This window comes from Aptenodytes patagonicus, chromosome 27 (assembly GCF_965638725.1).
Source record: "Aptenodytes patagonicus chromosome 27, bAptPat1.pri.cur, whole genome shotgun sequence".
NCBI classification, from domain to species: Eukaryota; Metazoa; Chordata; class Aves; order Sphenisciformes; family Spheniscidae; genus Aptenodytes; species Aptenodytes patagonicus.
This window is the reverse complement of record NC_134975.1, coordinates 1740305-1859074: the sequence shown is the minus strand read 5'-3', so window position 1 is coordinate 1859074 and position 118770 is coordinate 1740305. Positions and strand designations below refer to the sequence as shown.

General features: G+C 63.0%; 12 protein-coding genes and 2 non-coding genes across 19 annotated transcripts in view; 7 read left to right on the top strand and 7 right to left on the bottom strand.

Moving 5' to 3' along the window:
• The window catches only part of LOC143171340 (adenylate cyclase type 6-like), a 9337-nt gene extending 2409 nt beyond the window's left edge, over positions 1-6928 (top strand). Inside the window, 17 exon segments of the mRNA XM_076360268.1 lie at positions 87-245; positions 334-475; positions 556-684; positions 1221-1246; positions 1354-1501; positions 1857-1954; positions 2036-2075; positions 2077-2124; positions 2199-2315; positions 2398-2556; positions 3276-3451; positions 3538-3567; positions 4013-4142; positions 4241-4504; positions 5153-5357; positions 6278-6402; positions 6495-6928. Of these exon segments, the coding sequence (XP_076216383.1) occupies positions 87-245; positions 334-475; positions 556-684; positions 1221-1246; positions 1354-1501; positions 1857-1954; positions 2036-2075; positions 2077-2124; positions 2199-2315; positions 2398-2556; positions 3276-3451; positions 3538-3567; positions 4013-4142; positions 4241-4504; positions 5153-5357; positions 6278-6402; positions 6495-6623 (2125 nt within the window). The 3' untranslated portion in view covers positions 6624-6928.
• Positions 6929-7796: 868 nt separating this feature from the next.
• LOC143171388 (cyclin-T1-like) lies at positions 7797-17240 on the top strand. Its single transcript, XM_076360329.1, has 9 exons — positions 7797-7972; positions 8839-8920; positions 9230-9358; positions 10231-10291; positions 11659-11721; positions 12107-12152; positions 14471-14634; positions 14990-15060; positions 15452-17240. Exons 1-9 carry the CDS (start codon positions 7797-7799, stop codon positions 16883-16885), a joined length of 2226 nt encoding a protein of 741 aa, XP_076216444.1. The 3' UTR covers positions 16886-17240.
• A 2451-nt stretch (positions 17241-19691) lies between these two features.
• Positions 19692-30998, top strand: LOC143171451 (KAT8 regulatory NSL complex subunit 2-like). The gene is made up of 10 exons (XM_076360431.1): positions 19692-19799; positions 20021-20279; positions 21234-21412; positions 22021-22135; positions 22572-22739; positions 23942-24104; positions 24891-24987; positions 27657-27910; positions 29683-29919; positions 30855-30998. Exons 1-10 carry the CDS (start codon positions 19733-19735, stop codon positions 30981-30983), a joined length of 1668 nt encoding a protein of 555 aa, XP_076216546.1. The 5' UTR covers positions 19692-19732; the 3' UTR covers positions 30984-30998.
• On the top strand, positions 25078-25206 carry LOC143171556 (small nucleolar RNA SNORA2/SNORA34 family). The gene has a single exon (XR_012997207.1). It is a non-coding gene; the product is annotated as a small nucleolar RNA SNORA2/SNORA34 family (small nucleolar RNA).
• On the top strand, positions 30650-30778 carry LOC143171552 (small nucleolar RNA SNORA2/SNORA34 family). Its single transcript, XR_012997204.1, has one exon. It is a non-coding gene; the product is annotated as a small nucleolar RNA SNORA2/SNORA34 family (small nucleolar RNA).
• A 3665-nt stretch (positions 30999-34663) lies between the features above and the next one.
• LOC143171355 (nck-associated protein 5-like) lies at positions 34664-40360 on the top strand. Its single transcript, XM_076360281.1, is given in 19 exon segments — positions 34664-34699; positions 35195-35236; positions 35315-35422; positions 35889-35957; positions 36070-36108; positions 36201-36320; positions 36407-36520; positions 37039-37402; positions 37405-37528; positions 37530-37833; positions 37835-37913; positions 37916-37993; positions 37996-38130; positions 38133-38775; positions 38903-39056; positions 39181-39259; positions 39368-39661; positions 39847-39986; positions 40124-40360. Coding segments are annotated over 17 exon segments (3075 nt in total). The 5' UTR covers positions 34664-34699; positions 35195-35236; positions 35315-35320.
• Positions 40361-40678: 318 nt separating this feature from the next.
• On the bottom strand, positions 40679-44469 carry LOC143171358 (bax inhibitor 1-like). The gene is made up of 10 exons (XM_076360286.1): positions 44406-44469; positions 42796-42899; positions 42585-42693; positions 42348-42468; positions 42186-42234; positions 42006-42103; positions 41815-41894; positions 41593-41693; positions 41444-41516; positions 40679-41326 (listed from the first exon to the last, which is right to left on the bottom strand). The coding sequence occupies exons 2-10, from the start codon at positions 42849-42851 to the stop codon at positions 41303-41305; spliced, it is 711 nt and encodes a 236-aa protein (XP_076216401.1). The 5' UTR covers positions 42852-42899; positions 44406-44469; the 3' UTR covers positions 40679-41302.
• A 418-nt stretch (positions 44470-44887) lies between these two features.
• On the top strand, positions 44888-58285 carry LOC143171356 (formin-like protein 3). Of its 3 annotated transcripts, XM_076360282.1 has the most exons (27): positions 44888-45037; positions 47641-47724; positions 47817-47897; positions 47981-48057; positions 49547-49630; positions 49984-50136; positions 51454-51562; positions 51654-51730; positions 51809-51902; positions 52183-52257; positions 52349-52459; positions 52535-52684; positions 52861-52962; positions 53043-53283; positions 53477-53545; positions 53830-53954; positions 54045-54247; positions 54848-55082; positions 55181-55249; positions 55397-55477; positions 55586-55715; positions 55796-55956; positions 56305-56406; positions 56519-56608; positions 56724-56835; positions 56956-57054; positions 58251-58285. In XM_076360282.1, exons 1-26 carry the CDS (start codon positions 44888-44890, stop codon positions 57045-57047), a joined length of 3057 nt encoding a protein of 1018 aa, XP_076216397.1. In that variant the 3' UTR covers positions 57048-57054; positions 58251-58285. The 3 variants fall into 3 exon arrangements, with proteins under 3 accessions (XP_076216397.1, XP_076216400.1, XP_076216399.1); XM_076360285.1 differs by lacking the exon at positions 49984-50136; XM_076360284.1 differs by lacking the exon at positions 56956-57054 and having other exon boundaries at positions 58251-58282.
• Positions 58286-60582: 2297 nt separating this feature from the next.
• LOC143171378 (autophagy-related protein 101-like) lies at positions 60583-62824 on the bottom strand. The gene is given in 4 exon segments (XM_076360319.1): positions 60583-61533; positions 61670-61961; positions 62743-62803; positions 62806-62824. Coding segments are annotated over 4 exon segments (777 nt in total). The 3' UTR covers positions 60583-61128.
• Positions 62825-65149: 2325 nt separating this feature from the next.
• On the bottom strand, positions 65150-70114 carry NR4A1 (nuclear receptor subfamily 4 group A member 1). Its single transcript, XM_076360430.1, is given in 8 exon segments — positions 65150-65455; positions 65544-65722; positions 65804-66006; positions 66080-66231; positions 66354-66483; positions 66728-67536; positions 69908-70072; positions 70075-70114. Coding segments are annotated over 8 exon segments (1935 nt in total). The 3' UTR covers positions 65150-65198.
• A 4108-nt stretch (positions 70115-74222) lies between these two features.
• On the bottom strand, positions 74223-78000 carry TAMALIN (trafficking regulator and scaffold protein tamalin). Its single transcript, XM_076360334.1, has 8 exons — positions 77866-78000; positions 76231-76280; positions 75724-75778; positions 75216-75318; positions 75036-75129; positions 74900-74966; positions 74756-74822; positions 74223-74681 (listed from the first exon to the last, which is right to left on the bottom strand). Exons 1-8 carry the CDS (start codon positions 77998-78000, stop codon positions 74254-74256), a joined length of 999 nt encoding a protein of 332 aa, XP_076216449.1. The 3' UTR covers positions 74223-74253.
• Positions 78001-79866: 1866 nt separating this feature from the next.
• Positions 79867-98478, bottom strand: ACVR1B (activin A receptor type 1B). 4 transcript variants are annotated; one of them, XM_076360248.1, is made up of 9 exons: positions 98412-98478; positions 88998-89237; positions 87551-87799; positions 86096-86326; positions 85540-85707; positions 84809-84965; positions 84169-84293; positions 83382-83512; positions 79867-83185 (listed from the first exon to the last, which is right to left on the bottom strand). In XM_076360248.1, the coding sequence occupies exons 2-9, from the start codon at positions 89170-89172 to the stop codon at positions 83060-83062; spliced, it is 1362 nt and encodes a 453-aa protein (XP_076216363.1). In that variant the 5' UTR covers positions 89173-89237; positions 98412-98478; the 3' UTR covers positions 79867-83059. The 4 variants fall into 4 exon arrangements, with proteins under 4 accessions (XP_076216363.1, XP_076216361.1, XP_076216362.1 ...); XM_076360246.1 differs by lacking the exon at positions 98412-98478 and adding an exon at positions 90151-90232; XM_076360247.1 differs by lacking the exon at positions 98412-98478 and adding an exon at positions 89887-89962.
• A 2281-nt stretch (positions 98479-100759) lies between these two features.
• ACVRL1 (activin A receptor like type 1) lies at positions 100760-110461 on the bottom strand. The gene is made up of 10 exons (XM_076360336.1): positions 110401-110461; positions 107002-107072; positions 105395-105619; positions 104886-105085; positions 104676-104775; positions 104170-104316; positions 103820-104095; positions 103482-103679; positions 102146-102276; positions 100760-102049 (listed from the first exon to the last, which is right to left on the bottom strand). Exons 2-10 carry the CDS (start codon positions 107066-107068, stop codon positions 101915-101917), a joined length of 1479 nt encoding a protein of 492 aa, XP_076216451.1. The 5' UTR covers positions 107069-107072; positions 110401-110461; the 3' UTR covers positions 100760-101914.
• A 4018-nt stretch (positions 110462-114479) lies between these two features.
• ANKRD33 (ankyrin repeat domain 33) lies at positions 114480-116997 on the bottom strand. Its single transcript, XM_076360267.1, has 4 exons — positions 116701-116997; positions 116264-116393; positions 115376-115516; positions 114480-115249 (listed from the first exon to the last, which is right to left on the bottom strand). Exons 1-4 carry the CDS (start codon positions 116995-116997, stop codon positions 114480-114482), a joined length of 1338 nt encoding a protein of 445 aa, XP_076216382.1.
• Positions 116998-118770: the final 1773 nt, after the last annotated feature.

The window sequence follows — 118770 nt, the reverse complement described above, 5'->3', positions numbered from 1 at the left end:
CTGGTGCTCGCCGGACCGGGACGCGGTGCTGCGGTGCCGCGGTGCCGCGGTGCCTTGGGCTGACGCGGTGCCGGTGACGTCCGCAGGCTGGTGCGCGAGGTGACGGGGGTGAACGTGAACATGCGCGTGGGCATCCACAGCGGGCGGGTGCACTGCGGCGTCCTGGGGCTGCGCAAGTGGCAGTTCGACGTCTGGTCCAACGACGTGACCCTCGCCAACCACATGGAAGCGGGCGGCAAAGCCGGGTGAGCCGGGCTGGGGGGGCTGGGCTGGGGGCTGGGGCGGGGAGCACGGGGCAGGGGGGCTCAGCGCCTTCATCCCCCCCGTCCCTAGGCGCATCCACATCACCTGGGCGACGCTGCAGTACCTGAACGGGGATTACGAGGTGGAGCCGGGCCACGGGGGCGAGCGCAACGCCTACCTCAAGGAACACAACATCGAGACCTTCCTTATCGTTGGCTGCAGCCAGAAGCGCGTGAGTCGGGGGGCATGTGGGGGGGACACGGGGCGAGGGGACACCCAGGGCCCCCCTCTCACGGCCACATCGCCCCGCAGAAAGAGGAGAAAGCCATTCTGGCCAAGCTGCAGCGGGCTCGTGCCAACTCGACGGAGGGGCTGGTGCCGCGCTGGGTGCCTGACCGCTCCTTCTCCCGCACCAAGGACTCCAAGGCCTTCCGGCAGATGGTGAGCGGCCTCGGGGGGGGCATTGGGCACAGGGGGCCCCCTCTGTGGCGGTATTAGCTGCCCACCGCCTTTCCACGGCTGCCGTTGGGCTTCCCCAGCCCTGCCCGCAGCCCTCGCCTGCTTCCTCCTGCCTGCCGCAGCCCATGGCCTCGGGGAACCCCCGGGTCTCCCCCTGTCCTCGGCAGCCCTGGGGGATCTCCCCTATCGTTGCCAGCCCATGGGGATCCTCAGGTGTACCCCCTGTCCTCACCAGTTCTTGGGGATCTGCCCTGTCCTCACTGACCTTGGGGACACTCAGGGGTCCCCTGTCCTCACTGGTGTCAGACCCCCTTCAGACCCCTCCATCCTTACTTTGCAGACCCCCCCCCCATCCTTGCCAGGCTTGGGGAACCCATGGGGGTCCCTTGGGACTCTGTCCCCCATCCTTGGTGGTCTTGGTGACCCTGGGGGATGCCCCATGTTCTTGTCATCTCCGAGGATCCCCCCCATCCATGCCGGTGTCTCTGACAGCCCCCATCTCCCTTGTGTCTCCCCAGGGCATCGATGACTCCAGCAAGGACAAGTAAGTGTCCCCATGCTGGGGTGCCCGGGGGGGGGGGGTTGCAGCCAGCCCCTTCCTGGGGCAGAGCCGGGGGCCCGGGGGGGGGCCTGACCCACCCCTGCCCCCAGCCGTGGCGCCCAGGAGGCCCTCAACCCCGAGGATGAGGTGGATGAGTTCCTGAGCCGGGCCATCGACGCCCGCAGCATCGACCAGCTCCGCAAGGACCATGTCAAGAAGTTCCTGCTCACCTTCCAGACGCCTGAGCTGGAGAAGAAGGTGGGGGTCCCCCTGTCCCCCTCTGTCCCAGCCCTGCGGTCTCCTCCATCCCCTGAAGTCCCCTCTGTCCCGGCCCCATCAGCACCTTTGTCCCCCTCATCTCACCTCCATCCCCTGGGGTCCTCTCTGTCCTGGTTTCATGGTACCCTCCACCCTCTCCATCCCAGTCGTGGGTCACCTCTGTCCCCTCTAATCTGTGGGGTCCCCTCCATCCTGCTGGCTCCATGGTCCTCTCCGTCCTGGCCCCTCCATCCTCTCCATCTCATCCCCCGGGGTCCCCTCTGTCCCCCTGCATCCCCTGGGGTCCCCTCCATCCCCCTCCGCCCAGCTCGGCTCACCCCTCTCCTCCCTGCAGTACTCCAAGAAGGTGGATGACCGCTTCGGTGGCTACGTGGCCTGCACCCTCCTCGTCTTCTGTTTCATCTGCTGCCTCCAGATCGTGGTGTTCCCCCAGTGAGTGCCGTGGCCCCTCCAAATGCTGGTCCCTGGTGCCCCCCCCCACCCCCCGGCGCTCACGACCGCCTCTCTCCCCAGCTCCCCGCTGATGCTCGGCGTCTACGTTGGCATCTTCATCCCTCCTCACTGCCATCCTCTTCGTCTGCGCTGTCTATTCCTGCGTCACTGTGAGTACAGGGCCGATGGGTGGGGGGGCGTGGGGGGCTCGGCCGCGCATGATGGGGTCCCTCTCCCCCCACAGCTCTTCCCCGCCGCCCTGCAGCAGCTCTCCCGGAAGATCGTCCAGTCCCGCGCCCACAGCACCATCATCGGGGTCTTCACCATCCTCCTTGTCTTCGTCGCCGCCTTCGTCAACATGGTAGGGTCGGGGGGCTGCGGGGGGCTGCGGGGGGCTGTGGGGCACCGGCTCACCCCTCTCGCGCCCCCCCCCCCCCCCCCAGTTTGCCTGCAGCCGGGTGGCCCTGCGGGACTGTGCTGCTCGCGAGCTCAACGTCACCCCCGAGGCCGTGGGACCCTGCCAGCTCCGGGCCCTCAACTTCTCCCTGGGGACTCCCATGGGCCCCTGCCACCGTGACGGGCTGGCCTGCGACTTCCCCGAGGTGAGCGGCTGCGGGGCACCCACGGGTGCAGGGTTCCCACGGGTGCAGGGCACTGGGAGGGGGTCCTGCATGGGTGCCAGCATGGGTCCCTGCGGGTGCGAGGTCCTCCTTGGGTGCTGGCACAGGGTCCCTGAGGATGCAAGATGCTGGCAGGGGGTCGCCATGGGTTCCATGTCCCCCAGGGTACTGGAATGGGGTCCCCACAGATGCAGGGTGCTGGCATAGGTCCCTGTGGGTGCAAGGTCCTGCATGGGCACTGGTGCAGGGTCCCCGAGGATGCAGGGTGCTGGCACAGGGTCCTGCAGGCACAGTGTCCCCATGGATGTTGGCACTGGGTCCCTGGGGGTACAGGGTGCTGGCATGGGGTCCCTGCAGGCACAGTATCCCCCAGGGTGCTGGCATGGGGTCCTCAAGGATGCAGGGTGCTGGCATGGGGTCCCTGCAGGTGCAGTGTCCCCAGGGGTGCTGGCATGGTGTCCCTAAGGGTACAGGGTGCTGCAGGTGCAGTGTCCCTAAGAGTACAGGGTGCTGGTATAGGTGCCTCCGGGTGCAAGGTCCTCCACGGGTGCAAGGTCCTCCACGGGTGCTGGCGCAGAGCCCCTGGAGGGCGCAGAGTGCTGGCAGGGGGTCCCCATGGATGCAAGGTCCCCGTGGGTGTGGGGTGCCGGCAGGGGGTCCCCACGGGGTGCTGGTGCATCCCCGCGGCGTCTCTCCCGCAGTACTTCAACTACAGCGTGGTGCTGAGCCTGCTGGCCTGCTCCGTCTTCCTGCACATCAGCAGCATCGGCAAGCTGCTGCTCATGGTGGCCATCGAGGCCACCTACCTGGTGCTGGTGGAGGGGCCCCAGGCCACCCTCTTCGACAACGCCGACCTGCTGGTGGTGGCCAATGCCCTGTGAGTGCCCGGTGTCCCCGCCCCGGGGGTCCCCGCCCTGGGAGCTGCGTCCCCACCCCGCTAACCCCCGGCTCCTCTCCCCCCAGGCCCCCCTTCAATGGGACCCAGGCGGAATGGTGAGTGGGGAACTGGGACCAGCAGGGAAATGGGAGTAGGGGGGTGAGGGTGGGCAGCAGCAGGAGAGGCCCTTGGGGTCTGTGCTGCGAGGGTGGGCGCAGCTTTGGGGGCTGGGTGCAGCCTTGGGGTCCCTGGGGTGGGTGCATCTTTGGGGATTGGGTGCATCTTAGGGGGTCCCTGGGGTGGGTGCATCTTAATGGGGTGGGTGCAGCCTTGGGGTCCCTGGGGTGGGTGCATCTTTGGGGATTGGGTGCATCTTAGGGGGTCCCTGGGGTGGGTGCATCTTACGGGGTTGGGCACAGGTTTGGGGTCCCTGGGGTGGGCGCATCTTAGGGGATCCCTGGGGTGGGCGCATCTTAGGGGTTGGGTAGATCTTAGGGGAACCCTTGGGTGGGCACGGACGCGTCCGGCATCCCGTCTCAGCGGGCGGGGGGGTGCCCACAGCCCGGCGGAGGGGAAGGTGGCCCTGCGGTACGTCACTCCCGTCATCCTGGCCGTCTTCGCGCTGGCGCTGTACCTGCACGCGCAGCAGGTCGAGTCCACCGCCCGCCTCGACTTCCTCTGGAAGCTGCAGGTAGGGCGAGGGGCCGGGGTCGACCCCCTCCCCGCACCCCGGGGCCGGGGCGGAGGCGGGGTCCCGGCGCGGCTCCCGCATGGCGCTGTGCGATGCAGGCAACGGGCGAGAAGGAGGAGATGGAGGAGCTGCAGGCGTACAACCGGCGGCTGCTGCACAACATCCTGCCCAAGGATGTGGCGGCGCATTTTCTGGCGCGGGAGCGTCGCAACGACGAGCTCTACTACCAGTCCTGCGAGTGCGTGGCCGTCATGTTCGCCTCCATCAGCAACTTCTCCGAGTTCTACGTCGAGCTGGAGGCCAACAACGAGGGTGTCGAGTGCCTGCGGCTGCTCAACGAGATCATCGCTGACTTCGACGAGGTGCCGGAGGGCGGTGCGATGGGGTGGATCGTGGGGTGGCGTATATGGGGACGGGGTGCGTGGGGTGCTGGAGAGGCCGTGGAGCGGCGTGCGTGGGGAGCACAGGGTGCTGGAGGGGCTGTGGAGCACCATGCGCGAGGATGGGGTGCGCAGGGATGAAGTGCACGGGGATGGGGTGCGTGGGGTGCTGGAGAGGCCGTGGAGCAGCATGCGTGGGGTGCACAGGGATGGGGTGCGGGAAGATGGGGTGCACGGGGTGCTGGAGAGGCCATTGAGCACTGTGCGTGGGGATGGGGTGCGCGGGGTGCTGGAGAGGCTGTGGAGCAGCGCGCGTGGAGCCGCGGGATGGGGTGCGAAGGGACAAGGGTGCAGGATATGGGGTGCATGGGGCCCCAGAGAGGTTGTGGAGCACTGTGCATGGGGTGCACAGGGACGGGGTGCAAGAAGACGGGGTGCACAGGGTGCTTGGAGAGGCTGTGGAGCACCATGTGTGGGGATGAGGCGCAGGGGCCGGGGTGCGCGGGGTGCCGGAGAGGCTGTGGAGCAGCGCGCGTGGGGCATGCAGGGACAGGGCGCAGGAAGATGGGGTGCACGGGACCCCTGGAGAGGCAGGGTGAGGGTGACGCTGCCTCCCCGTCCGCGCCCCAGATCATCAGCGAGCAGAAGTACCGTCAGCTGGAGAAGATCAAGACGATCGGCAGCACCTACATGGCGGCCTCGGGGCTGAACGCCTCCACCTACGACCGGGAGGGCCGGAGCCACATCGCGGCGCTGGCCGACTACGCCATGCACCTGATGGAGCAGATGAAGTACATCAACGAGCACTCCTTCAACAACTTCCAGATGAAGATCGGTGAGCGCCCCTTGCACGCCCCCTTGCACGCCCCCGTGCACCCGGAGCCCGCCCCACGCACGCCCCTGCCGCGTGCCTGGCCCTTGGCGTGCGGCTTCGCGTCTGCTGGCTCTTGCACGCCTCGTCCCTTTCGCACGCGCGGCCCTGGCGCGTAGCCTTGCCCGCGCGACCTTTGCACGCCCCCTCGGCTTTGCACGCACAGAGCCTCCGCGCGCGCCTCTGCACAGGCAAAGCCTTGCACGCCCCTGCCCTTTTGCACTTTGCGTACAAGCCCTTGCACGCCCCTCGGCCCTTCCGCACCCCTCTGCACATGGACACCCTTGCACACCCTCTCCCCTTTGCGCACACAGCCCTCACACGCGCCTTTGCGCGTCCTGATGCTGCACACCCCTTTAGCCCTCGCACACGTAGTCCCTCGTACGCCCTTTTACACGCTCCTTTGCCACCGCACGCTCCTTTCCACATGCAAACCCTTTGCCCACCCCTTCCTCTTTGCACACGCGGCCTTCGCACGCCCCTTTGCGCATGCTGATGTTGCACGCCCCTTTGCACGCCCCTTTGCACGCCCCTTTGGGCATGCTGATGTTGCACGCCCCTTTGCACGCCCCTTTGCATGCCCCTTTGCACATGCTGATGTTGCACGCCCCTTTGCACGCCCCTTTGCATGCCCCTTTGCACATGCTGATGTTGCACGCCCCTTTGCACGCCCCTTTGCATGCCCCTTTGCACACACAAACCCTTGCCCGCCCCCTACCCTTTGCCCACGCACCCCTCTGCACCCCCCTTTTTGCCTCGCACGCCCCCCCCCCCCCCCGTGCCCTCGCCCCCCGTGGAAGCGGGGGGAGGGGGCTGTGACCCTCTGTCCTGTCGTGTGTGTGTGTGTGTGTGTGTGTCCCGTGTCGTGTGTGTCCCCCCCCCAGGCCTGAACATGGGGCCAGTGGTGGCGGGGGTGATCGGGGCGCGCAAGCCGCAGTACGACATTTGGGGCAACACCGTCAACGTCTCCAGCCGCATGGACAGCACCGGCGTCCCCGACCGCATCCAGGTCAGCCGGGGGGGGGGGCGAGGAGGGGGGGGACACAGGGCCCCCCCGCCCCCCTCCCCAGCCCCCTCTCACCCCTGTGTTCCCCCCTCCAGGTGACGACGGACCTGTACCAGGTGCTGGCGGCCAAGGGCTACGCGCTGGAGTGCCGGGGCCTGGTCAAGGTCAAGGGCAAGGGGGAGATGACCACATACTTCCTCAATGCCGGCCCTGGAGGGAGTTAGGGGGGGCCCCCATGGTGTCCGTCCCCCCCCCCCCCGTCCCGTCCCCCCCCCTGCCTCGGGCCGGTGCCCCCCAGCCTGCACCGGGGTCAGACAAAAAAGGAAAAATCCCCAAATCCACAGATTTAAAAAAAGAAAAAAAAAGAAAAAAAAAAAGAGGGAAAAGGGAGGTGGCTGGGGAGGGGGTGCCCCCCCGCTGTGCCCCCCCGCTGTGCCCCCCCCGGGTGGTGTGTTGGGGGGCATTTCCCAGCCCCGCACCGGGGTGTTTGTGGAGGGGGGGGTGGGTCGGGGTGCGGCCCCCCCTTTGCCAAAATCCCCCATGTGCCAAAGAGGGGAGATGGGCCCCCCCGGGAAGGGGCTGGGGGGGTTGTTGGGGGGGGGTGTGGGGTGTGTCTCCTCAGCCCCCTCCATGTGCCAAACTGAAGTGCCGCCTGCCGGGGGGGGGGGGGCACAGGCACAGCACCTTCACAGACCCCCCCAGACCCCCCCAGGGTCAGGGGGTCCCGCTCCCTCCCGGGGGGGCTGCCGGCGGGGAGGGGGGGGGCAGCTCCCCCCCCTTTTAAATGCAAAAAAAAAAAAAAAAAAGTGACTTTTTTTTCCTTTTTTTTTTTTTTTCCCTTTTTTTTTTTGTTTTGTTTTTTGGGGAGGGGGAGGGGGGGGCTCATCCCGGGGTGGGGGTGGTGGTGGGGGGCACCGGCCCCCCGCCCCCCAGCGCAGACCTGAGGTACTTTGTCCTTCGTGTGTACAGATAAATTATATATAAAACTCACTTTGGATACGAGCTGTGGCCTGGCGTGTGGGGCCGGGGGGGGGGGGGGGGGGCGAGATTCCGGGGGGGGGGGGGGGGGGAGCCCAGGCAGGGCCCTGAGGTGAAGGCCGGGCTCCGGGGCCACGGGAAAGCCGGAGCCGGGGGGTCCGGGGCGGGGCGGGGGGGTCACGGGAGGCCCGGGGGGGGGGGGGGGGGGGGGGGGGCCGGCGGTGTAACGGCCGCCCCCCCCCCGCGACACTTCCCGCGTCAGAACGCGCAGGCGCGCCCGAGCGCGCATGCGCCTCAACGGCTCCTCCCCTGCCCCGCCCTGTGACGCGGCCGTACGCGCGCGCCACCGCCCTGTGACGCCGCGCGCGTCGCTGCGTGCGTGCGTGCGTGCGTGCGTGCGCGCGCGGGCGCAGATCGCCATGGAGGCCTCGGCGGGCGGCGGGGCCGGCGGCGCGGCGGGGCGGCGCTGGTACTTCACCCGCGAGCAGCTGGACCGCAGCCCCTCGCGCCGCGCCGGGCTCGACCCCGACAAGGAGCTCTCGTACCGGCAGCAGGCGGCCAACCTGCTGCAGGACATGGGACAGCGGCTCAACGTGTATCCGGCCGCGCTAGGCCGCGCGGCCTGCGCTTGGGTGCCGCCGCCGCCGCCGCCGCCGGGCGCGGGGGGGGGGGGGCGGGCGGGTGTTGCCCGCGGGGAGAGCTAGGCCCGGGTGCGGGGAGGGTCGGGAACGGGGGGGAGCCGGGCCCGGGAGCGGGGAGAGTGAGGCCGGGAGCGGGGAGAGCTGTGCCGGGGTGCGGGGAAGGCCAGGCCCAGCCCGGGAGCGGGGAGAGCCGGGCCCGGCTGCAGGGAGAGTGAGGCCGGGAGTGGGGAGAGCCGGGCCTGGGTGCGGGGAGAGTGAGGCCAGGAGCGGGGAGAGCCGGGCCCGTTTCGGGAGCGGGGAGAGCTGTGCCGGGGTGCGGGGAGAGTGAGGCCGGGAGCGGGGAGAGCCGGGCCCGTTTCGGGAGCGGGGAGAGCTGTGCCGGGGTGCGGGGAGAGTGAGGCCGGGAGCGGGGAGAGCCGGGCCCGTTTCGGGAGCGGGGAGAGCTATGCCGGGGTGCGGGGAGAGTGAGGCCAGGAGCGGGGAGAGCCGGGCCCGTTTCGGGAGCGGGGAGAGCTGTGCCGGGGTGCGGGGAGAACGAAGCCGGGAGCAGGGAGAGCTGTGTCCGGGTGCGGGGAAGGCCAGGCCCAGCCCGGGAGCGGGGAGAGCCGGGCCCGTTTCAGGAGCAGGGAGAACTATGCTGGGGTGTGGGGAGAGCCGGGCCTGGGAGCGAGGAGAGTGAGGCCGGGAGCCGGGGGAGCCAGGCACATCTCGGCGGCAGGGAGAGCGAGGCCCGGCCCGGTGCCGGTGGGATGCTGGGGAGTTGAGGGCGCTGCGCAGCGGCCGTCATCGGGGCTGTGTGTTTCCTTAACCACCCCATCAGCTCCCAGCTCACCATCAACACGGCCATCGTGTACATGCACCGCTTCTATATGGTGCAGTCCTTCACCCAGTTCCACAGGAACGTAAGTGTGCTGGGGTCTGGCGGGGCGGGGGGCGCCGGGAACCCCCCAGCTCTGCTCCTGCTGCTGCCTGGCAGCCAGCTCGGGGGGGCGACGTGGTGGGACCGACCCTGGGGAGGGGGCTTGGAAAAGGTGGCTTGTAGCTGCCAGTAGTCACTAGAGACCCTTTTCCTTCCTGATGGTGTTTGGACTTGCGCAGGCTTTGTTTCCTAAAGGAATATTTGGTTTAGACATGAGAATTAGCCTAATTTATTCGCTTTAATCTTGAACTTACTAACTTTAAAAAAAATAATTTTTTTTTTTTCTCTGAAGTCGGTGGTACCAGCAGCTCTGTTCTTGGCAGCCAAGGTGGAGGAGCAGCCTCGTAAGCTGGAGCACGTAATCAAGGTAGCACATGCCTGTCTGCATCCCCAGGAAACTCCTCTAGACACCAAGAGCGAGGTAAGTGTCGAGATCGGAGAACTGGGCTCTGATGTGAGGAGCGGAGGCACGAGGAATGGGAATGGCGGAAGCGTGCTGCATCCTGAATCGCGTGGCTACAGCGTCTCGTTAAATCGGGTTCAGCAGTACCCGCTCTCTAAGCGAGTGGCTGTGTCCTAGGATGGTCAGTGACAGCTTTCCAATTCGACTGCTCTTACGCTACTGAGAGCTTTTTGGCTTCTGTACAGCAGAAGGCTTTTCTTTCCTGCTCTGTGGCAACCTCTCTTCTGTTCTCCTCTGCTGTGCTGCTGCAATTGTGACTCCTGTGCTGTGTAACAGTGTCTGCGTGAAAAGCTTCTGAGGAGGGCATGGATGTTGACTGCTGCGATTGAGTAGTGTCTGTGGCAGAGCAGAAGGCGGTGTGCGCGGTTTGGTTCTGTTCTGTCCCCACGTGTTTAATGGTGGGTTTATTAAAAACGTTGCCGATTCCCCATCTCTCGAGACAGCCCGTCTTACCTGGAACTGAGCAGCCAACCCTGCTGAAAAGGGGCAGCTTTATCCAGGAAAGCTTAAGGAAAAAAGAAAAGCAGCTAATTCCTCTCCTGTACTGCTCGTATAGCCGTCCCGTGCAGTGCGAGGGACCAGGACTGAGAGGGCCACTGTGGATCCCGAAGCAGCCATCCCCTAGCAGAAGCACTAGCAGGGGAGCGGGTCCACCCCAGCACTCTGCTTTCTCTTTTCTGGCAGGGAATCTGTGCCAGTTCCCCCAGTGCAGATCGGCAGAAAGATTCCCCTTTGCTATTTTTGCCTCCCTGAGAAAAGGGTGTTAGAAATGTGCAGGCTTTATACGGAGTGCCTCATCGTGAGTAACTTGCCTGTCCTCTCAACCCCAGGCTTACCTGCAACAAGCCCAAGACCTGGTCATTCTAGAGAGCATAATACTGCAGACCCTGGGTAAGTTTTTCAAAGCGGACGGGCTGCCACACGAATCCCAGACCCAGGAGTGTTCCGCAGAGCGGAGAGCCTAACCGCACAGTCTTCTCCACAGCTGGAGGGCAGATGTACAGCTGGCCAGTGGGAGAGCAAGAGTCCAGGCAACAAACTCTATTTTTCACACCCGCTCCTTCTGTTTTCCTTTTAACATCAGTTTTTTCAGGTGTAACTTGTGTCAGGTTCAATGCTCAGAGAAATTAAAGCGTGGAAGTGTGGCTCGTCTCCCCCCCGTCCCCCAACAGGTTTTGTACCGCTTGGACACCGGTCGCTGTCCTCCGTTGTGCTGTTCAACTTGATAATGCTCTAGTCCTGTGGCCAGGAAGCAGTTTGCACTGAGAGATGTCTAACAAAACCTGGGCTGAAAGTTAATATTTTGACCAGATAGCTGAACATGAAGGCGGGGGGGGGGAAGCAACAGTTTTTGCGGGTTTTTTTGAAAGTAGAAACTGGAGCCTACGTTTAGGGCTGCGGCCGTTGGATCCAGTATCCCGTTCCTTTCTAAAATGTACTGTTAGAACTTGTTTTTACTAACGTATGTTCCATTTCAGAGGCAGTTTGTAGATAGCGTTCCACTCCAAAATACTCAGTAAGCTTTGTTATTTCTGACTTGGTTCGGAGTAAATGCCGCTGGTCCCCCGCTCAGAAGGGGACAGGAGGGGCAGGTGTGTCGATGGGTCGCACGCGCTGGCCTGGCGAGCCAGTGGCTAAACTGTGACCCCAGTTCTGCAACGACTCGGTTCGCCAGTTGCCTTTTTTAACGTCCCAGTTCTAGAATGTTCTGCATGGGAAGAACCAAATCTGTTGCACACATGGACCGATTTGAATTTTTTTTTTTTCTTTAAAACATAATGCCCAAACTGAATAGGAAACTGAAGCGAGGATTAAGTTCAGTTGTCTTCAGTGCTGTAGGCTCCTTCAAAGGGAAAACGTCTGCTTCCTCTTAGCTTTTTGGGTGACAGAAATTCCTTTGAGCAGATGCCATTGTCTTCTCCTTCCTCCCAGCTGCTGTAAGAGGCTTTGTCCTGCTATTTTTAAAATCCTTAATAGTTGTTTTGTTTTCAGTGAGGTCTTTCAAGCGCAGAAGTCATTTAGCTGCTTGGAGGTCTGGCAGCAGCAGTGACCTTCGGGGTTTGTGACTGGAGAACTTGAGTCTTCTGGATACAGGAAAACGGGCTCCTCTATTCCTGCTTGCCTCCGAGCAGAGAGCAGGGGCTGTAAAGAGGGAAGGGGAGAAGGCCTTGTCCCCCAGGAGCAGGAAACGTGAGGTTCGTAGATCCGTGGGGGCGTGCTGCTGGTTTTCTGATGGCCGTATGTCTGTGTTCTTCCAGGTTTTGAAATCACTATTGACCACCCCCATACCCACGTGGTGAAGTGCACACAGTTAGTGCGAGGTAAGCGATATCAGACATCGGGTGCTTGTGGCTTCTCCGTGTAACCTCAGCCTGATAGCGAAGAGCTGTGACAATACATTGTAGTGTTTAGCTGGGATTGATTGCCCGAGAACTTGCCTGCAGCCAGTCTCCTTAAAAACCATAACGAATGTCAAAATAGAGGCAGTTGCAGGTGACTGACGCGATGTTCTGGCTCTGCTGAACCACGTGAAGCTCTATGTCCAGTAACTTCTAAAATCCTAGCTGTGGCGTAGAGTTAGTCGAACTGTGCTGGCTCTCTTATTTCGTGTGTGGTGGCGAGAGGCCCGTGGTTCTTGCACTACAATGGAATAATGTTTGTCAGGATATGCAGACTAATGCCCTGCTTTTTCCTTTTCTCTTTCAGCCAGCAAGGACTTGGCCCAAACTTCCTATTTCATGGCTACCAACAGGTTATTATTTTACAATTGATTCATATTTGACAGAGGGTCTTATCTGGAGGAGATGTGCTACTGGTGACCCCTGGGGCGTTGGTCAGCCTGCGAGCGACTGGGGATTGCTCGGTTTGGTTCAGAAAGAGCAGGAACCCCTTCTCCTGCTAGCTGCCGGTCAAAACCAGCTGCAAAATCAGCCATATAAGCGAGGCAGATGGGATGCTCAGGAACCTCGCTGCTTTCTTTTATGGGGAGTTAGACAGTTGTGAAAGTTAAAAAAAAAAAACCCAACCCCAAACCAAAACAAAAAGGTAGACTTGAAATGAGCATATACCTTTTTTTGCTTGCTTAGTACCTAGGTGTCAGAGAGTTTTCACTGAACTAGGTGCTGTGCAAATTGTCAACAAATAGGGTCTGTACCCCAAAGAGGGCTGATCTAGAGTATGAAGGAAGAAAAAGGGTAGCTGGATGCAGGCGTGAGGCGTTACAAGAGAAAACGATAGCCTTGTCTGGCCTGTGTGACTGGACAGGCAGGCCTGTAAGCAGAGTCTTGGAAACGAAAAAAGCCCCTAGTTTTTTTCACCTTGACAGGTCTGGGTAGTGTCACTAGGTTTTTACTGCAAGGCTGATACCAGCCCTTGTGCTGGGACTTCCGACACTTTTTAAAAATGTAATTTCCAGAATTACCAGCTTCAGGCAAATCACGGAGTTAACGTTTGGAACAGACCAAGTCGTGGACACGGAAAATCTTACGGTTTTGTAAAAAGCTCGCGGAAGTGAAAGGATGGGAGAAAAAGATGGTTTAGGCGCTAGCACAGGTCGAAGCTGCAGAGTTGGAGAACGCTTCCAAGCCCTGGCCGAGCCGTGAATGCGCGTGGCCTTGGGCGAGTCATTTCTCTCCTCTCTGCCCGTGAGAGGTGTTACCTGCTCACCTCCACAGCACGCTGGGAGAATTGTTTGTTGAAGGTGCTCTGTAGCTCCAAAGGGCACTGTGTGGGTTTCCTGCATAAACTAGTGTAAAGGGAAGGTGGTGTTAGTAACGTGTGGGTAAATGCATGGTTGAAGCGTGTTTTATCCCTGCAGCAATAATTGCAAAACCAAGGAATTATGAGTTAAGGTTATACTTGAAAGAAATCCAGGCGGAAAATAAGAAATGTAGCCAGGCAGCCTCAATTTTGCCTTAAAGTGATGCCATGAAACGTCTGATTAAGGTGCTTAAGCAATGAACTGGATTTAGTCAGGCGTAGCTATGGATGTTTAACTTTTATTTCCTTCTGGCATCATTATGGGGCAGGGTTAAAGCTCTTTGTGCACCTTAACTTCACTTCTTACCTTGGCAGACTGGATAAAGGCTCTGAATTTCCTGGGGTTTGACTTCTTGGATGTATGGATAAATACAGTATCCGTGAAATGGTTTCAGACTTTTTGGCTGTAGGTGCCTATCTCTGTCTCTCTGCGTTGCATTGATGGAAAAATATTTAAGTAGCCCGAGGATGGCGAAGAAATGCAGATAATGCCATCCTGCGGCTGCACGTAGATGCTCAGTGGCACCATTTCCATCGAGCGCTCCTTGAAAGGGCCGATTCGCGAGTGTGACAGTGGGTAAATCCTGCACTCAACTTGCTGTCACGGTTTCTAAAGCTTAGTGGACCTGGTGTTCCTGCAGGTAGAGAGTAGGATGCTTTCTTAGTCCTGTTCTCAGTGCTACCTAGACCTCCCAGCACTGACTTCCGAGCTGTCACGTGGCAAATTAATTTACTAATGAAAATGCTTGATAGGCGGCCAGGCTCCCTTTTAGGCGCTCCTGAGTCATTCCAGCGTATGGTGCTATTCACAGCCGAAGCTTCAGTGCTTTTCCTAAAAATCATTTGGGAAAGACCAGACCCTTCCTAAAAGCCGAAGAGGGCCAGTTTGCTCCTTGAACGCCATCCCAGGACTCACACTTGGAAGCGTCTGAGTTTCTTCTCAGATTGAGCAGAGCCCGCAGCAGAGGTGGGGGCTGGCAGGCGACCCAGCCGCTCGCTTTCTCCCTCGGAGGAGGGCTCGAGCGGGGCGGCAGCGTGCCTCGCTGCTCCTGCACGAGCCGCAGAGCCTTGAGCTGACAGAGTTGCCTGGACCCAAGTTATCTGCAGCAGAACAGGGAAGGAACAAGCAAATCGGTGGAGCGGGATAGAGACGCCCGTAACAGTAGGGTTGTACTGGGGGAGGAATGGCAGGGACTTCCCCACCACGTCCACCTCTTGCGCAGCGTCTGTTCAGTGGGCGATTGTGAGTGCTGAAGTTCAGGCTTGGGAGTTCATGGCTTTCTGTTTCTCTCTCCCTGCTGGTGACGTCAGCCTGCACCTGACCACCTTCAGCCTGCAGTACACCCCTCCCGTTGTGGCCTGCGTCTGTATCCACCTGGCTTGTAAGTGGTCCAACTGGGAGATCCCAGTCTCCACGGACGGGAAGCACTGGTGGGAATACGTTGATGGCACTGTAACTCTGGAGCTCTTAGATGGTAAGTTTTGGAGCGAGGTTTCCCCCCAAAGGCTCTTACGTTATTTTGGCATCTCTGTTCCTGGGTCTGCCGTTCAAACACGGCCACCGGCCAGTTCATGGACTCCAGGACTTCAGGTCTTGCCAAGGTTTCCAGTGCAGCAGCAGCTTCTATGGTACAACAGAGATGGCAAAAGGCGCGCAGTGAGATGAGTTTAAATGTGGTCAGTGATACTAGTTCTCAGTATTTTCCCCTCCTGGAGTAGCTCCATCTCATCAGTAGCTCCACTCATCAGTAAGTAGGGGGTTGCCCTGATGGATTAGTGCTGCTCTGCCCGCCTCTGACCCTCTTGCCTGGGTTTGTGTTTCCTCTGCAGAACTGACTCATGAATTCCTGCAGATCCTTGAGAAAACTCCCAACCGGCTTAAACGCATCCGGAACTGGCGGGTAAGAATCTGCTTTGGACCGCGGGTGCTTGCAGGAGAACACAGTCTCTGATTTCTTCTGTGTGCACGAGGCTGTGTGGCATCTCTGGTATTACAATGCAAGACAGTGTCTGAAGGGCATGTGTGGGGGGAAGTCTGAACGCTGTGCGTCTGCAAAATGTTGCCTTAGGGCTTGAGTTCATCTATTCTGAGTTAACTCTGTAGAGACCTTGGTTTTTCAGCTGCTCTTGCAACCCCACTTGCAGTGGTCGGGTCTTTTCCCACAAGGAGAGATGGGGGCAAAGTGGATCTGTCTTTAAATGAGAGCTTGCACTGTACAGGGTCAGCTGCTTGCATCAAACCAGCTCGAGTGACAGCCCAAAGTACATGACCGGTCACTGCTTTTATTCCAGGCCTCTCAAGCAGCCAAGAAGTCAAAGGCTGATGACCACGGTGAAGATGAGAGCCTGTCAGAGCAGACGATCCTCAACATGATTTCCAGGAACAATAGTTCGGACATGAACATTGCTGGGTTAATGAGCATGTCAACGTCCTCGACTGCCGGAGCGGGGCCTTCTCTGCCGGCCACGGCGGACTCGCCCAGCGACCAGAGCGGTGCGGATATGTCCCAGCCTGAGCACTGGCTGTCCCAGCATCCTCCACCCAAGCTGGAGGCTGGCCAGAGTCACAGGACTAACGAAAGCTCGTCGGCTGCTGAGCATCCTTTACAGCAAGATGGCGCTGGTTATCAGAAGCAGAGCGGCAAGAACGCCCCATCGGCCAAAGTGTCGCTCAAGGAGTACCGGGCCAAGCACGCCGAGGAGCTGGCGGCACAGAAGCGGCAGCTGGAGAACATGGAGGCCAACGTGCGGTCTCAGTACGCCTACGCCGCGCAGAATCTCCTGGTCCAGCAGCAGCGGGAGAGGGAAGTCCAGCAGGACAGCAACCCCTCTCCAATCATCCTGAAAATCCCCATCGGTGGCTCGGAGAACCCTGAGCGCCCTCCCGGCCCTGAAAAGAGTGACAAAGCCTCGGCTCTGAAGCTGAGGATCCCGGTGGCAGGTGGAGGTGGGGATAGGCCGCTCCCTTCCAAGCAGGAGGAGATAAAAATGCGGATCAAGGTGCCAACCGCTGCAGACAGGCACGGCTCCTCAGATGAGAGCAGCGGCAAGAACCGGGAGCACAAGGAGAAACACAAGGGCCACTCTTCTAACCACCACCACCACCACCACAACCACCACTCTCACAAACACTTACACGTCCAGCTTGGCACTGGCCCCAGCAGCGTGGTGAACAAGCGGCCAGGGGACTCTAAACACAGCAGCCAGCCTAGCGCCGTGCCCCACAAAAGCTACGGTCCCCTCGCCTCTTCCCGCAAGAGGCCCCTGCCAGAGGAGGCGGCAGCCACGGCCATGGCCGCAGCCCACGAGCACCAGCCCAAAGTCAGCAAAGCCTCCAAAGGCCCCGGCATGCCGTTCCCTTACCCCCACCTCCCCGGGGCGGCCCACCTCCCAGGGCACAGCTCGGATGCGGGCAACCTCCCCTTACCCCAGGCCAACAAAGCCCGGGGCACCCACAGCAAATCGGACAAGGGTCCCACGGGGGCCAACGGGCACAACGCCAACCAGGCCAGTGACTACCAGGATACGGTCAACATGCTGCACTCGCTGTTGAGCGCGCAGGGCATGCAGCCCACCCAGCCCCCTGCCTTTGACTTCCACTCTTACGGCGAGCTCTTGAACCCCCGGGCTTCCACCAGCTCCAGAGCTGCCGCCAACACGGACAAGCCCCGACCACCCCCCCTGCCCTCAGAACCGCCCCCCCCGCTCCCCCCTCTCCCCAAGTAAAGCCCCTTTTTACTACTGAGTTTGTGCAGAGCCCAAGCCCAAACCTGGGCTGCCCCTGCGGGGGCGTGAAAGGGCTTGTTCGATCTCCACTGCCTCACGAAGAACTATTTTATTATAATATAACTTTTATTATTGATATTTAGAGCGCGGAGTTGTTGAAGCTGTGAAAGGATAAGAAACCCTTTCTGTGTTCCTTGCTCCCTCCCCTATTGACTTCCAGTTAGTGGTGGGCTCTGTCCCTGCTGGAACCGAAGCCCTCTCTGGGGAACACGCATTGTGGGGGAGCCCTGGCGGGTATTTAAAATATGTCACAGAAAATTTAAGATGTTTTACAAATAATTTAAGCAGTAACTTATATCTTAGTGTTTTGTTCATTTTAATTTTGTGGTGCTGCGGGGGGGACCCCGATGAGGGTTTGGGGTGGATTTGTCGGGCGGTTCCATTCGAGCTGTTGGCGACAAGAAAGTGGGTTCAGGAGCTTTTGAGGGATGGAGGGGAGGAAGTGAGGTGCGAGGGGAGGGCAGGGACCGGAGGCCGCTCGGATTGGGGAGGTGAGGGAATACCAGCTGCTGCGACCACGGGGTGATGGGAGCTGCTCTACCTGCTGTGGGTCTGTTTTCCTCGCTCCAAAAGCTGCTGCTCTGGTTTTGGGATCCCGTCTCCGTCCCTCGCTCCCCTCCTGCAGGTCCCACCGCTTCTGCTGGAAACCCCGGCGGTGGTGGGGCTTCAGGGGCAGCACGTGGGCCGAGCTGCTGGGGGCTTTCGGTGGCGTTTCGGGGCGGCTGGCGTTGGAACAGCCAGGGTGAGGTGATGGATGGAGGGCGCTTGGCCCAGCGCCTGCCCCCCATGGCCGCTTTTTGCGGGGGAGAGAGTCCAGAGGAGCTGCCCATGGCCGGCAGGGATGAGTGCTGCTGAGCCAAGGGGTTTGTACGTGGGGTCGGATTGTGCCCGAAGGCACCTGCCGGGGCAGAGCAGCTCTGTGCTGGGAGCTGGCTGGCTGGGTCCTGCCGCGGGTGGTGCCGCCGGCACGCGTAGAGCTGGGTTTAGGTGTTGGAATGCGTTGGTGGACTCGGTCCGTGGCTGTGCAGGGGTCGATCTGGGGAGGAGCCGCGTGGTGCGTTCCCAGCTGGGACGTAGGACGAGACCGTGCAGGATGGATGGCTGGAAGGGTCACCGTGCCCGGGGCAGCAATTCCAGGGGATCCCGTTGGCACATGGCTGCTCGCAGCCGAGCTGGAAAGAGCTTTTTCCATGACCCTAAACCCTGGACCAGGGCAGCCGCCTGAGTTTTGGTTGAATGTCTCGGAAAAGCCGATTTCCTTTGTTATCAGACTTTACTTTTCCAACCTTCAATAAATGTACTGTCTCCGTATGGTTTTGTGAAACTTGTTCTATGTCAAGCTTGTTTTTTAAGAGCAGTCGGTGCTGCTGACCCTCGCCAGCGCCTCTGCCATCGGTAACCCGCCCCCTGCGGTTTTGGGTTCGGTTTTTAGGTTTCAGGCTCCCGGCAAAGGCCTGTCCCTCACTCCTTTTGGAGCCTCTCTCGGCGGCTGGGCTGGCTGCTCCCGGGTTGTCGGGGTTTGCGGTGAATTGCTCGTTCTTCCCTTTCCGTTAATCAGCGGGGAGCAATGTCTCTCTGCAGCTGTCCCGGGAAACCGGGGAGGGGGGGGGAGGACACGGGGTAGAGCCGGGGGGGGGGGCTCTTGGCCCCCGGCTGGTGCCCTGGGACCAAGCCGGTGTCCCTGGGGCTACCGGGAGCTTCTGCCTTCCCGGGGCCAAAGCACAAACCCGCTCCCGTCTCCCCTCCCTCGCTCGGGGCTGGCAAACCCACGGGCGCCCCGGTCCCCGCCGTGCGCCCCCGGTCCCGCCGCGCCCACGTGTCGGCTTCCCGCCGCGCCGCCCTCACGTGACTCCCTGAGGCGTGGCTGGTCCCTGCGGAGTGGCGGCGAGCTCGGCCAACCGCGCGCGGCACCGCCCCCGCGCCTGTCGCGGATTGGCGGCCGGGCGGGCCAGTGAGGTGGCGGGGCGGGTGCGCGGCGAGGCAGCAGGGAGGCCGGGGCGGCAGCGAGGTAAGATGGCGGCGGCGCCGCCCGCCCCGAGTGGCGCCCGCGCAGCCCTTCGCCGCGACACCTGCGCGCTCCGCCGGGGCCCCTCCACCCCGCACCGGCCGGGGGGGCGGTTCCCCCCCCCGCCCTCCGCTCCGGCCGCGCTGCCTGAGCTCCCCTCGGGAGCGCCCCTCACGCCCGCCGCCCGCGGACAAAATGGCGGCGCCGGGGCGGCCGGGCGGCGCGACTGCGCATGCGCGGGGCCTGGGCGGCGGAGCACGTGCGTGGGCGGAGAGGGGTCCGCGCCGGCACCGGGGGGGGGGCGGCGGCCCGCACGGGGATGGGCACCGGGAGCGGGGATGGGCACCGGGAGCAGGGGCCACGCGCTGAGGAGCTGCGGGGGAGGGGGGTGCACTGGGCGGAGGGGGTCGTGCACGGGTGCTGCGCTGGGCGGGAGGGATCCTGTACTGGGCGCTGTGGAGTTGGTGAGCAGCGCACGGGGGGGGGGGGGGGGGTGCAGGGCTGGGGTGGGCACTGGGCCTGTGGGAAGCACGGCGGGGGGGCAGGGTTGGGAGAGCCTGCCCGCTGAGGAAGGGGCCGCGAGTTGGGGGACAGGGGATGCCATGGAGGGATGGGGTTTGTGTTGGGCATTGTGGGGTTGGTGGGCTGCGCTTGGAAGGGAGCGCTGTACCCCGGGAGGGTGTGGAGCTGTGGGATTCGTGCGCTGGGAGGAAAGGGTCCTGCGCTGGGGCGGGGGGGGGGTAGAGGGGCACCTCTGGGACGTGTAGCCCCCCCCGGCCACAATGCTGGCAGGCAGCAGCGCTTGTTGTGCCCACACCTTGGCATGGACGTTGCTGCTTGGTAGCTCAGGTGAGTGAGATGTATTTCATTCTGTGCAGAAATGGGGTTGCTGCAAAGCCAAAAGTTTCCTCAGGCGTTGGAAGAAACTATCTCTATAGGAGCAACTTCATCTCCCGCCTGTTCAAGGGGGTCAAAGAGCTTTATTCAGATGCGTTAGCAGATGCTGCTCCTCTTTCTTTTTATCAGTAGTTTGTTTCATTTCTTTTAACTAGCCTGCATCTCTCGAGCAGGTGTTGGCATGAACAGAATTCGGATCCATGTTTTGCCGTCAAGCCGAGGACGCCTTACTCCTGTGCCGCGGCCGCAGGAGCCTCTGTCATGTGCCTTCACTCACCGCCAGTGCTCCCAGCCGCGGCTGGAGGGGCAGGAGTTCTGTATTAAGCACATTCTTGAAGACAGGAGTGCCCCTTTCAAGCAGTGCAGCTATGTTTCAACAAAGAATGGAAAGCGGTGTCCCAACGCTGCACCCAAACCAGAGAAGAAGGATGGGTGAGTACCTCTTTCTCCTGGTTCTCCATCATACAGAATTAAAACGGGCAGGAGAAGGTCCTCCCGATTCAGCTGCTGCAGTTACGTTACCTCAGACAAGTGGCTCCCTCTTTCTGAAGCGTTTTTAAGCTAGAAAAAGACTGTGAGTGCTGGACACTGCGTGGAGTCGTCTTGGTCCTGCAGGACTGTCGGGCTGCTGCCCTCTGCCATCAGAAGGTGGCTGCAGTGATCCAGGTCCTTTGTAAGAGCGTAAGAGCTGTATGTGCACCCACGTGGTGCCGTACCTCCGCTCAGCCCAGCAAATTTAACTTGCCGCTGTCTGTGCTTACGGATAATCCTCAGCACATACACTCTGGTCGTGTGTTAGGTGGAGTTGATGACCTGGTTGTGCTTCTTGTTCTCTGATGCATATAAAATGTTCTGACTGCTATGAATGGAAGGACCTAGAACAGTTCTCGACATTCAGTAAGCATGACAGCAGAGCACAGTTTCCCTTATGGGAGCATCGACCCGTGTTTCATTCTCAGAGGTTACGGGGATGTGGACGCTGATAGTCTTCATTCTGCCCTTGGTCCCTCTGCGATAAAAAGGATCCATCCGATGTGGGCCAGCGTGCTCTGTGTGGAGACTGAGAGTCCAGTGTGAATGTTTGGAAGCAGAAGAGCTCACCTCAGTGGCTTTAAGTAAAAAGCTCTTTTCTCTCGCTGCTGCTGTGCCATGTGGCTGCTGGCTCCAGTGCCAGAGGTGGCATTTCAGCGGTGGTGTGTGGTCTGCGAGCCACCCAGGGCTCTCTGGCATTTCCAAGCTGTACCTGCAGCCAGCGGCTCTCTCTGAGAGAGAGCTGTGGAGGGGATGTGCTTTCCAGGTGCCAGGGAACGTTTCTCACTGTATCGCTTGTTCGTTTTGCTGGCTGAGGGCTTGGAGTTGTAACAAGCTTGTGATTTATTCTCGCAGCACGTCGTTCTGTGCGGAGCATGCCCGTAGGAACACTCTGGCGCTCCAAGCTCAGATGAAGAAGTCCAATCCTGGGCCTGTAAGCGAGACTCTCCTTTGCCAGCTTAGCTCTTACGCCAAAACAGAGCTGGGCTCCCAGACCGCAGAGAGCAGCCGCAGCGAAGCCAGTCGGATCCTAGGTAAGAATTGAAAGTGAAAACCGGTGAGAGAGGACCTGGAGTTCTCCATTCTGCGTGGAAATGCCAAGGATATCACTTCTTAAATCAGTGAAAAAAAGATCCCAGGGGTCCGTGGGTAAAAGATTGTGTTCTGCAAACCCTGGTGTGTCTCGCCTGCCACTGACTGTAGACGACTCACACCACCAGACCAAAATCCTGCAGGTTTTCTTCCCTTGCAGTCACAGAGTAGAAATGTTAGCTAGCTTCCTTCTTTGCTGGGTTAGTCTCTAGCGCTGCCTGTCAAACGCTGGCTCAGTGCTGAGCTTCTCATCTCGCAGGGTCGCTTGGTGGGGCCAGCCGGCAGTTCGTGGTTCCTAGGTAGGCAGGAGCGCCACCCCACAGGAGCTGTGTGTTTTGGCTGCGCCGAGTTGGTGGGTTTCCCGTTGTTCCATGTCGCTGGCTCACACTGTGCTGGGGAGGAGAAGTCTCTCCTGGCAAGAGACAGAGCTGGTTCACCTCCGTGCGGCCGTGGAGCCGAGCTCCCGGGGTCCCCGGCTGCCCTGTGCCAGAGCGGCGAGCGCTGGGACGTAGGGCAGTGTCCTATTGCTCAGGGTGACTTGTCTTTTCAGATGAGGACAGCTGGAGCGATGGCGAGCAGGACCCTATCACAGTGGACCAGACGTGGCGAGGGGACCCGGACAGCGAGGCTGACAGCATCGATAGCGACCAGGAGGATCCCTTGAAGTAAGTTGGATGCTGGTGGCTGCAGGCTGCTTACACACGTGTAGCGTGCGGAGCGTTCTGAGCTCAGTGTGGTACCAGAGGAGATGGCGGTTATGTTAAAGAGGTGACGTTATTAATGGTGTCGCAGTTGGACTTTGATCCTTGGTGAGTTGCTAGGTGTGAATGCTTGTAAGTCTTGGACCTGGTGGTTCTTCTGGGAAGTATTTGATGGTCATCCTCTTTCAGTGTGGAGTGGTCCGTTCAGCAGCAGTCTCTGGGTGATCTCTTAAATTAAAAATAAATCTGTAAAAATCAGTATTTCTGCTCGTCACCCGTTGATCTGTCTAACCCAGCCCTGCTCAGCCCGTGTTTCTGATAACGTCCGTGCCATTCGGCCAGGAGAACAGCCCCGAGGGACCCTTAGAAACTTCACCCTGTCTGTGGGGGTGTTTTTCAGGCATGCTGGCGTGTACACAGCTGAGGAGGTGGCTTTGATCATGCGAGAGAAGCTGATCCGCCTGCAGTCTCTCTACATTGACCAGTTCAAACGACTCCAGCACCTTCTGAAGGAGAAGAAGCGCCGATACCTGCACAGCCGCAAGGGAGAACATGAAGCCATAGGCAAGTACTGGTACAGGTAGTCACTGATCCGTATTCGTCTGGCTGAGGGCACGGCGCTTCTCTAAAACACATGCAGAACTCTACATTTAAAAAAAAAATGGGTTTTTTTTGCCCTTTGTAGAAGCAGACTTCAGAGCAGTGCTGTCTCGGTAAGGGTGAGAATTACCGTAGGACTGAAAGTCAGTTAGAGAAGGTATTTTTGTGGCTGGCCTCATGCCTGGAGATTGGTATCGTTTGGGTTAGAAAGGTTGCCGGATTTCTTTGCTCTTCAAAGTTTGCAGTGTTGTCAGGAAATGAGACTACAAAGTTTACTTCTGAGGCAAAAGTTCTTTTCTTTTTTTTTTTTTTTTTTTTTTTTGTATGGGATTTCCTGTTTTTGGTTTTATAAACAAAAAAATTTATTCATCTGTAAGGTCCTGTCTGTATCGGCAGAAGTTTTGTTTCAGTTGTTACACCAGTACTGCTGTAATGACGTACTCCTCCTTAGCAGGGGTGCACCTTTGCCTTGCAAAAGCACTTCTGCCTCGGTTGGATTTCTCCCTGTACGGAACGTGCTCTTGGAGGCAGGAGTTCGTAGTTCAGCAGAGGCAGAGCTGGGTTGTATAACTGGTTGCAAGTATTGCAGTGCAAAGAATGCTTTCTCTAGCATGGTCTTATAATAGCTCATCCTGGAAAATGGCATAATACGGCTCGGTCTCAAATAAAAATAACTGGAAGTTTGGTACATAACAATTTTGTAGAACTCTTTTTAGCAAACCAGTAATAGAAAAGCAGATCCTGAGCGTTGCCCTGTAATTACAGCTGGGAGTGCTTACTGGAAGCTTCCAGAACTTGCACAGGAGCAAGCTGAAATTTGACAAACTGCTATTCTGCCTGCAGAAATCACAATAGACTTTTGAGTGGCCAAATTATTTTAAAAGATGCTTAAAAATATTCAGTCGGCTCCTCGTGTGCACAGAGCAGTTGGGATGAGTTTTGGGATGGAGTCTGCTTTGTCATCCTCTTATGTAACTGAAAGATGTGCTTCCTGTTTATACGAGCAACTCTCGCTGCTCGTTCGCTCCGTGCGTTGACATCTGTGTCGTTAGTCAGCTGTTGGAGCGCTCGACAGCTGATTTTGGCTCTCGATACCAAAAAAAAAAATGGAAGGATGTGGCAGGTGGGGGTGGTATTTTCTGACCCCCTCCCCTCGCTCCTGGCAGGCAGCAGCCTTCTGACAGGCCCGGAGGGGCTGATGGCCAAGGAACGTGAGAACCTGAAGCGCCTGAAGTGCCTGCGCCGCTACCGGCAGCGCTACGGCGTGGAGGCCCTGCTCCACCGGCAGCTGAAGGAGCGCAGGATGCTGGCGACCGATGGCGCTGCCCAGCAGGTGCGTCCAGCAGCTCGGGGACTGGGTATGGCTGGAGTTACAGCCTCGCTTGGAAGCTGGGTCTTTCCTCTCGTCCCTTCCTGGGAGCGATCCCGGGCCAGGTGCGCTCTGGCCCTGCCGGAGCGCCCCTTGTAACATGCCCTTTCTGCAAGGACATAAAGATCTGGTCCTGGCCAGCACCCTCGGTATCCACACGTTGGCCGAAACATCGGGGCTTCCTGGAGTCATTTAAAATGGGCACCAGAACTGCACAAGTTAAAGTGTAGGGTTGGAGAATTTTCCCTTTTGAAAGCGAGGGCTCAGTACAAGGTAGCCTGATTTTCATCATTGAAAAATGTGGGGGAAATACTTCTTATAGTGGTGAAACCAGACTCCTCCTAGACCTGTGGGGACCGAAAGGCAGGCCCCTTGCATCACACGTGAAACTAAATTTGAAGCTGTGTGCAGCCATTTCTTTGTAACCATTTTAAAATGCAAAGCGTTCCCTTAACTGACTTCTGAAATTTGAAAGATGAGTCTGAGAAACCTCGTTCTTTGAGACATACTTCTGAGGTGAAGTTCTTCCTATTGAAATCGAGTCGTGCCTCATTGTCTCAGCTCTGTTTAATAAAAGCTTGAATGGGAAGGACATAATGAGGAGCGAGGCTCTGCTGGAGTGGAACTGAGAGTTTGGTCTTGGCGTGTTTTGAAAGCAGGACGCAAGTGTTGTATAGCCGAGGGGGTTTCTCTGGAACAGAGCCGGACGACTCTCCAGCGCAGCTCTGAGCTCTTCTCTTGGACTTGCAGGCGCACACCACCCGCTCCAGCCAGAGGTGCTTGGCCTTTGTCGACGACGTCCGATGCTCCAACCAGTCCCTTCCGATGACCAGGCACTGCCTCACGCGTATCCTTTGATCTGCCTGTGCTGCCTTGGGCTGCGCTCCTGACTGTTTGCTGGCAGTCTGAAGTGTGTTTGATCCTCCTTTTTTTCTCTTTGGCCCTAAATCAAGGCCATCGGTTTGCTGTAGCCGTTGGTTTCAAGCAGGAGCCCAGAGGAAACGTCTCCCGGTCTGTTGGCGCTCCCGTCCCCATGGAACGGCCAATTCGTGTGGGAGCGACAAAAAGCTGGGCTTGCCCTCGCCTCTGCCCGGGCAGGTCCCGCTGCAGCCTTCCTGTGGTACGCTGGCCGATCCAGAGCATCCGAACGGGGTGGCTAGTTCACTTGGAAGTGACAGGGGAACCTCACAAAGTCCGAGGGAGGCTCGAGATGGTTTCTGGCTATGTGAAAAGGGGATAGAAGCAAGTCTGCTCTTGGCTGCAGGTGCTGGGTGCCAGCAGTCATCCTGAGCAGGGTCTGTGAGCTCTCGGTATGAGTCCTGCTGTGAGGGATGTTTGTAGAAAAGGGTGTCTGACTGCTGAAGCACGTGCTCGGTGATTTTTGGGAGGATCTGAATGAGGGAGTAGTTCCTAGCCTGTTTGGGGCTGCCATGGGTCAGCTCAATCTCCTTTTACTCCTTGAAAGGTTCGCACACGTGTGTGTGAACAGCCTTGAGCTGTTCAACCTCCTGAAACGGCCTCGGCTTTTTGAGGGCTAGCACTGAAATTTCCACTGGGATCCCCCCAGCTCGGGGATCAGCGCCCCAACACGGGATCCACGAACCGAGCGTTGCCCCTGCACAGCTCTTGCCTAAATGGGATTGGGTGGATGTGTCCAGGAGCAGGTTTGGATTGTGCCGGAGCTGCATTAGCAGCTGTTGCTGGTGTGAGTCAGGAGAAGTTCTGGTGCTGGGTCCCAGAGCAGAGCTGGCAGCCCAGGGGGAGGAGGAGCTCGTTGTTTTGTGTGAGCTCTTCGTTCTGTTTTGTTACTGAAGTTGGCAGACTCGACTCCAGGTATGTGCAGGGAGCAGCCCGGGTAGCAGGAAGGTGCCTTGGTTTCTCTCTAGTGACCATATGCTTCAAAATAAAGACAGGATAAATACCTATAAAACGGTTTGAGCAAGTTGCTGTTTGCAGCTGACTCGCTTTGAGCAGGGCAGGCTGAGAAGGGAGTGGAAAAAACGAGGTTTGATTTCCTTACGTCCGAGCTGTCAGCTGACTTTCACTGACACAAACAAGATTTTACTTTGGTTAGCCCCGCTGAGCCGATAACATCTGCAGTTTGCTCTGCTTTGTGCATTGTCGGGAGGCTCTTGGGCTTTGTTTGCTTTTCAGGAGCTGGATTGTTTGTGACAATGCATTAAAGGGACCGAACCCAGCTGGGCTGTTGGGCTCCAGGTGGAGCATGTGATTTGGTCATCTTGGCAATCCATGCTTTTTGGCTACCAATAAAGTCGGCGCTTGATCTGGGAGTCATTCAGAGAGATTAAAATCTGGCTTCCCCACCCTGCTGTTCATACAGAGGCGCTTTCCTCACCACATCTGCCCTTGAGTGTCTGAGAGATCTGGCTCCTCTGGGCTGAGCTCCGTACCGTTGCTGCTAGCACAGATTACGGGCTCCCCACAGCCTGCCGGGAAGTCGTATCGGCGCGTTCACAGCTGCCTCGGTGCAGGGAGGAGAGGAGGAAAGGATAAATCTGAAACCTAGACAGCTTAAGAAACTGGGTTAAACTTGGCGCCTTTTGCCAGTTTATGTGGGTTTGGAAGTTTGGGCTTTTTTTTTCCTCTCCCACACTGCACTGTGTGAAGAGGAAGCTGTGGCATGAACCCACAAACGTCGAGAACAGCTGGGCAGTTGTTTGGGTGGGTTTGATATTGAGGTATCTGACCTGAGAGACTTGATCGACACCTGAAATCTGCTTTGGCCCCAGCTCCAGATTGTCGCCTGCGTGGAGGTTGTGCCTCACTCTCCTCACTGGGTGACACAATCTCAGCTGTTCCTTGCAGCAGTAAGTAGAAACTTCACGACTGTCAGTAAAATGTTGTTTATGCAGACCCTGGTGCAGCCTCAGCGGTGGGTCCGTCTGTAGTTTCGCAGGGCTCTTGGAAGAGGATGGGATTTGGTCTGTAGCTACTCTCTGCTGGTGGATTGCTCTGCAAGCGCGATGCAATTGGAGCAGAGTTTCTGTTTGTGATTAAAGGCAGGAAATCCCATTTACACCTCTGGCAGGAATAGGTTTTCCATTGGGAAGGAAAATGCACTGGGAAGATAGAAATACCGGAACTAAACTCCTGGCTGTGGAAAAAGCATTGTGTGTGCTCGTATCTCCGCTGCGTGTTAGATGTTAAGGCCTGTGCAAATGCCTTTTAAATGGATGTCTGCAACTAAAAGTAAGCCTGTGCATTTGTAATATCTTCCATCTGAGGATCTGCGAGTGCTTTACAGGGATCCAGCTCCGTTTCCCAGCCCCCACTGGGAGGCTGTCGCTGTTGTCCCCGTTTGCCATCATGCAAGTAACGTCATCCACACTGCCGGGCAGTCGAGGTGCAACTCTGGAGTCCCTCGGAGAAATGTATGGGGTTTTTAACACCGTTTGCTGGAGGGTGGTGGGTGAGGGGGGAGCGTTTATGCCTCTGGATGCGTGTCCGTCTGTAGCTTGTCTGCTGTGCAGGTTTCCCTTGACCACATCTTCCCAGACATCTGTCAGGACACTAATCAGACTCTGTTTAAACCGTGTCAAGGCTCCGAGGAAGTGCCCTGCAACAAGCCAGTTCCCGTGAGCCTCTCCGAGGATCCGTGCTGCCCGCTCCATCTCCGGTTGCCTCCGCAGATGTACGTACCCGAGCAGGTGCTGGCTGTCCCTGAGGAGCTGGAAGCTGCCCCCACGGACCTGTACTTGAGCGCTGCTGAGCTCCAGCCCACAGAGAGCTTGCCCCTGGAGTTCAGCGATGTAAGTTGTGCAGTGTGCTTTAGGCCGTGGTGTGCAAGCAACGTGTCCTGCAGAAAAGCTTCCCCTGAATATTGCTGTTTTGGTTACATGCCATGAAGTCACACTGAAATGCTCGTGGAGCGGGCTGCAGTGCAGCAGACCCGGTGCTTTCTGTGGAGCACGCATGGATGTCATGTAAAGCACTGCCTCCCCAGCACAGATAATGTAAAATTATTTTTGTTCTTGCTGGCTTGGGGAAGGAGAGTCTCTTGAAGAACGTGCAGGAATGCGAAAGGTTTGGGAGATGTTTGTTTCTGTAGGGTTGGTGACTGCCCCTTTAGAAGGGCTGTGCTCCCGTTTAAACCTATATTTAGGGGCTTTTTAAAAAGAGGATTTTTTTTTCTCCCTCTTCTCTCCCATGAGGAGTACGTGAGGATTTTAATCCCCAGATTATTCTGATGTCCTGCATGCGTGTTAAGCCTACATGCTTAAAATCCTCTGAAATTTGTTTAAACAAAAATATACTGCAGTCGTTTGGAGCCGCTCCTCTGAACGAGGCGTCACTTGCTTTAGTATTCGGATGCCCCTGAGGTTCTTGAGCACTTCTATCAGGAGGTAAATATCGTAACCACTTCAGACTTTGCTGGTGGAGGAGGGATGGCCAGCAGCTGTGGAGTCCCAGGAATGGCAGCAGCCACAGCGTTAACACAGGAAGAGCAAGTGCTGCTGCTGTGGGGTCAGGCTGGGCCCAGCACCCCCGGGGTCGAGGGAACACTCCCCCTGCCTTCGGTGGGCATCGGACCAGATCCCAGCCCTCCTTCCTGTGGGGCAGAGCCAGCGCGCTGCGCTCTGTTAAAAAGAGCCTTTGTGGGAGAGGTGGGTTTTTTTTCAGGTCAGAAATGAAAAACGTGACTGTTTCTCTCCCCCAGCCTGTCCTTCGAGAGGGTCCCCCGCCCCGTGCGGGGTTTCGGGTGCTTCAGGCAGGAACCTGGGTGCTTTGCTCCTGCCCTGTGCCCCGAGCTGTGCGTGGATGTAACCGCAGACACCCTGCGAGAGCCCTCCGTCCTTGGCTCGGAGAGATTCGGAGCTACGGCTGTGTAGGGCATCTGTGTTTTATCTCGCGTCACGCTAGGCTGGTGGAGTGCCACTCGTGAGTCGCAGGCATCTTGCCTTGATGTCGGAACACCCTCCAAAGCCAAAACAAACCCCGTCCTCTAACAATAGCCTCACAGGAATCCCAGCCTCTGGCGTCAGCGGGGTTATCCACGCACGCAGCAGATGGCAGCGAGCAGGGCAGATGGAGGAGTAAGCCAGAGACCGTCCACTCCAATACGTTCTGTCAGGGCAAGCAAAGGGGGTCGGGTGAAATCCTGGGAGAGGGGTGACTGCTCTGGGTGTCCTGAGGAGGGCAGGATCGGACCCTTTCACAGCCCTCCTGGCTGCTGCAGGGATGCTTCGGGGGCGGCACGTCACGCTGGGCTCCGGACCTTGTGCCCCACACCTTGTTTTCAGTGGGAGTGCGGCACCCCCAGCCTGGATCACGCCGTTTCTGGAGGAGGTCCCCGTAGCTGCATTCCCAGCTGCCGAGGCTGAGGGGCCCGGTGGCACGGTGCTCGCTGCTCTGCCTTCCTCCTCCTCTGCCTGTAAAGCAGCAGAGTGGCCTGCTGCCCGCTCCTGCCCTGCTGCTCGAGGGGGTAGCGGAGAAAGGCTGTGAGGACTCGTGCTTCTGTCTCCCAAGAGGCTCCTCGGGACCCCTCCTGCTGATGAGCCCCTCCCCGTGTTTTCTCTCCTAGGACTTGGACGTGGTGGGCGATGGCATGCAGTGTCCCCCGTCCCCTCTGCTCTTTGATCCTTCTGTGGCCCTCGATCAGTCCCTCAGAGACGTTGCCGAGGCCCCCATAGACATACTGGCCCTGGAGGAGCCCTCCCACCCAGGCATCCCTCCGCAGATGGCGCTGACGGACAGAGGGAGCTCCTCTGCCCTTGTCTTCTCCCCGGCTGCCGAGCCTCCGGCCGAGCTGCCTGCGCAGGTACGGCTGGGAGAGCGCACCGGGGGCTTCCAGCAGTAGCACAGCTCCTGCTCCGGGCGATCCACCGCCCCCCGGGGCTCTGCGGTGAGCTGGAGGATGTGTCTTCCTGGGGGGACAAGTCTCCATTTGCCCTCCCACCACGCAGCCAGGCCCTCAGGGGATTGCTCTCCCATGCAGCGGAATTCGGACCCGTGCTACGCCCACGGTCTGGATGGTATTGGGAGTGTTGAGGGCGTGGGAGCCAGAGCCCGGTCCCGGGGAGCGGCGGAGGATGGGCAGTCGCCTCTTCTCTGTGGGTGGCTCGGTGCCACCCTCTTCCTGTGCGTGGGACGGGTGTCGCGGGAGCTGTCTGGGACGCGGTGGCGATGTCTCGCAGGCTGGGGACTACCCGCTGTGGGAAGCCCATTTTCTCCCATCTGGGGATTTTAAGGGAAGCTGTTGTCTTCTAGGCAAAGGGTTTCTGCTTTCTCCTTTTCAGTCTCATTTTTCACTTGCAACTTGCTCCTCTTGTGTCCCACCCGGAGCTTGTGGCTTGCTCAGGACGTGCCCACAGGGTGTCGTCTTTGGAGATGTCCTCAGATGCCCCGTCCTGCATTCCCTGTCACCCCCTCCGACGCTGTCCCTGCAGCCGAGGAGTCCCCGCAGTGCCTCCCCCCTGGTGGGAGCCAAGTATCGGGGTGGGGGGACCCTAGCTCTGGAGCGCACACACACCCACCCACACCCCCCCCCCCAGGCCCTGAATGAAGACCACCGGTTTGCTGTAGCCGTTGGTTTCAAGCAGGAGCCCAAAGGAAACGTCTCCCGGTCTGTGGGCGCTCCCATCCCTGTGGAACGGCCAATTCGTGTGGGAGCGACACTAGGCTGGGCTTGCCCTCGCCTCTGCCTGGGCACGTCCCGCTGCAGCCAGCCCACCGTGCCTTTTCTGTCCCCGACAGAGTCACCTGCCCATGGCAGCGTGCCGGCCAGGGCCCAGGGACGACAGGCGGCTGGAGGAAACCGCCTCCTCCGCCCAGGCCCGTGGAGCGGCCGCCAACGGGAGCCTGGAGCCGGCATCCGTGAGCTGACACTGGCAGCGTGCGGCATCTACCCTCCCTTGTGAATCCTCCCTCGTGCCGAGTCGCGGCGGAGCCCGTCGGTGGGACACGTGTGGAAAACCTGCAGGTGCCGGTGTCCTTGCCCAGCACCGGGCTGAGCCGCAGCTCCAGCTCCTCTGCCGGCATCATTCCTGGAGCGGCGGGGGCTGAAACTCCAGAGCGGGGACCCCAGACCCTCCTTCCCCTGGCTCTGCCTGCCCTCGCCGTGGGGCCGGGCTGGCCAGGGCAAAAGCCGTAGGGGGACTCGAGGCGGGGAAAGAACGGGGCGGCTCTCCACGCTCACCGGAGTTGGGGGGTCCTTTGCCGTGGGAAATGGTCCGTGCCTCTTGTGTCCTGGGGGGCTCTGAGGCCAGGGGCGTGATGAGGTCCCTGTAACGTTTTTTCGGTCGGGGGAGGAGGTTCCCTCCCGCGGGTAACCTCCACAATAAAGCGATGGAGATGGGCGCCCAAGTGTCCCCGTGTCCTGCGGCAAGGGCGGGCTGGGGATGGTGGTGGAAGAGCTGAAGGATGGAGCGGCTGTTGCCGTCCTGGGGGGGTTCGGGGCCGCCCTGGGGTGATGAACCCCCCCCCCCTCCCGGCGAGGGGGACCCCCTCTGCTCCTCAAACCTCCGGTCCTGCTGCCGGTGGGAGCCCCGGCCTTATTTCGGTCCTTCACATCGTGGAGCTCGGCGGCTGCGGCGGGGGGGGGGGGGGGGGGGGGGGGGGCAGCAGAGCCGGGCCCAGCCCGTGCGGGCTCCGTGGGGCGCGGGTCGGCCCGGTCCCGGCCCGGGGCAGCGGGGTCCCGGTCGCTCGGTGCCGTATCCCCGTCGGGGTGGGGCCGGGCGCTGTGCGCGGTCCGGGGGGCACCGGGTCCCATTCGGGCAGCTCCGGGGATCGGGGTGGGGGGAGGCACCGGGCCGGGGGAACGAGCCCGGTCCCAGGGAGGGGATGCGGCGGCGGTACCGGGAGACCCGCCGTCCCCGCCGCCACGGGACCCCCCACCCCCCACCCCCACCCCGCCGCCCCCGGGCGCGGATTGGCGGCGGCGGGGGCGCAGGGCGGAGCCGGCCCGGTGGAGCCATGACATCACCGCCGCCGCCGCCGGGCCAGCCCCGGCCCCGGTCCCGGCCCCGGCCCCGGTCCCCGCCATGCCGCCCCGCGCCGCCGCCGCCGCCGCCCCGCCGTAGCCCCCGGTGAGTCCGGCCGCGCCGCGCCGCGGCGGGAGGGCGGGCGGGGAGCGGCGGCGGCGCCGGGAGCTCCCCGGGGAAGTCGGGCCGCAGCTCGGGGACCCCGGCAGCCCCGCGGTGCGGAGGGGGGTCCCCGCTGCCACCGGGCACCGGAACGTGCCGCGGAGGGGGGCCTGGGCGGCGGGGCCAGGGGTCCCCCGGGCAAAGCGGTGCGGGGAGTCCCGGCCGGTGCCCCCCATACATCCCCGGTGCCTCCCGGTGTATCCCGGCTGTCCCGGCTGCATGTCCCTGCTGTCCCCGGGCTGTTGTCCCCAGAACATCCCATGTGCCCCCGGCGCATCCCGCCTGTCCCCAGTCTGTCCCCGATGTCCCCGGTGTGTCCCCACCATCCCCTGGTACATCCAGGCTCTCTCCCCGTCTCTCCCTGCTGTGCCCTGGCTGTCCCTGCTGTGTCCCCAGTGTCCCCAGTGCATCCTGGCTGTCACTGGTGTGTCCCCCACTGTCCTCCATCCCACCCACCAGTCCCCACTGTCCCTGGTACATCCCGGCTGTCCCCCATGTGTCTCTGCTGTCCCCACTGCATCCTGGCTGTCCCCAGTGTCCCCACTGCATCCTGGCTGTCCCTGGTATGTCCCCAGTGTCCCCACTGCATCCTGGCTGTCGCTGGTGTGTCCCTGGTGAGTCTCAGCTGTCCTCAACGTGTCCCTGCTACCCCAAGGCTGTTTCTCCAGCACATCCCACTTGTCCCTGGTGCATCCTTGGCCGTCCCCGGGGTGTCCTCGCTGTCCCCGGTGGCATCCCCGCTGTCCCCACTGTCCCCATTGTGTCCTGGCTGCCCCAAGAGCAGCCCAGCCCCTGCAGCCCAGCTGGGTTGGGGACACTTGGGGCTGTCACCCCCATGTCCCCGGGCTTGGGGTGGGGACCCTGGTGTGGGGCCAGGCCAAGGCCAGCCTGTTGCGGCCGTGCCGTGGCACCATGGTCCGGGTGCAGGGGACTGTTCCCTGCCGTGCTGGCATGTCCACAGCCGCGTGGTTTGGGCACGTGCTGTGTCCCCGCGGTGCCTGGGGCGGCGGGTGCGAGCGGCTGCTGTCCCTTGGCCCAGGGTGACCAGGGGGGACTGGGGAGGGGGACATGGGCTCTGGGTGCCCCTGGCTCTGCTGGAGCTGCATCCCCCTCCCCACAGGGACCCTCATGCTGCCCCTGCGGGGCCCTGTGCTGGGGGAGGGGATGGCTGCGCCGTCCATCTGTCGGGGCCCCCCTGGCCATGCCCTGCTGGTGGGGCCTGGGGGGGCCGCGGGCTGCTCTTCCCCTCCAGACAGAGCCTCACTTCCCCCCGTGACGCAGCCGGAGCCGCCGGCCCCGGGGCCGCTTCCTGCGCCGGGGGCAGCGCGAGGGGGGCCCACGAGCCCACGGGCACCATGGGCCGCCCTGGGGACCCGCCTGGGTTTGCTGCTGGCCCTGCGGGCTGCAGGAGGACAGGGACAGCACGTGCGAGGTCCGGCCGCGTGTGCCGGTGAGGGTGCACGGTGCTGCTGTGCATGGTGCCAGCGGGGTCCCAGGGTGTGTGGCCAAGGTCACGCAGCACATCGGGTTGGGGACGGCTGGCTTGGGGCTTGGTGGGGACGCGGGGAGCATCCCACAGCCCCTCTCTGCACCCGTCCCCGCTGCGCCGATGGGGGCTGTAAATACTGGCGCTCCGGTTGTTTTTGCTGCTGTCGTTGCGCTGGGTGGGAGAAGGTGGCAGAGTTTGCTCCGGGGCCGTCTGGCGGCCCCCAGCACTCCCACCCATGGGGCAGCCATGTGGGGTCCCCGGCAGGGGACAGGGCTGTCACAAGCGCTGCATGCACCCCAACCTCGCCTGCTTCCAGTGACCTCCCTCCCGGCCTCGCCACCTCCATCACACCCAGACCCTCCCGTTGTCCCCTCTGGTTCCCCCTGCACCGCTGAACCCCCCCGCCGGGTCTGGGTGAGCTGGAGCCGCGTGGCCCCGTGTGAACCCCAACCCCTGCCCAGCTCCTGGGGTGCAGGGTGGGGGCCACGGCCTGGAGCCACAGCACGGCTCCGTGCCTGGAGCCCCGGGGGCCTCCCCAAAGGGTGTCCAGGGTCCTGGGGGTCCCTCTCCAAAGGGTGCTGGGTGCCCCAGAGGGGTCCCTCTCCGTGGGGTGCCCTGTACCCCCGGGGGTGCCCGGTGCCGCAATGGGGATGCCCGATGCTTTCTCTCCCGGGATGCCCGGTGTCCCGGTGCCGCCTCTCCCGGGGGTCCCCGGTGCCCCGGATCCCCCGTGCCGGTTCCCCGGTGCTCCCTGCCCAGGGCTGGCGCTGGCGGAGCCGCGCACCGGGGGCGGCGGCGGCGGCGGCCCCGGCTCCTCCCCGGCCGCGGCGGGAAGGCGGAGCCGGGCCGCCGCCGCCTCCCAACAATAGCGCGGCCGGGCCGGGTCGGGATGGAGCCGCCGCCGCCGCCGGGACCGGTCCCGGGGCCGCGCTGAGCGGGGACGGGCGGCGCCGCCGGGAGCCCCGGGCGTGAGTGCGCGGCGGGGGCGGGAGCGCGGCGGGGGGGGCCCAGGCTGGGGCCGATGCCGGTGCCCGGTGCTCGGGGCCGGCCCTGTTCCGGCGCGCATGGGGCGAGCGGTGCGGGGAGGCACCGGCGCCGGGGAAGCCCCGGGGGAAGCGGGGGTGTCCGGTACCGGGGCTAGAGCCGGGGGGGGGGCCCGTCTGCACGCCGGGGGTCCTGTGCACCGGGTGCTGCGCATTCCGGTGCCCCGAGGCTGGTGTCAGCCCCGGGGGTGCTGTGCATCCCGGTGCCCTGGTGCCGGTACCGGGGGTGCTGTGCATCCCGGTGCCTCGGGGCTGGTGCTCCTCCCAGGGTCCCTGCACGCCCCGGGAAGGGACATGGGTGGCTGGGGCAGCAGGAGGGGTCCCTGTGGCTCCGGGTGCTGGTGCCGGTGGGGGTCAGGGCTTGGCCCCAGGGCTCCCCCGAGGCTTCGTCCCCCACCTCAGCCCCGTTCTCCCCCACAGGTGACACTGCGGAGGGACGGGGCTGGGGACGTCCCAAGCAAGGTAAGGGGGGTCCGGGCTGCCCAGGGCCTGGCAGTGCCGGCCAGCGGGGACCCCGGCCTGACGTGCGTCCCCCTGCAGCCAGCGATGTCGGAGAGCGTGGCCGAGGCGCCGGGAGACGGGAGCCCCGTGGCACTTGGCGAGACGGGCACCAGCCATGAGCTCCTGCAGCGGCTGCGGGAGCTGGAGGTACGGTGGGGGCTGGCAGCTGGGACCACCGAGAGCCGGGACCACCGGGCAGCCGTGGCTGGTGCCACTGGGCAGCCATGGCTACCAGAAACTAGGGCCTCCAGGGCAGCCATGGCCACCAGGCAGCCGTGGCCATTGCCTTCGGGCAGCTGTGGCCATTGCCTTCAGGCAGCCGTGGCCTGTGCCACCGTGCAGCCATGGCCACCATGCAGCCATGGCCACTGCCATCGTGCATCCAGTGCTACCAGGCAGCCGTGGCTGGTGCCACGGAGCCAGCAGCCCAGACGCCACGGTGGGGGGAAGCACTTTCCTGCTTTCCGTGGCCCTCGTGTGTCACCGCTCCTGGGGCAGCCCCGTCCTTCCATGCGTGGCCCTGGGTCCCACCAGGCAGAGGAGGGGTCCCCTGGGGTCCAGGCACCTGTGCCCCTGTGCCGTGTCCCCTGAGCCGTCCCTGCTCTGTCTGCAGGCAGAGAACTCGGCCCTGGCTCAGGCCAACGAGAACCAGCGGGAGACGTACGAGCGCTGCCTGGACGAGGTACCGGGGGGGGGGGGGGGGCACGTGGGACACGTGTGCACACACGTGTGCCAGAGCACAGGGCTGCGCATGCCCTCGCACCCCACCCAGGCCCCCCCCCTCTGCTCCCCAGGTTGCCAACCATGTGGTGCAGGCGCTGCTCAACCAGAAGGTGGGTGTCGGGGGGTTGTGGGGGGCGGCGGGTGGGCTGGAGGAGGACTGGGGGGGGTCCCAGCTGACGCCCCCTCCTCCCGCCCCGGCCAGGACCTGCGTGAGGAGTGCATCAAGCTGAAGAAACGGGTCTTTGACCTGGAGCGCCAGAACCAGGCGCTGAGCGACCTCTTCCAGCAGAAGCTGCAGCTCTCGGCTGGATCCCTGCCCCAGGTGCGTCTGGGGCTGTGTTGGTCCTGATGGGGGTCACAGGGCAGAGCCCCCCTCAAAGCTTAACCCAGCATCTCCCTCCTCTCCAGCTGCCACTGCACCCGGTGCCGGTGCCCCTGGATGCCGCAGCCAGTCCCCAGCCGGGCTCCACTGAGCAGCCGCCCCCGCCGCTGACCCCCAGTCATTGCATCGCCCCGCTGGAGGTGGGTACCGGCGTCTCTGAACCCCCCTGCTCCAGTGTCCCCCTCTCCGGGCTGTGGCATCCCCCTTCCCAAGCTATTGCCTTTTCCAAGTCTGCGGTGTCCCCACGCCTGTGGTACGCTGCTTTCTGTGCCTGTGGTGTCCTCCCCTCTGTCCCCTTCCCTGGGTCCATAGTGTCCCCATCCCTGAGCCTGTGGCATCGCCCTCTCCAAGCCCGACTGCCCACGGTGTCCCTGCCCCTGAGCCTGTGGTGTCCCCTTCTCTGAGTCGCTGGCATCCCCCTCTCTGAGCCCCTCCACCTGTGACGTCCCCGGTTCCAAACCCCTTTGCCCCCAGTGTCCCCGTCCCCGACCCCGTTGTGTCCCCATCCCAAACCCCATTGCATCCCTCTCCCCGTCCCCCTCCACCCGTGGTGTCCCCAGGGCATCCCCCTCTCCCAGCCCCACCACCCCAGCCCCAGCACGGTGTCGTGGGGCTCAGCGCTGGGTGCCCATGGGGTGACAGTGCCCGGTCCCCGCAGGTGACCCCGCCGGTGCCGTCGGGCAGCCCCGGGCTCAGCCCCGGTGCCCCCCCTCTGGACGCCCTCTCCCCCTTCTTCAAGAAGAAAGCCCAGATCCTGGAGGTGCTGCGCAAGCTGGAGGAGACGGACCCACTGCTGGGGCCCCCCCCGGCCTCCCCCGGCTCCCCTGAGCCCTGCGCTGCCCCAGGCTGGCCCCCCTGCCCGCTGCGGGGGCCGGGGGCTGCTGGGGGGTGGCGGGGGGCTGAGGGCAGCCCCTGCTCCTCGCCGGAGGAGGCTGCGCCACCGCGGGGGGCCCTGCTCAGCGCTTTGGCCGAGCGGCTGCTGCGGGGCGAGGGGGGGTGCTGCCGGCGCAACGGCGAAGCCCCTGGGGGCCCCCTCGGCAGCGGCGTGGCGAGCACCCCGCTTTCCTGGGGCTCTACGCCCCAGGCGAGGAGAGCCCCGAGGGGGGCTTCGCCCCGCTCTCACCCGGGGGGACACCAACCCCCTGCCCTCCCCCCCAAGGTGCTCAAGCTGCCGCCCCCCCCTGGGGCACTGCGCCTCAGCCCCCAGCTCACCCGCACCTCCAAGATCCCCTGCCGCGGCGGCAACCCCGAGGCCTCACCGGCGCTCAGCTGCCGCGCTTCCCCCGACGCCCCCCTGGAGCCCGGCTCCCCCGAGCCCCCTGCCTTCCCCCCGCCACGCAACTACGAGGCAGCAGAGCAGCCCCCTGGGCCGCCGGGCCCCCCTGGCAGCGGGGAGCGGGCGGCTGCCTCCCCTCCCAGTGCCCGCCGCGGCACGGGGGTCTCTGCCCCCTCCCCGCCGCCCTGGCAAGAAGCCCCCCGAGCCGGGCTACCTGCCCTTCAAGGAGCGCCTGGCTGCCCTGGGCAAGCTGCGGGGGCTGAGGGCCGTGAGCCCCCTGGCCCGGGGCGGCCCGAGCGAGGCCACGGGTCTGAGCCGCGGCCCCCTCCCCGGGGGGGCTTGGGGGCAGTCTGAAGCACCCCGAGCCGGCACACGGTGGGGAGCCCCTGGCCCGCTGCTACTCCTCTGGCTCCATGGGTGAGCCCGGCAAGGCCGGGGGCAAGGGGCGCCCCGCCGGTGGCAGGACCCCACCGCGGGCCCCCCGGCTCCCCCCGCCAAGGCCGCCCGCAGCCCCCACGGCAGCCCCACCAAGCTTCCCACCAAGGCGGGTGCCGGCAAAGCTGGGACGCCACGGAGCGAGGAGCCGGCGGGCGCCAAGGCAGCAGGGGCCTCCCGCAAAGCACCACCGGCCCCCGAACCCCCCAGCACGGGGCCGCCACCGGGTGCCGCCGGGCACTCGGCCATCGAGGAGAAGGTGATGAAGGGCATCGAGGAGAACGTGCTGCGGCTGCAGGGGCAGGAACGGGCCCCGGCGGGCGAAGCCAAGGGGAAGGCAGCTGGCGGCTTGGCCAGCTGGTTCGGGCTGCGCCGCAGCAAGTTGCCGGCTCTGAGCCGTCGTGGCGATGGGGGCCGGGGCCGGGAGTGGGCCGGGACGCCGGCTCCCCTGCGCCGGGAGGTCAAGCTGGCCGCCCGCAAGCTGGAAGCCGAGAGCCTCAACATCTCGAAGCTGATGGAGAAGGCGGAGGATCTGCGCAAGGCGCTGCGGGAGGAGCACGCCTTCCTGCAGGGGCTGGCGCTGGAGAAGGGGCGCCCCCGCGGGCCCCCCCGCGGCCCCGGCCACCTCCCGGTGATGTACCAGGAGGTGACGGCCGAGACCTTCATGCAGCAGCTGCTTGACAGGTCAGCGGTGGCCCAGGGGCTGGGGGGGGGGGGGGGGGGGGGGGGGGGGGGGGGGGGGGGGGGGGGGGGGGGGGATGAGGGTGGTGGGTGCCCCCCGCAGCCTGCCCTGACCTGGCGTTGTCCCCAGGGTGGACGGGAAGGATGTGCCCTACGAGAGCCGCCTGGAGCACAAGCGGGAGCTGTGTGACCTCCGGCGGGTCCCCCCCGATGCCAAAGACCCCCGGCTCTGCCGCCCGCCCCGCAACGGCATCGTCGGACACCTGCGGGAGCCCCCTGACAAGGTGAGGCCAACCCGCCCTCCCCCCAACACCCCCCCCCACCCCCACCCCCCCCCCCCCCCGCCGGCCGTGTGCCCTCTCTGTGGGGGACCCCCATGGCCGCTCACCCTCTCCCCCCCCCCCGCAGGTGCCTGACGTGGGGCTCCGGGACGAGCTGCCATCGGACGAGAGCTTGTCCGAGTCAGGGACGTCGCAGCACTTTGCTGGTGAGGGGGTGCTGGGGGGGGGGGTGGGGGGGAGGAGGGGGGGGATAAGGTGGGGAGGGGGGCACCGGGGTGGACCCCTGGCACTGACGCCTCCGCTTGTGCCGGCAGCCTGTGGGTCGCTGACGCGGACTCTGGACAGCGGGATTGGGACCTTCCCGCCCCCCGACTACGGGGGGGTCCCCGCCAAGAGCACCCCTAAACCGCGGGGCCGCCCTGAGCCGCTGCCCGGCGCCGTGCCAGCGCGGCCACCTGCCATCACCAAAGTGCCGCGCAAGGCCCGGACGCTGGAGCGGGAGGTGCCCAGTGCGGAAGAGCTGCTGGTGGCCGGCAAACACCGGAGCGCCCCGGCGTGCCGCCCCCCGGCCCCCCCTGGCCCACACGGCCACCGCACCAGTCCCCAAGGTCAGTGTCGTGCCGGGGGCATGCGAGGCCCCGCCGATGGTGCTGGGCGTACACCCATGTTCGTGCAAGGCGCAATGGGGCTTGGCACCCTGTGGGGAGGGGGGAGTTGGGGCGGGGGGGGGGGGGGGGGGGCCTGCAGGTGAGTACTGACACACCACCCCACCCCCCCCGGCCTTTTCCCTCAGATGCCGGTGACAATGCCGGGAAGCCGCGGCGCGTCCAGCAGAGCAAGAACTGGACCTTCCCGAATGCCAAAGCCTGCAGCGCCGCCGACCCCTTCCTCTGCCCCCCCGGGGGGCTGGAGGGGCTGCACCGTCCCACACTGGTAAGGGGGGGGGGCCCGGGGGGGGGGGTGGGGGAGGCGGCTGTGGGACCTCTCTGCCAGCCCTGGGCTGTAATTGGCATTGGCAGGGAGCGGGGGGGCGCAGTGAGCCGCCCCCTCACCACGCTGCCCCTCCCCAGGCGCCCGTGTGCAGCCCGGCGGGGCGTCGAGGGGCATCCCCGGAGGCCCCCCCACCGCTGCCCCCCACCCTGAGCGCCAGCAGCAGCCGGACGCCCAGCGCCTCGGACGTGGGGGACGAGGGCAGCACGGAGGCCCGGTCACGGGACGGGGGGCACGGCCCCCCAGGGCTGGAGCACTCCGAGTCACTCAGCGACTCCCTCTACGACAGCCTCTCCTCCTGCGGCAGCCAGGGCTGAGCCCCCCGCCCCGGCCCGGCCGCACTCGCACGTCTTCCGCTCCCCCCCCCACCCCCAAACCCCCCCCCCCCCACCTCCACCCCACTGCCCCCCGCTCCGGTCTGGGGGTGCTGCCCGGGGTGGGGGTCCCGGTGCCCTGCCGTCCCCCCCGGCTCTCTCCGATGGTGCTATTGCAGTGTACAGCCCCCGCCGCCGGGTTTTTAACTCAATAAAGCCGCCCTCCCCCGGTTTATTTATATATGTTATTGTGCAGCTGCTGTCGTCTCTGCGTCGGCCGCATCCTGCCCGCGGGAGGGAGGGAGGGAAGGGGCCGAGAGGTTCAAGTCTGAGCGTTTTATTGAATCGTCCCGGTGTACAAAGAGGCGACGGCGGGATGGGGAGAGCTCGGAACCAAAACACCTTCGTCCCCGCGGCCCCACCAGACGGCTCGCCCAGCAGATCGTTTTCTTTTCCGTTGCGTTTCTTGGCACTGGTGCTAAAGGAGAGGCTCCTCCGTTGAGTTTGGCTTCAGGGGGGTCCCCCCCCCCCACCAGCTGGCATTGGGGGGGGGGGGGGGGGGGCACCCACGGCTGCCCGGGTCGGGGGATAACACCCCGGCTGCTGGCGCAAGGGCGAGGCGGGGACGTGTCGCCCGTGGGGCCGGGGAGAACCTCTAGAGGAAGCTCACGTGTCGGCGGTAACCCCGAGGGACGCAGGCTCTCGGGGGGGGGGGGGAGCCGGGCCGGGGAGAGGGGGGAGAGCCGAACTCCAGCAGGATCTGCAAATCGGCCGGTTTCTAATCAAAGAAAAGCTAAACGAGAGAAAAACCCACAAGGTGCGAAAGCTTCTGGGCTGCTTTTCATCAGCAGCAAGCGCAACCCCTTTAATGAATCAGAGAAGGGACGGGGACGGGGTGGGGACGGGGACCAGATGGGGACAGCTCCACCTCAGCCTGGAGCCGCTTCACTTCTTCTCCTTCTTCTTGTTCTGCAAGAGGAGAGGCGGCCGGTCACTGCCGGGTCCGCGGCCCCCGTCCCCCCCACCGCTGAGGGGCAGGTTTGTCCGTCCCCCCCGCCAGCCGTGCCCCGGGGGACCGTCACCCACCTCAGTCATGCCCAGGATCATCAGGAGCTCCCGGAAGATGTTGACGAAGTCGAGGAAGAGATCGACGCAGTGCCTGCGGGGAGGGAGGGACGCGCTCAGGGGGGCCCGGCCCGTGTCCCGTCCCCCCCCCCCCCGGCCCCGGCACCCACCAGATGTAATCCTTGTCCCCGCTCTCCGCCTTCTCGATGATGAGCTGCGTGTCGAAGAGCACGAAGCCGCACATGATCATCAGCCCCAGGTAGAGGTTGGCCTGCGGGGGGGGAGAGGGGACGTTAGATGGGGACAGCCCTGTGTTGGCGTCACCGGTGCGAGCCGACCTCCGTCCGTCCGTCCGTCCTCCGTGGGGTCCTGGCAGACGGGAGGGGACTCACCGTGAAGAGCCAAGTGGATCTCATGAAGGCATTAACCACGGAGGAGAGAAGCATCAGGGTGAGGCCGGAGAGCAGGAAACCTGCGGGGAGAGGGCAGGGAGTGAGGCCTGGCCCTGGCACCCCGTGGGGTGCCCCCCGCCCCGTGCCGGGAGCCCCCAGCCCCCCGTGGGTCCCCCCCCGGCCCCCCTCACCTCCCAGGTAGAGGAAGCTGCGGCGCCGGGCGTACAGGGCGCTCAGTGAGAAGCAGGCGAAGATGGTGGCGGTGCCGAGGAAGGCGGTGGGGATGATGCTAGGAGAGAGGAGAGGGGGTGAACGGGGCCTGGGGGCGGCGGGGGGCGGCTGGGGACGGGGCGGGGGGGTCACGCTCCTACCTGGGGTTGATGGAGATGCACATTTCCAGGAGGGGCCCCAGGTTGGTGCCTGGAAGGACAGAGCAGGGTGTCACCGGAGCCATTTCGGAGCCGGTCAGCGCTGTGTCAGGGCCCTCGTCCCCAACTCCCCAGGGCCCGGGAGGGTCCCCGGTGCCCACCTACCCGTCAGGAAGGCAAAGCCGGCCAGCATCCCCAGCCTCTTCTGCTCCGTCTCCCGGCTGTGCGGGGTGGCCGTCAGCCAGATCATCAGTCCCAGGGCACCCAGGCCAGTCAGGAAGCTGAACTGTGGGGCGAGAGGCGGGTGGGGGCCCGGCCTTGCCTCGCCGGGGTGGCACGGGTTGGGGGTGGGGGGTGTGTGCGAGCACAGGGGCCACCCGCAACGCCCCAAAGGCTCCTCACCTGGAAGAGGTGGGTCACCACGTTGATGTAGGCCCCCGCGGCCGCCACAAACATGCAGAGGGCGAAGCTGGCGTAGACCCTCTTCAGGTGCTCCTGGGTGGAGGCCGAGCTGCGGGCGAGGGGGCAGCGGTGAGGCTGGCGGTGAGGCTGGCGCAGCCCCCCGTGAGCTCCCCCCCCGTCTCGAGCCCGGCCTGCCCGAGGCGTTACTCACATGTGGGAGAACTTGAAGAGGGCGTCAAAGTTGATGTTTCGGTCGAAGACGTTCATGGTGCCGGGCTGGGAGTGGGCCCACCGGCCGCTTCGCAAAGGTGCAAGCTGCAAGAGCGGAGGTAGGTCAGGGGGGATGCCGGAGCCCTCCCGTGCTCCCAAAGCTTGCGCCACACGGCAGAGGAGCTCAGCGGGAGCCGAGGACCTGCCCGTCCCGCACGGAGCGAGCGGCAGGAGCTGCAGGCTGCTGGGGATCCGCCGCGCTCTGCGCCGGCCGGGCGTCAGCGCCCTCCTCGCCCAGCTGGTGCAAGCGTTGCAGGCTGTTGCGAGACCGGGGCTGCCCCTGGGGAGGCCCCGACCCCGCGGGGAGCGCTGCCGGCAGCTGGAAAGCGTCTTTGTGCCAGGCTACTATTAGCGCCCGTAATGACATCCCCAGAGGAGGCTCTGGAAGAGCCAGGCTCCCTGCGGGGCCTCCTCCTCCTCTCCCCTTCCCGCTCCGGCCCTTCCGCCAGCCCCCGGTCTGGCCGGCTCAGCCGGTGCCGTTTACCCTGGCACCTGCGGGAATGCAACCAGCCCAGCAAGTGCCACGAACCGGCTGTCCCCGAGGGGTGAAAGGGACCGAACAGGTTGGGGCAGACAGGGCCCTGAGGGGGCGCAGGCCCCGGGGCTGTCAACCGTCCGCCCCAGCGCAGGGGAAGGCCTGGGGTCTCCTCCTGCCGCACTGGCACGGACCCCTGCGCCCGCTGGCCTTGCCCAGGGCTGCGCTGGTTTCGCCCCGGCACCGGGACAGCGAGAGCTCGGTTGTCACCGGGCTGACGCCGCCACGCCGATGGGGACCTCCTGGCTCGGCCTCACGGCGGGGCAGAAGCAGAGGGTGCTGCTGTCCCACGGCCCCGCCGGGGGTTGCGCAAGGCAACGAGGAAGTTGCCTCTGGGCGGGGTGTGGCGGCTGCAGAGGTGTGCGACAGCCTCTTCCCGGCGTGGCGGGCGGCCGTGACAGCGAGTTTCGTCAGGCGGGGCCTGCCCTCCCTGCGGAGACGGCTGGTGGGTCCCGGCTCCCGGGACGGCAGAGGGACCTGGGCCTCCCGCGCCGGGGCCAGGGAGCTGGGGCGGCAGCCCTTCCCCTTGGCACGGCTGACTGAGACGGGGCCGGAGCCGTTTCGGTTTCGCTGGTGACGTCCCCGGTCGGTGGCCCGAGGGCGGCCGCCGGGTGCCGTCGTCAATGGGTAACCGGGACCGGCGCTGCTGGGCGACCTTTACCCACCGGCGCCTGCACCCGGGCCCGGGCCCGCCAGCAGCCGCCTGCTTCCCCCTGCGGGTGCCTCCGAGGGGAGGGGGGGGCCTCCCCCCGGCTCCCACCCTGCTGCAGCCCCCTGGAACCAGGCGGAGCCCCCACGGGGGGCCGGACACGCGTGAACCCCCCCGGGCAGCCAGGCCTGGGGGGGGGGCGGGGGGGGGGGAGGAGCTGCCCAGGCCGGGCCCCGCCGGGGTGAGGCCTGGTGGGGCGGTGGGGGCTGCCCGGGGCCCGCAGCCGCCGCGAGGGCCCCGGGAGGCGGCGGGGACCCCCGAGGCCGGGCCGGGCCCCCCCCGCCGCCGCGGTCCCCTCAGCCCTCACCTGCGCGGCGCTCCGCCGTCCGTGCCAGGCCTCGAACGGTCCCCACTCCGCCACGCCCCCGGCCCTCATTGGCCGGCGCGCCGCGGAGGCCCGCCCTCCTCCTCGTTCTATTGGTCCGCCGCCACCACCCGGAGCGGGGTGGGGCGAGCCGCCGCCGCCGCCCATTGGCGACCGGCCGCGCCCGAGCGCCGCCGTTGGCCAGGCGCCCCCTCCCCCGCACAGAAGCGCGACGCTCATTGGCCGTCGTGGCCGTGGCCGGGCCAATCGGCACCTCCCGCTCGCTCCCTGCCCTTGGGCGCCCCCCGGTGGCGCCGCCGCCCCTCCGCCCTTGGGCGCCCCCTGGCGGCTCCGCCGCGGAGCCGCGGGCGGCCCGGCGGGGCGGGGCCGGGCGGGGCGGGGCGGGGCGGGCCCGGGAGGCGGCGGCGGCGGCCGGACGCGACGGGCTGAGCCTCCCCCGCCGCCCCCCGGTGCCTGGGCCGGGGATGGGGAACGTGGAGAGCGCGGACGGGGAGGCGCTGCCCCGGGGCCCGGGAGCGGCGGCGGCGGCCCCGGGGGGACCCGGGCTGCTCGCCCCGGGCAAGATGCCGATGCCGGAGCCCTGCGAGCTGGAGGAGCGCTTCGCCCTGGTGCTGGTAAGAGACCGAGCCCCGCCGCGGCCCCGGCTGCCCGCTGCGCCCCCGCCCGCCGCCCGCTGCGCCCCTCCGGTTCCCGGTGCGCCCCCCCCGCTGCGCTTCCCCCGTGCTCCGTCCCTGCTCCCGCTGCGCCTCCTCCGGATCCCGCTGCGCTCTCCCGGTCCGCCCCTACCCGGGACCCCTCCCGGTGCGCCCTCCCGGGCCGGACGCGCCCCGCCGCCGCGCTCCCCTCCCGGAGTCCGGCTGCGGGCGGGCGGGCGGGCACCGCCGGGAACGGCACCGGCGCCCAGAGGAACCGGAGGCGGGCAGGGAGCGCCGGTGCCCGCGGGGGTGGGCAGTGGCCGCGGGACGGGGGGCAGCCCCGGGGGAAACCCGTCCCGGGACAGCCCCGGGGGGGGTGACGCCACTCCCGGTGCCACCGGGGGGGGCCCCTTCGGCCCCGGGACTTTTTGACCCGGGAAAGTCCCATCGAGGCGGCGCGCGGGGCTGGGCACGGGTCCCCCGTGGGTGCGGGGGTCCCAGGTGCTGGGGGTCCCCCGTGGGTGCGGTGTCCCCAGGGCTGGGGGACCCATGGGTGCAGGGTCCCCAGGGCTGGGGGTCCCCATGGGTGCGGTGTCCCCATGGGCGCGGGTGCCCTGTGTGGTCCCCGGTCCGCTGTCACGGCCGGGGCGGTGGCCTTCCCACAGCGGCCACCAGCCAAGGCTGCGGTGCCACCCTGTCACCGGGATGTGGCTCGACGGTGACCCCATCCCCACACTGTGACCCCGGGCTCCGTGGTGCCATCAGCACCACCGATGCCATGGGGGCCACCGCGTCCCACCAGCGCTTGGCTCATGGCACGCTGGGGTGGGCCCGTGGCCCGTCCACGGTGGGGTGGCCCATCCACGGTGCTGGCACGGCGCTGGCTTTGTTTGGGGGGGGGCCACACACCAGCAGGGACACTATGGCCGGGTGACACCCAGGGCGCCCGGCCCCCGATGCCTGGCACTGCCGTCCCGGTGGTGGCCATAGCCAGCGGAAGCCACATCCGGGCAGGAAATGCCGAACGTGGCCCCGTGGGGCTCTGAGAGCCGGAACCGGGGGGCACCGGCACCCCCAGCATGGGACCGTCCTGCCAGCGACGAGTGGCACCCGCCCGCGGGGCCGTCGCCCATCCCTGCATCCCGCGCGGGGCGGATGGCGGCAGCCTGTCCCCGCGGGGCTGGCGGGGGGGGGGATGCGTCCTGCAGGGTGACGCCGACGCCGGGGTGAGGGGGGATTTTTAGGGGTGGCGGCACCGGGGGACCCCCCACCGGTGCTGCCACCCCTAAAATCCCTCCCCCACCCTGGTGTCGGCATCGCTCAGTGCTGTCCCGGCTACTGCCGGGGAGGAAAACATTTCATCATGTGATGGGGCTGCAGCGCTGGCGGCCCCCGAATGGGCAGGATCTGTCCCCGGGTGTCCCCCAACCCCGGGGTGGGCTCCAGCCCCGGTAGCCCCCGGTCCCGGAGGGGCTCAGTCCTGGGGCAGCTGGGAGGGGGTCCCCGGTGGGGGGCGGTGGTGGAGGAAGTGCCCGGCCAGGAGCGGCCCCGCTCCCGCCACAAAGGCAGGAAGCCGAGCAGCGGGAACGCCGGCGAGGGCGGCTGCGCTTCAAAGCCCCCTCCGGTGCCCCCTGCCCGGGGCCTCCGTGTGTGTCGTCCCCCCCTCCGCCTCCGTCCCCGGGGTGTCCCCAGGGGCCCCGTGATTTTGCCGTCGGCCACGGTATACAAATAAGCTTGGCCCTGTGGGGAGGGAGGCACCATCCCCATCCCCAGGGCAATTTTGGGGGGACCTCATCCTGGCGGTGACGTCCCCGCTCCCGTGGGACTGTCCCCCCCTCCCCGGGGGTGTGCGGCCTCGCCCAGGATCTGCCCCGGTTTCCTGTGGCTCCGCGGGTCTGGGATGACCAGGGGAGGGATAATTTTAGCTGCCATGGGGCGGGTGGAGCTCCGGCACCTCCCGGCTGTGGCGGTGGCCGGCTCCCGCTAACGGCATTGCCCGGGAGCTGCCTTGCCAGGGTGGCATCGCCCGCTGGGGTGGCATCACCCAGTGGGGTGGCATCGCCCGCCGGGGCAGCCCCAAGCCTGCGGCCATCCGACATCCCCGGTTTCCACCGTGGCATCCCATTTGTGTCCTTGCTGATACGGGTGCCGCGGGCGCGTCCCGCACCAGTGGTCCCTGGGGTCTGCCATGAAGATGCCCAGCGCCCTGGCGAGCCGGGCACCGTTGCCAGGCTTCACGCCGCGGTCGGGGAGCGGAGGCTGCGGTTTGCTGGCGAGGAAGTGGGTGCAGACAGGAAGGACACGTGGGCGCTGGGGAGATTTGGTGCTGCCGGCGGCTGGCATGTGGCACTGGTGGCACTGCCGTCCCCGTGCCACGCGTGTGGCCCCGTGCTCACCAGTGCTTCCCGGTGCCAGGGACCCTGGCCGTGCCATGGGGCCGGGTGCCCTCAGGGGGGAACCCTGGCTGTGCCATGGTGCTGGGTGCCCTCGGTGGGCACCCTGGCTGTGCCGTGGGACTGGGTGCCCTCAGGAGGGCGGCGTCCCCGTGTCCCCCAGGATGACGCCCCCGCCTCTGCCCCCAGAGCTCCATGAACCTGCCCCCAGACAAAGCCCGGCTCCTGCGCCAGTACGACAATGAGAAGAAGTGGGACCTCATCTGTGACCAGGTGGGGGGCTGGGGGGGGGACGGGGGATGGGGGGTCCTGGGGGGGGGCTGTGCTGCCGTGCGGGTGTCACCGACCCCCCCTGTCCCCCCCAGGAGCGGTTCCAGGTGAAGAGCCCCCCTCACGCCTACATCCAGAAACTGCGCAGCTTCCTAGAGCCGGGCGTCACGCGGAAGGTGAGGGGCTGGGGGGAGCGGAGGCCTCCAGGGGGGCTGGGGGGGGGCCGGGGGGACACGGCTCAGCCTCGCTCTGCCCCCAGAAGTTCAGAAGGAGGGTGCAGGAGTCGACCAAGGTCCTGCGCGAGCTGGAGATCAGCCTGAGGACGAACCACATTGGGTGAGCGCGGGGTCCCGGGGCGGGGGGGGGTGGTCCCGGGGTCCCAGGACTGGCCCGGCTGCAGCTGCAGGGGAAGTCGGAGGCGCTGCAGGAACTGGTCCGGTTCCTGCCCCGGCTGTGCCGTGGGCCAGGGCTGCCGGCAGGCAGGTCCCGGGGGCGGATGCCGCGGGCGGATGGGCCGGCGATGACGCCCTGCATGAAGCAGCATGGCCGGATCCTGCCCGGCTCCTCCCGGCACCGGAGGGCTCAACACCAGCCCCAAGCCGGCGGCACCCCGACCCCGCACCGGCAGCTTGTCCCTCCGGCGTGCGGGGAGATGCACCGAAGCTGCACGGGCTGGCTGGAGGGACGGGGACGTTACTGGGGACGGTGGGGACGTCACCGGCGGGTGCCCGGCTCCGTGGTCGTGCCCGCGTGCTCGGGGTGGCTCGTGCACGTGCCAGGCTGGGCCCCGCCGCCGGCCCCGCCGCGGCCGCGCCATTCGGCTCTTCCCCGCCCGTGGCCCGAAAATAGCAGCAGCCGGAGACAGGAAACGGGCTGGGGCGAGGGGCTGGCGCCGGCAGGAAAGGGGCGGCCGCGGCCCCCCCGGCTCCCGCTGCTGCCTGACTCACCGCCCCCGGCCGCGGGCAGGGCTGCAGGCAGGGGCACGGGCAGGCGCGGGGACCCCGAGGCCGTGCGTGCACACCCCGTGCTCGCAGTGCTTCTGGGTGCAGCCCTCTCTGCCCGTGCACACGCGCCCCCGCCCCGTGCGCGCACACCCCGTGCACCCCCCCCCCCCAGCCGCCGTGCACGCAGTCCCGCTCCCTGTGCGTGCACTTCCCCCATGTGCCGACCCCCCCACACGCACACGCACAGCCCGTGCACGCTGCCCCTCTCCCCGTGCACCCCCTGCCGTGCACACCCCCATGAGCACCCCCTCCCCAATGGACACCCCCCCATGCACACACACGACTTGTGCACGCTCCTTATACAAATGCACGGCCCCCCCCATGCACACGCACATCCCGTGCACCATGTGCCCCCCCACCCCCCGGGCACCTGCTCCTCCATGCACACGCACATCCCTTGCACCCCCCCCCCCCCCCCTTCCCCGCCCCCAGGCACATCTCGTCTGGGTTCCTTGCCCTGCACGGTGCCTCACGCGTGCACCCTAACACCCTCCCAGGGGGCTGGGGCACCCCGAGCCCCCCCCCCACCCCGGGGTGCCCAGGGCTGGGGACAGGGGCACAGCCCCAGCACCCAGCTCAGCTTCCCACCTTGCGCCCGGGGCCAAGCCCTCCCTGCCCTGCAGCCGGCAGATAAAGCCGCACCGGCGCTGGCACCAGCGATAGCAGAGGGGCTGCAACCGCCACCAGAGGCCCAGGACACCCCCACCACCCCCTCCCCATCCCTGTGCTGGGCCAGGGGTCCCCATGGTGGGGGGGATCATGCCGGGGAGGGGGGGGGATCCCCGGCTCCTGCGGGCCCTGATGGGCGCCTGGTGCTGTAGGTGGGTGCGCGAGTTCCTCAACGATGAGAACAAGGGGCTGGATGTGCTGGTGAACTACCTGTCCTTCGCCCAGTGCGCCGTCATGTGAGTAGGGTGCTGGGGGTCCTTGGGGTGCTGGGGGACCTGGGATGTGGAGGGTCCCGGTGCCCCGTGGCAACTCCCTGCTGCGGGCAGCCGATACCGCTCGACCCCTTATCAGCACCGGGACAGCCCCGGCCGGCACGCAGGGACCCGCCTGCCGTGGGGTCCCGAGGGACACGGGGTGCTCGGCCCCCCTCCTGCCTGCCTGGGCTGGGGCTGAGGGTCCCAGGGCCACCCTCGCGCCTCTCCCTGCCCTGCTGCTGCTCAGCCGCCACCCGCTTCAGCGCTTGCCGTGGTGGCTGTGCCGCTCTGCGCCAAAGCTGTGTGTCCCCCCCCGGCGCGCGTGTCCCACCCAGGTTGGATTTTGAGGGCCTGGAAGGCGGCGAGGATGGCGCGCTGGAGAAGCTGCGCGTCTGGAGCAGGTCCATCGAGGATCTGCAGCACCCCAGCGCCCTGCCCGCCCCCTTCGCCAGCAGCCTCGCCCGCTCTGCCCGCCAGACCGCCCTACGGTACGTACCCGCCACGCTGGCCGGCTGCAGGGGTACGTCCCGCCGCTGCGCCCAGCAGCTGCCCAGCTCCGCCGGCTCCGGCCGGCCACGGCGCTGCCACTTGCTGTGTGCCGTGCCATGCACTGTCCTGCCTGCGGTGTGTGCCGTGCCAGGCACCGTCCTGCCGTGGTGTGTGCCGTGCCATCTTGCCCTGTGCCGTGGCACCGTCCTGCCTGTGACGCGTGCTGTGTGCCCACTGCCTTGCAGTGTGTGCTGTGCCATGCACTGTCCTGCCCACGGTGTGTACTGTGCCAAGCACCGTCTTGCCCGTAGTGTGTGCCATGCCATCGTGCCCTGTGCCATGCACAGTCCTGCCTGTGGTGTGTGCCGTGCCATCGTGCCTTGTGCCATGCACAATCCTACCATGGTGTGTGCCAGGCCATGCACTACCCTGCCTGTGATGCATGCTGCGTGCTCACTGCCTTGTGGTGCGTGCCGTGCCACGCACCGTCCTGCCCGTGGTGCGTGCTGTGCCATGCACCATCCTGCCCTGTGCCGTGCATCGCCCTGCCCGTGGTGCATACTGTGCTGTGCACCATCCTACCCTGCGGTGCGTGCCGTGCCGTGCACCATCCTGCCAATGGTGCATACTGTGCCACGCACTGTCCTGCCCTACGCCGTGCACCATCGCGTGCACGGTACATGCCGTGTCCTGTGTGCCACCTGCCCCGTGGTGCACCCCGAGTGTCAGGCTGTGCCTTGCCCGCAGTGTGACTGTGCCGTGGCACGTGCCACGCGTGCTGCGTCCTGCGCTGCCTTGTGTGCCGTATCCCGTCCTGCCGGCCGGGCACACTGTGCCCTGCCCACCTGCAGCAGCTCGGCGCTGCCATCCCCATCCTGCCCGTGCCGCCTTGCCCATCCCTCTGCCTGCCGCGGCCGCGCTGCCTCTGCTCGCCCCCGCTCTGGCTCTGCCCCCGCGCCCCGGGGTAACGCGCCCCATCTCTGCTTCCAGGGCCGGGCCCCCCCCTCTCTGGCTGCGCTCTCTCTCTCTCTCCTCCGCGCCCGCCTCGCCGCTCGCCCGCCGGGTAAGTACCGGCTGCCCGGGACCGGCCCGGCACTCGCGGCGGCTTTGCTCCGTGTCTCCGCCAGCCTCTGTTCCTCTCGCCCTCCGGCCGCTTCTCTCTGCCTCTGCCCCTCCGAAAGCCCCGCTGTCCCCATGCTGTCCCCACCCTGGTCTCCACCATGGTCCCGCGGGGCCGGTTCCCGCCCGGGTGAGCGCTGGCGGTGCAGCACCGGCGGTGCGAGGGTCCCGCTTACCGGCACCTGGTGTCCCCCCAGCTACGGCACGCTGCCAAGCCGCAGGGCGCTGAAGAACTCGCGCCTGGTGAGCCAGAAGGACGACGTCCACCTCTGCATCATGTGTCTCCGGGCCATCATGAACTACCAGGTACCGCCGCCCCGCGGGGGACACACACCGATGCCGCTGATGCTGCCGCCGCGCCGGCGCTGCTAACACTGTCCCCGCTCCTTCCCTGCAGTACGGCTTCAACCTGGTCATGTCCCATCCCCACGCTGTCAACGAGATTGCCCTGAGCCTCAATAACAAGAACCCGAGGTAAGGGGGGGGGTGTCTGGCGGTGGGGGGGGGGTGTCCCTGGTGCTGGCCGGGTGTGACGGTGCTGCTCTGCCCTAGGACGAAGGCGCTGGTCCTGGAGCTGCTGGCGGCCGTCTGCCTGGTGAGGGGCGGCCACGAGATCATCCTCGCTGCCTTCGACAACTTCAAGGAGGTACGGGGGGGAGCGGGGGCAGCAGGAGCAGGCTGGGATGGGGGACCAGGACCCAGGGACTGGAGGAACGGGGGACACCAGGACCAGGCTGGGATGGGGAGTCTGGAGCGCAGGGGATGGGGGGATCAGGGAGGGTGAGGCCAGGCTGGAATGGGAGGGTCGGGGGGCACCAGGACCAGACTGGGATTAGGGGACTGGAGCCCCGGGGATGGGGGACCGGTGGCTGGGGGGTAGGGGGGGGCGCAAAGCCAGGTTAACCCCACATCTGCTGCCCGCTCAGGTCTGCAAGGAGAAGCACCGCTTCGAGCGGCTGATGGACTACTTCCGCAACGAGGACAGCAGCATCGACTTCATGGTGGGACACCCGGTCCTGAGCGAGGGGAAGGGTCTTTGGGACGGCGGGGGGTGCTGGGGGGGGCTCCCGGTGACGCCAGCCCTGCCCGCAGGTTGCCTGCATGCAGTTCATCAACATCGTGGTGCACTCGGTGGAGGACATGAACTTCCGCGTCCATCTGCAGTACGAGTTCACCAAGCTGGGGCTGGAGGAGTTCCTGCAGGTACGGGGGGTCGGGGGGTCGGGGGGGCCACCCCGAGGATCCCCCCCGTCCCTGACGCCGCCCCGATGCCCACAGAAGTCGAGGCACACGGAGAGCGAGAAGCTGCAGGTGCAGATCCAGGCGTACCTGGACAATGTCTTCGACGTGGGGGGGCTGCTGGAGGACGCTGAGACCAAGAACGTGGCCCTGGAGAAGGTGGAGGAGCTGGAGGAGCATCTGTCCCACGTATGTGAGCGCAGGGGGACGTGGGGACGCTCCTTGCCGGGTCCCGGGGCATCCCCTCCCAGGGTCTGGCTTTGCCCCCAGGGAGGTCAGCAGTGATACCGGGGGGGTGTGGGGGGTGGGGTGGGGTGGGGGTGTGGGTGGTCCCGAGCCAGTGTCACAGCCGCGTCCCCCCGCAGCTAACGGAGAAGCTGCTGGACCTGGAGAACGAGAACATGATGCGGGTGGCGGAGCTGGAGAAGCAGCTGCTGCAGCGGGAGAAGGAGCTGGAGGTGGTCAAGGTGCGTGGGGGGGCCGTGGGGGCTGTGGGGAGCGGGGCAGGGTCCTGGCCCCCCCCCGGCCTGACGCTCGCTGTCCCCAGGAGACCTACGAGCACACGAGCCACCAGGTGCACACGCTGCGGCGGATGATCAAAGAGAAGGACGAGGCTTTCCGGCGGCGCTACGGCTCCGAGCCGCCCCCCGTACCAGGCGCCGAGCCCCCTCCCGAGCCCGAGCCCCTGGAGGAGGCCCTGCGGCTCCCCGTCCTGCCCCCCGTGGAGGCTGCACCTCCCCCGCCCCCCCCGCCGCCCCCCCTGCCGCCCCCCGCGCCCCCACTCCCAGGTGAGGATGGGGGAGTCCCCGGGGCATCCCCAAAACTGGGGCATCCTGGAGCTGGGCTGTCCCCAGGACGGGGCGGGGGGCTCCAAAGCCGGGATGTCCCTGGTGCTGGGTCACTCCCGAGGCTGGGGGGGGGGGTCCCCAAAACCGGACCATCCCCGCTGGGGCATGGTCTCACCCTCTCCTCCCTTTGCAGGCAAGTGCCCCCCGGCCCCGCCGCTGCCCGGGGCTTCGCCCTCCATCGCCCTCACCGTTGGGCTCTCAGGTAGGTGGGGAGGGCGCGGGGACCATGGGGACAGGGACAGGGAGGGCGTGGGGACTGTGGGGACGGGGATAGGGGACAGAGGAAGGGGAAGGGTTGCAGGCACCAGGGTGTCGGGGTTGCAATCGCCAAGGGACGGGTGCAAGGACCATGGCACGGGGATGGAGTGGCCCAGGGGATGGTGACAGCCTGGGGACCGATGCACCGGAGTCAGGTGGCTCAGGGTGGGCACAGAACGCGTCCCCCTGCCCCGGCGGGGGCTGAGCTGGCTCCTGCCCTGCTGGCAGCCATCCGGATCAAGAAACCCATCAAGACCAAGTTCCGGCTGCCCGTCTTCAACTGGACGGCGCTGAAGCCCAACCAGATCAGCGGGACAGTGTTCAGCGAGCTGGACGACGAGCGGGTGCTGGAGGTGAGCCCAGGACCCCTGGCCCGAGCGGCTGGGTGGGCGGTCGCCACCACCGCTGCCACCTCTGAGCCGCCCCCCCCCTTGTCCCACCAGGACCTCGACCTGGAGCGCTTCGAGGAGCTCTTCAAGACCAAGGCGCAGGGTCCAGCCCTCGACCTCGTCTGTGCCAAGAACAAGGCATCGCAGAAGGCGGCCAGCAAGGTGACGCTGCTGGAAGCCAACCGTGCCAAGAACCTGGCCATCACCCTGCGCAAGGCAGGCCGCGGCGCCGAGGAGATCTGCAGGGCCATCCACACGTACGTGGCCCCATGCTGGGGTGCAGCAGGGGGCAGTACTGGGGGGGCTGGCTGGGGTGCAGGGGGCCCTGGCGGGGTGCAGGGGGGCTGGCAGGGGTGCAGGGGGGCTGGTTGGGGTACAGAGAGGCCAGGCAGGGTTCAAGGGGGCTGGCCAGGGTGCAAGGGGGGCTGGTTGGGGTGCAGGGGGGCCAGGCAGGTTGCAGGCAGTCTGGCTGGTGTGCAGCAGGTCTGGCTGGGGTGCAGGGGGGCTGGCTGGGGTGCAGGGGGCCCTGGCGGGGTGCAGGGGGGCTGGCAGGGGTGCAGGGGGGCTGGTTGGGGTACAGAGAGGCCAGGCAGGGTTCAAGGGGGCTGGCCAGGGTGCAAGGGGGGCTGGTTGGGGTGCAGGGGGGCCAGGCAGGTTGCAGGCAGTCTGGCTGGTGTGCAGCAGGTCTGGCTGGGGTGCAGGGGGGCTGGTTGGGGTGCAGGGGGGCCAGGCAAGGTGCAGGGGGGCCAGTTGGGGTGCAGAGGGTCAGGGAGGGTGCAGGGGGTCTGGCTGGGGTGCAGGGGGCCCAGACAGGGTGCAGTGGCGAGCTGGTCCCTGACGGTGCGGGTGCGGGGCAGGTTCGACCTGGCAACGCTGCCGGTGGACTTCGTGGAGTGCCTGATGCGGTTCCTGCCGACGGAGGCGGAGGTGAAGGCGCTGCGGCAGTACGAGCGGGAGCGCAAGCCGCTGGAGGAGCTGGCGGACGAGGACCGCTTCATGCTGCAGTTCAGCAAGGTGGAGCGGCTGCCCCAGCGCATGGCCATCATGGCCTTCCTCGGCAACTTCGCCGAGAACCTCCAGATGCTGACGCCGGTACGGAGCCGGGGAGGGGAGGGCTTGCACCTGCCGGGGGTGACCGGACCCCGCACCCCAGCTGAGCCCCCCCCCGGCCCCGTCCTGTCCCCCTGCAGCAGCTCAATGCCATCATCGCGGCCTCGGCCTCCGTCAAGTCCTCCCAGAAGCTGAAGCACATGTTGGAGGTGAGCGTGGGGGGGGGCAGGGGACGTGGGGACTAGCTGGGTCAGAGTCCTGCTCTCCATCCTTGCCATAGCTGGATGGGGGGGATCCCGTGGGGGGGTCTCGTTCCTCCCTGACCCCCCCCAATCCCTGGTGCTTTTCCCCTGCAGATCATCTTGGCGCTGGGCAACTACATGAACAGCAGCAAACGTGGTGCCGTCTACGGTTTCAAACTGCAGAGCCTGGACCTGGTGGGCAGCCCAGGACACCCTGCCCGGGTCCCTGGGACCGTGTGGGCTCCCGGGGGTCCCATCCCACAGCCCTGACTGCCCCCCCCCCCCCCCAATATCACCCTGCAGCTCCTGGACACCAAGTCGACGGACAGGAAGATGACGCTGCTGCATTTCATCGCACTGACGGTGCGGGAGAAGTACCCCGAGCTGGCAACCTTCTGGCAGGAGCTGCACTTCGTGGAGAAGGCGGCCGCAGGTGCCCCCCCCGTCCCCAAGCCCCTGGCTCGCCATCCCCCGGGGCCGTGGGTCCCCTGACCCGTCCCTGTGTCCCCACAGTGTCCCTGGAGAACGTGCTGCTGGACGTGAAGGAGCTGGGCCGGGGGATGGAGCTGCTGCGGCGGGAGTGTGGGCTGCACGAGAACAGCGTCCTGCGTGCCTTCCTGGCCGCCAGCGAGGGCAAGCTGGAGCGGCTGCAGAAGGACGCACGGACGGCCGAGGTGAGGGCTGCGGAGTGGCTGTGCCTCGCACGGCCCTTGCACACGCCTTGTCATGCACGCCTTGCTTTGCACGCTCCTCGTGCACTCCTTGTCATGCACACCTTGCTTGGCATGCTCCTCGTGTACGCCTGTCTTGCTTTGCATGCTCCTCCTTGCATGCCTTGCTTTGCACGGCCCTCGTGCACACTTGCCTTGCTTTGCACGGCCCTCGTGCACACCTTGCTTCGCCTGCTCCTCCTGCAAGCCTTGCTTTGCACGGCCCTCGTGCACACCTTGCCTCACACCCCCCTCGCACCGGGAGCCGCGGGACGTGCAGCTCATCAGTGACCGCCCAGTCCCCTGTTCCAGGACGCCTACAACACCGTGGTGCGGTATTTTGGCGAGAGTCCCAAGACGACCCCCCCGTCTGTCTTCTTCCCTGTGTTTGTCCGGTTCATCCGCTCCTACAAGGTGAGGAGGGGCCAGGAGGGGACACGCGAGGGGTTGGTGGCACTGGCGATGGGGGGGGGGGGGAGCTGAGTGGGGGGAGCTGGCTCCCACTGCCACCCCCTCGTCCCGGCAGGACGCGGAGCAGGAGAACGAGACGCGGAAGAAGCAGGAGGAGGTGATGCGGGAGAAGCTGCTGGCACAGGAGGCTAAGAAGCAGGAGAAGGTGAGTGTGGGTGAGCGCACAGGTAGGCTGGGGGGGGAGGACGGGGGACACGACACGACACACATGGACGGGACATCTGTGTCCCCAACCTGGGACCCCTGCGTCTCCCTCGCAGCGGAACAAGTGGCAGCAGCAGGAGCTGATCGCGGAGCTGCGGCGGCGCCAGGCCAAGGACCATCGCCCTGTCTACGAGGGCAAGGACGGCACCATCGAGGACATCATCACCGGTACGACACTGCCCCCCCCCCCCCCTCCCCCAGCCCGGACGTCTGGGTCCCGGCCGTGTGTAGGGGCTGACGTCTCCCTGTCCCGTTCCCCCCCCCCCACCCGCCCGTGCCCCCCTGCAGCGCTGAAGAGCGTCCCCTTCACGGCCCGCACCGCCAAGCGGGGCTCGCGCTTCTTCTGCGACCCGTCCCACCACGACGAGTCCAGCTGTTAGCCCCCAGGTACCGCCTGCATGCCCGGCCCTCCCGGGACCCCCCGGACCACCCCGGGTCCCCCCCGGCCCCGCATGCTCCTTCCTGCATGCCCCCTCCCCACATGCTGTCACCCCGGGGTGCTCAGCACCTCCCAGCCCCTCAGAACGGAGCAGGGTCCTGGTGCGGGAGCCTGGTGCGAGGCTGGGTCCCAGCACAGGATCCCGGCACAGGATCCCGGTGCAATGCTGGGACCCAGCACAGAGTCCTGGCACAGGATCCCAGCGCTGGATCCTGGTGCAAGGCTGGGTCCCGGCACAGGATCCCAGCGCCGGATCCTGGTGCGAGGCTGGGTCCCGGCACAGGATCCCAGCACAATGTTGGGGTTCCGGCACAAGGTCTTGGCACAGGATCCTGGTGCAAGGCTGGGTCCCGGCACAGGATCCCAGCACAATGTTGGGGTTTCCGGCACAAGGTCTTGGCACAGGATCCTGGTGCAAGGCTGGGTCCCGGCACAGGATCCCAGCACAATGTTGGGGTTCCGGCACAAGGTCTTGGCACAGGATCCTGGTGCAAGGCTGGGTCCCGGTACAGGATCCCAGCGCCGGATCCTGGTGCGAGGCTGGGTCCCGGCACAGGATCCCAGCGCTGGATCCTGGTGCAAGGCTGGGTCCCGGCACAGGATTCCAGTGCAACGTTGGGGTTCCGGGCACAAGGTCTTGGCACAGGATCCTGGTGCAAGGCTGGGTTTCCGGCACGGGGTCCTTGATGCAGTGCAGTGTCCCAGCACAGGGTCCCAGTGCAAAACTGGATCCCGGCACGGCTCCCGCTGCAGGCTGAGTCCCAGCACCCGATCCAGATGTGAGGCTGGGTCCCAGAGAGGGTCCTGGTGCAGGGCTGGGTTTCCAGCATGGGGGTCTTTGCTGCAGTGTGGGGTCCCAGCGCAGTACTGGATCCCAGCACAAGATCCTGGCACCGGATCCCAGGGCAAGGCTGGTTCCCAGGGAGCCTCCTGGTGCCAGACTGGGTTACCAGCATGGGGGGGGGGTCTGCCGCAGCGTGGGGTCCCAGTGCAAAACTGGATCCCAGGGCAGGGTCCCGGTGTGAGGATGGGTCCCAGCCCAGTGCCTGGAGGACCGGCCCCGAGCTGCCTCGGCCCCGCTGGGGTCACCCGGGACCGTCCCCTAGGCCAGGGGTCCCCTGACACTGTCCCTTCTGTCCCACAGCCCGCAGGTGGATCCGCCTGTAGCCAAGCGAGGGTAAGGACCCCGGGCCAGCCCTGGGCGGGGGGGGGGGTCGGGCTGTGGCGGCCGGGCTGCCTCAGTTTCCCCTCCTCACCCCGCTCTGCCCCGCAGGTCCGAGGGAGGTCTCTGTCCTGCCCCTGGCACCACGCAGGGACATCCCATGCCACTGTCCTCGCCTGGGCTCGCAGGCGCCGTCCCCGTCCCCCCCACTCGGGGTGGGGGGGGGGAACTCGTGGCCCGGACCCCTCCCAGTCTGCCCGCAGCAGAGGCCAAATCCTGTCTCCGGCTGCGGTGGGGGCCCAGCGGCGGTGGCTGACCCATGGGGTGCCCCCTCCCCATCGGGGTCCCCTCGTCCCCGTGCCGGTCATCGCCCCAGAGCGCCCATCCTGCCGTGGGGACCACGGGCCCCCCCGCCCCTGCGCTCGTCACTTTGACCACTGATGTGAACACTAATTGCCAAAAGAAAAAAAAAAAAGGGACCAAAGCCAGGCCGGGGCGGGGGGACGGCAGGATGGTGCCCCCCGCCCTGGATCCTCTGGATCACACACACACACACGCAAACCCCCCCCCCAGTGACTTTTTGTACATGTGAAATATATGGAGTCTTTTACATGACTGCTGCCTGCTTGGGGAGGGGGGGGGCGCGGGGGGAGGCGCAGAAGGGACCCAGGCGTCCGGGGAGCCCCCCCCATGCCGGGGGTCCTGTGTCCCAGAGGAGGGGGGCGTGCACGTGCAGGGAGCAGCCCCTTAAGCAGGGCTTTGCGGCGGTGTTATTAAAGCTGCGGGATTAAGGAGGGGAGAGCACTCTGTTGGGGGGGGGGGGAAGCCCCCTCACATCGTCAGCCCCGCTCCAGGGTGGGGTGGCCTCGGTTCACCGCACTGTCGGCAGCTGCGGGGGATTGGGAACAGCTTAGGGCCGGGGAGGGGGAAGGGGGGGGGGGGGCACAGCACCGCAAGAGGTGTGGAGGGGCAGGATGCGGCCCCGGGAGCAACGGAGGGGCAGGATGTGGCCATTGCATCTCTGCCAGCAGGGTCTAAAGGAGCGGGAGGAGCGGGATGGGGTCACTGCATCTCTAGGAGAAGGGCAGAAAGGGTTTGGGGTGGCAGGATGCGGTCCTGGCATCTCTGCTGTCGGGGTACAAGGGGTTCAGAGGGGCAGGATGTGGCCCCCAGACCCTCCCCGAGCCGCGAGCGGTGCCTGCCCGGCCAGCCCCAGGGATTAGCCCTGTAACAGGGAATAAAAGTTTCCCCCTAATCCTCTTGGGAGGAGGGGGGGAAGGATTACCAGCACCACCGCGCCCATGGCTGGATCCAGACCCAGCCCCAGGACCAGCCCCCCGGGTCCCCCCCAGCGGCTCCGCTGGCCCCGTTGCCTTTCAATCCATCTGTACAAGCCGGGGATGCTGTGGCCCCCAGCGCCATCCCGCTCCGTCCCCAAGCGCCATGGAAGATGCTGCGGGCAAAGATGTCGCTGTCCCTCCATCCGTCCCTCCATCCGTCCCTCCATCCGTCCCTCCATCCGTCCATCCATCCGACTGTCCGCTGGGCTCGGGCCAGTCCCTACGCCCTCTCGGCGGCCTCCTCGGCCTCACGGGATGGCCGCCGTTCCCCCTGCGCCGGGGCTCCCGCCAGACTCTCTGCCTGCAGCAGCAGGTTGCAGCCGAGGAAGAAGACGGCGAAGGTGACGGTGAGGCAGAGCACCAGGACGACGGTGATTTGGGCGGCCTTGGCCACCCTCACGTCCCCCCAGGCACTGGCCTGCATGCTGGCGTTCATCTCCTCCTCCTCCTCCTCTTCCTCCCAGAAGCGGAGTGCGGGCGTGCGGGACGGTGGCGGGTCGGCGACAGATGGGGAGGGTTTAAGTGATGTCAGGAACCATCTTAGCCGCCCGCGCGGCCCCCCTCACTCTGCTGAGAAGCTGGTGCCCAACAGACACCCCCGCCCCGGGCAGGGGAAGCGGCTTTGCCCCCCCTCCTTGGTGCTGTGGAGGGGTGCAGAGTCCTGCACAGAAGGGGGATCACCCCCTCCCCTCCCCTGGGTGCACTTGGGGGGCAGCTGGGGCTGCCCCATTCAGGGGTATCGCTCCCCGGGGGGGGGTGGGCAGCACTGACCCGACCCGGGGGCGTCAGCCCCCGTCCCACTGCTCCTCCCTGCCTCTCGCCACTGTGGCAGGTGAGCCCCACGGCACGGGGAGGGGATGGGGTCCCCCGGCACGGGGAGGGGATGGGGTCCCCCAGCCCAGCCTCGGCGCCTGCTGCCCCGCATCCCATGGAAGCCAGCCCCATCAACAGCCAGGAGGTGACGAGACTCCATGTGAAAGGAGAAATACTTTATTTTTGCCCCAAAGGAGGCAGCGAGCTCGTCTCCGGGCCCTGCAGGGAAGCGGCTCAGTCCCAGGGACGGGGGGTGCCGCCGGGGGGGACACGCGGTGACAAGGAATGAGGCTGGTGCTGGCCGTGCCGCGCAGAGCGAGCTGGAGAGTGGCCGCAGGCAGGGCCAGACGGGGTTCGGGCGCCATCCCTGCTCCGTGCCGATACCCAGCATCGCTCTGCCGGGCCACGAGCCCAGCGCCGAGCCAGCGCCGCACACGCCGACCAGCAGCTCTCGCCCCGAGGACTCACCACCCCTCAGCCGATCCGGGAGCCGCTGAGCCGGTTCTCCGGGATGGGCGAGTGCCCTGCAGTGCAAACCAAACCAGCAGCAACCCCCAATTAAGGGCCAGGCCGAGTCCAGCTCCCTGCAGAGGCTTTTTGGAGGCGGAGAGGAAGGATCCAAGCAGAGATGCTGTCCCAAAGAGCTGCGGGCTGTGCCGGAGAGGTGTCACCACGTGTGGTGAACCCGCCTCGGTGGCACCAAGGCCCTAGAGAGCCAGCGTGTCCTTGATGAGCCGGCGCATGGTGGTGGTGACCGAGGTGCCCAGGGAGTCCGTGATCTGGTAGGAGATCTTGTACAGGTAGGGCTGCACGTCCTTCAGGCTGGTGTCGAAGACGTTGTCCACCTCCGACTGGGTGGGCATCTTGGGCAGGTACTCATGGCGGTTCATCACCTCCACGATGTTGATGATCTTCTCGCAGAGCTTCTCGCCCACCTTCTCCCGGCAGATCTGCCGCTCCTGCTCGTTAGCCAGGTTCACCACGTTCACCTTGATGGTCCACAGCTCCCAGGGGATGCACTCGTCCGAGAAGGGCCAGCGCGACTTCTTCTTCTGGTAGAACTCCAGGGAGATCTGCCCCATCCCATCGCTGCCCGAGTTGCGCAGCGCGTCCTGCCGAGAGAGCACGTGGCCCCGCTCAGGGGGGGGCCAGGGACTGACCCTCCCCTCGCAGGCGAGGACACGGCACAGCCCGCAGGTTTTTAAGCTCCCGCTTTCAGCCCTGCCAGGTCACTGTGGGGTTCCTTACCTTGAACTCCCCGACGGCCTTGCGGAGGGCCCGGTCCAGCTCCTCGGAGGAGACGCGGACGTAGGCGAAGTCGATGAAGTCACAGTCCACGTCCTGGGTGCCCACGGTGCCGATGGAGTAGGTGCCCTCCTTCTTGTAGTGGAACTTGCCGGTGCTGCGGTGCAGCAGGACGGTGTGGAGCACCGCCAGCATGGCCTCCTCCACCTGCCGACCCTCCACCGACACCTCCAGCACCTCCGCGCGGCAGTTCATGGCGGGGGCGGCTCCGGGGGAGTGGGCGCGACGGCAGGTCCTGCGAGGAAAGAAAGGTGTTGGGGCAGGGCCGGGGGGGTAGTTGTGCCCCTGCTTGGGGGACAGCTCTGGGTAACAGCCCCTTTACCCACCCCCTGGGGACCCTGGTGCCCCAGTGTGTGCCCTCCCCACCCCACAGGGACCCAGGTGTCCTGATCTGGCCCCCTCACCCTCACACAGGGGCCCAGGGGTCCCGGTCCGGGCCCCCCAATATCCTACAGGGATCCAGACGTCCCGGTCCGAGCCCCCCCCCCCACGCCCCACTCCCCCCGCGGAGGGCCCCGGCCCTCCTCGGCCCCCAGCCGACCTCACCCTCACCCAGGGCTCCGTCACCGCTCACCCCCCGCGGTCCCGGCTCCCCTCACTCTCTCCCGGGGCCCCGGCCCCCCTCACCCCCGCGGTCCCGGCCCCTCTCACTCTCTCCCGGGGTCCCGGCCCCGCTCACCCCCGCGGTCCCGGCCCCCCTCGCCCTATCCCGGGGTCCCGGCCCCGCTCACCCCCGCGGTCCCGGCCCCCCTCACCCTATCCCGGGGCCCCGGCCCCCCTCACCCCCGCGGTCCCGGTCCCCCTCGCCCTCTCCCGGGGCCCCGGCCCCCCTCACCCCCGCGGTCCCGGCCCCCCTCACCCTATCCCGGGGCCCCGGCCCCCCTCACCCCCGCGGTCCCGGTCCCCCTCGCCCTCTCCCGGGGCCCCGGCCCCCCTCACCCCCGCGGTCCCGGTCCCCCTCGCCCTCTCCCGGGGCCCCGGCCCCCCTCAGCGCCGCCGGCCGGGCCCGCACTCACCGCCGGGGACCGACCATCTGACCGCGGGGAGGAGGGAAGCGGAGCAGCCCATCTGCTAAGGGGGGGGGTCGGGGCACACCATCTACCGAAGTGGCGGCGCCTCCCGCCGTAGAAGCCGTGTTTCCCCACGCTACACCTGTCGTCGGTAACGCTGTGCCCCCCGATACAGTTCCCGTCCGCGGTGCGGCCCCGGGGGCGGAATCGCCGTCCCCGTTCTGCGGCTCGCCCCCCCCCCCCCTTCGCACCGCTGCCCGCTTGGTTCGTTCCGGGAGGGAACGCCACAGAGCTGGTCCTACGGCGGCGCAGAGCGGCTCACTTCCTCGGGGCGCTCCCGAGCGCACAGCGCCCCCTGGGATGGAGGCTCCGCGGCGGTACTGCAGCGGGGCTGCGGGTCCGGTGACCCCCGGTGACCCCCCGCAGTGCCATGGCCCGGGACGGGTGGACACGGCAACAGGGGACAAGGAGAGAACAGGGGGACGTACAGAGGGACAGGGGACACAGGACATGGGCAGGGGCCACAAGGACATGGGGGACACCAATGTGGGGACATGGGGAAAGCGGGGACACAAGGACATGGGACCACAGGGGCATGGGGGACACAGGGGCATAAGGAAAGGGGGGACATGGGGACATATGGACACAAGGGACAGAGGGACATGGGGATATGGGGACAGGGGGCACAGGGACACAGGGGATACTGGAGACAGGGACGTGGGGGGCAGGGGGACACAGGGACAGGGGGGTGGATGGACACAGGGACATGGGGGACACAGGGACAGGGGGATGGATGGACATGGGGGACATGGGAATGGATGGAGGTGGAGACACGGGGGACAGAGAGATTTGGGGCACTGGCATCAGGCCACCCACGCCACCGTGGGGACACGTGTCCTGGTGTAAATAGCAGGGAGGGCAGTGGCTGTGGCTGTGGCATGTCACCAGGTGGAGGGCCGGGCACACGCCGTGACACATGTGTCTGCCGTGCAGCCCCGGGGCAACCGGCACGGCTGGAGGTGGCCACGGAGTTATTTTTACCTGGCCCTGCTGGCACCATCGTCCCCGTCCCTCCTGCAGCAGCCCCTGCCAAGGGGATGGGGACAGGGATGGGGCTGGGGACGGGGACAAGGTGGGCAGAGGCCAGCCCTGTGCCATGGGGAGGGGACAGGGACCCGCCACCCCGCTCTGACCCAGCCGGTGGCCTCGGGGTGCCGGGGGCTGCCCTCCCTGGTGGCTTCGGGGTGTGGGTCGGCACCGTGAGGGACGTTGGGACAGGCGGCTACTGAGCTGTGGCACGGCACGGCCACTCCAGCCCCACAGCCGGAGCAGAGCCGTGCCGTGCCGGTAGCCCACCCCGTGCCCCCCCATCCCCGCTGCACGAGGCTCTCCTGGCCCCCCCGCAGACCGTGCGTCAGCGCTCTCCCCATGGTGGGGGCGGGCGGCGGGGAGGGGGGGCACGGGGGGGACAGAGGGGCCCTTGTTGTGCACCGCCGTGGGGCCCCCCCGGCCCAGCGCCTCAATGTGCCCCTTGTTCGGCACCGGCCCTTGGTGTCCCCATTAACATTTGCTCCGGGGCGAGGCTGTCCCCGGCAGGAGGAAGGGGACAAGCCGGGGGACTGCGCCAGCCCAGCATCCCCCCCCCCCTACGCACCGGGACCCCCCCACCCTGTCCCCAGGCCCCTGAGACCCCCGTCTGGGACAGGGACCCCAAACGCCATGTCTGTGTCCCGTTCCCACCCTCCCCCCCCCCCCCGCCAGGGCTGGCCCTGCCAATGGCCGCGTCCCCGGGGACACAGGGAGGGGGGGACCCGGTCACGCTTCGCGGTTATTTTGGGGAGGATAAATCAGGCGGGTGACAGGTGCGGGGCCGTGGCAGCCGCCGCCGCGGGGGTGAGTGACGGTTCAAGGGCAGCGGCATGGGCAACGTGCGACTCCGGCACCCCGGCTGTCCCCAGCCCCGGCGCTCAGCCACCCCCCTTCCAAATCACCATATATTAAATATAGATGATATTACCGGGGGAGACGCACGAGAGAAACGGCCCCTTTCGGCAGCTCTCAATGTACGTACAAGTTTATATACAGAAAATGGCCAAAAGAGGGGGGGGGAAAAAAAAAAAAAAAAAAAAAAAAGAAAAAATATAAAGGGGAGGGGGACGAGGCTGGGGGGGCCGGAGCCCCTCCCCAGCCCCGCGCTCCCCACTCTGTACAGGATCTGGCCGCTCGCTATTTACAACGGGGGCATTTTTACAGGGGAGAAGAGGAGCACCGCGCCGGCGATGTCCCCCCCCCGGGGGGAAAGGCACCGGGGCTGCTGTGCGTCTGCGCCCGGCGCCGTGAAGGCACATGGGGAGGCGTCCCTGGGAGTGATCCAGGCGTCCCCGGAGGGGTCCCAGGCATCCCCGGAGGGGGGGGTGGGGGGGTGGGGTGTCAGGGGCTGGCAGCAACCCCCCGCCCGGGGCTCAGAAGGGCAGCGTGTCCATGAAGATCTTGTCGACAATGGGCGGTGGCGGCACCAGGTCCTCCAGCTTCAGGTAGAAGATGCGCTGGAGGCCCTGGGTGCAGAGGCTGCGCAGCTCGGGCAGTTTGCCCAGCAGCTTGGAGAGGCAGCCGGGGCGGCCCGGCTCGGCCCTCGCCGCAGCCACGTGGTCCTTCAGGCAGCCCACGATGCGGTTCTGCAGCTCCTCCACCCGCTTCGGCTCCTTCAGCCCGTGGCGGTCTAGGTGCGGGGGACACAGAGGCGTGAGGCCAGGGTGACGGCCGCAGGGTGGGGAAGGGGACAGCGGCGGGGTGGGGGAGTGCCTCACCTGTGATGATGACGAGGGCGGCGAGGCAGGAGAAGGAGGGGATGTCGACGCTCATGCGGTGCAGGCTCTGGGAGAACTCGAGGATGGCGTCGATCCACTCGCCGAAGCCCCGCACGCACTGCAGGCGGTGCAGCACCACCCCGTTGCAGAAGATGAGTTTCCCTTCCTCCGGCTTGGAGCTGCGGGCACAACCACGCGTCACCCCACCGGCACGGCCCTGGGCTCCCCGCCGCGCCGTGCCACGCCGTGCCGGGGCTCACTGGTACGCCAGGCGCAGGATGAAGAGCTCGAGGAAGGCTGACTCCATCAGCAGGTCCTGGTCCTCCTTGGGCAGCTCGGCGAAGCCCTGGATCTTCTCAGCCCATTTGCGGATGACGTCCATGGAGCCGGTGAGCAGGTCGTAAAACTGCTGCACGTCCACCGAATCCTCCTTCTCGAACTGGCACGGCGCCGACTCCTGGAACTGCCGCGAGGGCGGGGTCAGGATCCGGCCCTGGCGCGGCCCCGGGGAGGGCGCGGGGTGGTACCAGCCCTACCTTGGAGTAGTCGAGCTTGGTGGCACTGGGGACAGAGTCGATGTGTGCCCGCACCAGGGAGGTGATGAGGCTGACGGGGGACGCGTCTGGCGGCTGCTTGGGCTTGGAGGGCAGCCGGCCCCGCCGCCCCTTCAGGCTGTCGGTCCGGACCACTGTGGCGAGGGACATGCAATGAGTGTGTCTGTCCTCAGTGCAGCCAGGAGGGCTGCGGAGGGGGCCCCCCCCCCCCCCCCCTCCTGCTGGGACCCCCCACCCCAGGATGGGACCCAGGTACCTTCTTTGACCATGCCGACGGCCAGGCACTTCTGGAAGCGGCAGAACTGGCAGCGGTTCCTCCGCCGCTTGTCCACGGGGCAGTCCTTGTTGGCCAGGCAGATGTACTTGGCGTTCTTCTGCACTGTGCGCTGCAGGCGGGGAAGGAGCGGCCCAAGCTCAGCCCGGGGCACCGAGCCGCCGAACAAAAGCCCTTCTGTCCTCCCCTGCCTCCCGCTCCAGCCCGGCATCCGGCTCCGCGTCCGCGGGGAGGGCTCCCGGGGCCGCGCTCCCTGCCCTGCCCCTCCCCGGGGTGACCCGCAGCATCCTCCTGCTGCTGCAAAGCATTGTGGGAACATCCCGGCAGCGGGTCTGGGGGTGGGGGGGTCCCCTTACCTTGAAGAAGCCCTTGCAGCCCTCGCAGGTGCGCACACCGTAGTGCTGGCAGGAGGCGTTGTCCCCGCAGACGGCGCAGCGGCCCTCGCCCGCCCCGGGGCTGCGCGCCTTGGCGGGGGCCAGCGCCGGCCCCTCCAGCAGCGGCGAGGCGGGGGCCAGGGGCAGCCCGGCGAAGCCCCCGGGGGAGCCCTGGGCCAGGGCGAAGGCGTCTGTGTCCAGCAGACGTGGGTCCAGGCGGGGCGAGGGGCCCGCCTGCCCCTTCAGGGTCCCGGGGGACCCGCCGGGGCTGGGTGCCGGGGGGCCGAAGGCGAAGAAGGGGGGCTGTGACCCACCGCCCTTGGCCGGCTCAGCCCAGGGCCGCCCGCCCTCGTAGTTCGGTGGGGGCGAGTACGCCCCGAAGGAGCCCTCCCAACCCGGAGCCTGGGGCGGCTGGAAGCCTGGCGTGGTGGGCGAGGGGACGGAGCAGGGGCTGCCGTAACAGTCTGAGCCGCTGGAGGAGAGGGTCTCGTCCGGCTGCCCGCCAAAGGCGCCGGGGTAGCAGCCGTACACCTGGAAGTCCTCCAGCTTGAAGGCGGCGGCGGCGGCTGCGGGCTGGCTGCCGGCCGGCAGCTGGTAGAGGAAGGCGTCGAACTCACCGGCGTAGCCCTCCATGAAGGTGCTGAAGCTGGGCAGGGCGGGGGCAGCCACCAGGTCCGCTCCGGCCACCTCCATGGGGAAGTGGCTGCCCTCGGGGCTGAGCAGCTCGGCCGGGCAGCGCTCGCAGGGGCCGGCGCCCGCCGTGCCGTACTGCGCCTGGATGCAGGGCATCTCTGTGGGGAGAGCGAGGTGTCAGCGGGGACCCCACCCCTGCACCCACCCCCCACGGCCCCTCCGTCCTGGGCGGAGGATGGAGACGGGGCAAGAACAGCGGGGGCTTCCCCGGGATCCCCCTCGCAGGCGGCCGGGGCCGGAGCCGGACCCCCGGAGCCGCTGGCGGCTGCTGCCGTCCCCGGGAAAGGTCACGCCACAGCCAATGGGCGCAAAGGACATTCCCCAAAACGCTGGCTTAGCAAAGCCGCCGAAAGGAAAGGAGGGAGGAATGCGGCCGGCAGATTCCCGAGCCCCGGGCTGGCCGGGGGAAGCTGAAGCCCAGGCTGAACCAGGGCTCGAGGGTCCGACTCCCCACCACCACCCGTACCGGAGCCTTTTGGAAAGGCAAACACAGCCAGACCTGCCAGCTGCAGGGGGGAGAGGAGTCCGCCCCCCCGTCCCTGCAGCCCCCTGACAATGCGGCACGGATCCGGCCCCGCATAAGACGTAACAGGAGTCCCAGGTCCAACTGAAAGCCAAGCCAGGAGTCACCCCGATGGCAAGACGATAATGTAATTCATCTTGCAGACCTTTAAAGGTCACACCGTGCCTGGCCCCCGGCCGCCGCAGCCCCGGCACAGCACCGCTGCCCGCTCACCCGCCGGCCCCTGGCTTCCCCCAGCCAAGTCCGGGCAGCTTTCGCCAGCGCGCAGAAAGCCGATACCCACCCGGGGAGCTGGGTTTAAAAATACCCAGTGTGGGTCCAGCCCTGGCACCCACGGGGTGGCATCAGCCCCCAGTCCACTCCCGGTGCTCTGGTTGGGTTTGCGCCTGTCCACCGGGGACCAGGGCTGTGCCAGACTGAGGCGGTGGGTTCAGAGGGGACAGCAACTCCCCGGCTGCCTCCTGTCCCCCCGCACACGGCCGAGGAGCACGAGGCCATGCTGGGGACATGGCAGCGGGGGACACTGGCTCTGCCAGTGGCAGCTTTCCTTGCCTGCATGCAAATCCTGGCTACAAATCGCCGGCTGGGCCATGCAAAGCTTCGACCCTTCCTGCGGTCCCAGCATGGGGTTTGCCTGGCAGCAGCAGGCAGTGCCCGGCATGGTTGCCGCTTCCTTATTCAAATGGTTTTTGCCCTCACCCGCTCGCTGGCGGCGTTTGGGGTCCCCCCCCCTGCCATGAACCCCCCGGGAGACCGGGCACAAATTCCCGCAGCAGCCCCCGCGCTGCCCACGGCCCGGGCAGTAATTGCAGATTCCTCGTTTGGGAGTGCAGGCAGCTGCCCGTGCCCGGGCCCGGAGGCCGCTGCCCGCGCGGGCTGGTGGCAGCCCCTGGCACCGGGCCCTGGGCCGCGGGCGGGCGAGAGCAGCCGGCAGCGCTGGGGGCGGGTAACGCTGCCCACCTCCCCGCCGGCACCTGCTGCCTTGCCTCGCCAAAACGCAGCCGCTGCCAGGCCTGAGTGGGCAGCGGGGGGCTTGCCTGCACGGTGCTGCCTGCATGGCAGCATGGCAGTGCCCCCGGTGCTGCCCGTACCGCAGTGCCCACAGTGCTGCCTGCACGCTCCAGCCTGCTCCGGCTCTGCGACCGCTCTGCTCGGGGCTCCCGGGGCAATGCCCGGTTTGGGGATGGCTCTGCCCCCACCCCACCCCCCCCAGCCCCCCGGGGCCGGGGCTCTCCCTGGCTGCAGCCGGACCCGGTGGGGGATCCCGGGACCGGGGACCAGCACGGCTGGGGCAGCCCCGAGAAACGGCTCCCGGTCCTGCACGGCTCCTCCCAGAGCCCGGCGTCGGGCTCTCCCCGGGACCGGGACCCCTTACTCTGCCGGTCCCCACCCGGTGCGCCTCCCCCCCGGCTCTCTCCGGTGCTACCGGGTACCCCCGAGGGCCAGCCCCGCACGGCGCACACCGCCCGGTCCCTTCCGCCGGGACCCCCGACTCTCCCCAGCGGCACCGGGGCTCGCCGGGACTCGCGTATCTGAAGGACGCGCGAGCCCCGGCTCCCCCCGGTGCCAACCGGGACGCCCGACCCCATGCATTTTGCAGGACGCCCGCCGCTCTGAGCCCCCGGTGCCTCCGGGACGCCCGACCTGGCTCCCCCCGGTGCCGCGGGGACGCCCGATCCGGTTCTCCCCGGAGCCACCGGGACGCCCGAACCGGCTCCCCCCCGGTGCCAACCGGGACGCCCGACCCCATGCACTTTGCAGGACGCCCGCCGCCCTGAGCCCCCGGTGCCTCCGGGACGCCCGACCCCGGCTCTCCCCCCGGTGCCACCCGGGACGCCGGACCCCGTGCCCCTCCCGGTGCGCGCACCCCCCGTCCCCGCTGCCCCCGGGACACCCCGCCCCCGGTGTCCCCCCGCCCGGTCCCCGCAGCCCGCTGCCGCCCGTACCCGGGTGCCGGCGCGGCGGCGCTCCGGTTCCCGCTCCGCCGCCGCCGCTGCGCGGGCTCCGCCGGGCTCCGGCCCCGCCACTACTTTCTCTTAAGCGCTCGGTGACGCGCGGGGCGGCGCGCGGGCCCGTGACGCACGGCGGCGCCGTAGAAGGCGCGGGGGGGCGGTTCCGGCGGGGGCGCGGCCGTGACGCACGCGGGGTTCCATTGACGCAACCGCGGCGCCCGCGCTAAAAATACCCGCGCGGCCCCGGCTAAAAATAGCGCGGGCGCCCCCCGCCCCCCCGGGGCTCCCGGGGCCGCCGCCGAGGGGGGACGGGGGGGAGGGAGGCCCCGGTGTCGGCACCGGGACGAGCGGCGAGCCGGGACGGGCAGGGACGGCAGCAGGGCCCGGGGCCCTCCGGGGGCCGGTATCCCCGGGGCCGGTGTCCCCGGTGTCCCCATCCTCGGTGCCCCTTCGGTGCTGGTATCTCCGGTGCCTCATCGGTGCCGGTGTCCCCGGGGCCGGTATCCCCGGTGTCCCCTCGCTGCTGGTACCCCGATGCTGGCATCCCCCGGTGCTTCCGTCCCCGGTGCCCCCTGGGTGCCGATATCTCCGGGGCCGGTATCCCCGGCGCCCCCTCGGTGCCCCCATCCCCGGTACCCCCATCCCCCGTGCCCCCTCGGCGCCGGTATCTCCGGTGCCCCCGTCCCCGGTGTCCCCTCGCTGCTGGTACCCCGGTGCTGGCGTCCCCTCGCTGCTGGTACCCCGGTGCTGGCATCCCCCGGTGCTTCCGTCCCCGGTGCCCCCTGGGTGCCGATATCTCCGGGGCCGGTATCCCCGGCGCCCCCTCGGTGCCCCCATCCCCGGTACCCCCATCCCCCGTGCCCCCTCGGCGCCGGTATCTCCGGTGCTCCCGTCCCCGGTGCCTCCTCGGTGCCGCTATCCCCGGAGCCCCCATCCCCGGTGCCCCCTCGGTGCCGCTGTCCCCGGAGCCCCCATCGCCGGTGCTCTCCCGTATCCCCGGTGCCGCTATGCCCAGTGCCCATCTGAGCCGGTATCTTCGGTACTCGGCGTCCCCGGTGCCGGTACCCCCGGTCTTCTCCCGCTCGGTGCCCGGGGAGGCTGATCCCGGGAGGGGAGGAGGCGGGACGCCCGCGTTCCCCCCCGCCCGGTCCCCGCGGGGAGACCCTGGCCGGGACGATGGAAAGAGCGGCGGCTGCTGGCGGGCGCCCAGCGCCGGGAACACCGCCCGCGGGCTGGAAAGATGAGCTCAGCCGTGCGGGGCCGGGCCGGGCCGGCGGGAGGGAGGGAGGGGGACGGGCGGAGAGGGACCCGGTACCCCCCCCCGGTACCCGCTCCCGGGGGCGAACCGGGAATCTTGGGGGACCCGACCCGCCGTGCCCGGTCCCCTCACCCCGGTCGGGCAGCCCGGGCAATGTGTCCCCCCTCCCCCCGTTAGTGCCACCCCCGTTAGTGCCACCCTGGTTAGTGCCACCCCAGCAATGCCCCCCGCAGCGGCAGAGCTCCCCCCCGGCACGGCTCCGCCGGGAGAGCGGAGCAGCCCTCGGGCCGGTACCGCCGTGCCCCGGGAGCCGCAGCCCGCGCCGGGGGCTGCGTGTCGGGCACCGGCCCATCCCCGGGGCGTCGGGGCGGCACGGCGGGGACCAGACCCGGGAAGGAGCTGCCGGGACCCCCGGCGCCGGGACCCTGCCCGGCTTCACGGGACCCCCCCGGCCCCGCGAGGAGCGGCGAGGGGGGCAGCCCGGCACCGGAGGGGAGCGGGGGGTGCGGCACCGGCAGCCCGGGGGGACTCCGGGGTACCGGGGGTGACGGCCCGGGGCCGGGCGCCGCCGCCGCCTCCTCCCGCCGCCCGTTACCTCGCTCCGGCCCCGGCTCCCGCCGCCGCGCGGCCCCGCGCGCCGCCCGCCCCAGGCGGGGGCCCCGTGACGTCACACCTGGCCGCTGACGTCCCCGGGATCCCGCGGCATCTCCGGGGCCGCCCCCGCGGTGATCCCCCGGTCTCGGCCGGGACCTTCCGGGGTCCCCGCGAGCGGCGCGGCCGGTACCGGGGCTCAGCCCGGGGCTGCGGCCGGTGCCAACCGGGGAGCACAGCCGGTGCCAGCCCGGGGGTACGGCCAGGAGCCCCCCGGGGCAGGGTCAGACCGGGGGTCCTGGAGCTGTCGAGGGTCCAGGAGCCAACTGGGGGGTCCCGGAGCCACCGGGGTCGCAGACCGCGGCCGGCCGCAGCTCCCTTGCACCCCTCACTTGGTGGCCGAGCCGGTGGTGGTGCTGCCGGCGGCAGGAGGGTGACGCTGGTGGCCCCCGCACCCGGGATTAGCTGTACCCCGGGAGAGGCCGCAGGGCCCGGCCGGCTCTGGGGGAGGAAACCTGAGCCCGGTCACCCCAGCAAGGCCACCGGGTGTGTGGGGGGAGCCCCGGCTCGCACCGGCCCAGGGGTGCCGGATCCGCCCCAACACCCCAGTAAGGACACGGTGGCCACCAGCCGGCCCTTCCCGCTACCCCCAGGCCCCGTGTGCTCGGGGTTGGGTGGGTGTTGGGGGATTGCAGGGTGCCCACGGTCCGGGCGTGGTTGCAGGGTGCCCATGGCCGGTGCTGGTTCCCTGCCCCGGGCCTATATTTGTCGGTAATGACAGGCTGCTCCGGGGCGTTCCCGGGTCGTACCCCGTAGCCTCGGCCCCATCGGCACTGCCCGGCTCAGCCGGTGCCACGCGTGACCCCAGTGTCCAGCCGGCGCCTGCCTAGCCCCAGGCACACACAGCCCCAGGTTGGGGCTAAAAAAAGCTCCGCGTGGGGTGGCAGCTGCCGCGGGGGGGGGGGGGGGTCCCGTGACGGCTGTGATGGGGACGGGGTGCCCCGACCCTGGCAGCGCGTGGGCAGGCGCCGCGAGCTGGGGCTGTGAGTGCGGCCCCGTCAGCCAGACCATAAATGTCCAAGCACGGAGCCGTCCTGGAACGGGGACAAGGCAGGAGAGCGGCGGGGAGCCGGCCGGGCCCATGCACACCCCCGCGGCCCTGTCCCGTGCACACGTGCAGGCATGCGGCACATGTGTGCACACACAGCCCTGCAGCATGCACACGCATGCACATGCAGCCCTGCAGCACACACGTGCACGCCCCACTGCAGCACAGCGCAGCCCCCCGTGCCCCCAGGTTCTCATCCCCAAAATCTCCTGCAGACGCCCTAGGGTCCCAGGGGGCTGAGCCATGGCTGGGCACCGCAGGGCCCGGCTGTGGGGTGCAGGAGCTCAGAGCTGGGGCTCCCCGGGGCTCCCCAAACACACAGTGACCCAGCCAGAGAGGGGCATAAGCCAGAGGGGAAACTGAGGCACAGAGCGCAGCCCCACGCTCCCCCACAGGTCTGTGGCAGAGGGCTGTGGGCTCTCGGTGCTTGCACGGAGCGCTCGTGCAAGGCCACCCTCGTCCAAGGGAATCCTTGTGCAAGGCCACCCCCGTGCACCTGTGGGTGCTCACTGCAACAGCGAAGGGGGGGGGGACTCTGTGCACCCCAAGGCCTCCGGGTGCTGCTTTGGTGGGACTGGGGGGCAACGGGACAGGGAGGGGGGGTGGACCCCCATGCCCGTCCTGCTCCCCGCGGGCACCCCGGCCCCCGCAGCCGGAAGGGCTCGGGGCGGGACCGGCTTCCCGCCGGCTGCCGGAGGAAGCGGGGCAGGAAGGGCCTGGCCGGGGCCCCGCAGCGCTGGGACATGGCCCATGGCATGGGGGGCTGCGGCAGGTGGGGGACACACGGGGGTCCCCGGGAGCCCACAAGGATCTGAGGTGACATCGGTGACGCCGAGGCCTTCCTGCCCAGAGCCTAGCTGGCAGGCGGGAGGGCAAAGGCGGCAGCACGGGGGGGCCGAGGGGAGCTGCAGCCTGGGGGGCTCCCCCGGGGGACACGTCCTCTCCCAGCCAGCCCGTCCCCATCCCCACGGGGCTCTGGCCCCCCCCAGTCACAGCCACACGCCGCTGCAAAAAGTCTCTGTATTGGCGAGCGCCGAGCGCGCTGGCATGGTACAAAAGCCCCAGGGGTGGCGGGAGGCAGGACCCCCATGGCCCCCTGAGCTGGGGGAGGGGGGGAGGGGGAGGCTGAGTCCCCCTGGTGCCCCCAGCAAGGAGGGCACCGATTCCTGAGATGAGTGGTGGCTTCGCGAGCCACCTCGGGGAGGGTGCCTGCCTCTGTCCCTTGGTGCCGTGACCCCCACAGACAGCGGCCGAGCCGGGACCCCCGGGGCCGACCCCGAGCTCCTTCCAGCAGCCCCCGGGGAGGCGGGGGGGGGGGGGGGGGCGTGCAGCCCCTTGCAATAAATAAATAAATAGGCCTGGGGGGGCCGGCGGTGCCCCCGGCTAGAGGTGGCTCTCCTCCTCCTCCAGCGCCCGGTTCAGTCCCGGGATGAACTTGAGCAGCCGCCGGCGGAAGCTGCTGTGCCGGCCCTTGCGGGGGGCAGCCGCCCCCTCCCCGGGGTCCCCGGCCCGGGCCCACAGCCGCCCCGCGGCCCCCGGCCCCCCGCCGCACTTAAGGCTGGTGCTGCGGGCCAGGGCCGGCCGGGGTCGTGGCAGGGGGGGCGCGGGACCCCCGCTGTCCCCATCCTTGTCCCCGTCCTTGTCCCCATCCAGCGAGTCGGTGGAGGCGAAGAGGCAGGTCTGGTAGAGGGAGTCGTCGCTGCCGCAGGCGCTGGCGCGGGGGGAGCTGCCGGGCAGCCCCCCCTCACCCTGCAGGCACCAGCGTATCGACTCCAGCGTATCGTAGATGCTGGGGTCCTTGGCCACCACGCCTGAGGGAGGACATGGGGGGGGTCAGGGGGGGCCAGGGAGTGCCCCACAGCCCCCCCCCCCGGCCCCCACTCACCCCGCACCAGCCGCTGCTCCTGCACCATCAGCGAGCGGTACTCCCCCCACTTCTCATAGAGCGTTTGCTGCAGGGAAGCAGAGGGGGGTGAGGACCCCGTGGGGGGGGTCCCCAGCCCCCCCTAACCCCCCCAGCCCCCCCCACCTTCAGGTACTGCAGCCGGGCCTCCAGCTCGGCCCTCCGGATGGATGTCCCATAGAGCGTGTCGAGCCTGTGGGGCAGCAGCCGTCAGTGTGGGGGCCGGGGCCCACCTGGGACCCCCCGCACTCCCCCAGCTCACCGGAGCATGTTGCCTGAGCTCTTGATGATCTCCACGATCTCGCGGTGCCGGACGCCCTCCATGTTCAGCCCATTCACCCCTGTGATCGTGTCCCCTACAGTGGCGGGGGGGGGACGACGGGCTCAGGGATGCCGGTCCCCGCTGCCGGGGCCCCCCTGGCCTCCCCAGCAATGCACTTACCGGCCTTGAGTCCCGCCGCCTCGGCTGGACTCCCGCCGTGCACCCGGCACACGAAGGTGAACATCTCCACGCTGTTCCTGTCCTGGTGGTGCAGCCCGTAGGTCTGAAACAAGGGGGGCCGGTGAGGGGCACGGGGACTCCCCGACCCCCAGTGTCTCCCCCAGGCAGCAGCCATGAGGTGGCAATTGCAGCATTTAATTGCTGCCGGGTGATGCAGGGCAGCACACCAGCCCTGGGCGGGGGTGGGGGGGGGGATCTCGCCCCGGTTGGCTGTGCCCCAGGTGGGGCCCCCCTGGCCGCCCCCGCCATCACGGCTGGGGGAGGCTTCGGTAACCAGGCAGCTCCGTCACAGCTAAAAATAAACCCTGGCTCAGAGACAATTTAAAAATACCCTCGATGCAAAGCAAGGTGCGGGCTGGAAGGGCGGGGAGCGTGGCGTGGCATGGCTCAGCACGGCACAGCTTGGCATAGCGTGGCACGGCACGGCACAGCTCGGCACGGAACCCACCTGGATCTCGAAGCCGAAGGTCTCCTCTGCCTTCTTCTCCAGCGTCACCACCCTCCTGTGGGACACGGGGATCAGGGACAAGGCAGAGCCCCTGGCACCCCCCAACCCCGACTCGCCCACCGAGACCTCGGGCACTTCTCTAATGAAACGCCGCTTCGGGGTTTGGGTTTTCTCTGTGCTGGGCAGGGTCGGGACCCCAGGGACAGGACCGGCCCCAAAACTGGCCTTGGCCAGAGCCCTGCAGCCTGTCCCGTGGGTGCCAGGCAAGGTCCCTGTGGGGTCCGGGTCAGGGGCGGTGTCAGGGCCTCCCAGGGAGCTGTGACTCCATCGTTGCTCTCACCCACCCCAGGTTCCCCCATAAAATCACCCCCATTTCCAGCCCCCACAGGGTGTCCAGAGCGGATCAGTGTCCGGGGGGCCAAGCCCCAACCCGCTGGGACACCAACCCCAGCCCTGCTCCTGCATGCCCCCCCCCCCCATCAGCAGAGCCCCGTCTCCCGTCCCTACCTGTGCTCCTCTGGGGACTGGCTCGGGGACGCCCACCTGAACCCCGCGCCCTGCGGCAGAGGGAGAGCCATCAGCAGGGGACACCGTCCCGGGGCACATCCCCCTGCCACCCCCCTCCAGGGACAGCCGAAACGGGCTGTGCCATCAGGACCCCACCGAATCCCAGGGGAGCGTCGTGCCAAGCCGGCACCGAACCAGCACCCGGGTGCGCTCACCGCCCCCCCCAGCCAGCCGGGCATAACGAGGCTTTTATCGGTCCTCAAAGCCACCCTCACATCTGCTCCGCGCTCGCCCCACGCTTTGACGTCAGCCCGTGCCGCACCCCACCCCACGCCACGCTCCGGGGGGGGCCCGGGCACAGAGGGGCCCTGTTGTGGTCACAAAGTCGGGTTTTTTCATGCAAAATTCCCCCCCCCCCCGGCCCAGACAATGTCCCTGTTGTGGAGGGCGTGGAGGCGTGGGCGGGCGGAGGGACCGGCCGGGCACTGCAGGACCCTCGCCGCAGGGCAGGAGGTGACAGGGCTGTCCCCAAATGCCCCTCCGCGGCCGCTGGACTCTGGCAGCCCAGGCACAGTGTGGCTGATGTCACCGTGAGCTGTGCCTCGAGAGTGGCACGTGGCTCATCTTGGTGGTGGCCGGGTTCCACCGGCTCCCTCTGCTCTGTGCCACACGGGTGTCACCAGCCCCGTGGCCGGCCATCCCGAATGCATCCGCGGGTGTTTAAGTGCAAAACCACCAGAATCGGGTGCGTTCACCATAGGGAAAGTTGCCGCCCGTCACGTCGGGCCCCCACGTCACCCCAGTGATGGGAAGGTGACGCGGGACGCTCCAGCCCCCTTGGGGATGTCTCCAGCGGTGGCCTTGGCCAGCGAGTGGGAGCCAGGCTGCCGCACGTGACCCGGCCCACGCCAGCACGGCCGCGAGAGCCACTTCTGCTCCGGATGTCGGCTCCGCTCTCGCTTCCCCCCGACGCTCAGGAAGTGCCGCGGGGCCGGGGGGAGCATCAGGGCGGTGACAGCCCCAGCGCCGCCGGAGAGGGGCTTTCCCAGGGGCGCGGTGGCAGATGGTCCTGCATCCCACCAAACCAGACCCCGGGGTACCTTGTGCCCTGTCCCCCTGCCCTCCCTGCGGGGCAGTGCCTGGGGGCTATGGGGACAGGCCTGGCCCGGTGACATGGCCACGTACACTGGGGTGGGGGCCTGTCCCTGCACCCCGAAGGCTGCAGGGCAGGACGTGGGGAGGAACCGGGACAGGACGTGACACTTGGGGGGACAACACTGGAGCAAGAGGGGGACACTGGGAAGATGCTGGGGCAGGATGGGGCCGGGGTGGGGAGGTGCTGGGGCAGGAGAAGAGGCTGGAGGGGGTCACCGGGGCAGGACCGGGACACAGGGAGGGACACGAGGAGGACACCGGGGCAAGACAAGAGCCCAGGAGAAGACGCCGGGGCAGCCCTGCAGGGTGCAAGCACCGGTGGCCGCGCGGGACGGGGACACCCCGCATCCCCGGTCCCCCCCCCCCCCCAGCCCGTTGCCGGTCGCGGCGCCGGTTATCCCACCGGCCCCGGTGCACAAACCGGGGGCACCGGGGAGGCTCCCCCGCCCTCCCCGCGCCCGGGGCTGCCGGCAGCCCTACCTTGCGCACCCGGGGCAGGGTGCCGCCGGCGGCCGCCAGCGCCCGGTAGACGTCGGCGGGGCCGGGGCGCTCCGGGGCCGCCGCCGCCGCATCCTCCTCCTTCGGCCGGAGCCGCCGCAGCCGCCGCAGGGTCATGGCCGGGCCGCGCCGCCCCGCGCGCCGCTATATCAGCCCGCGGGGGGCGGGGCCAGCGCCCGGCACGCCCCCCTCCGTGGAGAACACGCCCCTTTCTGCCTCTAACCACGCCCCGTTATGCGCTAAACCACGCCCAGTTGCGGGAAGCCCCGCCCCCGGCACCGCCCCAGCCGGGGCCCAGGTCCCGCGCAGGGACCCCGTGGGCTCCAGCGTGGGGGGGGGGGGGGGGGGGGGTGTCCCAGGGGTGATGCTGTGGGGCAGCAGGGACCGTGGGGACGGCGGGGGCCTGGGGGCGCAGGGCGGGGTGCCGCGGGGGACCAAGGAGGGGCTGCATCGGCCCGGAGATCATCTTGGGGACCATAACGGGAGAAACCGGAGGGGTTTCCCTGGCGCAGAAGCGATGCCGGGCTCCGCCGCTCCCCGGAGCCTGGCTCCAGCCAAGCACCCACAGCTGTTTCACCCCACAGGACAACACCCCGCCGCCAGAGCCGCATTTAGGATTTAATTCAAGGCAGAAGCTGGAGGCAGGGGGCAGCCGGAGCCCCGGGCCGTGCTCCCAACGTGAGCGGACGGGAGGATTTAAACCGTTCCTGCAAGAGCTTTGCCCGTGCTGAGGACGGGGACACGGAGGACATAACAATTCCCGGAGGCAGACGCGGTGCCTGCTGCGGACACGGCACACGGCAGCCCCTCACTGCACCGCACTGGGAGGTAGCAGGAATTTTCCAGCTGGAATTGAGGTGCTTGCCCAGATATTTATTTAAAATTTGCCAAAAAAATCAGCTTGTAACAATCCCGCTGGCGTTACACCCAAGCCACCCGCCCACAGGCTGTCCAGGGGTTACCAGGAGGCAAGCTTGCTCCCAGAGCTGAGCCGCTCCAGCTGGGAAGTGCTTGGGAAAGGACAGGATTGAGCCCACCACCCATCCCAGGGCACCAAACCATGACCCTTTATCAGGGAGTGAAAAAGAACGTCCCGTCCTGTTCCCAAAAATCGGGCAGCCCAGGTAATGACTTGGCCCCGTGGCCGAAGCCATCCCAGACCTGTTTTCCCAGCACATTTCCTGAAAGAGGAGTAAAGGCAATTTTTGCTTTAAAAAAAGGCGTACTCCCAAGTCACCCGCTGCCTCCATTTCCAGGACGGGGTTAGAGTTGCTCAGGGGCCGCGGCAGCGGCTGCAGACAAAGCTGGAAAGGGAGGAGGGGCGAGCCCAGATGGCGGCTCCCCCTCCCCACCAACGCCATCAGTCTGAGCCCACGGGGGACCCCAGGCCCCGGCGGATTTTCCCCTTGATCCGCTCACAACCTGCTCATTTATGGGAGGCTCTAATTAGGGAGAATTAGCAGGGGCCGTTTGCCCAGCACCGGTTGCCCTCCCAGCAAACAGGATTTCATAGGGATGCCGGGCAGCTTGGACTAAAATTTATCCTTCCTTGAAGCTGCGGGTCCGTGTGTGCGGAGACGCAGGGGGATGCTCTGGGGAGCCGCCCGCTGTACCCCCTCCTGCTTCCAGTTACCGTCCCCCAGAGAGGGAGACCCGATTTCAGCTGCTCAACCCCGTGTGGGTTGGAAATCCCCGTCTGCCACATCCTCATCTCACCTCTGCTACGATCGAGGCATCTCCTGAGCACGCAGCGGATGATGGAAGCTGCATCTCCACTAATAAGGGGAATATTCAACATGAAGATTTGCTGAGCAGGATTCCCAGGGAGATTATTTTAGCTGTGGGTGAACAAGCCCCCCCCCCAGGCACGTCTCTGGGGGCTGGGGGACTACAGGCTCTGCCAGTCTTCGCCGCTCAGTTCCTACCCCTCTACGCCGCAGCTAACCCTTTGCAGCAAACCGCGAGAGACTCCAACACCTCACGTGAATAAAACAAACTTTTAATAATGTACAGCAGAAATCGACAGCCTTGTTTTATATTAAACAAAAGATTTCCTATATTACATTGTATTTACATTTGCATACTGAAGAGGTAAAGTGTCTAAGTGGCTATTTTACAGTCCATTTCTAATAAAATATACAAAACCAAACAAATAAAAGGGGCAGATAAGTACCAAGAGATCTGTTCTGAAGCCAGCGTACCACCGATTAACCCTGCGCCACAGACGAGAAGCACAAGCTCCGTACCTCTGCCTCTCCCCAACACGATTTGCCCTCGAGTATCTGACGTCTCCCCTCCTCGTTTTGAGCTGCTGCGGCGTCGGCCTCTTGTCCTGAACTGCCTGTAGCGTTGCATTTTTTTTTTCCACAGCTGCTGCAGCCACCTCTGAGCCGGGCACGTTTGAGAGCGATTCCTATGTTTGCTACCAGTCAGCTAAGTAAGCACTGCACCTCCCTGGCACATGTTTGCATGAAAAGTGCTGTATAAATGCTACATAGTCAGCGTTCCCATCTCGGATCCTCCTCCGTTTTGACCATCTCGCGATGGCACCTCTCTACAAACAAGCTCTCTTCTGCAATCCTGCTTATAGGGGATACCCTGTCCTGCCCTCACCCCTTCTAACCTTATCTGGTCTGAAACCGCTCCGCTGTCTGCTGTTTGGTTTAGCGCTGAGGCAGATGCATGTGTGGCTACAGTTGGAGGGGTGGGTGAGTGAGTCAGTGCAAGTTACGTAGCTGATTTAGTGTCCTCGAGAAGCAGCCTGCACAGTTAACAGGGATGGGAGACGCGTACTCAGAAACGAGAGCCGGCAGTGCTCATGGAGGAGCGCGCGGCAGACATACCTACCGGCGTGATGGGCTTTCCTACGGCAGTTTATTTCACAGTCGCTAAGACCTCCTCCCCAACCCGCCGGGACGGGCCATCGCCAGGGTCCTGTTACAGCAGCTGAAGAGTCTTTAGGGTATCTGTGAAGAGCCCACCACCTCGGTTTCTAAATGCAGAAGGGTTTGGTTAAGGGACGTACGGTACTGGAGACACACGGTAACCTCTGGCTGAGATGCGAGTCAGAACAAATCGGAAAGGGAAGGGAAGCTGTACATTCACAAAGCGTACACTCCATACCGCTCCATGAACCAGCCCGAAGTCTGCCAGCCCTCCCACGACAGCTCTGCACCGCCCGACCGCTAAACTCCACGGGAGGATGCAAAATGGCTCCAAACACGATGCAAAAAAACCACACTCCTCACTTTACACAAAGTCACAGACAAGATAGGGAGTCTGGGGGAAGACGGACACACGGACAGATACACAGACAGCAAGAACAGAGCGTTTAAAAAAAAAAAAGTTAACCCCGGTGGCCGGAGCAGAGATGAAACCTCACCTTACAGAGCAGGCGCAAGGTTTGAGTAGAAACAGTTCCAGTGTAAATCGAGCTGTGTGCATTTGGTTTTTTTTTCTTTTTTTTTTGCAGTGATTTCTTTACAAACAAACAGGTCAAGAGGTAATAATTATAGATTGTTTTTCTTCTCTTATAAAGAATTAACAATATTAAAAAAAGTTAAAATCCAGACCCTCCCATAAAATAATAATAAAAAAAAATAATCAAAACCACTCCAGTTAAAAGTTATGGCTTCAGAGTTATACACCGTAGATACTGACCTAACCACCAAACAACCGGCACTTCCCAGACTGTCCTTAACGCTGCAGTCAGCACAACAGACTCAGTCCTCAGCTACTTCCATTTTTGCTAGGCCCAGCTGCAGACAACAGTCAAACCAACTCTACTTCACCCTGATTTGGCATTTAATCAAAAGAAAATTCATGCAGTTCCCCCCACCCCACAAGTTATACACAGCCACTTCCAGATTATGAGATATTTATATATGTATATTAAAAAAGATGGACGTTGGTTTCCAAACCCACACCCCGCTGTCAGATCCTGCCGAGTGCCTCTCGGGAGGTGCAGAGCACAGCCAGGCACCCGGCCCCCCACGGCTCAGGCCCTGAGAAGTCTGCCCCACGCTGCCGAGCACGCCTGCGAGGGTGCCTGGATGGTGGGCTCGGGAATCGCGTTCCTACGAGAACGGTCTCCTGCATTTCCCCGTGGCCTGGTCTCCTTCCAGCCAGGCGCAGTGCCTGCTCTCTCTCTGACATGCATCTCAGCTCCGTGGCATCTCCTCCCGCCCCAGGTCTCTCTTTCCACCCTACCAAGAATTACAAACCCGAGGGGCTCAAGACAAAAAGCCTGGATTCCAGGACTGAAGTCAGTTCCTCATTTGTTTTGTCTTAAAAAAGGGAGGGGGTGGCAGTGAGGCAACCTGATGGGAAGTTCCTGCAGCCGGCGTACGGACAGCAAGGCCACAGCACCCATCGGAGAGCTAAGGATCTGGTTTTAAGCAGCCTGTCCAAGCTAGACAATGCTCACTACTCAACAAGGAGAGCACCAGCGCGCACAGCTCAAAAAAAGGACACTCTAGATTTGCACATGCACAGAAAGCACGAACAGAGATGAGCCACCCTACGGGCAGACACTGCACGTCTACGGAAGGAGATGAACAGGCACAGGGGACACGCGCACCTCGCGCATGCATACACCATTGCGCACACTGACAGCCAGTCAGAGTTCTGTTTTCGACTTAGAATTTTTCAAGCTTAAGAAAAAGGAGGGAAATGGTTTCATGAAGCTGATAAACTGTTCAGGCTCAGCCTCTCAGAAGGGAGCACCATTTGTTTTGCAAATGCTTTTTCTGCATTAACGTGCCAGTCCCTGGAAAAATCCTCAGAGCACGGCAAGAAAACCTTCCCTTTCCCTTCCCACTCCCAGCACCTAGCACCCCGGCCTCAAACACTGCCAACGGGTGCACTGCGCGCACTGAACTTTACAGGGATTTCCATTAAAGAAACAAGAGTTACGATCATGGCTGAGATCCCTCAGGTTAAGTCCCTCTCGAGTCTTCACGCTGTCAGGAGGTGATCATAAAAGGTTTCTGATTGTTTCATACCCAAGCAGGGAAGAGAGCAATTCAATAGGCTCCGTCACCCCACCTAGCAGCCTGTAGGTCACGCTGCCTGGTTGGTAGCAGTAGATTGGGCAGAAACACGAGGTAGGCCTCCATCACACGTCTACTCTAGCATGGCAGCTTTTGTGCAGTTTCCTCCTGCTGGGGCTCAGAGCCTAGATTTTCACATCTTCCTGGACACTGAGCTGTGAGAGGGTTTTCTTAATGCGGAGGGCGGTGAGTCGAGCCGCTCCGTTGGCGTACCAGCACTCTCGCATCATCTTACCCATCACCCGTAGTGCCTAGGCAAGAAACAACGGCAGATGTCAGTGCTCTCCTCTTCCCTGACCCCAAGTCGGTCTCTGCCAGGCTGCCGCCGCCTGGTTGGCCGCTGATACAGCCTCCACTCCTCCTAAAACTGGAGCTCGTCTTACGGTACTTACTCTTTACTCACCTTACCGAGGAGGAAGGGGATGTGAAGATGAAAGTAGACCTTACCTCGTAGCTTTGCCACCAGTTCGGGATATTAGGCCGTAATTTCTGATCACATACGACCTTCCGCATCTCTTCAATAGAAGGGTCAGAGGGTACAAGGTCATAGTATGGAAGCTGATACTCTTCGTGGATACCTGAAAGGCAGAGAAGGGGAAATGCAGTTCCTGGGAGAACGGATCATCACCACAGTGCTCACTGAAGGCAGACTGATACTGGTTTATACTACATGACTCATTGCTGAGATGCGTCAACACTTTGCAGTTATTTAGAACAGAAATGAAGAATCTGGGATTTGAGTTTACAAAAAAAAATTCAGGGAAATAAAACGCAGCTGCCCAAACTGGAAGAGAGTCAGCGTGCTGTGATCAACACCTCCCAGCACAGAGGCAGGGTCATCGAATCTCGACTGAGCCGAGGGCAGAAGGACTGTCACACGCACCACGGTGCTGCACTCCTGCCTGCAGCTGGGTGTGCCAAGACACTCATTTATACTGATTCGGGGGAAGAAAGTCACCCACCAAATTGGCACCACCACTTCCTTAAAATCCACCCAAAGGAACATCAGCCATCAGAGCATTAACCCCCACTTCCCCACACGGGCCAGTCTTAACAGCAGTCGCGGGTCGCTTCTGTTAACTCCCTCGGTAGCAACACACACGGACATATCCTCCCGCAGCCCTGTTCTCCAGGCTCCCCTCAAACCTCGCGAACACCTGATCAACAGAAACACCGAGGCTGGGAAACCCAGGAGCAAGCCAAGCCAATGGCACGAGCACATGAAGGGTATTACCTCCTGCGTTGCACCTTCGAGCAATCTCCCAGTAGACCAAGCCCAAGGCATAGATATCGGCACATTTAAATGAATCAAAATGCTTCATGTTAATGGTTTCATCCAAGACTTCAGGGGCCATGTATCTGCAGAACAGAAAAGGAACGGCATGTTAATTTTGAGAGAGGATTCTCCAGAAGATAGTAAATGGCAAGTTTTCCCACGCAGCGTTTCCCAGCAGACAAAACTGTGCTCTGCACAGCCTTAATCAGAACAGAACTGGGCCCCATGGTCTAACAGAGTGAACAAAAGAACTCAAAAATAGCAAGTTGGGAAAGGGATAAAAACGTTCAAAAGCACATCAGGCTCCGGACAGCAGGCCCCAAAAGGCATTGGAGAACGCCAAGCTTGTTGTCAAGTATTATACGAGCTCCCTGGTGCTGAGTTTACATAGCTGGCCTACACCTCTCAGCTTGACAGCACCTGGAGACGAAGGTACTGATGTCCCTTCAACAGCAATCCGGGCACAATGCTGACACTCTGCGAGACACTTGGAAATGCTTAAGACAGAGAATTTCACCAGCGCTCAACCAGCAGCTCAGGCATTTGCTAGTCACACTCCGATGCCTTCAACCACTGGCCGAGAACACCGTTCTCCTACCGTTTGGTTCCGACCCTTTGATTCGGCGCAATATCAATTGTATCCGTAACCGAATCATGCCGGACAGCCAGACCAAGGTCAGCGATGGCACATGTGCCATTCTTCTTCACCAAGATGTTCTTGGATTTCAAGTCTCTGTGAGCAATCCCAGGCTTTCCTAACAGAGCAAAATAAAAAGAAGCAGGGGTCAAGGTCTGGTGAAATCTGTTAGTCAAACTGGTGCAGAGGCAGTACCGGATTTCAGGGCGTTAGTTAAAACTCTCAGTGTTGCAACACATTTTCCTGTTTGGATACACTTCAGCTCTGGAGAACAGAGCAGTGCTGACAGCCCATGGTATGCAAAGGCTCCACTTACGCTTCCCAAGGCACTGCTGATGCAGTAGCATCCAGAGGCCTCAAGAGGGACATAAACTCCATCGTCCCAGTCATCAGACACGTTGATGCAGACGTAAGGAGTTTATAATTCTGCTGCTGCCTGCGCTAACATCCCACCCAACTAGCACCAATTTTAGGATGGGGGTGTGAAATGCTGATATAACTACCAGGAGCTAGCGCAAAGCTAACCCACTTTGCAGCCAGCCAAAGCAATCAGTCTATTTCTGGTGAATACTGACCAGATGAATCGGGGCCGACTCAGCCAGTGTTTTCTGTGCATCACATCAGTCCCCCTTGTCAATTCTGCTTTATTCTCCCCTCAAGAATTCCCAGCACCTTTTCACACTTGCTCTTACCCTGAGTACCCACAATCTCCATGTGCAGATGGGCCAGCCCGCTAGCAGCAGACAGGGCGAGCTTGATCATCCCCTCGATAGTCACTGTGTATCGATTAAGGTAGTCAAAGAGAGATCCGTGCTCATGGTAATCAGAGACAAGCCACAGCTGAGTCCATGTTCCGTTATCTGCAGCAGGAAAGAGACCGTGCTCAGACAGATACAACGCAGGGACAGCACACGACCATCGAGCATGTCGCACCCTGTCTTTTTGGTACAGAGGAGAGCTGCTGGGTAAGGCTGCAGCTCAACAGCCAACCTGGGGGCAAATAAGGTGAAGAACTTTAAGGCAAAACACGACTTTGTAAGCTACAGCTGATGCACCACCGCGCCTCTCAGCAACAGCAGTAATTTTACCATCTTTTGGCGAGAAACATTCAAATACGTAGCTATTTGAAAAGCATGCTGACAGTTTTCTCTAACCATTTAATTGTAAATCCTAGCGAAGAAATGCAACTCCCAAGAGCAGACAGCACACTGGTGAAGTCTCCGCTCTCAGGACTGAGGCACTTTTTACCTTTGTTATCTGCAGCAATAAATCCCAGGATGTTCTCATGTCGCAACATAACGGTTTGATATATTTCCGCTTCCCTAAACCAGGAACGCTCCTCACGTGAAGAGAAGATTTTTACAGCTACGTCACCTCCACGCCACCTGCCACGCCACACTTCCCCGAAGCGGCCTTTACCAATGATCTCCTGAAGGACAATTGTCCGAGCCACAGTCCGTTGGACAAAAAGCGGCAAACCTACGGACAAGAAATTGAAGGAACGAATGCCTGTTGCAGCAAAAGAAACTCCTGAAACCTCAGAGTCTGAAGTAGAGCATCACCAAACCTAGAAGGCTCTACATTTGATAACAACCAGCAGCCTAAGCAAGACCCAAACCAGCAAATGGTGGTAGCTCCTGCGTAGGACGTGCCATTTGGCTGCTTGGGCAGCATCTGCATATCACTTTGAAGTAGCTTGCAAACCGCCAGTGATTAGGCACAGAGCAGCTGGGGAACTTCTGCTCTATGGCAGATCAAAGCAACTTCAGCCTGAATATGCAAAGAGTGGAACTCGTTGAAGACGGACTCTGCTAAAAAGCAGTAAACCACCAGAACTTCTCTTAAGAAAGGAGTCCTAATGTAGCTGCCACCTCTTACGTAAGCTACAGAGCTCACCTGCTGAGAGTGCGTACAGAAGAGATCCCAAAACATTTTATATATAGCAGATGTGGTGCTAAAGGTTTATTCCCTGGTCAAATACCAGGTTGCTATATTCTCTGCCTCTGTGGATTATCCTATGGTTTCCATCTGCTGCAAAATTCTCTTTTTTTAACCTAACTGCTTTCATAGTTCAAAGTCATGAATAAAACAATGACTTCCCTATCTATTCTGGGGATGATTTCTTTTAAGTGCTACAGAAGTGAATGCTGTACATCGTCCACTTCAGAAGACCCAAGGATTCTTTGGGATGAAATGGGCTGCGCAAATGCAGTATTTGCACACTGCAGAATTTTCAGCTGCTGGGATCTTTCCCATTTTCCTGCCAGCTTTGATGCAGGTGACATCCTGCATCCTCCTTTGAAAGCCAACAACCCACAGGTTAGCAGCCAATGTCCGTTTCCAACCCAAATCCAGTTCCAGAGCTAAATTTGAAATAGACGTAGCCGTTTGAGTTATCCTCTTGCAGAAAAGGAGGAAAGCTACGCAAATCTATTTTTACACATCAGCAGTTACGGAGGAGTTGAACTATTGCTCTTACCTAACCTAAGCACTGAACACTGACACGGGGCCGAGGTTACAGCGCCTACTGCATGACAGAATTTAAAACACGCCCTCCACGTGACTCATGATGGGGCAACATGAACAGGCTGACGAGGCAACAGCCTCCCAGCCGTGCAAAGCTGTGGCAACCAGGAGCCCAGAACAGACTACTCCATTAAAATTACAAGTTCTCATTCGTCATTTCCAGTCATATCTTAATACCTGAGCCAGAGCCAGAGGTGGAGAGATCGTAGACTAGATCTTGCAAGGTCTTATCCTTTGACAGGCACATTTCACAAGAGGGGTCTTCCACGTCCAGCCGCTGACGATTGTGATAGACTCGTTGGTGGTGATGAAAAACAAAGACGACTATGATCATGACAACAAACACAAGGAAGACAGGTCCGGCAATCACTGCCACTAGCTCCACAGGACCCCAGCTCGACGGGGGTTCGTTATCTTTCAGGTGTCCTTGAGAGGAAAGGGAGGAGAAAACCAGACACTTTTAGAAAATTATCACTCCTTCATAAGTGTTCTTTAAGGACTTTCTTCTTGTGTTTTAATTATCCTCTCAGAGCCTGGACAATTTTAGCTTGCTGTTCCAGGATGGTAGAGGACACATCAAATAACAGCGTTAACATGGGACTGATCAAGTCATCAGGCAGGCAAACCACAGCTAAAACCCCCAAAAGAAGATGGTGCTTCAATCATGGGATCAGGGATTATTGGCACTTGCTATTTAAAAGAGGACGGGAGCCTGTTCTGGTCTGAATTTGCTAGAACAGCCTGCATTTTACCTTCCAGAGAAAAACCATCCAGTTTCTCCCTCTTTCCCCTTCTCCCTATAACAACCAGTGAAGACTGGTACCTGAAGTCAACAATTATTTGTCTTTTTCAGAACAAATAAGACTTCCCCACTGCACCCAAGGAAAATGGATACTGCAGTCTTCATACGACCCACTTTAGCTCAAAACGGAGAGTAACGAGGTATGAGGAAGTACTGCATGCCCTCTCTGTCCCAGGAATTAGAAAGAAGCAGACATTTCCCACACCCTCAAAGGCAGGGCTGCTTCCTCTTCGCCTATTCAGGATCCCTCCACCCCACACACTTTACTCTGAAGCTGCTGCCGGGTTTCCATACTCATGGCTCATCACTGAAAGGATCTCCAGTCCTAGAAGAAGGAAAGCCACTCTATCTGATAAAAATGCCAGAAAAGGGATCCGAGCCGTGCCCTCAGGCCACTGCAGGCACAGAGCATCATGCAGCAGAAGCTTATATTTAACTGCAGGTGAACATTGCTGCTGCTGCTTTCAGGAGCCTGTGAGAAAACCAGCAGCAGGGCTGATAAGGTGAGAGGAGCCTCATAATATGGAGCTACTGAGCGCAGTAAAACTGCAAAAAACTCCCAACTCTGGAAGCTTCTCCTACCCTAAAGTACAACCTCATCATCTGGTGACATTTTGTTGGCCACAGGGGAGTTCAAGCAACTTCACATTTTAATTTGAAGTAGTTTGTTATTATTTCCACTTTACAGATCAAGGAAATAAACACACAGCAACCTAAGGGAAGAAGTGAAAACAGGGTCGAGAACTCCTTATTCCCTATCCCAAACAGACAGCTTCTCTCCTCCCCACTTCAAACAGACAATTTATTTAGCTCTCTACTCACCACTGGGAACCATTAAGTCAATTTTGTTGCAAAAATCAGAGTAGCAGCAGTGAGTATTACGCAGATCTTCTGAACTCAGACAATAGAAGGGTTTCCCAGCAGGAATCAATTTTGCTTCAGGAATGCAGGTCCGAACGTGATGTTTAACACCATCCAGGTTGAAGACCGAGACCATGCACGCGCCGTCCGTTTCACACGTGGAGTTTGCTTGTTTGCAGTCGGAGCACAAACATGTCAAAGCTGCAGAAATCAAAACAAGACCACCTCCTTAAAACCCACCAGAGACCAAATGCTCAGACAAGAGAAAACTTTCTTCTTTAAATTTCCTATTTCAGAGGGAACGGGCCATTCTTAGGCTCAGGAATTAGACTTTAGGAACAGAACAAGTCACACTCAGTATTTCAGACCTGCAAAAACCCAACTGAAGCACAAAATACAACGTGGAAGCAGAGGAGCCTTTCCAGAAGATGACTGCCCAGGCAGCCCTTTTCCTGCCCCTGTTGCAACCACTAACAGAGATGACCCAAGTCATCCCTGCAAACTAGACTAGATTTTACCAAAATCCACTCCCAACCCAACCTAGGGTCAGAATTCAAATTGAAAACAACAATTACTCATACTGACAGACTCAATTTCACCTGAACTGCCTGTCCAGGCTTCCTCAGCTACGCCAAAGACGAGCTGCCCGTTACGGGTTAGTGAGGGACGACCGCCCCAGCTCGTGGGAGACAACAAGCAGTTGGCAGATGCCAAAACAAAACCAATTCAAACCGACTACACAAGCCAAGTGTGCTACACCCAACTAGATCAGTCACTTATTTAGTAACTGCTTTCCTGATCTGAGACACTACCTTGGGTCAAATACTCTCCTGGCTTTTTGCCTGCTCACCGTGAAGATTATTTGGGTAAAGAGCAAAGGAGAAACTCCAAGGCAGATTCCCACATTTTTCCGCCTCCCAGCTGTCATTGTGCTTTTCTCAAGCTGCCTGAAGAACTGTAAGCAAATCCCCAGGCATCGCCATCCTTGGGAACAAAGAGCGAATACAACAATGTCAAGAAGAAGGGTGGGGCTTGTTTAGCAGCACGCAGTATTTTCTTCAGCTTTCATCAGATCTTTCAGCCTCCCCGGAGGGATTCAGAAACATGTACTTACCCGCTGCAGAAATGGTCTTTCAGGTAGAGAAAGTTTGAAGAAGTGTTTTAAAAAGATACAAGTGCCACAGTTAACTCTCCCCAGTCCAATAGCTAAATCCTCTACGTCCGCTTGTACCCTCTCGGTCTAAAGACACAAACGAAAGTCACTGTCAACACTTGTTTGTGTCAGCCACCTTCCCGTGGGGCAAGGGAAATGCCGAGCCCTCAGTCACACCATCTCTGGCAACCAGCAGATTTAAGGAGCATCAGCATTCAAGTATATTCATGGCACTGGAAGAGCCTCTTGCTCCCAGCCAGCACACGGTCCAAAGCGCAGCGGAGAGTTATGCTGCTGGGGGCACGTCACCTTGAACTTAACGAAAAACAAGCAGGTCCTCATCAACTTCAGGGTTCGTTTAGGAAGAAGACACCCATTATGCCTTATCTCCAGTGTCCTAGGTAAATCGGTTAGGCTAATTGCATTACTATTCACTTAATTCTCTCTGGACACTGTGCTCTTCATTTCCTAGCTGTTATTGTGAGCTGCTTAACAGCTCAAAGGTGGGCTGCAGTATTTCAGACAGGCTAAATGCAGATGCTGGTGAGTTTTGAACCAACAGATTCAAAACTGCAGAAGCAGTAAAAAGCCAGTAAAACGCAGAAGAGCTGTTCAGTGAGACATCTTTAAAAAGCATCTTGAGCAAATGTAGCTTATTACTATGTGCTTAGCACAGGCCAAGGAAAAGGGACATAGAATAGAAAATGGACAACCATTTCTCAGGGAAGACCCTGAGACTGAACCATACTGAGAAGGGTTGAGGGCACCGTACCCATCGATTATGCAGCTTTTAAGGGGAAACGTTATAATGAAAGAAAAAAAAAAACCACTAATGTTCAGCTTGACAAACAGCTCCGAGTACACCGTTTTCCAGTGGTCATCAGAGCACAGAAAAGACAATTCTTCTGAAAAATGTGCACACTTGGGGGAACAAAGGTTGGTTATAATGGAGTTTTTATGAAAACATGAGAAAGGAAAGAGCAGCCAGGGCACATTCCTACCTTCAAGTATACTTAAAAGGAAATAGTGTTTTAAAGCATCTCCTTTATTACTTTATCAAAACTCAAGATACAAATTAAAAACATTTAAACAACACGTGTTTCATCATGGTCTTTTCAACTTGATTTAGATACAGCAAAACTGAACTCAGAAATGAGTCTAAGAGGAACAAAGGTCTCAAACCCAAGATTTAGGCTATGGCAGTTTCGCTTCCAGAAGCTCAGAAGTAAACAAAACACTTAAATGCACCAATAAAACTGGTTTTGTAAACTTCTTACTGAAGTATCTGGCCTGAAACTACGCATCCCTTTGAGAAGGAAAGCAGAGGAGCTGGTTGTATCCGCTCAGTTTCATTTGTAGAATTAAAAAAAAAAAGAAATCAGTTTACCTGCAAGGTACGATACCAGAGCCCCAGTGCACAGGGACAGAGTAAGAAGATCCTTATCTGTTCCGTGCAGAAAGCAGTTGTTTCCTGCTAAGGAGGGGTATGCCCCACAGTGCACGGCCTCATTTCACCTCGCAGTGTTGTCAGCTGCTGTTCCCCCTTTGAGACAACTGCTCTTTTTTAAGAGCAATTCTTACAGTTAGCACCTCCAAAACCCCTACGGTAAGGAGGGCCGCATGAACAAAGAAAATTAAGCCTTCAGCACACGTATGTACTTCTGCTACACCTTTCATGAGCGACCCTGACGGGGCTTTCTAGCTATTCCAGTCCATAACCTCTGCGCTGCAGGTAGGCACTCAAATTTTAGGGAAGATGGTCAGATCCTTGGGTAGAAGCTGAAGTCCAGCTCCAGCCTCCCTCGTGCAGCCAGGAGTCGACTCTGTCTTTATTTTTATTACGAAAAAGCTACACAGCCATATCCTCCCTAAGCATCACCTACTGCCGGCTGCCAGCGCTGCAGCGAGAAGGGCCCCGCTCCTGCAGGCACCGGCCGTGCCAGGGAGGAAAGGCCTGTCTGCACCGGGGCTCGCCAGGAACTGGGGAGCTTCCGGCAGAGAGGAGAATTACAGGGCAACCCGCGCAGGTCCAGCATTTCAAGTTTGATTAACCAGAAGGGAAAATTCTTCTCATATCAGCAACACCAGAAGCCAGGAAAAAGCAACTGTTGTTTCCCCTTGGGTGGGGGTCAGAAAACGGACAGGTATGCAGAGCCCCCCCCGCCAGGCATCTCTCGGGTGCTCCTGTGAGCAGCCGGGGACGCCTGGGGCGAAGCAAATGGAGACAGGAGTGAATAAAAGCATTTTTCGTGCCAACAGCATTCTTTTTATTTGGGAAGAAAAGCTCCTATTGAGCAAAACATATAATCTACTTAATAAACTGACTGGACTGAAGAAAATAGAAGGGGCAAAGGAAAACAAAAGAGCAGTTCACACAGCCGGAGCGGCGAGTTCCCCTCTCGCAGAACGCCTGGGGATGAGTCTGCATGAAAGGTGCTACAGAAGTTGGCAGCAGAGTCTGCTCTATCTGCTCAGCACGCTCTTTCTGACATTCTGCTCAGAGACAAACCCAACCCTTTAAAGAAGCTGTTTAAACAAGCCTAACATTAAGCTGCAGATCCTCAGAATGAAAGCTTTGTTCTCACTCAAGAGATGGATCAGGTTGGTATTTACACTGAAGCAAACCCTCACTGCGATTTACTCCAAGGCAGAGCGCAGGTGGTCGTGACATCAATCGCAGGAGCGAGCCAGCCCGGTGCCGGTCCTCACCGCTCTTCCTAAAAACCGGAGCAGTCAGTCGGCACTGCCAAAAGCCAAACTCTCCTTGATCCTCGACTAACGCAGACCAGGGCTCAGCTACTGGGCCGGGTACTCCTTCAAGTGACCACCCTCAGCCCAAGAGGTGCTTCTGCTCTCCGCAAGGTACCCAGCGAGGGTCATGAGTTACAGGCAGCAGCAGGATTGTTCCCGGCAGGAACCGGGGTCACAGAGGTATTAGTATCCCTTTGCATTAACTACAGCAGAGAGGAAAACAAGAGAAGGCCCTCTTGTACCAAATTCCCCCATTAAAGGTGACGTGGATTTGCAAAATCAATCCAAACAAACGGGGGGGTGTCCGTGGGTTAGAGCTCTAGGCTCCAGGGAGACTAAAATATTAAGCTCCAACAGCCAAAGAACATTGCTTTTTTTTTCAGCAACTATCTAAGCTCGTTTCACACATATTTATTCTCACACAGGATTGCATGTGTCAAGATGTCTCTGCAGCTAGACAGGGGAAAGTTTCACAGCAAAATCTAATGTAATGGTGTTAACCACCTTTTGGAATACATTTTCCAAAATCTCCTGAAGCTGTGCTATGCAAGATGGCATTTTCTCAGGGCTAAACGCTACCTGATCAAGATGTATTAAGATAATTAACCTGAAGATGATCACTGGTAAAATTGCCAATAATCACCCACATATTTACCAGATAAACAGATTTTTGCAGAGATTGTAAGCTGCTGTTCTTTTTCAACAGTTTGAACCGAGGCTGGAAGAACGATGATTCCCCTGACTTCTGAGCCTTTATAAAGCTCTGGAACAGGAGCTGCAATTTATTATGTCTCTGTACAGCACCTAACTTAATGAGACCCAATCTGGTAGTGATGTTTTAATGCTGCAGCAGCATAATGTTAGCAAGAGAAATGGAAAACAATTGGGTTTGTACCTCTGCTGTTTCTTTAGATGCTATAATGAAGAGGGACATGTGTAAACATGCTTGGAAGAAAGAAATACCTTTCAGTGTTTCGCTATACGCTGTGCCGAAATAAATAAAGAATAACCTTTATCACAGAGTGTTTTGCCCAAGAGCAGGTTAGGAATAAAATCCATTCCCTTGCGGCAAGGGAGCAGAGGTCTGTTCCAGGAGTCCCTTTGTGCTCCTCGTTCAACCATACCACCCCAAGAACAGTGCTTCAAGAAAACAACCAGGGCTTCATTTTCAAAAGGCAGGGATGAGGACACTCAAAGCTATCTGATGAAGACTTTAAAAACAAAGATCCATTATATTCACCTTGATTCTTCTGCTGCCTGGCGTCAATAACTGGGATCCCTACATCCCTCTCTAGGATACGCCCCAAGTCCAAAATGCCCGCCTTGTATAGCACACCAGTATCTTCTCCAAGCCCCAGAGTCAGCTCACCTACACCCACGGTCTCCAAAATCAAGTGCAAGGCCAGTTCTGGATGCTCACACTGCCCCTGTTTCCTTACAAAGGAGCTGAAGAAATGAGTACAGATTTGCTCTTCTGTAGATACAGTACCACCACCTTGAATATCCTTCCTACATCTCACTGCCCCATCAACTTCTCCTCCTACTTTCAAAGATCTCAACATCTCTTTTGCTCCTTGCTGGTGCTTAAGAAATCTACTGACCCACTGCTGCTAAATGAAACAGAGTTAAAATTAGCTGCGAAGTACTACGAAAAAAACACTTTCACGCAAGTCATCCAGAAACTAAAAATTATACTAGGATATTTAAAGTTGGAAACAAGAGTTCCAACTTTTTCAAGCTGGCTGCAGTCCCCTGGCACAGGTTGAACCTGACATGAACACATCATGGCTGACTAGAAAACATATACTAAATGGAAAAAAAATAAAGGCAGGAAGAACGTGCTCTCACTTTTAAAGCGAAGAACTTTCTCTGCATCCACTCAAGTAACACAAAAGGAGAGCTTCTAAATGAATTTTAAAAAAGCGAATTGACAGGAGTCTCATCATTAATAGGTTAATTAGAAGAAGCCTTGACATTGCTGCTGCTGTTGCTCTTCAACTCAGAAAACAGACATATGGCTCCAAACTCCCTCTCCAGGCTCTGGTCTGACACCTATTTTGTGTTTTAACTTGCTAGGAAACCAGTTTAGGAGCCACCCATACCATACCAGTACTGTGGAAGAAAGTCCTGCAAACCAGCTGCATGGCAAGGCAGATGCACAGGTCATTATTGATGGCTTTCAAGACTTAAAACCGATGCTGTGTATTCTCAGGCAATTGGCACATGCTTTTTCAGAGTCTAAATAACAAGTTGTTTAATGTGTAGTCTACATTCCGACACCCAGCAGTCCACAGGTTACTTCCAAAAAGCCCACAGAAAGCAGCAAGCGCTAGAAAACCAAGCCTTTGTTGAGGGACTTTAACGTGCAGTGAAGTCCGCTTTCCTGATGAAAAAATAAATACATGGGTCCACAGTCAATGAGAAGGGAGGCTGGAAAGCCAGTGGCTTAAATAATGAGGACAAAAGAGGTCTCCCACCCCATACAACTGCTCACACTCAAGGGTCTGACTCTACAAGCTCAGCACCAGTGAACGTTTTATCCGTGTAATACCATCGCAGCTTTCTCCCTCGAGACGAGCAATTCCTTCTCGGTCTGCTCAGATAACCGTGCTGGCTGTGCGGTGGAGAACATATTTCCACTGGTCAACACCCAGTGAACTTTGCTTGCTGTTAACAGAATTGACGTTTTACTTCACTCCTTTCGCAATAGCGATTTCCGGAGCATCCACTACTGGCAGCGGACGGCGTACCCAGGGAAAAAAAAATCCGAGCTGTCTGGCCAAGGAGCTGAAGGAGTTCAAGAATGCTTGTTGGACACTGTTTTTAATTTCCAGTTAGAGAAGTCTTTCTTGGAAAGTTGTAGGATATAACTTATGGACCACGCGGAGTTTGCCTGATTTAACCGGGTAAGTATTTTAAGCAGGTGTTAATAATAAAATCTGCTGGCCCAAGATCGCTCCCCACGGTATTCTTTTGCTTTATTTCAAGCACGCAAACAAAGCCTACCTACAACCACCCTGTAACAATCGCTGCAGAGGCACCTTTTTTTTTTTTTCCTTTTCCTTTTTTTAAAGGAAGGAGTGTGGGGGGGTGTTTTCTACTCTGTTTACCAATGCACACAGAGGTTCACAGCTCCCAAGCACTGCAGAAATTCGGATGTTTTTCCAGCCTACCCTGAAACCAGCAGCTGTTAAGATCTCTTGTATAAAGCACAATAGTAAGGGCAGCCCTTGCTGGCTGAGGAGGCACACGGAGTGTGCATCATGGCTGCTCAAGCAGCAAACAATTCACAGGTTTAGGGTCCCTATTCCCTGCCATCCTGCTCCCAGCTCCGCAAACACGGCTCGCTCGCGCCCTTGAAGCCAGGCTGAGCTCACACCTTTTACTGGACAGCACGAACAAAAACGTACAGTGCATACTGAGCGGAAACAATAGCCAGCCATACAGAGCCCAATATCAAAGGCACTGATAGTCATCCGAGTTTCCAGGAGATACACGCAGTCAATTGGCCCTTTCCTGCTTATTTATTTATTTTTTTTTAAATAAACACCAGCTGTATACAAAATGTGAAGTGAAAGCCTGAGAGCAGACGTGCGCTGAGTCTCATTTGGTCCTGCTTTGCCATTTATCACAGAAAAGCTGAAACACCTTCTTAAGGCTGGATTTTACTTTAGGTTAAAACAAAGCCCAGACACTCTCCCCTAAAGCACATCTGCGTTACCAGATTCAACAGGACTTGCAAATACACCCCTAACCTACTGCCCTAGTGGGGTTTAAAGCCATTTTCTGCAGCTAACAAGTCCAGATCTGCACGCACAAAGTTATTACCTTCTGACAGTCGGTTGGTAATACATAACACGAACGGCGAGAGGATTGGGGAGGAGAAAAATGTTTCAGTGCGGTTCCTGTTGGAACAGGTACCTGCGTTACACAAGCAGCGATCGCCCCCGATAGCCACAGAGAGATGGACTGCGTGGCAAAGCCTCGGACGCTGGAGAGGCCATTGCCACCAGCCTGTCCTCTGTCCCTGCCAGGACGTGCTCTGAGATGCTTTGGGCCCATCCAGCTCTGGGGAAAAGGGCTAATCTCTTTAAAAGCACGGAACTGATAACCTCTTGCTCTTCCCCCAAGAAGCGGCAGCAGTTGCACCCCCCCCCAGATAAAGCAAAAGGATCGCCACAGAACAAACAACCGAAACAAAGAGTTTTCCCTCACTCATCTCCCTCTAAACAAATATTTACAGTTGTTACAATCCAGAGGCACAGGGGTTTAGAAAGGTTTCTTAAAAACAACAAAAACCAAACAACAAACCCACAGATTTGAAGAGCACACACTGCAATCTCTGGTGCATGGGGGGCTGCCGGAGCCCCCCCCTCGGCCAGGTCAATAGGCCGATGGGAAGAGGCCACAAACTCCCGAGGTCTGATCGAGGCTCAGCAGCAACATGGTGGCACTTTCCACGCCGGGGCTGATCTGCCCTCCCAGCGCCTGCCCCACGCCGAGCCCCTGCCTCCTGGGGCTGCGAAACACCGCCGGTGACCCACGCGTCCAGGACCCCAACGCACACAGACCCCCCCAGTTCTTCCTCACTCCGAGAAAAGCCCATAAATTTCTGGTTCCTTCGTTATCTCCAGAAGACAGGCTGGAAGACTCCCAGTTCTCTTCCCAGCCAAAGCCAAGGCGAGCGTGTGCCTCCTCGGAGCATCCCCTGGCACCGCAGGACTCCCCTGCTCTCCAGCCCCCACCCCCAATTGTTGCTGCCCCTCCAGACCCACAACTGTTCCCTCTGTGGAGGGTATGGCCCCCCCAAACAAGCTCAAGGGTCCCCTTCACACCACACACCCCGGCAAATGCCCCCCTGCGAGCCCCCCCCGGCCAGGCTCGACCCCCGCCCCGGGGGCTCGGTGCTACCCAACACACCGGGGACCCAACCCTACACGAAGTCCTTGATGCCTCCAGAGACCCCCCCCCACCTCCCAGGACCCCCCCACCCCACGGATCCCCCCCCCCCATTCCTTCTCCCCACCCTGAAACACCCGCCTCTGCCCCCCCCCCCAGGGCCGCCTGCCCACACCCCACCCCAAACCCCTCAGGGCCCTCCCCGTAGCCTAGAGGAAACCTCCATCCAGGCCCCCAAGCCCTCTCGCACCCCCTTTCCCCCCCCCCCCGACACCCCATAAAATCTCACCCCGGGCCTCAACCCCCCCCTCACCTGCCCCACAGCCCCCCCGGGCCGACCTCACCCCCGGGCCCGGGATCGCCCCTGACACTCCCCCCCTCCCCCGCTCCTCTCAGCCCCCCGCATCGCCTCCCCCCTCGGTTCTCCTCATCGATCCCCGCTTCCCCTCACGATTCCTCCCCGGTTCCCCTCAGCGCCCCCCGCCTCCCCCCCGGTTCCCCTCACGGCGCCGGGCGGGGGCGGGGCGGCGCGCCGCCATGTTGTGCCCAGTGCGGGCCGGGCCGTCACTCACCGCGGGCCCCGCCGAGCGCCCCGGCCAGGAGCAGGGAGAGCAGGACGGCGGCGGCAGCGGGCAACGGCGGGGGTCGGCGGGCGCAGGGCGGCGGCGGCGGGGGGGCGGCCATGGCGAGCGCCGCGGCCTCGGTGCCGAGCGGCCGCCAGCGCCTGCGGGAGGGGCGAGCGCCGGCGCGCGGCCTGGGGGCGGGGCAAGCCTTAAAGGGGACGGCCCGCGCCGCGCGTCTTAAAGGGGAGGGTCCGCCAGGCGCGGGTCGGCCGACACGGAGCTGGAACTGGGGGGGGGAAAGAAGAAGTGTGCAATGGTGTGCGTGCGTGCAGGATTGGTGTGTGTGCAAGTGTGCAATGGTGTGCGTGTGTGCAGGACTGGTGTGTGTACAAGTGTGCAATGGTGTGCGTGCAGGATTTGTGTGTGTAGTGTGCAATGGTGTGCGTGTGTGCAGGATTGGTGTGTGTGCAATGGTATGCATGCATGCAGGATTTGTGTGTGTGCAAGTGTGCAATGGTGTGCGTGCAGGATTGGTGTGTGTGCAATGGTATGCATGCATGCAGGATTTGTGTGTGTGCAAGTGTGCAATGGTGTGCGTGTGTGCAGGATTGGTGTGTGTACAAGTGTGCAGTGGTGTGCGTGTGTGCAGAATTTGTGTGTGCAAGTGTGCAATGGTGTGCGTGTGTGCAGGATTTGTGTGTGTGCAAGTGTGCAATGGTGTGCGTGCAGGATTGGTGTGTGTGCAATGGTATGCATGCATGCAGGATTTGTGTGTGTGCAAGTGTGCAATGGTGTGTGTGTGTGCAGGATTTGTGTGTGCGCAAGTGTGCAATGGTATGCATGCATGCAGGATTTGTGTGTGTGCAAGTGTGCAATGGTGTGCGTGTGTGCAGGATTGGTGTGTGTACAAGTGTGCAGTGGTGTGCGTGTGTGCAGGATTTGTGTGTGCAAGTGTGCAATGGTGTGCGTGTGTGCAGGATTTGTGTGTGTGCAAGTGTGCAATGGTGTGCGTGCAGGATTGGTGTGTGTGCAATGGTATGCATGCATGCAGGATTTGTGTGTGTGCAAGTGTGCAATGGTGTGTGTGTGTGCAGGATTTGTGTGTGCGCAAGTGTGCAATGGTGTGCTTGCATGCAGGATTTGTGTGTGTAGTGTGCAATGGTGTGCGTGTGTGCAGGATTTTGTGTAGTGTGCAATGGTGTGCATGCGTGCAGGATTTGTGTGTGTGTGGAAGTGTGCAATGGTGTGCGTGCAGGATTGGTGTGTGTGCAATGGTATGCATGCATGCAGGATTTGTGTGTGTGCAAGTGTGCAATGGTGTGTGTGTGTGCAGGATTTGTGTGTGCGCAAGTGTGCAATGGTGTGCTTGCATGCAGGATTTGTGTGTGTAGTGTGCAATGGTGTGCGTGTGTGCAGGATTTTGTGTAGTGTGCAATGGTGTGCATGCGTGCAGGATTTGTGTGTGTGGAAGTGTGCAATGGTGTGCATGCAGGATTTGTGTGTGTGCAAGTGTGCAATGGTGTGTGTGCATGCAGGATTTGTGTGTGTGTAAGCGTGCAATGGTGTGTGTGTGCATGCAGGATTTGTGTGTGGGTGTGCTTGCGTGCAGTGGCTGTGCAGGTGTGTGCACACGGCTGCGCACCATCAGGAGGGTGTGTGCAACGTGCACGCGCGGGGGGTCCACACAGCGTGCGTACACCGTGAGCTGTGCGAGGCACGTGCAGTGCGCCCTCCTGCAGCGTGTTGTGGGTGTGCAGGGGGTGTGCAGCGCGTGTCCTTCGTGCAGCGTGAGTGTGCACGGTGTGTGTGTGTGTGCAGTGTGAGTGTGCAGTGTCGGGGCGCAGCGTGAGGCTGGCAAGCGCAGGCAGGGGGCTGCGAGCCACAGGCCTGGAGCAGCTGGTGCGTGGTGGGGACCGAGCCCCGGCCAGGCAGGGCGCCCCAAACCCCGGGCTGAGCACCCCAGGCCCTGCCCTGTGCAGCCCTACGTACCCCTCGCCCTGGTGCCAGCCCGGCCGAGGGCCGGCAGCTGCCCTTTGCTGACCTCTTTCTCCCAGTCCTTAACTGGGAGCGGGGTGAGACGAGCCCGGGGTGGCCGCAGCGATGTGCCGGGTTGAGCCGGGAAGGCGCGGGGATATTCCGGCAAAGGTCAACGTCCCCCGAGAGCCAAAACCCCCCCGATGGCCATGCTCTCCCAAGCCAGCTCCCCTTTCATCCCAGAGGGTTTCGCCCTCGCCCCCAGACTATCGGCAGTGCAAACCCCCAGAAGCGGGAGGGCTGGCAGCCCCAGCCCCTGCCCCGGTGCAGCCCCAGCCCCTGCCCCGGTGCAGCCCCAGCCCCTCACGGGCGCAGGGAGAGGGTTGGCACGAGGCTGGAGCCAGATTTATTGCGGGATCCGGCGGTGCCGGAGCAATACACGGCAGCTACACGGTGTTGAAGCAATAAATTAAGCCATGCAGAAGCGCCAGTGTCTCATCCTGCCACATCGCCCGCTGCCCGATGGGGGAGGTTTGGCAGTTGTTAAGTGATAAAATAGCTTTACGTTTTATTAAATATATTAAATCTTAATAATTAAATAATTATGGAGTAGGGCGCAAAGCTGGTTCTGCTGAACATCCTGGTCTCATCTGAACAGCCCCGAACGTGGGGTGGTTTTTGGGATGGCGGCAAGCGGTGCGGGCTGTAGGCGGCTGCAGGGTGCACCAAGACACCCCGGAAAACACCAAAACGATGGCAAAGACCAAAAGGGCTTGGAAAACGGGACTGCTGGTTGCTCGTCGGGGAAGGATCAGGCCACCAGGGCTGCGGGAGCCCCCGTCTCGGTGGTCCCCGTGGTATGGGGGATGCTCGGGCCGTGCTCAGTCCTGGCGGCTCCTCGTCCTGGGGAGCCCCAAGACGTGCCGGGGCACGGATCCGGCCTGGCCAGGGGGACGCTGTCCCTGGACCATCCTTTCTCAGCGAAATCCAGACCTCCTCCGGCGAGAGGCGTGCCGGGCACCGCAAGCCTGCCGGGGAATTCCTGCTGCCGCCGCTGAGCCCACGGCATCCCCGCTGCCAATGTGCCGGGCAGGCAGGTTTGGGCAGCACCCGCTGCCTGCGTGCCGCGCCGGGTGCCAGCGATGGGGTGGGTGCCCGGCTGGGCATGGGGGCTGCGGCAGGGGATGGTGCCGGCTCTGGCGCCTGCTCGCCCCTTGGCTGTGGCGTCTGGCCGGGGGGGCTCAGGGTGGGCTGCCAGCCCCAGGCACCCGCTGCCATCCCCGCCGGGCAGGCGAGACGGGCCGGCGTCGGATGACGGATCCGGGGGATATTTTTATAATCGGGCTGGAAGATTCCTCCCTTGCTTTTTTTTTTTTTTCCTATTTTTTCCCTCCTTGCAAATTAAAAAGGCTGCAAGGAGGGGTGGGAAAGGCAGGGGCTGCGAGCAAAACCCCCTCCGTGACCGGGAGCCGTCCTGGCGTTGGCTTCGCCGCCATCCCCAGTGCAGCCCGCGAGCGGCTTCGGTGCGTGCCTGGCGCTCACTGCTCCGGCTTGGGCTTTTCCAGGGAATTGTTCAGCTTCTTCAGCGTCTTTTTAATCCGCAGGGCGGTGAGGCGGGCTGAGGGACTCTGGTACCAGCACTCCTTCATGATCTTCGCCAATGCCGACAAAACCTGGGGGAGGCACAAAAAGAGGGGAAAATTGAAGGGTTTCGTGGGGAGCAAAGGTCTGGCTCACGGTGGGAGTGGGGCAGCCCCCCCTGGACTCACCGAGTTGGAGAAGAGGCGGTTGGGGACCACGGGGGTCTGCTGGTCGACGCACACCACCTTCTTCATGTCCTCGAAGCTGGGGTCACTGGGGACGGCGTCGAAGAAGGGCGGCCGGTACTCCTCCACGATGCCTGTGGGAAGGGGGGCAGTGTGAGGGCGGTGGGGGGGCACAGGGTTCATCCCCCAGCCTGCACATCACAGGGGGCCCGGGGGAGCCGGCATGACCGACCGGCACCCTGCCTTGGGGGCACGTGGGGCCCCGGGAATTGCCGGTGTGATTTGCCCCACCACACCGGCGGTGATGCCGCCCGTGGGGTGCACGGCTCCAGCCCTGGCTGCACTGCAGAACCTCGCCGGGACGGCACGGGGTGGCTGGGGCCCGCTCCAGCACCGACTCTAGCACCGCTGGTGGCTCCAGCACCAGCTCCGGCACTGGCAATAGTCCAGCACCAGCCCTACCATGAACAACGGCTCCAGTACCAGCTCTAGCACCGGCACCAGCTCCCGGTACCGATGCCACCTCGCAGCCCCACACCTCCATCGGGCAGCCCCATGGCGAGCCTGCCAGCTGGCCCAGCTAATCTCCGCTTAGTGCTTCCATATGTCTGTGTGTCCGCGGGGTTTAACTCACCTGGGCTGCCCTGAGCACCCACCAGCTCCCCGCACTCCGGGGGTGGCCCCCGAACCTCGGGGTCCCCTGGACCCCCTGTCCCTGATGCCCTGGGGCCGTGCAGGGGCCGCTCAGCCCATCCCGGAGGGCGAGGGTGCCTGGAAGGGTTAAAACCAGCTGGCTGAAGGTCATCCCCTGCACATGGCTTTGGTAATTCGGAGTAAATGTTTAATCTGAAGGAGCCCCGGGGCAGTAAATGAGATTATCCTGGCCAGACTGCGCCTCGGGGGGACCGCCTGCCTCACCCGCCAGCGCCCACCATTTAATTAATGCTTCTAATGGATGTTGCCGGCAGTGAGCAGCGCTGGCCGGGCAGCCCTGAGGAGGCTCCTCCGCAGCGTGGGGGACCCTGTCCCTGTCACCGTCCCCGTCCCTGCGAGCCAAGCCCCGCCGGCCGGAGGTCCTGGCCGTGGCCAGCTTCCAGGCAGCGCTCGACGCTGCTTGTTTTCTAATCAGTGCTGAACAAACAAAGAGCTGATTGAGTCTAATGGGCCCTTTAATCAGGGAGCCGGGTGCTGACACTAGATTACAGTGTTTATAATTTACAGCTAATCTTCTGGGCGAAGGGAAAGAAAAAAAAAAACCCATAAAAAGGAGGGAAGGAGGGAGCGAGCGCGGAGCCTCGCTGCGAGCCGGGAGCGCGGCAGCCGGCTGGGAGCCGCTCACCGTTCACCACCGTCCGCCGGGTGATCTCCCAGAGCACCAGCCCGTACGCCCAGATGTCCGTCTTCTTGTAGGACTCGAAGCAGTCGGTGCGGATCTGCTCGCTGAGCACCTCTGGGGCCATGTAGCGCTTGGTGCCCACCCGGGGGTTGTTGCCAATGTCCAGGTAGTCGCTGCCCTGGGAGTGCATGACGGCCAGCCCTGGAGGGATGCCGGCCCCGGTCAGCACCATGCCGGTGCTGCATCCCCAGGATGCTGCATCCGTGGGGCACCGTATCCCTGGGGTACCGCATCCCTGGGGTACCACGTCCCTGGGTGCTGCATCCTGCCCCCCATCTCACCCAGGTCCGCGATGCAGCACTGCCGGTTGCTTTTCACCAAGATGTTCCTGCTCTTCAGGTCGCGGTGGGCAATGGCGGGCTTGCCCTGGGTGCCGAAGATCTCCACGTGGAGGTGGACGAGGCCGCAAATGATGGAGGAGGCCAACCCCAGACAGGTCTCCACATCCAGGGCTGTCCTCTGCAGGTAGTCGTAGAGTGAGCCGTTCTCGTGGTAGTGGGTGATGAGCCAGAGCTGGGTGCTGGAGTTCCTTGACGTCATGTCAGAGGCGATGAAGCCTGGACGGGGAGAAGAGCCAGGACCATGGAGCCGCCATGCAGCTGCTTCCCGGCCCCCCCGGTCCCCCACTCACCCAGGATGTTGTCGTGCCGGAGGAGGACGGTGTTGTAGATCTCTGTCTCACGGAACCATGACTGCTCATCCCGGGAGGAGAAGATCTTCACGGCCACGCTCTCCCCGTGCCACATGCCTCGCCACACCTCGCCATAGCGTCCTTTGCCTGCCACGGCCGCGGCACTGCGTCACGCGGCCCCTCCAACCCCCAGCGACCTCCCCACACCCAGCATGATGAACCCAGCTCCCAGTGTGGAAGAGCAACGGAGTGGCGCAGGGTCCATTGACCCTGGCCAACTGCCACCCACCCACCCAGCCGCTCTCTCCCTCCTCCATCAGCTGGACAGGGGGAGAACTTGGGGTCTCTATGGCATTTTGGCTGAGATGGTTGGGTCCAATCCCCCCTCCCAGGTCTGGTGTCGCGGTGCCATCGCTGGCTGCTGGGGGAAAGGGGTCTGGCACATGCCCAAGCACTGGCTGTGGGGGCCGGGGCAGCTTCCCCCTGTGCCCGGCTGCTCTCCTTACCCACACACTCCACGAGGGTGATTTGCCGAGCCACCGTTCGCTGGACGAGGAAGGGCAGGCCCGAGCCGCTGCCTGTGGTGCAGTCGTCGTTCAGCAAGTCCTGTGCAGCCGGGATGGCAGCAGGGTCAGCCCAATGGCCACCCCACACACGGCATGTCCCTCCCTCCTGCGCCTCAGGGGCATTTTGGGTCCTTCCCGGAGCGCACCCACCTCCAAAGTGCTGTCTCCCACCATGGATGCCTTCAGCATGAGGTCTGTGTCTCCCATGTCGCTTTTCTTGTGGCGCTGCTGGGCCACCTTCCAGCAGAAGAGTGCCATGAGCGCCGCAAGGACGAGGAGGGCGAGCAGCGGGACAAAGATCATCAGGAGGAGGTTGGGCAGGGAAGGCGCCTTTCCTAGGGCCTCTTCTCCTGGGAGGGGAAACAATGGATGGGAGCATGAAGGTGGACCTGGGAGGGTGGAGGTCTTGGTGCTTGGGCTTGGACCTGGGGAGGGTGGCTCTGCATTAGGGTCAACCCCATGGATGGCAGCTCTGCAGGCACAGCCCAAGAAGGGACACCTGAGGACATCTCGCTGGCCCTGTCCCACCTGGGAAAGGGTGACCCTGGAGGTGCTGAGTGAGGAGGGGGATGACCTAGAGACCCAACCACATCTCCAGCTGGGTGGGCAGCTCTGCCCTTCTCCCCCCGGCTCCTCGAAGGGGACTTGTGCCCCCGTACCTTGCAGGAAGATCTCCAGCTCGGCGTTGCACATGCTGGAGTCGCAGCACCTCGTGCCGTACTGCTCCGTCACGGGCGTGCGGCAGTTCTCCAGGATGTTCTGGGAGAAGCAGCCCCTGTGCTGGGTGATGATCCCCTCCTCCTTCCTCTTGCTGACGAAGCACACCTTTCCCGTGCAGGTGGGCAGGCTGCAGTGCGGCACGTCGCAGGCACACAGCAGCTCTTCTGTGGGCACGAGGAGGGGGTGCGTTGCGCCATGGGGCCGCCCTGCTGCCCAGGCTGGGGCGCGCTGGCAGCTTTGGGGACAGTGACATCTGTCCTAAAGACACTTGAACCAAATTTCGAGAGCGGGCAGCCTGGGACCACCGTGGTCCGGGCTGGAGAAGGTGGCTGCGGGTGCTCAGCACACGGAAGCCCATCCTGAGACCTCCTGGAAAATTGCTTGCTCCTGGCTGGGACCCAAGTGCCAGCCCCAAAGCTGAGGGTCGCCTGTCCCCGCACCCCCGGAAAGGCAGTGGAGGGGCTGTGCATCCAGCCCCACCAGCTGGGATTAACTGGGATGCACTGGCTCACAGCACACAGGGTCACATCCTGCCCACGGGGTCCCAGGGGAAGTGGGAGTGCCCCACTCTGGGGCCGCCTGTGGGAGCCGGGTCCCGGGAGCCAGGGTGGGACCAAAAGCCCCAAACTCAGCTGGTGCCTCCCCAGCGGGTGCCGCGGGGATGCTGCGTTTCCGGAGCTGGGTGCCAAACCTGGGGTCTTTCCTGAAGCTTTCCCCGGCCGCCCCGAAGGCGCTTCCCCGCGCCGCAGTGCCGGAGCAGCATGGGGGGCGGCCACGTTCCCAACCTCCCAATTTAGCTCTGCCCTTTCGCGCAGAAAATATCTCTCCTGGAATCAACGAGTTCAGCGCGAGGGCAGCCAGACAGACGGCAGTGAGGGGACGGATGGCTGTGGCCAGCCCCCCTCCTGCGCCTGTCGCCCCCCTGCCCCAAAAGCTGCCTGGTGCCAGGGCCATGGGGTAGTGGTGGGGCTGGGTCAGTAAGCCCTGGGGGTTGGTGGCCCCGTGGGCAGGATGGGGACCCGGTGGGCACTCGTCCCCCCAATGAGCTCTGCTGCTCCTCCCCAGCACAGCCACACTGCTTCGGTCCTCCCTGCACAAGCACCCAGCCTGGATCTGTCCCCAGGTCACCCTGGTGCTCCCCTGGGATCACGACCAGCTCGTCCTTGCTCCCCACCATCAGCACCATCACCCCTGGGAAAAAACACATTTTAAAGCACGTGCGTGCAAGCCTTTTTCCCATCTCCCCTTTAGTGACGTCAAAGCACTTGATGAACCGTAATTAATTAAGCTGAGATCCTCTCTGGGACACAGGTCACTGTCCCAGAAGGGAGAAGCCCCTCGCTGGGGATGGTGCGGGTCCCCGAGGAGCCCTGCCTCCCTCGGTTCTCACTCGAGGCGAGCTTGAATGAGCTGCCCTCTGTGGCAGTTTATTTTGAGCAGAGCAAGCGATGATGTTCCCAAAGAGCCGAGGGCTTATTTTAACCCCCTGTGCGTGGCAGAGAGCATCTGGCACCGGCCGCCTTCACCGCATCGTTTTGGTACTCACCGGCTGCGAAGCCGAGGGAGAGGGTCAGCAGCACCAGCACCACCCGGCCGCAGGCTCCGCACGGCATCTTCCTGCGGAGGGCAGGGGGGGTGAGAGGCAGCCCACCGCAGCCCCCCGCAGCCCCTGGCCCCTGAGGGGCTCATTGCCGGGCCGGGGGCAGCTGCGGGGGCTTTGGGAAGGAACTGGGGGGCCGTGGCGAGCGATGGAGGCCGGTGGGGAGGGAGAGGGTGGGCGGAGCGGTGCGAGGTAGGATGTGCTGCTTCCAAGCGGAGTTTGGCTCCGGACGTCCCGGTACAGCCCTTCCTGAGAGCATATGCCCGGGACCTCCTGAGCTTGGGGGACCTCCCGACTGGGGCACGGGACACCGCACACGGCCCTGTGGCACTCGGGAGCACTTTGGAACAGGGACCTCGCCACATGCATGCTGCCCCAACATCCTTCCTTTATCCCAGCCATCCATATTCTGGCATTTCCCACCTTTCCCGTGGCTCCCGCACTGCAAAAACGCAGCCGGCGGCAGAGCCGGTGGGCTCAGCAGCCATGGCGAGCATGGTGATGCCACGGCACCACTGGAGATCCCAGGTTTGGCAAGACCCATGCCACGGGACAGAGCCTAAAGCCCCCACGCTGCAGTGCACTCCCCCACCGGCGCTGGAGCCACCGGGTGCAGCTGGCCGCGGTCCAAGGCTCGGTCCCAGGGGGGCTTTTGTACGGAGCTTATCGATGACACAAGCAGAGGCGCTGCGGGCAGCCAAAAATTCCCCAGCTGCGCCTTTGGGGGAAGTTTTGCTATTTTTTCTCTTCTTTTTTTTTTTTTCCTTGTGAAAGAGACATTTCTGCCAAGCCAAACACGGCGGAGCTGGCGCTGCCCCCCGCCCCTCTCCCTGCCGGCATCGCTGCCCCTTTCACATGGCCGAGAGCTCGGCCAGCGGCAGCTGGGGCTCCCGAGCCCCTCCTCGGCTCATTCTTCGTGGTTCCCGACATAAACACGCCAAAGTCTCCGTTTCCTGCAATTGAAGGAGCCCTGCCCAGGGCCGCCGGGACAGGAATCAAGATTGTTTAGATTCTGGCCTTGATGGGGAAGCAAAGTCACGCAAGCCCGGCCCTTGAGAGCACACGTGTACGTGGCTGACCCAGACAGGCTACGACTGCAGTGTAAAACGGGCTTTTCCTCCCCAAAATAGCTTGCTTGGTTGTTGCTTGCGGGGAGGAAACGGCGACCGGGTCCCGGGGCTGGAGGGCAGGAGCGGGATCTGGTTCTGGGTGTCCCATGCCAGGAGCGATGCCCGGGCTGATCTCTGGCTGAAGCAGCAGCCGGTCCCTCGGCTGGCCCGGGATCGGCTTTGTTTTAAAAAATAAACTCCCCTGGAGCTGGGCTGCAGCTCCCCGAGCCTCCAGGATGCTCCCAGACACAGCGCCTTTCCTTGCAATCCCAAGCGCTACAAAACGCATCCTTTTAAAGGGGAGCCGAGACCCCTTGGTGGTGCATTCCCTTCTTGGGGGGCACTTCCATAAAATCCCGAGCCATTAGACGGCTGCGGGATCTTTGCCATGAAACACAAAGCGGTCAGGGCCTCATCCAAAACTTTGCTGTACATGCAACAACATCGCAGGGATTTTTGGTGCTAACCGAGAGCAAACCTTAACCCAGAACTGTCCCCGGCATCCCGCGGGAGAAATATCCTGGGGGCTTCTGTAACGGGTCAAACCAGCCCCTGTGTCCCCATCCCTGTCCCCAACCTCCCTCCCTTGTCTCTCACACCGGAGCTGCAGCTCATGCACCCTCCGGAGCGTCTTCCCCAGCCTGGCTGGGGGGTGATGGCAAGTCACGTTGCCGTGTTACATCCTTCCATCCTTCGGGATTTGCAGCAGCATCGGGAGAAGGAAAAAACCCCAGTTAAAACCTCTCGGAGGGGGTGCAGGTGCTGGCAGAAGCAGCTGGGAGCAATAGGCAGCCGTGCCGTGGCGCTGGCTGGCCAGGGGGCTCCGGAGCAGCCCTGGGGAAGGGGAATTTCCCCACGACCCCGCAGAGAGAAAAGCAAAGGGGCTGTTGGGGGGAGACGGAGCGGGAGGTGGTGCGAGCCTGGGGACGGGGGTGGCTGGCTGTGATCTGCCGGGACACGCGGGACAGCTGGAGGATCCCTTGCTCTTACCGGGCGGCTCGGCGGAGCTTTGCAATCCCGGCGCTTCCGCCCTCCCCTGCGGTTTCTGCTGCTCCCGGGGGGGGTTCGCCGCAGGATGCGGCTCGTGACTCAGTTCCCCTGTGTCGCCTTCTCACAGGGAGCCAGACACTGTGGAGACCCTTGCACCGTCTGGCCGGGCAGTGCTGGCACCAGTGCTGGTGCTGGCTGGGGCGAAGCAGGGTGAACCAGTCATGTGCCAGCTGCTGAAAGCACCGGCTGTAGGTGTGAAGAGCTGGATGGACACCGCGTCAGAGGTGGCAAGAGCTTTGCCGCGGACTCCCAAGGCTTCAGCCTGGTTTCAGGCAATGGATGGAGGTTTTCCTCCCTCCTCCCCATAGCTGCAGGTTGGTCACGCATGCAGCAAAGCTGTTTGCATCCTCTGGACCCTCCGGTGCAGTCGGTGCGGGAGGGATGGATGCAACTCCCAGCTCAGGGACCTCCACGGGTGGGCTGTGCCGCCCCGGCCCCTCTCGCACCGACAGGCACCGCTGTGCCATAAACGAGAGATGCAAAGAGAGCAGCAAACCCGGCTCACGTTCATCGCTTCGTGGGGCCGGCATCGCACGCGGCTCCTCATGCAGAGCCGGGAGGAGGGGAGCGTTCCTGCCCCGACCTTGCGGCAGGGTTTGAACGCTGGCAGCAGGGCAGAGGTCCCACGGCATGGCTCACACCACCTTCGCTTTTAGGCACTTTGTTCTCAAAACGGAGCCTCTGTAGCAGCCGTTTGGCTCTTCCTCGCCCACCCCTCCTCACAGGGACCCAGGGTTTGGCTTTGCAGAAGGGGTGCGTCGAGGCAGCGCGTCCTATGGCACCGCTGCCATCGGTGCCCTGCCGCCCTCACTCCAGCCCCCGGCTAGCGGAGCTGTCAACTTTCCCTCATTTTTCCCCGTGCCTTTTCAAAATACACCCAAATTCCCCATTTCCCATGTCAGCTCCAGGCTTTCGGTAGCAGCCGCGTATTATTTCAACTCTTTAGCAAGGACCTGGGGACTGATCCTGCTACTACTGCACTGGTGTAAATCCAGATTTATGCCCCCGGCTCTGCCAGAGCCCCGATTCCAGCCTCTGCTACACTGACATCAACCCCGGCGTCCCACCGAATGCGAAGGAAATGGGGCCCAATCCTGATTTCAGCTTCACTGGGGTAAACCAGGAGGGAAGCGCTGAGCTCGGTGCAGCCCCAGACCCCGTGAGCGCGCGGCGCTTCCCCACTCACCTACAGCATTCGCGTCCCGCGGGTGCCTGCGGCACTGCCCGGCCCTGGCGAGACTCTCCCTGCCGCGGTCCCGAGCTCAGAGGCGGCGCGTGTGGCTCAGCCGGGGCAGCTCTGCTCCGTGCCGTGCACCCCGGCTTGGAGGAGCTTCATGGGTCTGCTCCCCTCCCGTTGCCCGTCCTGGCACCGCGGGGGCTCCCGCAGCCTCAGCGTCGCCTGTCCCGGCGGGGGAACGTCTCCGTCCCCGTCCTGGCCCTGGGGGCTCGGCTCGGCGGCCCCGTTGTCCGAACGCAGCCGCTTGGCAAGCGCTCTGTGGTCTGGATGTGGGAGAAGTCAAAAAAATGTTTCTTATTACTGCCTCTTCCTGCCTGGCTTCTCTCCACCACTCCCAGCTAATAAAGCATTTCCTATTGCTGAGCACACATCCACGGCCAGCCTCCCTTCCTCCCGCACACCGGGCCCCAGCTCCATCCTGGTTGCTCTCCCTCAGCCTGTTCCTCCCGCCCCTGTCCTTCGCCGGGTTCTTTCCCTCGCCGGTTTCCCGGCTTTCAAGGCAAACCCAAGCCCTTGGGCTGCAGCTGGCGGGGGGACATCCATCATGTCTCCTTCCTCGAGCGTCTAAAGGCCTTTGGCAGAACAGCAGCCGGTTGCTTTGATGGTGCCGGGGGTGGGAATGGTCTGGAGAGATGCTGCGGGAATGACCTTGATGTGCTCGGCCATCCCTCCCGCTCCAGCATCCAACCCTCATGGGGATGGGAGCACCACGGCAGGGCCAAGGGTCTCCCTGGTTATTTGGTGCTGGCCACAACACTTTTGGGGTGCTGCGCTGGAGGGCAGGGGAGGTTTTCTCCCCCAGGGTGTAACACGGCGTTGGGGGGTGCTGTCGAACGGTCACCCCATCAGGGATGCTCTGCCCCGACTGCGGGCATGGAGCAGAGCTGGGGTGGGCCAAGGGGGTTTGCTCGGTGCATCCTGCCGGCACATCCCCGCCGTCCCCCACTGCGGCCCTTGAGATGCCGCGCCAGCAGGCGCTGGGACACGGGCAGCGGGGCTGTTCCCACGGGGGGAGGCTGGGCGCTTCCCGCTCCCCCAGGACACGTGGGGCCGCCGGGGCTGTGGGCAGCGGAAGCGCCGCTTCCCCTTTTGCCGCTTCGGGGTCGTTTTCTTTCAGCCACCCCACTCTCAGCAGCTTCGCGCTCCTCCCGTCCCCCTCCTCTCCCTCCAAGCCCCATCCCTGCCTTTCACCCGTCTGCTGCCCCCGGCACGGTGACCCGCTCCCGCGGGCAGGCGGAGGCAGCTGCCAGCAGGCAGCGTGCGGGCTGGCATTGCAGCCTCTTTCCTAACGAAGTTATGGGGCCTGGCCTGATTTACCTCGCCGCCCCCCCATTGCATCACCAACCCCAATTGCATCATGAACCCAACTGGCACCCAGAGCCTCCCCGTGCCAGGGGAGCGGAGCGCGGCTGCGAAGCTTTGAGGTCTTGCCGGCCGCCTCTCCCCCGTTATCGCCCATGATCTAGGAAGTTTAAACAAACAAAAGCACAAAACCAGGATAAAACACAAGGGACCTTCACGCGTGACCTTGCCCGCGCCAGGGCTGGGAGGTTTGCAGAGCCGGCGCAGGGGAAACGGGCAGTTTCCATCAGATAGGAGCCGCCCAGGAGGAAGCCAGTGCCTGCAGACGCCTTATCACCGTGACCATCTTTGCTCCGGCGCGCAGGTCTCGGTGATCTGACTGGCCATCGGCCACTCCCAGGGTTATTCCTGGATGGCTCCTGTGTCCCCGCTGCCTTCCACAGGCGCAGGCACACGGCGGGCACTGGCACCCCACTTTTACGACTGCAGGCAGGAGTTTCCTTGGGAAGCTGAGCACGCAGGCTCTCCGGCGAGGGCTGGTGCTGGCTGCTTCGGTCCCTGAACTTTCATCTTCCAAATGGGGCAGCTCCACATTTTTAACAATAATCATTACTGGGGGGGATAAATACTTGCTTAAAAACTTCTAAAAGTTACTAAGTCCTAATCCCCGGTGACTCAAAGGGCAGGGATGGGTGGGAGCCCCAGGCCGGGCTGCGGCTCTGGCACTGCTGCTGTGGGAAAGCAAATTCATCCGGAGCTGGGACTGATCGTAGAGGTACGTTAATGAACGTTCCAAACTCACCCCAGGCTCTCTTAGCCACAGGCAGGGCGATCCCTGCCCCGCTCCGCACTCACGCCGGTGCCAGCCCCCGTCTGGGGCAGATGGGGTGAATCAGCGGGGATGGGCGCCCGCCTTGGCACTGGGCTGAGCACCGGCACGCCGGCAGCACCGTGACTCGCGGTCCTGCGCCGGCCCTGCCTGCCATGGCACAACCTCCCACCACCCCCTCGAAGCTAAAGCGAGACTTTCCGTCATCATTACGGCGCTCATCGCCACGCGCCTGCGACTTCATCCCGCAGAAGGGTGCGGGTCCCCCTCGACCGTGGTCGGTCACATCCAGCCGCCCCTCGGGGTTTCACCGAGCCGTCCCCACAGCGGCGGAGGGCAGGGGACGAGGGGCCAGCGGGAGCCCGGCTCTCCCTTCCCCCCCGCACGGCGGGAGCCAGGCTGGCACGGCGTGTGCGAAGGCTGCTCCATGTGCCGTCCGCCCCCGGCTCATCTGCGAGCCGCTGCCGGGAGCTGGCGAAGGAGGGCAGCCACGTGCTGGGGAGCCCAACGCGAGCCAAGGGCTGGAGGGGAACAGACAGGGAGGTCGCAGCTCCTTCCCGACGAGCATCCTTCCCCGCCTGCCCACGACTCAGCCCAAACCTCCCGTCCCCCTGAAAGGCAGAGCTGCAGCCTAAAAGTGGGGAGTAGGGGCTTTTGTCCCCCTAAAGAAAGGGGCGGCAAAGGGAGGGGGCTCCATCCTGGGCTGCATGCCTGCCCAAGGGTTATTTGCTACCTGGATAACCAGCGCTGCGAGAGGCTCTCGCTGCCAGTCGCTCTCCCTGGGGGGTCAAACCCTGGGTGCTCAGGCGCTGCAGGAGCCAGCATGGCTGCTCAGGACAGCCAGCACCCTGGTTTCACTTTCCTACGCCCTGGGACGGAGCCAGATTTAAGAGGAGCTTGAAATATGGGGAGCACAAGCGCACTGCCGCTGCAGCACATCCAGTTAAAAAAAGGAAAAAAAGAAAAAAGAAAAAGCAGCTGCAGAGCTCCCTAGGGGAGGGGGTCCCAGGGGGCTGCACGGGTGCAGGTGAGGGGTCCCGGGGCTCCGTGTGGACACAGGCTGGAGCTCCCAGAGGGTGGTTTGCTTGGGAACGGGGACCACTAGGTCCTGTCCTGGGTAATGTTGGAGCACAAAAGCTGCCTCCTCTCCGACCGCCCCCTCTCTGGAGGGCGGTCGGGCTGTCGGGCAGCTGGGGATGGAGCCCACGAGCACGTCAGGTTCGGTTTCCAGCCTGTGCCTGGCACCCAGAGGTCCTGTTAACCCTCCTGCAGCACGGAGATGCTTCCCAGTGCTGAGACTTTGTTTGTCCATCTGCAACCCAGGAATACACAGGATTGGGGAAATTAATGTCACCGAGGGGGTGACGGGGTGGACAGGGGACACTGGCAGCAAGGGGGAAGGGTTCCTGCCAGCCCAACAAGCAACCCTGAGCTTTATTCACTAAATCAATCCTGTTAACATGGCAACCACTTCCATTTTAATTTGCATGGCCACATTCCACCATGCACTGCAATATCAAGATCTCAGGAAGATCAGAGGCAAAAAAAAAAAAGAAAAAAAAGGAAAAAGGAAAAAGAAAAAGAGCAGCTTCTGCCACAGACCTGCTCCCTGCAGACCCAGCGCCCGGCCCAGGGCAGGGTCTCAGCACGTCAGAGCCCAGCACGACCAGAGCCGGGCTGGGGTGGCCGCCCTCGAGGCAGGAGAGGACGAGGGGCTGGGCAGGGGGGTCAGGGACCTGGGACCACAGGGGCCGGGGCATCTCAGCTGCGTACATCCACAGCATCCTCCTCCCTCAGGCATCACCATCCTGCCAGGGAAGGAAGCCACCCCGTGCCAAAAAAGCAAGCAGGTCCAAGGGGACAGCTGGGACCTCGCCCCCACCCCGACACTCCTTCCTTAGCATCTCTTCCCCCCTTTCTTCTTTTTCTCCTCGCTTTTCGCCTCCTTGGCCGCTGTCTCCTCCTTCAGCTCCTTGTACCTCCACTTGGGTGGCTGCAGCAGGTTCTTGTCCTTCCCGTGCTGCCTCCGCTCCCTCGAGCGGGCAGTCGGGCAGGAGGCTTTGCTCACTTTGATTTTCGGGATGGGCTCTCCGGGGAAGATGCTGTTCCCATGCCGCAGGGGCGGGAAGCTCAGGAGGCCACTGGCTGGCCAGCGTGGTGGCAGGAGCCGGATCTCCGACACAGCTTGACCGTTGCAAGAGGATGCACTGGTGCTGGGGCACAAGGTGGGTTCTGGCTCAGCGTCCGGATCCAGCACATGCTGCCCGAGGATCTCTGGCACAGACAGCCTGTGCTTGCCCACCTCTGGGGGGCTGTCGGGGCAGATGGTTTGGCAAGCGGTGGCCACAAAGGGGCTGGCGAGGGAGGTGGTCATCCTCACCATGTGGTCCATCATGCCATCCTCCTTGTGGTCGTGGGGGAAGTTGAAGGTGAACATGGATCGGATCTTCTCCGACAGCCTCTTGCCCCTGGATTTGGGTCTCAGGGCTTTGGCCACCAGCTCAGCCAGGGCTGGCCACTCGGGCCGGTACTGGGTGCCAAACTGCTCCGCCCGCGGGCGCCGCAGGAGGCTCCGGATCCGCATGGTTGTCTCAAAGCGGCCGGTGAAGGCTGCCCACTCCCTGGCCGTCTTCCCCTTGATGGGATCCACCGCTTGCAGGTCTGCTCCTGGAGACACTGGGATGCAGAGACCGTCACTGCAGCATCCCACCCTGTCCCACCCCAGAGCGCAGGGCGAGCAGCAGTGCCACCCCTTCCCAAAAAATCCCGGGAAGTCCCTGGGGAGATGCTCACCGGCCAGGAGCAGGGCAGCCACGCAGTCCTCCTGCCCCTGCATCGCGGCCTTCATCAGCGCCGTCAGGCCTCGGGGGTCTCGCTTGTCCACCTCAAGCGCGGGGTAGTAGTTGAGGAGGTAGTTGACGATGGTGATGTGTCCTTAACAGCCAGAGAGAAGCTGCATTAGAGTTTTGACAGTTAATGAGTGATAACTCCTGATGCCTGCTGGAGAAAGTATTTAGCGACTGCATCTTGTGAGGACAAAAATGCAGAAACTTGGAGGGATCAGGACTGAAAGGGTTTGGGTTAATTTTGTTTTGGGTTTGGCTGTGCAGGGAACAGCGCTGGCGCGCCAGCTGCTTCAGCAGAGGATGCAGGAGAGAGTCCAAAAATGCAAAAAAAAAAAATCATCAATTCCAGCAAGGATAAAGTAGGAATAAAGGGTGATCCCCACTTTGAGACCCTCCTTTCCCCCGTGGTTAATCAGGGTGGAGGGAGCCAGACTCTTCTGCCGTAACGAGGAAAACCATCGTGACCGGAGATGTGGTCCCTACGTGGCATTTGCCAGCTCAGACCTTGTGTGCAGGTAAATCACTGCGGCTCACGGGGCTTTTCCGGAGCACGTGGGGCAGCTCTGGCTCAGCTCTGCTGCTCGATGCGACTGCTCAGGCGGGAGGTGTTGCAAGACAACATTGCTGTGGGAATCTCCATTTTTGCATCATCTACCCAGTTTTAAAACGGTGCTAAGATGAACCATAAACTTAGATGGAGAGGGTCACAGCCCTCGGGACCTCGGCTTTCCCGACAGCTCATTTTAGGGTTTTTGGAGGGGAAGCACAGGGGGTCACATCACTTTGAGGGGTCTCGCGGAGACTGCCCTATGCTGAGGCCGAGCGCGGTGCCTACCCGCCTGGGCTGCCATCATGAGGGCCGTGTTCCCATCCTTGTCCTGCTGGTTGATGTTTATGTAGGGGCACTTCTGCAGCAGGGGCACGATGTCCACGAAGCCCTTGTAGCAGGCGACCATGAGCCCGTTCTGGAGAGGGGGCAGCACTCAGCGCCGGGGCTGGCACTGCACCATCCTCCCCACCATGGTGCTCCCCATGGTCCCCCCCACTTCTCCCCCCCCCCCCCCAAACCAGACAGGCTCAAGATGGGAGGACAGACGAGGTTCTGCTCCAAGGATTGGATCAATCCCAGGAGACCCATCCTTTGTCAAAGCCATCCCACCCAGGACTCTCCCTCCTCCTCCATCTGCTTTAGCAACCACCATCCTTCAGGATTTGCCTATTCCCAGGAAATCCTCTTTCTGCTCTGCAGGGTGCCCCCCCCCAGCCACTCACCCTCCCATTGATGTCCAGCTCCGTGGCCTCACTCCGGGTCACCCCGTGCTCCAGCCTCTCCTGCACCAGCGTGGCATCGTTCCTGGTACAGCACTGGTAGAGGCTGAGGTCCCCGGCACCACCAGCCCCCAGAGAGAGCTCGTAGCAAGGATAGACGGAGTCATCGGAGAAGATGCTGCTGGTGTCCGAGGGCTCCGACTCACCCTCCTCCTCCTCGTAGTGCAGCTCTGGGTCAGAGGCATCTGAGCTGGAAGCAGGGGCTGCAGCATGTTCTCCTCCACTGCAGGCATCTGTCATCCGGCCCCGCTGGGGGGAGCGAGCCCAGCTTGGCCCCAAGCCCTGCCTGGGGCCAGGAGCCTCTCCCGGGAGGACGCGGGGGCACTCCGGACTGTTCACTCCCCCCTGTGCAGACACAGAGCGGGCGTGGGAACTGTGGGGGCCCCGGCATCCCTTGTCCTGCCGGGAAGCCTCAGCTGGCTCCCAGCCACTGGCACAGCCCGTGGGTCCAGTTTCCCTCCTCTGCCCCATGCAAACGCTTGCACCAGGGGCTTGGATATTGCGAAACCCCCGGTGGGGAGCAGCTCCCCACGGCACCATCTCCAGCGCAGAGCAGGGAAAATGGGGGAACATCTCGGGAGTTTGGAAGGTGGATAAATGTCCCACGGTCTAGGCATTGAAACCAGGCAGGTGGGGAGATCGGGAACGTCTCCGGGGCAGAAGGGATGCCGATCGTGGCACTGAATGCAGCCAGGCTGTCGTGCCAAGCGCCAGCAGGAAGGGCACATCTCCATCCCTCCCCATGCCTCATGGCCGGGGTCTGAGCCCTTCTCACAGTGCCCTCCTCACCTAAATGGTGCACATCAAAGCATCTGCAAAGACCTTTCCTAGCAGCAGAACCAGAGCAGCGTACAGAGAGAAGGGTTAAATCTGTCTCCTTACAATCAAGCAGCAGGAGAGCAGAGGCCAGAGCAGCTCCCAGCTCCCTGAGGAGCTCCTTAAACTGCGCAACACAGGGCAACCCGCAGCCCTGGTACCGGAGCTCTGGGGCAGGGAGGGACCGACTGCAGCCTGACAGCAGAAATTAAACCATTTTGCTTTTAAGTAGAAGCCAACCATTAATTGATTGGTGCTATGAAAGGAAGAAAGTCTTTGCAATTCCATTAAACTCTCCCACAGCTCTTAGACATCCCAAAGCAGACTCTGGAGATGCTCTTCTCACCGTACCCTGATCTTACCTGGGGCTGTTCAGATCCTCCCCGTGGGTCCTTCTTCAGCTGGGCAGCATCCCGGCTCCAACAAGAAAGGAAAACTTTGCGAGAGACAGTGGAAAATCACCCCTACCCTTTGCAGTGGGAAAGAGGTTTCTGCTCTGGGTCTGAGGTGGCCTTTGGGCATGAAAGCTGTGACAACCTGCACGTTGATGTGAGCTCAGCTAGCCAAGATCTCTTAATTTAAACTGTTGCTTAAAATGGCTCCATCCACCTTGAGCAGGATCAGGGCTGCTTGGGCAGGATTTAGCACCTTTAGCTGAGGAGCTGCTGGGAGCCCAGAGTTGTATTTTTATACCTCTCCCTCGCTCATCTCAGTAAGATGCTGCTGCCTGAGCAACCCCCACCAGTTCAACTGACCTTCCCCCCCCAATCCTCTTCCAGCTCCCTTTATATGCAGATGAATTTGCTGATCAGATAAACCTGGGGAACTGCTGCTTCGGCCAAGGGCGCAGGTACCTGTCACTGTGCAGGTGCATTAAATAAACTCCGCGATCCCCCCTTGAGAGGTGCCTTGGAGCCTCCAGCCCATCTCTTCCTCTGGGCATTGGGATGCCAAAACCCCCAGGGCACCGGCGAGCCCAGGGCAGTGTTAGCCAAGGAGCTGCAAAAACTGGTTTCCTGAATTCCACATGAAACCTGACTGCTCTCCTATCTTCCTCTTTAAAGGTTGTTGGGTTTTTTTTTTTGTGGTTGGTTGGTTTTTACATGTTTTCTGAGGTACAGGGGCCAGCTGGCCCGTGGGCTCTGGGAAAGGGCACTTTTAGTCCCTGGATCAGCTATTTTCATGGCAAAAAGACAT

What these genes read in the sequence shown, in the direction of transcription:
- LOC143171388 (XM_076360329.1), top strand. Translation starts at nt 7,797, where the DNA reads ATGGAGGCCTCGGCGGGCGGCGGGGCCGGCGGCGCGGCGGGGCGGCGC. An exon ending in AACTCTGGAGCTCTTAGATG is followed by an intron (nt 14,635 to 14,989) that starts GTAAGTTTTGGA and finishes TTTCCTCTGCAG; the next exon opens with AACTGACTCATGAATTCCTG. An exon ending in AACGCATCCGGAACTGGCGG is followed by an intron (nt 15,061 to 15,451) that starts GTAAGAATCTGC and finishes CTTTTATTCCAG; the next exon opens with GCCTCTCAAGCAGCCAAGAA.
- LOC143171451 (XM_076360431.1), top strand. Translation starts at nt 19,733, where the DNA reads ATGCTGGCAGGCAGCAGCGCTTGTTGTGCCCACACCTTGGCATGGACG. An exon ending in CGAAGCCAGTCGGATCCTAG is followed by an intron (nt 21,413 to 22,020) that starts GTAAGAATTGAA and finishes TTGTCTTTTCAG; the next exon opens with ATGAGGACAGCTGGAGCGAT. An exon ending in CCGATGGCGCTGCCCAGCAG is followed by an intron (nt 24,105 to 24,890) that starts GTGCGTCCAGCA and finishes TTGGACTTGCAG; the next exon opens with GCGCACACCACCCGCTCCAG.
- LOC143171358 (XM_076360286.1), bottom strand. Translation starts at nt 42,851, where the DNA reads ATGAACGTCTTCGACCGAAACATCAACTTTGACGCCCTCTTCAAGTTC. An exon ending in TGCATCTCCATCAACCCCAG is followed by an intron (nt 42,104 to 42,185) that starts GTAGGAGCGTGA and finishes CCTCTCTCCTAG; the next exon opens with CATCATCCCCACCGCCTTCC. An exon ending in TGATCCTGGGCATGACTGAG is followed by an intron (nt 41,327 to 41,443) that starts GTGGGTGACGGT and finishes CTCCTCTTGCAG; the next exon opens with AACAAGAAGAAGGAGAAGAA.
- LOC143171356 (XM_076360282.1), top strand. Translation starts at nt 44,888, where the DNA reads ATGGGGAACGTGGAGAGCGCGGACGGGGAGGCGCTGCCCCGGGGCCCG. An exon ending in AGCGCTTCGCCCTGGTGCTG is followed by an intron (nt 45,038 to 47,640) that starts GTAAGAGACCGA and finishes CTCTGCCCCCAG; the next exon opens with AGCTCCATGAACCTGCCCCC. An exon ending in CCCCGCGCCCCCACTCCCAG is followed by an intron (nt 53,284 to 53,476) that starts GTGAGGATGGGG and finishes CTCCCTTTGCAG; the next exon opens with GCAAGTGCCCCCCGGCCCCG.
- TAMALIN (XM_076360334.1), bottom strand. Translation starts at nt 78,000, where the DNA reads ATGACCCTGCGGCGGCTGCGGCGGCTCCGGCCGAAGGAGGAGGATGCG. An exon ending in CAGTCCCCAGAGGAGCACAG is followed by an intron (nt 75,779 to 76,230) that starts GTAGGGACGGGA and finishes CGTGTCCCACAG; the next exon opens with GAGGGTGGTGACGCTGGAGA. An exon ending in AGCTCAGGCAACATGCTCCG is followed by an intron (nt 74,967 to 75,035) that starts GTGAGCTGGGGG and finishes GCTGCCCCACAG; the next exon opens with GCTCGACACGCTCTATGGGA.
- ACVR1B (XM_076360248.1), bottom strand. Translation starts at nt 89,172, where the DNA reads ATGGTCTCGGTCTTCAACCTGGATGGTGTTAAACATCACGTTCGGACC. An exon ending in TGACTTAATGGTTCCCAGTG is followed by an intron (nt 87,800 to 88,997) that starts GTGAGTAGAGAG and finishes TTTCCTCTCAAG; the next exon opens with GACACCTGAAAGATAACGAA. An exon ending in GGAGATTGTGGGTACTCAGG is followed by an intron (nt 84,966 to 85,539) that starts GTAAGAGCAAGT and finishes TTGCTCTGTTAG; the next exon opens with GAAAGCCTGGGATTGCTCAC.
- ACVRL1 (XM_076360336.1), bottom strand. Translation starts at nt 107,068, where the DNA reads ATGCCGTGCGGAGCCTGCGGCCGGGTGGTGCTGGTGCTGCTGACCCTC. An exon ending in CTCCCTCGGCTTCGCAGCCG is followed by an intron (nt 105,620 to 107,001) that starts GTGAGTACCAAA and finishes TCGTGCCCACAG; the next exon opens with AAGAGCTGCTGTGTGCCTGC. An exon ending in TGGGAGACAGCACTTTGGAG is followed by an intron (nt 104,776 to 104,885) that starts GTGGGTGCGCTC and finishes CCGGCTGCACAG; the next exon opens with GACTTGCTGAACGACGACTG.
- ANKRD33 (XM_076360267.1), bottom strand. Translation starts at nt 116,997, where the DNA reads ATGACAGATGCCTGCAGTGGAGGAGAACATGCTGCAGCCCCTGCTTCC. An exon ending in CATGATGGCAGCCCAGGCGG is followed by an intron (nt 115,517 to 116,263) that starts GTAGGCACCGCG and finishes CTGGCTGTTAAG; the next exon opens with GACACATCACCATCGTCAAC. An exon ending in GGCTGCCCTGCTCCTGGCCG is followed by an intron (nt 115,250 to 115,375) that starts GTGAGCATCTCC and finishes CAGTGTCTCCAG; the next exon opens with GAGCAGACCTGCAAGCGGTG.